Source organism: Struthio camelus, chromosome 2 (genome assembly GCF_040807025.1).
Source record: "Struthio camelus isolate bStrCam1 chromosome 2, bStrCam1.hap1, whole genome shotgun sequence".
Lineage (NCBI taxonomy): Eukaryota > Metazoa > Chordata > Aves > Struthioniformes > Struthionidae > Struthio > Struthio camelus.
Genome location: NC_090943.1, coordinates 83,815,421 through 83,937,316, shown reverse-complemented (window position 1 = coordinate 83,937,316; position 121,896 = coordinate 83,815,421). Strand labels below are relative to the sequence as shown.

General features: G+C 39.2%; 2 protein-coding genes across 6 annotated transcripts; both read left to right on the top strand.

The window, feature by feature from the left end:
* Positions 1-6,885: 6,885 nt before the first annotated feature.
* RETREG1 (reticulophagy regulator 1) lies at positions 6,886-82,967 on the top strand. 3 transcript variants are annotated; one of them, XM_068931455.1, is made up of 9 exons: positions 6,886-7,041; positions 25,850-25,956; positions 27,774-27,804; positions 66,285-66,411; positions 68,192-68,276; positions 70,928-71,065; positions 72,886-72,950; positions 74,112-74,238; positions 78,566-82,967. In XM_068931455.1, the coding sequence occupies exons 4-9, from the start codon at positions 66,352-66,354 to the stop codon at positions 79,075-79,077; spliced, it is 987 nt and encodes a 328-aa protein (XP_068787556.1). In that variant the 5' UTR covers positions 6,886-7,041; positions 25,850-25,956; positions 27,774-27,804; positions 66,285-66,351; the 3' UTR covers positions 79,078-82,967. The 3 variants fall into 3 exon arrangements, with proteins under 3 accessions (XP_068787556.1, XP_068787558.1, XP_068787555.1); XM_068931457.1 differs by lacking the exons at positions 6,886-7,041; positions 27,774-27,804; XM_068931454.1 differs by lacking the exons at positions 6,886-7,041; positions 25,850-25,956; positions 27,774-27,804 and adding an exon at positions 52,479-52,705.
* A 523-nt stretch (positions 82,968-83,490) lies between these two features.
* ZNF622 (zinc finger protein 622) lies at positions 83,491-92,826 on the top strand. Of its 3 annotated transcripts, XM_068931451.1 has the most exons (8): positions 83,491-83,615; positions 84,738-84,897; positions 85,430-86,038; positions 88,167-88,424; positions 89,146-89,308; positions 90,097-90,209; positions 91,182-91,325; positions 91,938-92,826. In XM_068931451.1, the coding sequence occupies exons 3-8, from the start codon at positions 85,432-85,434 to the stop codon at positions 92,063-92,065; spliced, it is 1,413 nt and encodes a 470-aa protein (XP_068787552.1). In that variant the 5' UTR covers positions 83,491-83,615; positions 84,738-84,897; positions 85,430-85,431; the 3' UTR covers positions 92,066-92,826. The 3 variants fall into 3 exon arrangements, with proteins under 3 accessions (XP_068787552.1, XP_068787553.1, XP_068787554.1); XM_068931453.1 differs by lacking the exon at positions 84,738-84,897 and having other exon boundaries at positions 83,553-83,615; XM_068931452.1 differs by lacking the exons at positions 84,738-84,897; positions 88,167-88,424 and having other exon boundaries at positions 83,525-83,615.
* The last annotated feature ends 29,070 nt before the right edge of the window (positions 92,827-121,896 follow it).

Below are 121,896 nucleotides of genomic sequence, written 5' to 3'. Positions count from 1 at the left end.
TACTTCATCCACATGAAAACACTGTTCTTACAGTCAGGTCACTAATGAAAACATCTAAAAAAAGATCTGCAGCCAATCGCTGAAAACGCAATTATTAACTTTAGGGATTTGTATTAGGAGGATCCCTAAAAATTCCCCATTTACTACCTTCTCACCTTTACCACCTTTACTTTCCTTCTTATTTTTGTAAAAATGTCCACCTCCTGTATCTTAAAATAGCAATTCTCAAACTGTTTAGATCACAGTCCCTTTTTTCCTAAGGCTTTGGGAGGACATTTCCCTAACGTTTTTCCTACATATGCTCTCAGAAAGTATTTCCCCACCCATGCTACCACACTACTTAATCACTTCTGGGTACACTGCCCCAATCCAGTTTTCTCTAGCTGGGCATTACCTTAGAGTCCCCTCCTCAAAAGGAGTTTGTCAGTTTGCTAAACCCAGCATCCCACCCAACTGTCCTTTCCACAGACTGTCATTGGTGGAGCGGCACTTTTTCTTGTCTTTCTGCCTTTAACTGTCGAGTGAAATATTACCTATTTGCTACTATCCCTCCCCGGTGCAGCAGAGCTCACAGATAGAGCCACTGTCCTCATGCAGCTTCAGCCATGCAGATTTTGTAGCAGTCTCCTTGACGGTAACTGGGGGTGCAGTTCTGACTACTTACACAACAAGCATACTCTCTCCACTCCCACTTGCCCCAATTTTGTGTCCCATTCTTTTTCCCAGTTTAAGAGCCTTGATCTCTTGAACTGAAGTTTTTAACAAATACTGTTTCAAATGCCCAGTCTTAATAGAATGGATCCACCACATAGCCCCTATCTAAACACATAAAGTAAACCTAATGCATACAAATACTTTTCTATCCCCAGTATTTAAGACATTGTATGGGTTGACCACAATACTAATGTATTGGCTTAGGTTACTCTCCCTACAAATAAAATGTATGAATTTGCTGGTTGCCAATGATTTTGATTCTTCCTTGCTACTGACAACTTCCATATAAACACACCTGCTCATAAATTCTGAATGACTGATAGATTAGAAAGGTTGCTGGCTGCTGGGCTTGCTCTCAGGCAAAGCTGACCCGAGAATGGAGTTAAACCGATAAAGTCATAGACTCTCTACCACACATAGTCAAATGCTATATAAGAGATTACAGTAATTAGGTCCAGAATTAGATCCATGAAGATCTATTAATCTTACTAATCTTTCACATGGCATGATTAAATAGACAAGAACAGCAACCCATCACATTTTTGGTACTGAACAACACCTAGAAATTGTTGCATGAGTATTTCATATTACATGACTGTTATACAGTTCCTGGACTAAAAACATATGCCATGAGTGGTTTCTTAGCTGGCTTAAGCATAGCTGTTGAGCCTGTCAGTACATACTTTCTTCTGCAAACGCCTGTGTCTCAGATCCTAGACAATTACATCAGAGATATCTTGATTTCTTGTTTAGGGTAAAGTTGATCTGTCTTTATTATCCAAGCAACCAAAATGTAGCTCAAAATATAGAAATGCATATGATCATCTAGCTCAGTTCCTGGATTCAGAAAAGAACAATGCTGCATTTGAGAAGATAACATTTGTTATTGTTCCCACACACGCTACCCATAAAAAAAGGATATCTGATGCAGAGATATCACAGTATCCCGATTGTGTTCTCTATCACAGAAAAACCTGAAGCAAAACTGAACAACAAGCATGACTCTTCCATACTGTTGGGTTTTATTGTTAAAGCTTTGAGTTCACAGGCATTAAAAAGAAGCATAACCTAGTGGAGGGGGAAAAAAAACCACACAGATAATAACATTTCTGTATAAGAAGCAACATCAACATTCATAGAATTTCATCAAGAAGTCTACAGCTGCTGCAAACTTTATCTAAAGGATTTTTTCATTTAATAAGATCCGCAATTGAAATATTTCTAGTCATCACAATTAGCAACAGCTGTTGACAGAGATAACAAGTTTTCTTTAATGAAAATTTGTCCTGTGAAGATATGATTATGGCAGTACCAGAGTCCTGTATTATATCATGACTTGATCTTCACTCCATAGTTGAATAGGTCTGTACAGACAGAGAACTAAACCAAGTGGAAGGAATAGGTAGAAGTGGTTAAAAAGCACCTAATACAATCACTATTGGTATTTCTGCTCAGTCACCTTGAAATAAAGATACCTGAAGAAGAAGATCTGCACATCTCCAGCTCCTTTCAGATCTCTCAGACTAGCAGAAATTTTAAAGGAACAATTAAAAAACACAAACATCTGGAAACTACCTAAACAACTGTAACATAATGCCCTAAGGAATTTAGTCTGAACCAACTGAATCCTAATTCTACTGATTTCAAGTCTCTTTTTGGTACAACTATGGTGGCATAAAGAGACAGTGCTTCCTTCAGTTGAGCACTGAACAGAGATTTCCTTTAGATACAGAAATTTCCAAGGAGGATAAACTCATCTCCTCCCATCCCACCTAATAGGTGTTTCCCCCCCTCAGGGAAATATGCACTCTTATATATTTTTTTCATCTTATATCACCTGGCAGCTTTAGCTTACATGCCCAGTAGGCCATATGGATTCTAGATGCGCGACAGACAACATTTACTGAACGTTCTGAAAAGTCAGAATTGGGAAACTTCAGATTTTGCTTAGTATGCTATACAAGTTCATGTCTTTTTCCCTAAATATATGTCTTTGCAGCCATGCTGTTGAAAGCACCAAGTTTTAGTCTTGTGCTACTGTTTTTTTAATCAACTAATATTGTCTACCACAATCCAGCATAATTATGTATATGCTAAGCAGTCTCATAAGCTCAGGCAACTAAATATTGAAGGTCACTTACAAGCCTTTGCAAGCACAGGCAGGCCTTTTTTAGATTTGTTTTATAAATCAACCACAGTTTCACAGTTCCTAAATTACAAATTTGCATGTTTTTTATTATTTCTATTGGGAAAGTACCTGGGAAATCTGTTTGAGATTGCACCCTCTTTATGCTTGGCACTGTACAAAAACACATGAGGTCAACCCAGTCTGTAAAGACTGCAATCAAATAAAGACAAAGAGCAGGTCAGGAAGAAGACAAAAAGAGATGAAACAATCATCTTCCCCGTCTCACACAGCAGGACAGTGGGAGCGCTGCAGCAGAATATAGGTCTCTTCACTTGCAGCCAGTGCTGTTTTCCAGATTAATACAACCTTAAAAAGCCAGCAGAGGCACTGCAAGCATTTCAAACAGCATAATCTTGGTGAAGACAGCATCTTAGTTATTTTATAAATCATCTTCTCCCATGAACAGCCCTTCCTTTTCAGAGAAAGAGAAAATTGAACACACATTTATAAACACATGAGAAGGAAGGGTAAGGATAAGAAAAAACAACACACAATCCTCACAATCCACAGTGCCAAGCAAAGTCTTAGTGACTCAAATTCTTTTTGTAAAATATCATTTCGGACAAGGTATACTTTGCTGCCTTTAACACACAAAATTTAAAAATATGTTCATTTGTCTATCCTGTATTTACTTTGAGAAAACAAATAAACAAACAAGAAGAACCAAAGCTAATGGCTGAGAGAAACAGCAGAGGGCAGCCTCTAAAATAAAATGTTTCTGCAAGGTGACTGATTGACAAACTCCTTGCAGTTCTCTGAAGGGCTCAGTGGGCTGAGAATAGGGGCAATCCAGTCTACCTGGATTTCCAAAAGGCTTTTGACAAAATTCATCATCTTTCAAGGAAGCTATGCCGCCACATGAGAAGAAGACTGACCAATAAAATGGTAAAACAAACTCAAAGTAGGTGAAGTGATGCAAGTAGGGGAATAAACGCCCAATCCTAGCTTCAACTATACAAGCTCTGAACTGACCATTACCTCTACGGGGCAAAATCTGGAGGTTTTAATAGTTTCAGGAAAACATCAACCAAATATTCAGCACCAGTTAAAAAAAAAAAAAAGAGAAATTGAATGTTAAAAATTATTACAAAAGGCACAGAGAACAAACCACAGAGGACTGTTAACAAAACTATATAAACCCATGATCTGTTCCCATATCAGTAGCGAAGATGTGACCAGAACTGCATGAGAAGGATATGTTAGAGCTTTAAAAAGGTTCAGAGAAGGGCAGTAAGGATGATCAAAATCACAGAATTGCTACTATATGATGAGTGACTAAGATATGACTCTTCAGCCTCAAAAAGTGACATGGAGAGGACTGCAAAGAGAGTCAGTAACCGTGCAGTAACTATAGTTCTTCAGTAGGAAAAGGGAAGTGATTCTTCTTCCCTTGTCACCATTTGTGAGACAACATACTTCCGTATGACTGTGTCCAGTCTTAGGCTACCCAATACAAGACTCACACTGACATATTGGATTGAGTCCAGAGGGCCCTTGGAAGGTCCGGGGGCTGGAGCACGTGATGTACAAGGAGAGGCTGACAGAGCTGGGGTTATGCACGCTGGAAGAGAAAAGGTGATAGGGGATCTAAATGCTAAGTACCTACCGTGCAGTTACAGAGCACACAAACCCAGACTCCTCTTGGAGGTGCACAGCAAACAACTGAGAAGTAATGGGCACAAACTGCCGCGTAAGATAGTCCGATTAAATAGGAATACATTCTTCACAATTCAGGTGGTCAGAAGTTAGAACAGGCTGCCTGACTATGCTGTAGAATCTCCATCCTCAGAGACATTCAGAACTTGGCGGGACATGACAATGAGCAACCTGATGCAACTACAACGGTGTTTTGAGTGAGTGGGGTGGAGGGGAGAAGGCTGGACAAAATGTCTTCCAGATGTTCCTTCCAAACTAACTTATTCTGTGATGAAATGAAGCAAACAGAAAAGCAAGTTAAAAACCAAAACAAAAAACAAAGAGGTGAATCTATACAGAACGGGTAGCAGACCTGTATAACTCGTTGATATAGGATACTGTGTGTCCAAGAACAGGGGTTCAAGGACCAACTATAGGAATGCTTGAAAGATAAATTCAGTAGAGAATTGCTAAACAGACAAACCATATTATGCTCAAGAAATTGCCTGAACAGAATAGCTGGAGGCTGGGAGAGAACTGAGGAAGTACAAAAAGCATCATATATACATGCTCTTTTCTTCCATAGGCATTCTTTCTTTGTACTTTGGCTTTCGGTGTCTTCAGTTCTCAGAAGCGCCCACCCGAAATGACTAATAAAAAGAAACAACCTAGAAAATACGAGGGTTTTTTTTAGAGTCATTTTTAAGCTACCCTTAACCCAGCATATTTTAAATGCTGATTGAGAAATTACGATCTGTGGCTGATGATCAAAAACCCACTGCAATTCACATTCCACTGTCAGTCCTACTTTTTCTATTTTATGAAGACTATCTTGAGAAGCAGATAAGATCTTCAAACTTTTAGCTGCAACATTTAACATTTAACCTTTGCTTTAGTGCCAAAGATTTGACAGATTAAAACCACATCTGGTAGATTCTGTATAAATGTGAAAAACCATGATAATATCAAGGAAATGCAATATGAAGAAAATCAGAAGGTACTTGTAAATCTAAACAACACAGACATCTCCAGGGGCAAACAAGAACTTTAATATTCCATTTGTTATCAGAATGCACACTTAATGTTCACTCTTCCTTAAACCTTTTTTATGAGATACTCATCTTGCTTTTTTCCCCTCAATCTACTTCAACTTCTTAAAATAATTCAAATATAACAATATAATATTCATATAATATAATTAATGTAATTCCAACTGATTGTCAAGTAGAATTGCCTGGTCATCATATTCAGCACTTTTAGATTGGAAAAAGCTTTTTAATCCTGCCATCAGAACTACTCCACACTTCCACCCAAAGTTTTTCACGAAACATGAGATTTGACAGTATTAGCTATTAATGCACGTCATCACCTTCAAGACTGTGTCAAGCTTCCATCTCGAGTTTGAGGCTGGCCAGCTCTTTAGCAGTCCAGATGACAGCACAACGCAGAGGAGGTTCAAATATGTTTCTTGGGAGACCTCTGATGCCGATGGAAAGAGTCAGCCTCCTGTAGCCCCCTTCACTGTCTCTGCAAGTTTCCAGCACAGCGTCAACAGCAATCTACTTGCAGTTTTTGAGGATTTTGGTGACTGTTGCTTCTCTGTGGGATATTGCGGAAGAAGGAGATGAAGGAGTCTCTCTGGTAACACTTTCTGGGAGGTTTGACTGCACACCATATACCGAGCCAATAAGGCAGCTGGCTCTCTAGCTTCCCCTCACTGCAGAGCAAAAGCCTCAAAACTTTTACTTGGCGGTGCCTGCAACCGGGGCAAACACCTCCCACCCCTCCAGGCAGCCCCTCACCGCAAGGCACCGGTTACTGCGGCAACCCACTCCCAGCGTAACCATACCGCCCGGCACCACAGCACGCGGAGCGGACAGGCGCACGAGGCGCGCGCGCGCGCTGGGCACTAACGGCCGAGCAACCGCCACCTCGCGGCGCGCGCCCCTCCCCCCTTCAACGGCCAACCGCGCCGGGCCCCGAGCGCGCGCACACGCTCCCCCTCCCCGCCCCGCCGCGCCTGGCGACACCGGCCTCGAGCACAGCGCGGCCCGCGGTGACGTCGCTGCGGCCGGGTGGGGAGGGGGGGGAGGGAGGAGCTCTGCGCGCCCAGGCCCCGCCCCGGCGCTGCCTGCCCGCGGTGCCGCGCCCGCCGCCCGCCGCCTCCAGCCCGCCGGGGCCGCGCCGAGCCGGGCCGGGCCGGGCCGGGCTGGGCTGGGCCGGGCCCGCCGCTGCCGCCGCCGTCCCCGAGCCATGGCCAGCCGGAGCCGCGAGCCGGAGGCGGAGGAGGGCGGGGAGCGGCCGGCGGCGCCGCAGGAGCGGAGCGCAGCGGCAGCGGTCGGGGATGGGGATGCGGCGCAGGTGTCAGGCGGGGGCGGCGCGGCGGCAGCGGCGCTGCTGGGGGAGACGGGGCTGGCGGTGGGCTGCTGCATCGCGGCGGTGCTGAGCTGGGAGAGGCCCCTGCACAGCCTGGGCGGCTTCCTCTGCGCCAACCTGCTCTTCTGGTGAGCGAGCCGGGCCGCGGGGGCCGGGAGGGAGGGGGACCGGGACCGGGACCGGGACCGCCCCGGCAGGGGGGCCCTCAGCCCCGGCGGCTGCCGCGCACCCCCGCTGCGCCGCCCCGGCCTCTTCGGCAGGGGGGAGGTCGGTTTTCTGCCCTACTGCCGCGCCCCCCGCGGCGGCCGAGGTGGGATAGGGCACGGCACCTGCTTCATCGCGGGGTTTTTTTTTTTGTTGTTGTTGTTTTGTTTTTCCTCTACCGTTTTCCTCAGCTTTCTGCCCCCCCCGCCCCAGCGCCGTCGGTGGCCGTGAGGCCGGAATGGCCGCCGGCCCGGGCAGGTGCCGCCTGCCCCCTTGAGAAGCTGCCTTCCCCTGGCCGTCGAGGTGAGCCGTGGGCCTGCGTTTGCGTGCAGGGTTTTGAAACCTCGTGAAATCGGGCCTGGAGCCCGCAGCGGGCGCCGCGCTGCTGCCGTGGCCCCGTTGGCCGTCGGATCCCGAGCGCAGAGGCAGGAGTTGAGCGGAGGCGCCTGCTTCTCCGCCTCGGTGGCTTGGGGAGCGCAGCCTTGTTGGGGTGCGGGCGGTGAGAAGGTCGCTGCCACGCGCCGGGCCTGGTCCCGCTCTTGCCTGAGCGCTTTTCAAGTGCGGCGTCGGTTGGCTGAGTGAAAAACAGAAAATATGGTAGAGATGGGCTCAGTTTTGTTTGTGTTGGCAACAAGCCTTCTGTTTGTTTCTCTAGGGGAAAGCCTCACCTTCTCTTGCAGAACTTCTTCAGAACTTTCTCCTCCTGATTGTAGGTTTTTCCAGTGCCGATGTTTTTCATTGTCTGATCTTCTGAAACTTTACCGTATGCCTCTGTGCCCATGTAGAATGACTCATGTGCATGTTAGGGTTCTGTCTAATAATACAGTCGAGGAGGTAAGACTGGATGGTGTTTTCTCTCTTGGGGTTAGAATTGCCTCCTTTCCTTTCGAGTGGATAAGAAGTAAACAAAAGCAAAGAGGTAGATTACCCTTAACCTTAGCAGTGCGATGTTTAAACGTGAGATCCAAGTCATGGAAAGAGAACTCTTTCTGAAGCTTTGCGTCACACAAGAAAATCGCCAGATACAAATGTTTTCAAAACCATGTTATGCTCCTTGATCTTAAGAACAGCGCATTAATAGCGGCCAAGAGTAATCAGCCACAGTAACGGGAAGCAAACATTTTAAAGATTAGGATAAACTGTAATATTTTCTTACTTGATCAATGATGCCTAATTTAAATTGACTTTTATTATCAGCCTTGCTCTTAGGTATCCTTGATAAGCCCTTTCACTGAAAAAATTGTATGCTTTTGCTGTAGTCTTTCTGCATACTTCAGAGAATATGTGTTCTTTCAGCAATTTGGAAGGGTCATAACGCCGTATGTTTCTTTATGACCTAGCTCTAACAGAATCATCAAGGACAGTGTTTAACTGAACTCGTTTTTGGGTCTCAAGGAGTAGCAGCTACTGGGCAATGTGTCCACCAATCTTTTGTCCGTCTTTGAACGCAAGCAGAGTATCGCATAAATGTACTATAATGCATATAGAAAAAACTCCTTTGGTGGTGTGACCGGCAGCTTGCTGTGTGACCAGTATTTGAAATGTTTTCATCAAAATGTGCAGCTTGCTCTATTGTCTTGTTTTCAAGATGAGTCAGAATGACAAAATCAGTGCAAAAATTGCTTTAATTTTAGTGCTGCTGTCGTACCTCACCAGGAAACTCTCTGCCCAAGTGCCAGAGAGATCTGAGAAATGGAAACAAAGTAGGAAATATAAGGGGCATGTAAAATTCAGCCACTAAAATTCTGTAGTCTGACGCTGAAGGACACCAGGAAAGGTCTTATCAACAAATTTATTAAATCTGACACTTTGAAAGTGAAACGCTTGTTTAAATCTAGTTTCACATTCCCCCACTTTGGTGTTGCATCTTAACGTTTTTGCAGTGCAGTGTGTTAGCTGCTTCTCCTTTTCTCTCTTGGGATGCAACTGGTCAGCCTGGTTTGCAGTGACTCAGCCAGTTGCTACTGCTTCAGGGCTGGGGGAGAGAGTTTTGCCTTTGCTGCCAGTCTGTGAAGTCTCTCCTAGCGGGACGTTGCGCTGACAGGAGTCTAGCTGAAGAAATGCCCGGTGGCAGCTGTGTGCACCTGCTCTTTCTTTGCAATGTGCCTTGAAGTGTCTCTGTCACATCATGCATCATGTAGGGCCTGATGTCTTGGTATTCCTCAAAGCTGAGATGTCTGCGTTACCAAAAGAACGCATGGGAGATTTCTCTTCCTGCGTCAGTGACGGTGTTGGTGGATGAGGAAGGAAAGGAAGAAAAAGTATAGTTTTACTGGTAGGAAGAGCAGCAACAGTTCTTTCCGCCTATCTTATTAATTTTGGTGGAGCTGTATTTCTCCCTTACAGTTAAGTTAGTTCTGGAATATAGTTAGCAGTTCAAAATACTCCATGCAAACTGTGTGCAGTAGGAGCTGCTGAGGGTTGTCTATTTCTTTGATGCCTCATTGCAAAATCCTTTTTCATGTCTGATTGTAACATCTTTCTTGTGAGAAGTCTGTGCTATTGTATATGAATGCATTTGTGAGATTTTTGATGTTTGTTGCTGAAATAATTTTTTTGTAGGAACAAGATATTTACTAATTTAACTTCATTCTGTTTTCCAAAACCCATTCACTTTTTGAATACTCCCAATAAATCATCATGATTAGCTTGAAGTAGCTTGCAACAGCTACTTCTTGATCGTGACTTCAGGACCTTAGACTAGGCAGTACTGTATGTACTGTACTTTTACAGTTTCCTTGGGCTTCTAATTTAAGAGCTACACTAAACTTCAGAGTCTGCAAAAGCTTATGTGATATTCTTAACTTTCATCTTTTGAAGCATGAATAAACATAAAATATTAATTCCAATGAAATGTAGGTTTATATATATCAATATGTTTAGTGAACTTAAGTTTTGTAAAATTTTCTCAAAAATAAACGGAACAAGGCAGACATTTAAAGTAGAAAGAAATGTGACAACTGATAAAACAGCCTTCACCTATCACCTCTGATATTTATTCCCTGTGAACAGCTTTAAAAAAAACCCTCAAAGCTGTCAATTGAAAATTTTTAAAATAAACATGATTGGAGTCAAATATACAATATTTATCATCTAATTATCTGAAGTGCAATTTGCATTCTACTTTTCTGCTGCCGATAGTTTACAAACCTAAGTCAAACTCCCATGAAAGAGAAGAAGATTTGTTTCCTGTTTTACAAGCATAATACTAAGAAAGTGAATGATTTGCCCAAGAGCAGAGAAACTCTGTGCTGCTGCTAGAAATTTATTCCAGGCGTGCCTAGGTATTTGGCTACTGACAAATAACTTTAAATCTTAGGTTTAATCTTAACCAAATATTAACAGTCAATCTTAGATTTTAGTCTGGTATCCTAGCTTAATTATTACTTTGTATGTGTGGTTTGCGGGGGTAATAACAGCTTTTCATTTGTATTCTTTGAATCTATCATTAAATATTTCTGTGAGATCGAGGGGACAAATTTATTTTTCAGTAATCCTATACTGTTATATGTCCTTTCTAGTTTGCAGATCTGTCCTGCATTTATAACATAATGCACTAATTTCTGCACATTCATGCTTAGCTGATGTCTTGCACCAATTCACTGATTTCCATAGGGTTTCTTAGGAAATGAGGCAGCAGAAAGACTAAGATCTAATGAATCTTTTTTCTGATTCTGTTTTTTGTGAAAATAATTTATTGCCTTGCCTTGTTTGGTGTTCCCATAATTGGCCCCAAACTGAGTTTTCCTTTGAGGATTTTTATACTCTTTCTGGTATACAAGTCTGTATATTACTGCAGGTCTTTGTTATCATTGCATGACGGTACTGTTTTGGATAAACAAGTTACTGACAAACAGTGTAAACACAAATGTCATTCCTTGTTTTAGATGAAGACAGGTAAGCTGGCCAGGCTTACCACTAGAACAGTGCTTTTTGTCACCATCCATACTCAGATACCTTTTCCTTTTTTTTTTTTTTTTTTGTCTCAGACTTGACGTATATTTCTGTTATATGGAAAAATGAATTAATAAAGAGAGGAGACAGTATTTTTTTACATCTGAACTGGCCATGGTCATTGCATCAGGTAAAGGCTGTACTGGGAAAATTATTCCAGATATCTTAAAATGTAATTGCTATTTAAGTGTTAGTAACAAAAATGCATCCAAAGTTTAGAAGTTTTATTCTTAATTTGTGGGTTTTTTTGGTTTTGTTTTTTATAACTATCGAATTTGCCTTCAAATTTGTTATTAAAATAAATAGTTTCTTATTTGAAAGCTCTACTTGGCGGTCGTAATGCTCATCATGCAGACATCTCAAAGCACTTTCCATTCATTAATTTAATCTGTTACTATGTAGGAGAATTGTGTTGGGCTAAGCATTTCTTTCAGTTGTTTGCACGCAAGCTGTAACTAGTGTCACTAGTACATGTTTATAAATCACTCCCATCTGTAGAGCAAGATATGTGCACACTGGTGGAAGTGTACATAGAGTGTACGCTTGTACGTGTGTATGCACACATCTGGGTTTTTATCCTTCGTTGCAAGGAAGGAAGAACCAATCTGTTTGACATGCTGGATCTAATTTTTTATCAGCTATGCCTAACTCTGCATCAGATTGGTATAGCTGTGTCGTCTTTTTCCATTTCAAGTGTTTGAGGACAGGGACTTTAAAATTCTGCCTGCTATGCAAAACTGATCATAGGTACCATGGGATCTGTAGTCCTCGGTGAACTCCTCAGTCTTGCAGGTCATCTTTGTGAATTTGGTGTCCTGACCCTTAGGAAATTTGCTACTTATAAACTGTTACCTTCCTTTTGATTTTGTTTACATTAGGAGGTGGGCTTGCTAGTGATGTTCTTTCTAGAAGGCTAGCGGGGTGGTCATTAGTATTTTTCAGTCAGGGTAGCCAGTACTGCATGAGGGTTGCAAAAGTTGTTGTTCTCCCCATCATTTGTGTGGTGCCTTCTTTAAAGATGACTCGCGTGGATCTTGTATGAGAGTGGTGGGTGTGTCTTTTTCCATCTAAACCATTCCCCATTACAAGCACCAGCCACCAGCTATCTTCAGTAAGAAATGAACAGACAGAGACTCTGTACTGATTATATTGGCTATCTAAATTAAGCTTTTAATTCCATTTAACTCTGGATTTTTAATGAGTTCAGTTCTTGAAATTGCAAGTAACCATATATAAACGGTTTGCTCCTTATTGCTTTAATTCGGCTTGCACAATAATTCAGCTGTCTCAGAATTTTCCTTTTTTTTTTTTCCCCCTCACAAGCTTATGCTTTCCCAAAAGGACACACAAATCTGTAGCAAGCATATTAAGCAAAACTAATACAGAGGGAATTAATTCTACCCAAATTTAAATCCTTGGGAAGAAATTGTTTTCTCCAAAACACTTACCTTTATTTATAAAATAAGGGAGAAATTCATCAGTGGTGGTGGATAGGAGGGTAGTCATCAAACTAAATTGACTGATGTTAAATGAGAATCATAACAGAAATCAAATAAATCAAAGCATAAAGAAAAAAGCACGAAAATGAATTGATTTGGAGTAAGAATGGTAAGGATATCTGAGAGCAGTTTGTGGGCTGTTGATCTCCAGATCACAGCCTTAAGAATCTACTCTCCAAGTGAGGAAAGTAGATCTACAAATTTCTGTGAGAAAACGTTTTTCTTCTCATAGCAAGTCAAATGCTCAATGTGGCTTTAACTCTGGAAATTTCAGTATTCAACCATCTTTGTTACAAGTTATCTGAGAGCTGCCTTTTTAGTGGCCGTGGGACTACTTTCTCAAAGTCCAAACAATCAGGATAGCATGCGAGTGAATAATTTAATATACATTGTAATTCTGCCTCCGACTCTAGTGGGCGTATATCGCTTATCACTAAAACAAGGGTAGTGTAATAGTCTATGTATTAACATATTTCTTTCATAATTATAATCTGTTAATTGTCAGAAAAAAAGAAGAAAGAAATTCTGGCGGAAGCTATTTTGAACTTCACTGCCAATCCACATGAAAAGGTTTTCTATTCAGATGCTAGCTTATGTTTCTTTTAGCTAGATAGTCTTAATTTATTTAATTTACTATCTTTAATCAGACTTTCGCAAAAAGCTTTTCCTAAGCTTTTACTAAGCTTATTGGTGTTGTGATTATTTTATTATAGCCAGATACAATACAGTAAACTGACATTTGTCCTACTGGTTAAAAAAAAGGATTTTTTGTTTTTTCCTAAAAGGCATTGCAGAATACCTTTTCTTAAGTAAAGCTAGAATTTAGATGGCAACACAAGTTGAGGCTGGGATTTAATTTTAGGGACTACTTGTTTTCACTTGGGCAGCTTTAACCTTAGATTTACTTTTTCAATATGGATTATTAAACATTTGAAGGCTTTAGAGCTAGAGACTTGGAGCACAAAGCCAAACTAATTTAATGTAGTTAGCAAACAAAAAAAAAAAAGTAAAGACATTATCACAGCGGCTTTTAATGACAGCTTGTATAGTTTTAGCTGAGAGATTGTTTTACAAGAATGAAAATTGACATTGTTTAAGAGCCAAACAGTGTTACATAAAAACCTGGACAGTTTACAGCGTTTTTTTCAACCAATGAGAAGAAAACAGTTTCAATCAGAAAAGAAATCAAATAGGATAATTAAAGAACTGAGGCAAATTGAGCTTTACTGGGCAATTTAGGAGCAAATCCAGGATGAGGACTTTGCAGAAGATGGAATTCCCAGAGAAAGCAGAGCAGAAAAATTCCCGTGTGGCTTGAGTTTATTCTCTCTTGCTGGAATTGATAAATTCTATTCCAAAAGCAGTTGCCTTGAGAGAAGTGATGATTTCATTGTGTTACCTCAAAATAATGAGACCTTTTGGATAATAAGTAGAGTTGTGAGAACAATGGAAAGTTTTGGACGGATGTGTTATGCTCCATTGTAGATTTTGCAGGACTAATGAGAGCATTAAAGAAAAGGAGATTTAGGGCAGCATGGTAGAGGTGGATTGTTTAACATCAAACTGCTGCTACTGTATGAGAAAATGGGATTAAGATTTCTTCTGTGCTTTGCCAGAGTGCAGGTTAGTTAAGGACATCTGGACATGTTTCTACAAAAATAAAGGAAGGCCGTTCTTTTATGTTATGACATGTTTCAGTCAAAATAATTTTAACTTTCATGGAGATGCTGCCTTTTTTACACCAATAAAATAATAGCCTTTTGTGTCATGGTAAACTCAAGGCGTGTCGTATAGATCATTTAAACTTCGTCCTTTTGAATTTTTTATTTTCAGTGCATCTCTGAATGAGTAGGTTACAGTAAATCTGATCTGCAAGCCATAAATGTTCTACCGTGGTTCTAAATGCTGCGTTCCCCAGGAGATTTCCTTACAAACAGAGTGAGATAATTTTGCAGAGTAACATTTTCTATAGACTTGATCCCAAATCACCAATATGCTTCCAAATTTACAAGCTTATAAGCAAATTTTTCTCTGGTGATTAAATGCAAAGTTGCTTAGAGAATTTTACTATTTTCATTTTTATTTAAAAATCTACAGAAAAGTCAAACTCTTGTTTCTTGTAGTTGGGACAGAGAGAAGATGCAATTTGAGTTGCTTTCTTGTATGTTACTTATTTTTGGTTAGTAATCCCATATAATTTCCTGTAAGTGTTCAACAAGTCTTTACCTTTTGCCTTTGCCCTGCAACCTGTGTACAAAGAAACCTCTGAGACAACTACCACTTTTACAGGTGGCTGTCAGAATAGTAATTTATGTCTATGGAAGAAGAGAGTTATTTGATTATTGCAGTATCTTTATTTCTGATAAATTGTACAAGGTTTACTAAAGAACTACTGTCCAGGTTCTGTTTGATTTGATATATGCTTTCTGGCTGAACAAATATGATCGTAATCTCTTGAATAAAACCTGACAAATGAGCCTTTTAAATAAGAGGTTGATGACTGAATCATCTTTGTCTTTCACAAAGAAAGAGTTAACGAGAATTCTCTGAGTTTTAGAACAGTACTCATGCCTCTTCCCCTTAAAATTTTTTTTTTTTTTTTGTACTGACTGATGGAATTTTTAGTCTTTTTGTGCTATCCTATAGAAGACTCATCGCTCTGCCTGAAGGTCATGAATCACCTACTTTACAGTTCTTCCTCCCACTCCTATTGGAATATTTCATTAAAAATCATAGCTATCTATGTTCTGTGTTGAATGGCATTGATACTTGGAGAAAACTTTAAGTGTAAGAGGTCCTTGTTCTTAATTTACATCTGTACAGAGGCTTATAGTTTTCTCCGCAAAATGAAAAGTCATTTAAAACATTTTTAATATACCTGCATTAAGAAGCATTCCATTACTGTAATTCACATGTTTTTGGTTAAACAGATGAATAGCTATTTGTCTTCAGTTGCTAGGCACCACTGAAAGTAGTGGTATGCATATTTTAAATCTAGATTAACGTGTTATAATTTCTTTGCAAAGCAGGAGATGTGGAGCAAATATTCTTAGCGTTTTCTTTAAATGATTTTATTCAACAAATTGGTAGGAATCATAACAACAGATTGTAGGGATGAACAGGGTTGTTTGCCAGAACTTATTAAATTTTTCTTGATTTTAAAATTTTTGATGATTCATATGCCAATACTTTCTTTCATACAAGAATCTATATGTAATATTTTTTCCTCTCTGCAACAGGGAAACTGCTGTTGTGCAGTTTATGCTATCTGTGAGACGTGCAGATTGACAGTTAAATAACATATACATAGAATAAGCATAAGTATGAACAGCAAATTCTGCCAAAAAGTGAATTTTAGAAGAGTCGGTACCAAAAATGTTTGCCTTCTAAAGCACACATAACTTGTTCTATCTAAAGTGGATATTTATAGTATTTGTGCAGGGATGGGGAAAGGATTTTTGCACTGTAATTCTTGAACAAGTTTTTCGTTTAGACTAGGATACTTTAAGGCAACAATAGCAAAATACTGGATTATTGAGTTTGGGAATATAATATTTATGGAATGCATGTATTGAATGTTAGGATGTGGATTTTAATAAACATTAAAATAAGTACTGCATTTTAATGTTTGTGGAACACAAGCTTAATATAAAAAGTGTTTACATCTAAGAGCAATTAAAGTAGAAGTTGTAAATTCACATATTCACAGCTGTGAAAGGCTGGTTTTGCAAATCTGGGATGCCTTTTCAATTAAGATTTAGCAGTCAAAGTATTATATTAGCTTTAAATAAGATACAGTTGAATTTTAATATGTATTATTGCTTCTTAATTCACAAAAGAGCAAACAAAATGTTCTAGCCACTGCTCGGTGACAGCTTCCAGATACACAGCTTTGCATTTGTGTATTTCAGCAGTGTTCTTCAGGAACCGTATTTCATGCTGTATTTAGGGGGAAAAACTAATCATTCACACCCCACTCTCCCAAACCTCTTGCTTGTGATGGGCATCGGAAGTTGGTGCTACCAGACTGATTGGAGCTGATCACTTTAGCAATAAGCCTAGAAGAATGGATACACTAAGCTCCAAGCACGAAAATGTTATGACCACATTTTTTCCTTATCTCCATGCCACCATTGCAGACATTTTTCTGAAACAGTATTGGACAGTGCCCAGAAAGAGTAGGAACGGACATAACTTTTAAAATGTGACTGAATTTAGGAGTAATATTCATTGTTAACAGCTTGTATGGAAAATTGTACTTGCAGGGTGTTGAGTGGATTTTTACCTTAGCGTTTAATGGGGAAACAAGTATACACGAACTTGTACTATTTGAAACACCATAAAAAATGCTCTGAATGGGCTCTGGTTTTAAGATGCGAATGGTTGTTGATTGAACAGTGCACCAAAGTCAACAAATCACTCATGCAGCTGCTAAAATGTATCATAATAGTTGATGGTGGAGCAAAGCTTCATATTTCTTCATGTCTATGTTATTCATTGCTTTCACGTGTTTGTGACCAGTGTCTCTGGAATTGATATAAGGAGGGATGGTTATTAAAAGTGTACCTTTTAAGGCTTTCCAGAAATTACTGGTTGGTTGCTAATAATCTGAATTATTTAATTCTTGACAAAATAATCCCTTAGGGTTTGTGTTTGCAAAGTAGCAATCGTTCATAATTCTAGAATGTGTTATAAAAATATACCCTCACAGCTTCGTAACTTGTCAAATGGCTATGATATTTAACTTTTAGAGCAATTTAGTAGGTCCTTGCCTTCCCTGTATTTCACAAGGACGATTAAAAACAGCTTATGCAATGCTGTATAAGAGCCCACTGTGTTTAAAGAAAGCAAGATTTTATTGCAGTGTTTGCCTCTGAAATTTCTTAGCCTGCTTGTGCCACATCAGCAGCTCCGTGCAGTGGATTTTCCCAGGTGGTCTGCTCTGGGAGGTGGTTACTTTTTGATGTAATAGATCCAATGGATGATTTATGGTGTTATTTGGCATACCTTGATGGTATTTACTAACTGGCCCTTCCATACTATTACGAGTTAGAGAAGAGACAAGAATGACAAGGTAGCTAAAGGTATGTTTCTATCTTTAGGTGATATGATGTTAGAGAACATGACCTCCAGGAGCAAATAAAGAGGCTTTCTAACCAGATTAGGACGAATGTTTAGTTTTAATATGCTGGTTTAATGTGCTGATCTTCTGTGGTCTACCGTCTTGCTTTTGTCAGTGGGATCTGGACAGGTTGGAGAGCTGGGTAGAGAGGAACCTCATGAAGTTCAGCAAAGGCAAGTGCAGGGTCCTGCACCTAGGGAGGAATAACCCACTGCACCAGGACAGGCTGGGGGTTGACCTGCTGGAAAGCAGCTCTGCAGCGAAGGACCTGGGAGTCCTGGTTGACAAGAAGTTAAGCATGAGCCAGCAACGTGTCCTTGTGGCCAAGAAGGCCAATGGTCTCCTGGGGTGCATGAGGCAGAGTGTTGCCAGCAGGTGGAGGGAGGTGATCCTGCCCCTCTCCTCAGCCCTGGGGAGGCCTCACCTGGAGTACTGTGTCCAATTCTGGAGAGAGAATTGGCACTACTCTCTCTGGCACTCCTGGAGGGAGTCCAGCGGAGGGCTACAAAGAGGATGAGGGGCCTGGAGCATCTCTCCTATGAAGAAAGGCTGAGAGAGCTGGGCCTGCTCAGCCTGGAGAAGAGAAGACTGAGAGGGGATCTCATCAACGTGTACAAGTATCTGAAGGGAGGGTGTCGAGAGGATGAGACCAGTCTCTTCTCCGTGGTGCCCAGTGACAGGACAAGAGGCAATGGGGCAGAAACTGAACCACAGGAAGTTCCATCTGAACCTGAGGAAAAACTTCTTTCCTGTGAGGGTGACAGAGCACTGGAACAGGTTACCCAGAGAGGTGGTGGAGTCTCCTTCCCTGGAGATATTCAAAACCCGTCTAGATGTGATCCTGGGCAATATGCTCTAGAGGTCCCTGCTTGAGCAGGGAGGTTGGACTAGATGATCTCCAGAGGTCCCTTCCAACCTGAACCATTCTGTGATTCTGTGATCTCAGTTGCATTGACTGTTTTCTTTCCATCTGACCTCCACAGATACAGGAAGCTTGTCAAGAGGATGTTCTTTTTTGTTTTTAATCAGAGCACTCTTCTTGAACTTGAACATAACATTTTAGTAAAAATACAGAAATTATCAAAATACTCAGAAGGTTAGGTTTGTGTTTAGCAATGCTGAATAGGCAGTAGAGATTAATGGCAGTACTTACTTGTGTGAAACTAAAAATGGAGGAGCAAGACTTGTTAAGAAAAGTTGCAGTATGGGATTTAAGAAGATAATGTTGTACTGTGTAATTGGCTGTAGGTAGGTAGGAATAGGTACAACTGAAATGCTGAAGAGTGGAGAAGGTAGCTTTCAGTGGAGTTTCAGAATGATATACTTTTTTTTTTCAATAGATTTCATTTGTATGCAATATTTATTTTAAAACTGCAGTAGAAAGAGTTTGCCTTTATACGTTTGAAGAATATTTCCCTTTTGACTTTTAATCATTAAAGTCACTAAGTTTGACTCCTATTTGTGCAATTTAAAATCATTTTGGTCCAAGTGCAATGCGATCGGCAGTAGAAACTGTTGTGCCTAAAGGTGCTAAGTTCAGCCTTTTACAGAAAAGGATTTGCCAGCCGCTTTTAATAGAATGAAATAGAGCCATAGAATCAAAGTATAGTTCAGGTTGGAAGGGATCTCTGGACATCTGTAGTCCAGCTTCCAGTCAAAACAGGGTCAATACTCAATTCAGAACAGGTTGCTCAGGACTTTGACCATTTGAGTCTTGAAAGCCTTCGAGGACAGAATTCCACAATTTCTCTGAGCAACCTGTTCCACTACTTAATTATCCTAACAGTCAAAAGCTGGTGTCTTTCATTTTATGACCATGGTTTCTTTCTCTACCACAATGGAGCTCAGTAGCAAGCTTGTCTCTATCTTCTTGGTAGCTTCTTCATAGGTACTGGAAAGCTGCTATTAAGTCCCCCCCCCAAGCCTTCTCTTCTCCACACTGAGTAAGCCCAGGTCTCTCTGCCTCTCTTCACAAGCAGGTTCTCCAGCCCCTGACCATCTTGGTGGTTCTCTGCTCAACTCACTCCAGATTATCAGTGTCATTCCTGTACTGGGAAACCCAAAAATGGATGCAGTATTCTAGATAAGGTTTCATGACTGTGAAATAAAGGGGAAATAATCGCTTCCTTCATTCTGGCTGAAACCCTGTTGATGTAGCCTTGTGTGCTGTGTTGGCTTTCATCACTACTAGTGCACACTCATGTTTAGCCTACTGTCAACCAGGACCCACGTGTCCTTTTCTGCAGAGTTTCTCCCCAGCTAGTCAGTCCCCGGCCTGTGTTGATGCAGGGGTTAGTCTGTCCCAGGTGCAGGACTTCACCTTTGTGTTGATCTTCATGAGGTTCCTTTCAGACTCTTCCCCTAATGTATTGAGCACTAATGTCTAGGAGACCTGTTTGGTGAAGAATGAAGCAAAGAAGGCATTCATTCACTTCAAGTGATTTAAGTCTTTAGCAGACAGTATTAATTCATTTACTGTTAAAATAGCAATAGAGGCTCTTTTTGTTGCCCTTGGTGTCCCTTGCCAGTTTCAATGCTAGCTGAGCTTTGACTTACCAGCACCAAGCATCCATGCGCAGGCAGTGTTTCTGCATTCCTTCCTTATAGCCTCCTCTCACTTCCACCACCTGCTACATGCCTTTTATATTGAAGCTCAATAATTCCTCCCCTGTTTAGCCAGGTTGGTCACTTGGTACATACACTCGCTTTTTGAGCATGGGGATGGTTCATTCTTGCTCTTAAAGGACGTTATCCTTAAAGACTTGCCAGCTTTCCTGAACTCCTTTGTCTTTCAGAGCTGCCTCCCATGGGATTGCATCTTCCAGTTCCATGAATAAGGAAAAGTTGGTTCCCCTGACGTCCAGGATCTGTACTCCGTGAATCTCTTCTCACTCCCCCAGGATCCTCAGCTCCATTATTTCATAGCCACTACATCCAGGGCTGCCGTTGATTACCATGTCCCCAAGCAAGTTCTTCCTTGGTCATAGACAGCAAATTCAGGAGAGCATTGCCCTGGTTCTCCCAGAAGTTGTGTCTGACACTCTGCGGAAGTCTTCCTGAATTGCTTCCATCCTGTCATGTTGCCCTTCCAACACAGTCAAGGAGGCTAAATCTCCCATAAGAAAGAGGGTGTGTTATCAGAAGACTTCCTCAAGTTGTTCAAGGAAGATTTTATCCTTTCCTAGCCGCTACAATATCTCCCTTACAGGCCTCTCCACTGATCCTGACCTACAAGTTCTTAGCCAACCTGTCACCCCTTCCTAGAAGAGCTCCATACATTCAAGCTGCTCCTTCACATAAAGGGTAGCCCCTGCCTCCTCATCTCTCCTGCTGGTCTTTCCTGAACGGCTTGTATCTGTCCATCACACAGCTGCAGCTGTGCAAGCTGTACCACCACGTTTCAGCTGTCCCAGTGCTGTCGTTCTGCATCCACCGACAGAGGTTTTATTCCTCATGTTTGATTCCCAGGCTGCATGCATTTGTGTACAGGCACTTGAGGTGGGCTCTTTGCCGCCTATCCTAACTGAGGGCTCTCTTGCTCCCATCGCCCTGCTCTCACTTCCTGCCTTCTCTCTGTTTCCTTACTAAACCGCAAGCTGTTATTACCGTCCCCTGACAGACCTAGTTTAACACCCTTCTTACTGTGTAAGCAAGTTCATGAGTGCAGATGCTCTTTGTTAAATAGATGCTGTCTCTCACTAGGGGTCCTTATTCCTTAAAGAGTCACAGAAGTCAAAGCAATGCTTGCGGCACCAGCTGCACAAACAGTTGTCAACTTGCAGGGTACTTCCACTTCTCAGTGAGCACTTCCTCTTTACCTGTAGAATTGAGATGAACAACACCTGGACTCCCATGTCCTTCACCTTTGTCTCCAGAGCTCTGTAGTCCCTCTTTGTTTTTTCTGTTGTTCCAGGTCTCCCTTGACAGTGTCAGTGGTGCTATTGTGGATGGACACCAAGAAGTAGTAATCAGAGGCCAGACAAGCCTCAGCAGTCTATCTGTAACACCCCAAGTCCAGGCCACTGCAAGCAACAAGCCTCTTGTGACAGCCTGTTTGGTTAGCAGCTGGTGCTTCTATCCCCTGCAGAAGGGAATCTCCAGCCCCTAAAAGGTGCTGCTTCCTCGTGGTGCTAGTTCAAGCCTAGCTAGTTTTGAGGCCTCCCTTAATCTAGCATGTTCTCCTGCATTGGTTATTAGAGCATGGTACCAGTTCTATAAATTCAGATCGGAGGGCGGAGAAGGAACCCTTCTGCTGCTGCCGGATGTGCCAGATTTCCAGCCTCCTCTATCTTGGGAGTCTCCATTCATCACTCATTCAAATGTAGCCTCTACCTGACCTTTCTGCTTTGCATTGTGTGGCCTCTGCAAGGTCTCTGCAGATACATTGTCAATCACCTGTGCATAGAGTCATAGAATAATGTAGGTTGGAAGGACTGCTGGAAGCCTGCTAGTCCAACCTCCTGCTCAGAGCAGGTCTAGTTAGATCAGTTTGCTGAGGTATTTACCCAGTCAAGTTTTGGAGATCATGTTTCATGATGGTATGCCGTCTGTTGACTGCCTCCTGTTTACTCTTTCACCTGACTTGCTCTGTGCTTCAACGAGAGCGCATCTCCCATAGGCGAGGCCACTTTTACCCCCAGCCCACGGGAGAGGTTTGAGGCATTTCTTGCAGCCCCAGCACTGGATGGCTGCATCCTTCCTCTGGAACTCTGTCTGGGTGAAGGCCTCTGATGTGTTGAGGATACTTTTTGCAGCTGATGCTGGGGACTGAGCATTGTGGTATCTCCTCTTGTGCTTGCGCAGTTCCATGCTATGTGGAGCCGAGTTTCTTGGCCTCTGTCCTGCCCCGTCATGCAAACTGCTCTGCTAACTGCTGAAGTCATTATGTAAAATGCATAATTAAATGCATTGTTTTTACCTTTGTTTTTATAAGAAAAGCTTCCCTCAAAATACCTCAGGATTTCATTGGGAACAAGTCTTGTTTACGTCTCTGGGTAGTGGTTGTTATTTTCAACACCACTTGTGGCAGGTTTTTTGGTAGAAGAAATTGAACAATTTGAACTTTAGCCCATGTTTTTTTGTCCTCCTTGAAAAATAGAGCATAAAAGTTTATGGATTAAATTGTTGATCTGTTGTTTTTCTGCTGGAATAGGAATATTTTTGTATTGTATATGATGATGCCATTCTGGAGCTTTTAAATTTTGGCAGGTGCACATGTATTTTAGAATAGTTTAAGTAGGCTCTAACTTCCTTCTTAAAGAGAAGAAAAAAAATCTCCTAATAATTAACAAAGGTACTTCTAAAACCTTTTGTTAGTCTGGGTGCTGTGCATTACAAGTTGCTCTGTGTCATGCTGATGATTCCTGTAAGAGTTTTGAGTCCCTACTCTGCTAGCATAATATGTGGTTTTCAGATTTCAGCACGTTGGCCTAACCTTTTGGTGAGCTGATGATAGACGTGGGCCTAAAAACTATGATGGGAGAGTATCAGTCACTGACCGGTAAGAGTTCAAGCACAAAGTTGTCTGACATGACTCACGATTTTTTTTTTGTAATAAATTTTTCTAATCTCTATTATTGGAGCACCTGAGGGTCAGCACACAGTGACTGTGAATGAATCCATAAGAGATGGTCTTTCTTGCAAACAGCAGTCTAAATAAACAGCAGAGAAACAGTGCTGGAAGGAGTGTTACAGCTAATAATCCCAAGGCACAGAAAGTCCAGTCCAAACAATTCAAAGCTCTCTGAATAACTGAAAATCCCTTATTTGACTACTACACTCGATTACAGATTTTTTTTTTTCCTTTCTCCTAAAAGCTTTGGAGCAGGAAGACTGCAGAATTTATAATGCAGAATGACGTGACTTTGTATAGGAAGAATCTTTCAGAGGGGATGCTGTGTTCTTAATCCCTGTTTGCTAATCCTTGTCTGCATTAGTACAGTTGTTTTTAACAGCAGGTGACAGCCGTGTCTGCAGTGGAACTAGGAGCATGGTTTAGTTGTGAACGTAAATGAGGTCAAACATGTCCTGCTTATGCTGATGATAGGCTAAACCCTCATAGCTGATATTACCTTAAAGAATTCACGTGTGTATGTATACACGTATACATGCACACACGCATTTACTTCAGAATTGCTGTTTTTCCTCAAACTGTTGAGAACTAGCCAATGGTAACTGTTAAATCAGAACACACTGTTCAGTACTAGAAAGCATTAATGTACCAACACCACAAGGAACCTATAGAATAGGTGGGATGTTAAACCCATATGACTTGAAGGCCTGCATTTTTTAGAAACTTCTGATGCCTAGAAGTCATATGAAAACTTTTTTGATCATTTGACTTTTCTCTGCAGTGCCAACTCTTCCCCCTCCCCCATGGTCAGCAGGTTGAATAAGTAAGTTAAAACAGTGTCTTTGATGCAGCTGAACTTGGTCCTCAGACAGAATCAAGTATGTTTAAAGGTGAAGAATATTGCTGAGAAAAATAGTGTGACGATATAGTCTGAGAGCTGGTAGAAGTAGGGCTTGTGGTTTAATGAGACCTACGCTTGAGCAGCTTTGAAAGAGCTTACCTTGTACACCATTTTTTCCCTGTATATCTCTGTTAGTTTTCTTGGTCTCACCAAAACTATACAGAAGTACTGGTTTGATGCAGAATTTTTAATAGAATAGTCTTATAATTCAAACTCTGCATAGATGTAGAAGCTCTGCATATTCAGAAAAAAACTTTTGGAAACAACTTATCTGTTTATGTTGAAAAATCATACTCTAGTTTGGTCTGGGTGATTGGGCGTTATTATGAATTCCTATGAATTATTTATGTTCATTGCAAAAATTAGTGGCATGGAGAATTTCTTTGATGCAATCCTGTTTTTTCACAATGACTGTTTGAGCAGTTTTCCAAAACTGCTGTGTGTCCTGAATTGCTAAAGGGCAATTTTCTTTTTAAAAAATCTAGGTATGCTTAAATGCTCTGTCTCAGCTTCCTCCAGTGGCCATGCGTGCTGCTGCTTTTTCCTTTCTTTCCCCCTCTTCTTTGCAGAAAAACTGCAGCAGCAACTCATTGGGGGCCAATTGCCCCAATTTAATTTTCAAGTCAATTTTCTGGAAACCTGTCAGCTTTGTATGATGATGTTTATGTTCATATTTTCATTTGATCCACTGCTGTGAGCAGTGGCTTCCTGTTGTTTCTGGTAGTCCTACACTCGCACTCGCAATCACACTCGCAATCACGCTCGCACTCACACACACACTCGCACTTACGCACGCACGTTTTTATGTATAGAAGTAAATCCTTTTCCTTTCACATTGCAAAAGATACCAGTACGCTCATTACGTGTATTAAGATCTCTGACTTGAACTGCTTGAAACAAGCTATTCAAATATTTCAGCTGTATTTTTTCATTTATTTTAATTTTAATTATTTTACACTTCAAATCCTGTTTTGTAGGTTAAGATATTTGTCAGTAAAACAGGAAGGAATGCTAATCTCCAAACACGCTTGGACACCAAAGTCAGAATTTTTAAAGCATGATATTGTAAATCATAAGTTGTGACTCTAGATCTGTTTGACTTGAGTAGACATGTTTTAATTTTTTTGTAATGAAAAATAAAAATCACAAAAGTTTGTTATGAAGAAAAGATTATTATACTGTGAATGATACAGCTGCATCTCATTTTTGCATTTGAAGGAATCATTTTGTATAAAGATCTTCTGAGAACTTAGATCTTGTAGGAAAATACAAGAAAATATTTAACCTTTTTCTTATCATGTGACTAAAAAAGAAAGTCCAAGACCATTTATGTTAATAAAGCCACAATTGACTTAAAAAGTAATATTTCTTATGGAATAGTTAAAATACTTTGTTTTCCGTACTTCCTCTGTGCTTACGTGAAAGTGCTGATGTATGCACTTTGTGAAAAAAATCTACTAAATATTCAGTGTATGCTTAACCATTGATTCTCTGCATGAGGCTGTGTCAAGCTTAAAGCATTCGGTCATTGTTGGCTTCCTGTGAAACTATTGCGGGGTGAAACTAAATTCAATTAATGTAATATCAGGGTATTTTTCTGTTTATTTTCAGTACCAGTAACAGTTGTAAGTAAATTCCAGTAATTTTTAAAATATTCATTGTTTATTTCTTCTTAATATTCTAGGTTTGTTGCACTGACACCTTGGAGAGTGTATCATCTGACTTCTCTCATAATACTTGGAGTGCTCGTTCTTCAGATAATAAAGGATTTGGTATTACCTAGGATAAAAGGTAAGACGATGTACTGATAAGAGTTCCTTGCCTAAATGCCTGCAATTCAGAGCATACTCGTTCATTATTAAATCCACTTTAATTTTATGAGGATCTGTCTAATGTATCATGGTACAAGTATTAGCTAATTTCTGAGAGAGACAAGAGAATCTGTGGTGATCTATACATGTTAAATTAAGTTTTTCTGTATTTTATAGAGATGGCACTGAGATTTGTTTCAGAACAAGTGCACTCAGTTGCAGTGAACAGCTAATCCTTGTCTCTTAGCTGTCAGACTCGACAATGCATTATTTTCTAAAATACAAAGTTTTCTTAAACATTTGTTCCTCTTCTAACACTGCTCTCAATTCTAACAACTGCATTATTGTTAGAAAGTTTAGGATGCCAAATATAAATTGGTCAAATTTGTAAATGGGTTGAAAAGTGACCTATTTTAGCAAGGAGGATCCTTCAGGGAGCATCATTTTTGTAGTCTATGTGGTGTTCAGTTTCCAGTGAATAGAAAACCTTATGTGAATACTGCCAAGTTTGAAAAGGATTTTGAGTCTGTTGGCTAGTTGTTTTTTATTACTATTCCTGTCCTGTGCTTTGTTAATGTCATGAAATTTTTTTGGCAAAACAGTGTTCATCAGTCTGTAATTTTCACTGTTAGGAAGGATTTTTTTGAAGTGTTTTGTTTTTTTTTTTGTTTGATGTTGACTCCCATGCAAAGTGTTTGAAAAATCACCAGAACGTAGTACAAAATCAGGAAATGGATGTCAGAGATGCAGGGTATTCCTCTTTCGTATACGACCGCTTTGTTTCTGACTACCACAGCCTGTTGTTTCCTGTTAAGTTAAAGCAGTTATTCCCAGCCTTTTGGAAGCATGGTTTGTTATCGTTCCCTTTTCCTTTTCATTACCTTTGTTTGCTGCTCTAGCATTGCAAGTTCGGAAGCCAACTTGAAAAGTCTGCCAAAATTTGTTTGCTAGGCTCTGTGTTGTATAACTCAGCCCTAATGTTGCCTACATCACAAGTTGGAAGTTGATGATTTACAAAGTTATTTACATCTTTCTTAGCTGTAATTACTTAATATTTTTTTATTTTGACCAAATCCCAGATATACCATTATTGACCAAGCTAACAGAGTTAAGAGCACCATTCCGTATTCATGTGTGTTTTGCTCCCATTGCTAGATGGCTATTTAACAATTCATCAGAGAGATGGTGTTAGGAAAACCTGTATTTCCTAGCTTTATGATTATAGAATAAATATTTTACTATAGTTAAATGTATTGTCTTCGATGAAATTGTGCTCAGAGTTCAAGAGCAGTTAGGTTCATGAACTAATAAAGTAGCAATCTTTCCTGTGGTAGTGATCTGAAATCAATAAAGTGCCACTCCAAAAAGCAGAAAACATTTATTCCAAGTAGGACACTGTGATATAGGTAGCTATTTCACTCTTCCAGACAGCCACTAGGTGGCAAGACTATTACAGTTTCATAAGAAAAGTAGAAAGTGATTGTCAGTCTGTAAATGTAAAGCTTAAGTTACGTTGGGAATCTTCTCTTTCAACTTCAAAATGTAGCAAGATAAGTAAGATACTTATTTTTTTGTTAATATTTTTGACTGTTTGGTACCTTAAGTTTACAGAAAACTATTCAGGTTTTCTAAGAACTGTCACTCTGTTTTTAAGTTAAAATACTCTTCCTATTTTGACTGTTATGGAGACTTCCTTAATCATTGTGTCCCAAATTTGAACATTCCTGACAAAGAAGAAGAAAAATATGTTATCTGTTTTAGTGCATTGTGTTTCATTTTACACTCCCCCAATTGCAGGTGCGCAGCTTTGGAGGAGCTTCACTGACAAGTAGGTATATTATTTTTAATATGTTGATTATATAATATCTTGTTTTTAAAATTAATCTGTAATTTTTAAAATATCCTGTTTTCCCAAATAGGCTATAATTGAAATAAAAAATGGTCTTAGCACCTTTTCTAAGTTTTGTTTATTACTGCTTGTTCATCGGTTTTAATTTTAATAACTTTGTAGAAAGTGTATCTTTTTCTGATTTGAATTATATTAAAGTATATAGTAACGTGGCAACTTATTTTTAGAAATGCTCTTTCTTACAATAGTGTTAGATTTTGTGCTTTCTGGGAATTGGTGTTGTCTTTGAATATGGTTATTAGGGAAAAATGCTGTGCTGGTTAAGGAAGTAACTTTCTTTTAGAACAGGCATCACACAAATGCTATCTAAAAGTAGTTAAACTTGCTATGGTTTCCATTATCTGTAGTAACCAACACAAGCAACCTTTTCAATTAAATATTAGTTAATATCCATAGGAATAGAAATCAAACAGTAATTGTAAAGTCTGACTTGTCTTTGGTCTGACTCAGTGCACATGCAAATGTTTGTATAATGTTGTTAGTGTTAAATATATACCAACATTTAATTTTGTTTGGGATATATAAAGTGGCTTTTAAATGGTTAAAGTTAGTGTATTTAAGGCATTATTATTTTGTACAGAGCACCAGGAACTATTGAATGGGTGACTTCACGTGAAAGCAACTGCTGCATTACAAATATCCAGCTATTACATCCAGCTATTACACCTGTGTCCTGAAAGTTAAGAGACAGTAATACAAAGTTGAAAAGGGAGGATGCAGGTGTTTTATTGTTTTCTGCCTAGGGATAGATACCAACATTGTGGTATTATAGAAAGTAGTTCAGATGTGCAGTCATTCCTGAGCTTCTAGAAATATGAACTACTTTCATGTTTTCTCACAAACTTGAAGAGCCATATTGAACTGATGACAGTTTAGCTCATGACCTGAACTGCTTAATATGGTTCTGTTCATCGTAGCTGGTGCTGCTCAGTGTATCTGCGACCAACAGCGACCCAAAGACTTTAATTCAGGAGCCATTGCTGTGGCACAGTAGATAGCATGACTTACGTTTCATTCTTTCATCTTGTTCCTGTTTCCTGTGAGAGAAATTTACTTAAGGCTTACCATCTCTCTCTCTCTCTCTCTCTCTCTCTCTCTTTTTTTTTTTTAAAACATCTGAATTCATCTATCTGTGTATATTAGAGAAGATGAGGGCAAAGAACATTGAATGGCTCATGGAGCGGAATGAAATTTTTCGAGGAAAATTAATTCCAGAGTCTAGGACAAAATTTTCCTTCACTCCTCAGTTCATTTTGTCGGGGGGGGGGGGAGGGGGGGAAACAACTGATCTTCTTGACAAAATATGAGCAAATGGTGCTTTAAATATCTTTGGTTCAGGCTGTCCGGTGCCCTAATGATACAGTCTGGAATCTTGAACTGGACTTGCTGTTCTGTGGGAAGACGATAGAGAGAGTGGAAAACAGAATTTGATGAGTTCACTGTAGTATATGCTACTGGGTGCTGTGCTGTCATACTCAGCTACAGCAGTTTGGCTTAATACAAGTGTTGTATGTCTGTACGTACAATCATTTCCAATGATAAGAACACAAAAAAGGCTCTGCAAGGTCAGACCAAAAGTCCACGCAGCCCAACATCTGCTCTCTGAAGGTGGTCAAAAGGGAGAAAAGTGGCCTTGGGTAATGTATAAGAAGAGCAGGACTATCTTGTAAGTATACTTCTCGTATACTTTCCCAGTCTCCGGCAATTCCAGTTAAAGGACTTCTAAGTCTCAGAAGTGGTATCCTTGTTTTTAGCAGTGCTAGGTGAACCTTTGATTCCATGAATTTGTCTCATTGCTTTTTATTCTTGCAAACTTCTAGTATTCGCAACATCCTGTAGCACAGAGATCCACAGCTGAACTATGCATTTTGTGAAGAACACTGCCTTCTATTTGTTTACTGCTATATAATAGTTACTTAGTCCCTTTTACCTATTTTTTATGTTCCAAGAAACAGTGAGCAATCATTCTTTGTAACATTCTACAGATAAGCTGTATCTTTATACATTCCTATCCTGTCCTGTTCAGTCCATGAGTACTTAATTGCTCCTGAAGTAAAAGCTTTTTTGTAGCTTTGATACCCTCATTGTGCTTTTCTGGACTTTTTTCCATTTTTGCTATCCTTTTTGTGACAGGGACCAAAATTAGACGTTGTGTTCAACATTCGGAGAAACCCTTGGCTATACATTGTCCTAACAATGTCCTCTGTTCTTTTCATAATGAATCCTAAAGCTTGATTGGCTTTAACCTCTACTGAGCACTGGATTGATGTTTTTATGGATCTATAATCATATCAAGGTTTTGTTCCTGATTAGTAACCGTCAGCTCAGGGCCCATTGTTTTTATATATATATATAAAAAAATCTATATACATATATATGTTTATATATAAACGAAAGGTTGTTTTTTCCGTATAAATATATCTGGCAAGCAAATTACTGATATTGCTTAAAGTTCTTCAGCAGTTTTTTGCAGCTGGCCTCCATCTTTACTACCAGAATAATTTAGGTTGTAAGCGGATTGCCATCCTACTGTTTATTCCTTTTTCCAGATTGTTTTTCAGACAATTCCAAACTGTCTTCTCTTTTTACTTACAAGGACTTCCTCTAATATCCCATGACTTAGTCTCCATAGGAGCATTTGATGAGAGACCTTCTCAAAACCTTTTCAGAAATCCAAATTTTTGTGGATGTTAGCTTTCATCTATGAGTTTATTAAGTCTTTGGATGCACAGAAGGTTTGTGATTTATGATTTCCCTTTACAAAATTGTGTTGGCTGTTCCCCAGTGTACTGCAAAGTAGGCATGCATGTCCTTTTTTTACAGTTTCTGTCAGCTCACGTAGAACAGAGATGAGTCTTTGTACCGGTTTGTAGTCCTCTGGCTATTTTCTCATATCTCTTGTGAAAATGGATGTTGCCTTAGGTACTTTGGAGTCCTTTGCTGTTAAAGTGGCTTTAAATGAACATAAATTAAATTTCGACTTTTGCACCCTTCCTTTCATTTAGTACTCGTAGATATTCACGTAAATAATTTGCATTTGTTTTCACTGTGGGTTTGTTGTTGCTTTTGTTTTTTCTGAATGTTAACATATAAATGTGCCTGTTCATTGGGTTGAAGCGGGAAGAACTGCTGTAAGATGCTGGGGCTGGGTGCTTGGTTGCTTTTTATTTTACTCAGTTTTGGACACGATAGACTATTTTCCTGTTATATTAGCAAACTGTATCTAAATTTCAAATATATCCTCATAATGGTGGTTTTCAAAACCCCTGCCCAACAGAGAATTATGCACTCTTAAATAACATACAGAGAACAAACTTTAGTAGATCTGTGGTACTTTGAATGAGCGGCAATGTCTGTTCAGGACCATTCTCTGGGATTGAGGCCAACAGCCACAGAACAACTGTGTCCGTAGCGTTAATTTCTCTTAAAATCTAGACTAGTTAAAGCAAGCATAGCCTCACTTCTTTCTCCTTGTCCTACCTCATTTGGAGAATGCTAGTTTGGTCCCATTTAAAATGTGTCTGTGTAAGAAGACCTATAGTCTTTACTTTAATAGAGTCTCATAGTGTTAAGTTAAAAATTCCTCAGAACTGAAGCAAAACGAGGTCTCATCCTGAGCCTTTCACAGTGAAGTATGTTCTTGCAACATCTATTGTTTCTGAATCTGCTTCTGTTTCAGAGGAACTTCCTTCTCTGCTGATGTCTTGCCTTTTTTAAAAACAGAAAACAACTGTATGTTAAAGCAGCGCTGGATCAAGTCACCTGATATGTTGCTGTCTTTTTCAAGCTGTCTTATTTCTTCTTCTTCTAGGAAGATTTCTTAGAACCTGGTGCTCATCCAGTCAGTGCTAACAGATGTATTAGAGTTTGCACAGAAATTGTGGCAGACCTTAATTTCTTGCATATTAATATTTAAGGAGGTAAATTTAATTAATGTTCATTTTAATTTGACCTTTTGTATCTAGCCTAAGAAACATCAGCTGTTACAACCTAGGCAGATACTAAACAGTCCTGTAAAGTGGCCACCACAAAGTGACTGAAGAGAATAAGCCAGAAAGAAAGGAGTTTGTGCTCTGAAAACTGGCAGCTCTGCATAGCCAGTTTTCAAGCTCATCTATACTTTGTCATGTTCTTAACCAAATTAAAGCTACTAAGTTCTAGGCAAAGTCTTGCCTGACCAAACATGATGGCTAAGCTGCTTACTACGGTCATAGCTACATCAGCCTTACAGACTGCAATAGATGCAGCAATTACTACATTTTTTTGTACATTGGGTGTCTTGGTTATAATTCTTCAGGCCACAGAAACAAGTTCAAAAAGGATCCTCCTAGCCCTGTATTTTGAAAGACTTTCTTCTCAGAGAGCAGCTTGCCTCCCAGATAGATTTGCGTGCTGCCCTCTTTTCCCAAAAAGAGGGAAAAATAAGACTGCATAACACCCTGAACAGCATGTCTGATCCATTGCTGCTCCGTTTTGTCAGACCTGTCAAGATTTAGACTTCCCTAAGAAGAAACAGGAACATTCCAAGAAAAAGATGTACCACTTTGTTGCAGCTTCTAACCGGCAGCTCTCTTTATTGAAGCAGTTTGGTAATTGATGCTCAAAACTGTGAGCTAATCTTGAGGCTCTGTTCAGTTGTTGGCCATCTGTGACATTTGTAAGCTTATAACCTTCGTTGACAGAAGGTTACAAACGTACATGCAGAGGTTATTGTCTAAGTCCAGAAGATTCCTATTTCTAGCCACCCTCTTCCTCAAGTCCCTCATTCAGAGATTCCTTTTATGAGAGTTTGTGATGATCAATGTGGACTTTTAGAGCTGTAGAGGTTTCTGTTTGCTTTCAGATAAGAGTGTTGTTACTTGTAACCACATCCAGAAGTGGAGGAACACCCATTATTGAGCTGCCAGGTTCTAAATCCCTGTCTTAATAGATCACCTTCAAATTCAGATGGTAACTTTCCAAGATGTTAATTTACCTTTTGATCTGCACAAGTTCCACACTTGCATCAGTCCAGTACCTAAAGTTTGTATGTATTACAGCGGTCAGTACGCTCTGTGAAAAGCAATATTCTATACTAGCAGTGTTCAGAGCAGTGTTCAGTGTTCAGTTCAGTGTTCAAAGAGTTTTTATACAAGTTCAGTTTTTGCTTGTCTTTTTCCTGAGGAGGGAGACTAAAGCCTTCTGAATCTAATCGTAACGCCTTAATGCACTTGTACAGAAATCTTCCTAGTAAGTCACAGACAGCAATGGAAAAAAACCTCTTCTTTATGTTATCACTAATAAGGGAAACAATTCCCACTTTCATCTACTTCAGACGCTGTCAGAACACGCTTCATTTGTTATGTCTGAGGCTTTACATTCTCCATATTGCATATGCTTTACCTGCTGGGTTTGCTGAAGACAGACTGGGAATCATTTGCCTAAAGATTTTTGATCTAGTCTGCCTAGGCTTCTTCCATGATCAGTGGAGAGAGAGTTGAAATACTTTGAGATATATATCATGATTCGTCTTGTCCTAAACTATATTATCTATACATTGATTAGATAAGTTGTATCTTAAAAGTGACTTTTGTTTCCCTGTAAGCCTTGGGTGGAGAGATGACTATGAACATATCATCCGTGTTTCATTATTCCCTGTTGATGTGAAGGCCTGCCTATCTTAAGGATGTCACTGACTGATGCAAATTGTCACAATAAGAAACTCGCTCCTGAAGCAATGTGTTGCAATACCATTCCACAAGAGTAGCCAGAGATGGATGGTACCACGTCGAGTTTTATGAGCAAGTGTGGGGACTAAATTTACCTCTGTTTCTTTATATATGCAAGCAGTTTCTCTGCAATGAATATCTGGCACAGTATAATCGTGTCTTCAGTTCACACTTGAGTCCTCGAGGATATGCTGCTTAACCATATCTCAGTACGAAAGGTCTGTCCTTTAGGGTGTCACCAAGAGAGATCTGTCTGCAGATGAACGGATTAAGAAATAGGAGGTCTCCGTCCCTTGGGAATATAAAGAGGATCAAGGTTCTAAGGCAGATGCCTGTCACAGACTGGCAGGCAAGATGCCTTTCTGTTTTATGCCTGTTAATGCATCTCCTGGGTATTGTAGGTGATAGCAAAGCTAAATAAGCCAAAGCCAGTCATGTGTGGGCCAGTGAATACTGAAACATATCACTATCAGTATCAGTTTCTGTTGCTCGATCTCTTAGTCTTAATTTGATCATCCAGAAGACTAGATCCTTTCTTTACGTGGTTGTACATGGAGTCTGGTAACTTAGAAGCCATATTTGATAGACTTAGAAATAGCTTCCCTTTGGAAAAAAAATAGGCTTTGGAATGCTAATTTCTTCAGTTGTTTCCGTATGTTCTAAAGGCATCTAGTATAATCAACGGCTTCCACTGTTGGTATGAAGCAGTGTTTGCTGTTCTGATCATATCAGCTCATATGTTCGTATGAGTTAGTGTTGAAGTATATATAGAGAGAGCTGAGTAAAAGCAAAATAGCATATCTCAAATAATTCTACTTACAAATAAGATTGTCCCAAATGCTGTTGACTAGAGAGGTGGCTGCAGTCCTGCAGAAAGTGGATACATAACTGTAGAACTTTAGTGTTAGCAAATGGAAATTGAGTTTTATTTGCAGTTTAAACTTCAATTTTAGTTATTCAGTAGCTGATGTACTGTTCAAATATAAAATTAGAATTATTCTTTGTTTTATATAATGCATTATCACCACTCAGATAACAATGGTCATGTGTTTTCTTTTTCCTAGTCACAGAAGCACATCATTTATAATTGCTCAAGCTGTTGAAAATTGCAGAAAATTGTATGTATTATAAAAGCTGCTTGACACTTTTTTTTTTTTTTATAGTGTATGACTTTTTTCCTGCCTTATGGCTGGTTATTTTCAAATTATTAGCCCTAATATAGCAGGTGTCAATCTTAAATTTCATGTTCCTCATGGATTGTCAAAAAAGTGCTTCCAGAAACTTAACTTTTTTGTTTTTTTTTTTTTTTTAAACTTTGTGTACTGTTCTGAGGGTATTCCCAGAATTACAATATGCTTGCAAAATTAATTCAGAGCAAACTCAGTTCTCCGGTTGTGTGTTCCTCTGAAGGATTTGTTTATTAGTTGATAGACTGGTAGGATTTTATTCATTAGTCGTCTTACATGATTAAAAAGTGAAGATAATTTCGTAGGCTGTAGTTCAGGCAGAAAAGTTGCATTTAAAATCTGCAGACCATTTAAAACATTTCCCTACACACCTATACTTGGGGTTTTTTTTGTTAAGGTGAAGGAAAATGAAGGAGATGGCACAACCCCTGTAGATATTCTATATCTCGCTGGTAGAAATAGTTGGTTTGTTTGGTGGGTTTTTTTTTTTTTTTTGTCAGAAATAATCTGTGCTGCATATAACTTATTTTTTTCTTACCTGGCGAGTGGTTTGCAAACATCTAAAGTCAGACTCACTTCCCATGATTCTCTGATAATTTGGCTATAACGTGGTTCTGCGTTAGCCATCATAAGGCATTTTCCTCTCTTCCTTGCCTCCAGGAGCTCAGCTCAGCTTACATTATGCAGGGTCCATCGAAGAGATGAGAGGAGAAAATGCTGGAATTGCCTAGCCTGGTTACTGCTGCCAAACACAGTACGCTGCTGTCTTTAAGCCTTATTTGCCTTCTGTCCTAATTTGTTAAAAATAAAGGTTAAACATTCTTATGGCTCCAGGAGAAGAGTAACTTTTGAGGAAGTCATGGCAGAAGAAAAGACCCGGTGGAATTTTACCTGGACTTCTTTAATTTCCTTCTCTGGGATATATTCCATCACCCCGATATAATGTTTGCTGACTTGTGAGTTACATTTTCAGAAGCTTTTATCATTCATGTGCTTTGATTATATATATTCCTTTTTACATGGTGCCTGAAACTGAGGCCTTTATGAGTATCAAGGTATCAAGTAAAAGAATTTAATTTTGCTGTATAACATACACTTTTTTTTGTTGTTGTTTTAAGAGCATTCTGTTTGTGTCTTCTCAGGGGTAAACGAATGTTTTTACTTGAGTAAGCCAGAGGGGAAATTTCATGGAACCACCTCCAGAGATTTGATGTGGAGGCTTCTCAAAATCCTTATACCTAGCATTTTGCCAGTTTAGGGAAAGAAGGGAAAAATAAACCCTTGTGTTGGAAAATAGGTCACCTGGGTACCAGTAGAGTGAGACGTGCGTGCATTTTGACTTATATAAAAGTACTTTAAATTCAGTTTATTCAAGTGAAGTCAATGCATCCATGACTAAATGCGTGAAATAAATACCTGGCACAAATAAAGTCTTTGCAAACTGCAGGATATGCTGCATCCTTGCAAAAGTGATTCAATAACTAATTTCCTTTGTTGCTCATTGGTAAAAATGAACTATTGCTCTCAATTAAAAAAAAAAAAAAAACTAGCTCCATAATACTAGCTCCAAAGGCTCCCCAGTCCTTGTTCATAATTTTTTTTATTTAAATGTATGTAGGCAATTTTTTGAGTCATTTATAACAAATAATAAAGTCTATTCTATGCCATGTTTAATGTTCTGAATAAGTAGGGAACTACAGTCACCCTTCAGTTATTAGAAGAGTTTTATCTCTGGACCCACTGTGCCAAAGACACAGTCCTGTTAAAGGTGTCTCTAAGTGCGGCCGGGTGGATGTGTACATGGCGAACAATCTAAGAACGGCTAAATCTGAGCTGACCCAGTTCTAATCACTCTGTATTGTTCTCTGGCGTGTCACACAATACCTGTATAATCACCACGGGAAAAACAGCAACCTTCCCCTCACTTTCCTGAACTTCTGGGCTATCTCATGTCTTTTTTATTTTTCCTCCTATGCTTATTGGAATGATAAAATATTTCTTTTGATCACAGTATTAAGTAAATATTAAGTAGAGGTTACGTCAAATTGCAGGAGCTTTTAGTTCAGCTTATTTCCAGTATTAAGAAAACAGCTTATGGAAGCTGGTGAGAGTTGGAAGGAGAGAGATAAAACTGAATATGGAAAATTCCACCTAGGAGATGGGTGAATCAGAGATCAGAGGGAAAACCCTCAAAGTGGTTAACGTTACTCTGGTGCTCTCTCATGCCCCTTTTCCCTTTATCCGCTTTGCACTCTCTGAATAACAAGTGGCTAGGTCTGCTCTTCCATCTCAGATGCGAGCACGTATGTCGGATCCTGCATTTGAATTTGCTGAGTTGCGCAGCGCAAGGACGTCAGCTTGTCTGCAGTTCGCTAGGTTTTCCCAACTTTCAGCCAGACAGGTTGGAGGTCTGTCCTTCACTTTTTAACATTTCATTCTGATATACCATTATTAGCACCAGTATTTTTCAGCAGAAGAGAGAAAGCTTTAATTGCAGGGAAAACCAAACATACTCTCTTCTGTGTTGAGCTGTGGACCACAGTTTGAACATAGGCTGAAAACTACAAACTTCTCCTAAAGTATTAATTCATCCCATCCTTGTGGGTTGATTTCTTAAGCCTGTGAACGTCACTATAGAGAAGTTATATCTGAAAAACTGCAGAAGAAATGTACAGGTACCATCCATTTCAGATCACTTCTGTCTCTCTTCAGGGACTCCTCTTGAAGAAATTTATTAACTGCTTTTTGTTCTTGGATACAAAAATGCCAGCGTATCAAATGAATTGGAAGAATAGGGGAAATATTTAGGTACTTTCTGATTCTTGGAAGGTGCTTTTCTCTGACCATTTTTTAAAGCAGATTTAGCTTTCTCAGACATTTTGCATTGTTTGTTAACCATAGCATATATTATTCTTTCCCTGATTATTCAAAATTGCTTGGAAATAGTCAGCCTCTGGCAGGTATATTTTACGTATTGCTGTCCAGCTGGAATATTACTGCACTTTCAGTATAGAGCCCATTGCTTTGTTTCTTTTTTTGACCTGTGTATATTTGCAAAGTGCTTGTTATAAATAGCATGCTTCAGTGGCAGAGAGTAGAAGGATACTTTTATTCTGGCTGCTGGCCTAAAGAGCGTGATAAGAAAACCTGTCCAAGGACATGATTGACATGTATTTCCTCAATAAAAGAGAGAGACTTGGAATAAAGTGTGTGTGGGTAGACACGACAAAGATCCCTCATATCTTATAGGAAGAATTTGTTTCGCTGGGACAACTCCAGATGCTTAATGAAAAGGCTCCAAAGGGTCCACCTTCCCGTGGCAGAATCCTGAAAGCTTAGACATACCCTTATAAAATGTCAGCCAAACAGTAGCTTTCTTTATAAGACAGGTGTACTTGAACTCACATGTTGAACTTAGATTATGAACTGTCTCTTGAAGGGCAGCAAAATACTTCCTTCCAGTCTCAAATAGGGGAAGGAAAAAAAGGTAAATACAGCCACGCTATTCTAAACGGAAGAGGTTTCTAATTCTCTACCTGTGACAGCTTTCAGCCTGAATATGTCTCTAATCCATAAAGACATTGCAATGAGTATTTGGCATCCTGGGATTTTCTGATTTATGGTGGGAACCATTTCAAACGCCTTGCAATTTAGAATTGTGACTAGGCAGAAGTAGTTGTGAATATTATTAGGACTAAAACTAGGTTACTGGCTGGAGTCTGTAGTTCCTTACTTTCAAGTTGGGGTATTCCAAGGCATTGCAGACAGGGAAAATTGGAAAAGTCAGTTTCTTCTAAAGAATGTCTTTTTCTTTAGGGCGGCTCTAATCTCTGAGTAACCAAGGCTATCTTCTAGTTTAAAGATTTCAAAAAGTTTAGGCAGACTTAGTCGAAAATGTCAGCCATGTTCCTGGACAGGTAGACCTCAGCTGAATGATGCTGTGTCTTTGAGCTGGTTAACAAGCAATAATATGGGCTGTTGTGTTTTGTTTTGTTTTTTAATGTAGTATGGTACCAAGCCTTGCTAAAGAGAACAGAAAATTGAAATACAATTAAAACATCCTTTTTTGTAACTTGCTACAAGATTATACCAAGCCATACATTTGAACTGCTCTCTAGTCCAGGAACAGCCTGTTTGATTGCCAAATACCTGTTGGGCACGTTTACCTGCTTCAGTCAGATTTGTTCTGTTTGCAAATGTAATGTTAATAGTTTTTGCCTTTTGTGTATTTTTATTACAAGTTCTTTATTATGTATTTAGGAGGGTTGCACTGAATTATTATTAACGCCTAACCAGCATAATGTTGTTGCAACAATAACCAGGTAGATCATGAATAGACAAAGACAGTGTTTCTGATCAGCGAGTGTGGAACTTTGTATGGAATGACAGACTTGCAGCTGCCCACCAACAGAGAAGCTCACAAAAATGACCTTTTTAAAGGGTAGAAAGTAAATTTGAATTGGAAGATTACTGTAAAAATGCTCATGCGTCCTATTCCCTGCATTTATTCCATTGCACATGTAACGGTTTCATCATGGGTATTTTTATTCTATTCTTACTGCTTTCCATTTTAACAGTTGAACAACTGTGAGAGAGAACTTATGATCCTGAAGTCACTTGACTTGTCATCTTAGAGGATATTTATAAACTCTAGCATTTAGGGAGCCCCTGATGTTACTTGAAATAGAGAGACTACTTTTAGGATTAAGAAAGAAATGGACTCTCTTATTTTGAAATGGCTTTTCTGAAACACGAGTCAAGTCATATTTGAATAAAACGTCATAAAAACAAAACTTTGTTTTATAGAGGTAGCAAACTTAACCATTTCATGTATTTCCATATACTCATGAAAGACTACATGAAAAGCAAATAGTATAGGTTATGCCAAACCTCAAAATGTGAAAAGGGTGTCTTTCTGCTGCTGCTGCTGCAAAAAAAAAATAGCTTTCTTCCCTTTTAATGTTGGTCTAAATTATCTGGTTCCTGTAGGAAGAAATATTGCTTTTGTACTTTATTATTGTAGGGAGAAAATGCACATTTGAATGAGCAGGAGAAAAACAGGGTTTGTTCCACACCCCCAAAAATTGTATAATCAAATACCCAAACCAGATGTGAATTTATCAGAGGCATTTATCTTCTATTTTCAGTGATCCCTTTCCACAGTTGTTGCTAGTCATAGAATTTGTGTTGCCACACAGCGCAGCATCTGCCTGTTGCATGGGTACAGGAATGGTTTCAAGGGGCAGTTGTCTCTAAGCTGGGATTGCTGCACCTTGTAACCTGTGCAGACAGTGCAAAGGTTTCTGGAATCTGAGACAGAGTCATTGAATCAGTGACTGTTTTCTCTGCCTAGAAAGTTTGCCTTTCCATACTATTACATTTGATTTGAGAAATTCTGTTATTTAAATAATATTTTGCACTGTCTTGTATCCAAATGATAACAAAAAAAATTTAAATTCTGTAGTGCTACAGTCTTCCATAAGCAGTATACTCACTATGTGCTGCAAGAATACAGAAATTACCCTTTTTTAAAAAAAAAAAAAAAAAAAAAAAAAAAAGCTCTTTTTCACAAAGCAAAACTATGTGCCAGGCTCCTAACAGCCCTTTGCTCTGATGAGGAGTTAACGACCATCAAGTTTTCACATTCTAAGTAACTTATAAAGCACATTGGAAGTCTGAGGGATATAAGAAGGTAGAAGAAACAGGCAACTTTGGTTAATTTGAGAACCCGGTGAAAGTTTCCTGTTTTTTTTTTTTAATTATTTTATGATTAATGAAATGGAGTGTTTATATAGATATATTAGTTATTGCTGTGGAATTAGGAGGACTTCAGTGCTTAGAAGCTTCAGAATGGCAGTTGTCAGGAGTGAGATGGGAGTGCGTATGGCTGAGTTTATACAGTAGTAGTGTTTTGACCTTTAGTTGGGTCTGTTTTGCTAGGTGCAAGCATTAAATTACAAAACGCACTATGGAAATTATTTGCAGAGGGCATGAGAACCCACAGTGGTAGCTCCCCACTGCCCTTCCCCACCTTTTTTTCCTTCATGTTGCAGAGCCCTGGGTTGTTGTGACACGTGAGGATGTGTTTCCCAGCACAACATCTGATTAGTCACCAATTTAGCAAGGAATGTCCTGGCACACAGTTTAGTCAAAGCACGTGAGCCTATCAGCAGTATAACATGTTATATTCTTTCAGGTGTTTCAACATAGGGTTGAGTAAAACAGCTGTTTTGAAACAAACATTATGATACTCCTTGCTTGAGTCCACTTTTTTTCCCCCTCCTTCTTCTTTTCTCTCTCCTCTTCCTTACCGGTAGAAGAGATGTTACGTGTTTAAATATTGCACTATATTGGATGCCTTTTTTTTTTTCTTTTGATATTCCAAAATGCTTTAGTCAGATCTTGAAAGCAATGGAAATCAGCTTTCTCAAGCTATATGTCTTTGACTTTTGCACTGAGGAAAATAGAGGCTAGCATATGGTCATTTTGGTGTTTATGCTCAGCGTAAATTCCTCCCCTCCTTGAATACAGGTGGTCAGACGTTTTCTGGAAACCAGTTTGTCAAAAATCTTCGGAGATGAGTATTTAGCATAGCACAGAAGTATGAAAGTCCTCTCAAGCTCTCCTGAATGTTTACATTCACAGCATCATATGGCACGCTGTTTCCAGCTAAGATTCCATATAATATGAATTTCAAGCTCTCTCATAAGTTAATCGTTTTCTAACTGAGTGCTTTGCTTGGTAGTGCCTTTAAGAGGTCACTGGCGTAGCTGGTGTTACTGTAGGCCGCTCATAGTGACAGGATAATGCTTGAGAAATTTCACAATGAGTGTCGAAATATTCAATATTAAAATAGTAGAAATATAGAAAAAAATATTTAAAAATCTGTATTTTAAAACTGCAGACAAGAAAACTGGCCAAATGCTGAGTAGAGATTGATTGTAGTTTGCTTGCATTTCGAAAATGTATTAGCTAAGTCTCCCTGCCAAAGGCTCTAAATGCAAATAAAATGGCTCTGGAATATGAGAGAAGACTTCCCATGCATTAAAAAAGCAGATGGGAGATAGGAAACAAAGGTGGGAGTAGACAGCTAGCTTTCATGTTAATGGGAGGTCGTAAGAGGAATCCTGAGGTGTATGTGCTTGAAGCCCATTCTACTACATGTATTCGTAAGTGATCCCCAAAAGGCAGTGAGTAGGTGGCCAGACATGCTGATTGATCCCAAATTATTCAGGGAAATGAAGACAAGCTCTGTGAAGAGCTTCAGAAAGTTCTTGCAAGACTCTTGTAAAAGTATCTGATGAAATTCAGTGTGGATGACTGAAGTGATATATGTAGGAATACTATTCCTAAAATTTGCATGTACAATAACGGTCTCTGAAGAGGACTTTGACCACTCAAGAATAAGATCATCTCACAAAACCAGTACTGATCAACAGACTAAATCAAGTGTCTGAACAATTGCAGTAAGAAGTTCTCAGGTCTTGGCTGTACAGGAACAAAACTGATTCCATTGTGTGTTCACCATAAGCAGACGATTTTCCTGGTGTTGATAGCTTGGCAACTTCAGTCATAATTTATTAGCTGAATTTAGTATTTTTCACTATAGCCAAAGTCTCAAAATATCTGGGAATTCAGCTGAAAACTCCTTAAAGTGAAGATAAATAAATATGTAAAGATGTTTCTGAAAAGGACACACAGACAGAGTTCCCTGTTGAAGTTTCAAATATATTGACCAGAACCTTTCCAGATGGACTTTGAAACTTATTTATTTCATAAGTCACTAATTAAACAAAAAAGGATACTGGAAAGTTTTTTTTCTGTAAAGAATAGCTTTAGCTTAAGCAAATTACTCTTCTTCAGCTTCCTATGTCAGTCAATGGAGTGAACAGAAGAGACACGTACAATACTTAGAAAGTAGTTGAAAGACAGTGATGTCCTGAATGTTTCCCAAAGAGTGTTTTGGTTGGTTGGTTGGTTGTTTAAAGAAAAACCCACCTCCCTGGACTGAAGTTAAAATCTGTGAATACACAGTGTTGTTATTTTCACCGTTCCGCTTTTCTCCTCTGTAGGAACATCTGTTCGTTAACAGGGAAGTCTTCAGACCAGAGGATGTTTTCTTACAGGTACCTTGGTACCTGATTTTTCTGTATTCCAGTAGCACAATGTACAATTGGAATGTGTTTCCTATGGCTTAGCAAAATGGTTTCTTTAGAAATCTTTAGTCCTCCATGAAAAATGAGGGAGAAGGAAGTTATAATGGTGATAGGAGCTGCTGTTGTGCCTTGCAAAACAAGATATGTGTCTCTATATGTGTTCTACAAGCTCCTTATAAAAATGATTGGATTTTAGTGAAAACTAATAGTGAAGGCACGGGGAAAAGGAAAGGTATATCTAATTGTACTTTGGAGGAAAAAATGTCTAGAACACTGCAGTTAATATGGCATCCCAACAGCACTCTCAGCCTCTCAGCAAAATGTCATCCCTGTTATCATCATCTTAAGGCAGAGCTAAGGTTATCAAGGTTTCAGCACTTCTGGATGAGTGCTCTGGCAGCATTCACACAGCCGGTTCAGGGTATTCCTCTAAATCACAAATCTGTCTGTGTCCTTGATGACATAAAGGTTAAGCTGCAGCTCATTAACGATCATCATTCTTGATCTGAATGTCTCCTGACTTGCATTCTCTTTGCGATCTTGGCCTTTTGCTATTGGGCCTGTGTGGTATTTCATGGGCCTTCATAGCTTTAACTTTGAAGAGTCACTGCACAGAGAGCTGGATGTTGCAAGAGCAGCAGGACTGTGGTTTGAAAAGTGTTCTGCTTTGGAGAAGCTCCAGTAAGAAATTGGTCACAGCCTTCAATCCAGGATAAAGCTAGTTTTGTTTTTGTCACTGCCCCTAAGAAATACCCATCCTGTTCTGTTTGCAGCTGTGTGTGTGTGTGAATTGTCATCTTGTAAACATGGCATTTCTTTGCCTCGTGTGTTCTTGCTGCTGTTTCTCATTCTTGCCTATTTTCCCCTCCTGTGTGGTGTTCTCTGATATTTTACAGCAGTATTTTTGTTGAGTTTTGATGTTAGCATTCAGCATGGTTATAGATCGGTTGTCTCTTTACCACTGCTAGAGCTATATTGAGATTAAAGGATAACATAAACTGTGGTCAGGAGTCGCTTTTTATTTATTTTTTGCTTTCTTTTTTTCTTTAAACATGCTGGTTGATCTGTATCCACAAGTATATGCCTTCTAAAATCACATGCACTCTGACATTCTTCGGCCTGATTTGTGTTAGTTTTGTAAATGTTTTAAGCACTGCTTAGGTAAGTTTACATTTCATTGCCTTTATTGTGACAGATCAGATTGGCTACTTGTATTGGAGTTGGAAAGTGTTAACAGGTAACACACAAATTAGTAATTAGTGCCTCAGATAAAAATATGGTCTTGAAACTGAGTCTCATTAGTGACAGTATTTATTTTATGCCACAGTTGCACAGTTTTATAAACTACTACAGTGAAACTGAATAAAGATAATTCTAATGAAAATAGCTCTTTTAAATGGAGAGAATATTATTGTAACTTTAACTTGAGGCATGGTAAGGTATTAAACAGTAGAGTCTCTTATCTCCTGTCACAGAGTAAACAATAAATAAAAAAAAAATAAGAAAAGTTAACAGTATAATTTGGTAAGCCGTCTCATTTTTGTTATCTGGGCATTGAAATAGGATGTGGCCCTGAAGGGCAACCAAAGGAAACAAGATGGAAGTCATCTGTAGTGTGAAAATGTTTGCCTCGCAATCCTGAAAATTAATCAAGAGCATTAGCTCTCTGAGAAAAAGGTTAATGTAAATGAAAATAAGATTAATAATATATAACCATGTGCTGTGCTTCCGTTATAATGTACATGAAGTCTTGCAGTGATTCATCTTTAAGCATGTGAGGTCTAGCTCAGTACTGATGACCTCGCAATCTAGTTAGACCTTACAGTTATGCTAACCACTCTCTGGTGAGATTTTCTTACATGGTATCTAAAAATAAATTATATAACTGTTTGGAAAGCTGGCTCATGTTCTGTCCTTCATAGGATGATAGCAATATCAAAGTGATGGTGTGTTGTCTTGGCAAATTGGCACATTAGCAAAATCTTTTGGACATAGGCATTGTCAGTGTGTGGCCATGAGACTCCTAAGAGTCTTAGAGATTTTGTATAGCCGAATGATTCCTTACTTTCTGAACTGAATTACATATAGACTTGTCTTTTAAATAGCCTCTTTTTCTTGGTAGCTCACTGGCAGACTTTCTTTTGCATTGGTATGTTAGAAAACGCAACACAGCACTCTTCAGCTTTGCCTTTTAATTCCTGGTATCAACACTTTTGAAAAATATTGTAAAGTTTTCATGCATTTTTAACTATTTCTAATCTGTGGGGCCTTTTACCAATTTGTTTGCTGCAAGCTGATTTTATTATATAGGTATCTTGCTATTTGATTTACCTTACAGATAGTGTATCTCTTTTCCGTGGGGGAAGAAACCAATTTTTGAAAATAAACAGATTCAGACTGCTACAAACCCAAGCGGAGAGACAGTTTCCAAAATCTTGACTATCATGTGTGCCAAGCAAAGAATTTGCGTTTTGATGTGACTTAACTGAATTACAGATCATGGTCAGGATGAGCTAGTATATAAGTACGTTTGTAGGTCTTAAGGTAAATAGGAGATGTGGTATCGTAAACAAAATAACAACTTCAAGAAACGATAGGTAGTAAGTCTCATGGAAAATTCTGAAAAGTATGCAATTATCTTTACAAATTCTTCAGATTATTGCTAGGTGACATATTGTGGTGTTTTTCTGTTTGTTTGTTTTTCCAAAGTTTGTTTCTTTTATAGTCATTTAACAAGATCCTATGGCCAAAAAGTCCCAGAGCAGTTACGATTTTCACACTTAGTGGTCAGGTCTTCTACCAACCTGTCTCGAGCTCTGCTCTCCCTTTGCCACACAAATCCAGCATGATTTGTCATATTTGTGGCAGAGGAAGATTTGCTATCTTCACATGACTAGAATGTAGTTATTTGCTTTTTAAATGCTGTTGAAGTGCCTCTTATTTCCTTTTATTTTTCTTTCTGCTTATGTTAAACGTGGAAATACTCTCATGTTCTGTGTGCCATTATCATGCATGTTTTATTATAAAACGCTAATATCTCACACTAATTCATTGTTCCTGATACAAATAAGCTTTTGGTGTCCATTGATGGTCACATTGCTTTCACATTCAATTTTTGTGTGACTTTTCAAAAATACATATTTGTATGCTTCATTCTGCTGACTAAGTATTTGTTACCTGTGATATTTTGTTTAGTTTTTTGAATATGTTACATCTTGTTTTCTGTCAGACCTGAATGTTATCTTTTTCCTGAATATTCAGCTTGGAATTAATAAAATATTTTAACAATCAATTAGTTATTTCATCCAGGCATGAAGAAGAGACCTGCATAATATGCAGGATTCCGTGATGGCAGAAAAGTTTTCCTGTGCTTGTTTTGTTTGGTTTTGTTAGTCTTATGACCTGTTGAAAGACTTTTTTTTTTTCTCCTTTCCTCCCCAGTCCTAGTCAAAACTACAGATATTGAGCATGTTGACCAGGTCTATCTTGATGATTTTTTTTATTTAAGCTTGTATTAACGGCTTCCTCTCTTTTTCGAAATTTTAAAGTTAAGTCAACAATAAGCATATGCAATTTGAGGTCTGATTTAGAGTATTACAAAGAATTAGGACAGGTATTCAACAGAGATTTCAGTACAATGAATGTGCATTTCAAATGAGTTATCTTAAACGTGCTTTTGACCGTGACAATTTTTAAACACACTCTTACTGAAAATAATCAGTATAAACTGTCTACAAAAAATAAAAGCTAGACTTTCCATTTCTTCTGCATGATCTAAACTGCATTTAGGAGAAGCAGTTCTTTTGGAATGTAATTTTTGCTATGAGTCAGTTGAGGTTTTGTTAGGATGTCTTTAAGTGTACAGTATGGCATTCATTATTTTTTCATCCACATTATTAGAAGTGAGACTCAGCTGCATAATTAGAGTAGGGTTATACATGGAGGGCATGGTCTTACTTTCATTTTAGATGAGGAGAGAGGCAAAGCAAGGCAGTAATTGTAACTAGCTCTGGAGCTGGTAGGCCAGCTGAAATATGCTGGATGCTGACTAATGAAAACCTTTGAAAGCTTGCAGAATGAATGGAATATACTCCATACCACATAATACCAGATTATTCCCCTTGCTCTCCACATAGAAAGCATGCTGTCTTTCACCCACCCACTAAAGCCCTCAAGCATATTCAGTATCTGCATAAATAAAACAGTGCATCCAACACCATTTCGATTCCTCACTAAGGCTTCTTTCTTTTGTCTGGCAAAAGTGTAGCTTCTCTTTTTCTCCTGTTGATGATGACTTCCTCTGAAGTCTTCAGTGCCCATCTGCAGAAGGAAAATTTCATACAAGTGTCTATACGGTTTGAGGAAAAGCCATTTTCTTGATTATTTTAGTGTATGTTCAATCTAAATATGTACTTAGCAAGAGCAAAGGTGGTAAGATTCCCTGATCAAGAAATCTGACAGGCTGGCATCTGATCTACACGCCGGCACATCTTTTAGGGTATCTTAATACATGAAGGTAAAAAGCAATTACATAACAACTGTGAGGGAAGCATTGAGCAAGAAGTAAAGGAAATCTGTTTAGTTAAAGAGCAGGGTAACAGAGATGAATGACGTAAGAAGGATTGCTTCTTAAATCCAAATAAAAAGATCATGTACTCTGGAAGGCTGAGTGTAAAAGCGTAGTAAGGGAGGTCAAAAGAGCATGAGGAACAAGTCGTAACAAGGATGAAAATGTTTTAATTGGTGAAATCAATAAATTTAGTTAATCGATTTTGATTGTCCTATTAATGCATGAGCAGCAGGAAAAAAACACTTCAGAGCCAATAGATGATGAATTAGACAAGGAGAATTCAGAGGAGACTTGGGCATAGCAGATGAACTAAACTGGTCTTCTGTTTTTGTGTTCACTGTGAATGCAGGTTCCCACTTTTTTTAAGAGGGTTTGTCAGAGGATCTGTAGCAAACTGAACTGTCGGTAGAAGAGGCTAATCAACAGATGAAAAATAACGTTTAGGACAAGGTGATATCCACCTAGGATCTCTAAAGGAATTTGAGGTTGAAATAGCTGAACTACAAACTTGACTATATAACTTTTGTACTGGGAAGTTAGTGAAGGTGATGCATGATTTTTAAAAAAGATAGGGGACACCTAGGGAACTGCAGTCTGCTGATATAGTCTGTAATGGGCGAATTGGTGGAATCTGGGTGGGGGGGTAGAGGAATGAACAGATTTCAGTTAAATATGATATTTGAGGGGAAAAGTCAACACTTTTCTTGGAAAAAGGAAATGAAACTTCATAAATCTGTATGTTCTTTGAAGGAATAAACAAGGGCATTGAAGGGAAAAGCTGACTGATGCAGTCCAAAAAGCTATTTTCCCAGAAGTCGTCCAAACCTGTTCCTTCACAAAGACTCTTAAGGAAAGTAAGTGCAAGGGATAATAGAAAAGATTCTTATATATACAAACAACTGATTAAAAAATAGCAGAGAACAGAAGTAATTAGTAGTTTTTCCTCCCTGAGGGGAAGAATACTAACAAAGTTCCATGGAGTTATATGCTGTTGATGTGTTAATAAAAGAAAAGAAAAGTGAACAGCGATAATGAACGATGTTCACTATTGAAACAGAGTTAGATAGGCTACTTAAGGGATTAGTATGAAGAGGTGTGAAACAGCCTTAACGACACCGTGACTAGTTGTTAAATTGGCAGGTGAAATTTAAGATTAATGCCAAGTGAGGTATAAGGGGAAAAACAGTTCTGAATCCATGCATAAAATTATTAGTTCGAGCTGACTATTACCACTCAGGAATGAGATCTTTAGATCATAGTAGATTGTTCCATGAAAATGTCAGTGAAGTGATTAGCAGTGGTCAAAAATTAAACACTAGGATTTTTAGGAAAGATATTAGAGAGCAAGAACAAAAATATCCTTGAACCACTGTGTAAATCAATAGTATGCCCTCACCTGGAACAGTGGTGCCCGTTTCTGGTCTCTTCCATTTTGAAATGGAAATAGTAGACTTGCAAGGAGTTTGGAGAAGAACAAGGAGAATGTTTGAGGGCGTGAAAGAGCTTATATGCAAAGAACAAGTAAGCAAAATAGGACTGGAAGAGCTGACCAAGAGGAGAACATGACTGGAAGCGTCTTTTCTGTTTCCTCTTGATTGTAAAGTCAAATGTTTTCATGTTCCTTTAAGAAGTGACTGGGTTGGGTTAGGTGGAAGAACAAACTATAAGGTGGCAGGAATCGTTCATTCCGTCAGGGATCTAACAGAGCCAAGGGGAGGGAAAATTTCAGAAAACATTGGATGTGGGAAATAAGAGAGACTGAGCAAGGATGGGAATCGGCAGCTTGAGCAAAGAGATTGCTGAGCATATCAGGGACTAGTCACAGTGAGGTGTCAAAGGTGGCACAAAGGAACCTCTAAGGACCAGAGGGGACTGAGCAAAGTCTGCTGTAATTCAGAAAGTTGTAGCAGTAGTTGCAACTAAGCCAGGAAGAAAGAGCTTCCCGGGGTGGGGAGGGGGAACGTGCATGGGAAAAGATGGGAAAAGAATTTGTATAAACCTCCATTCCCTCTCCAGTTCTGTCTCTCCTGCTCACTTTTAGTTTTCCATGTTTAAAAGAGTTTTAAAAATTCTAATATAGGATTAGCTCTTCTCTATGCAATTCCACCTCAGAATTCTGGAGTCCCATCAAAAAAGGTATGATAAAGTCCATCAAAATGAAAAATGGTAGTGAAAAGGTAAACAGAAATAACTGTCATCTACTTGTTCCTATATAAGACTTACTAGAAATTAGTCGAAACTGAAGCGGCTAGTTCAAAGCCAATAAAACGGAGTGAGTTTTCCTACAGCACGTAGTTCAGTAGTGAAACTCCTTGCCCCAAGATGTTTCAGATGCTGTCACGGAACGGGAATCCAGTGAGGGTAGCTAAAGAATGTAGACATCACGTATGGGTCACAAAACTCATGAGCCAGAGGTTGGGGGCTAGAAGAACATTTGGAGAAGGTAGCACTGGATATTTCCCTAGGCTATGCTTTTGGACCCAGTTGGAGATGCTAGAAGTCCTTTGGTCTGACTTAGTATAGTACCTGTGTTCACCTGCTACTGTTCCACCCAAGTGTATTGGAGAGGACAATCCATCTCATCGAGCTGAGAAACAGTCTGGCTCCAGAGCCAGTAGAAACCTCCAGTTTGGTCATAAAAGTTCCCCTGATTTGCTTGGGTGTGAAAGAGTTAAGACTCAACAAATTTGAGGTGAATTTTCTAAATAGTCGTCTTTGTGACACTAGGCAAAATATATTAGCATGATTAGAGTACTGCTAATTATGTGCTCATACTTTTCTGGAGTCTGATTTGCAAAAATGATGAACGCTGAAATCAGTAGAAACTAGCCTTTGAGTATTAAAGTGTTACAGAAATGCACTACTTTGAAAGTAACAGGTCCTTGACATTTCAATTAGGTACTCATTTAGTAGACACTTTTGTACTTAATCTCTCTAGGATTCCCCTGTCAATAAGTGAATAAGATGATAATATCCTCCCTACCTCATGTGAGGGATGGGGAAGAGTAGGAAGCGTAAAACATGAACCATTTTTCTGCTGTAGTGATGAGCGCTGTATACCGAATGTGACAAAGAAATGAACAGCTGGAGTAACACGGAGTACATCAAACTCCAGTACTGAAATACAAGGATAGACAAAATTCTGAAAGCTCTACAACTTCTGAAGATGATCATCTAATATATTGAAAAGGTGGTAGTGCTGTAGAAAAATGTATGTGGCTGTATAAGACTGTATTTCAATGCATATCTACAAACAAGAGAAATTAAAGTTTCATAGGGAGCTTCATTTTGCTTTCTTTCATTTTTGATGCTGCATTTAAATGTAGCATTTTTGTGTGCTGATTCCAGTGATTTGTTTTGTTTTTTTTTTTCCTAATTGGATGGACTTTAATATGAAAATGAAGCTATCAGACGTCATTTTATTAATGAAAATTCTGGAACTGAGCAGTCTCACTGTTGCGTGTGCACGCACGCACATGTCCTGTGTTTGTGTGTGTGTATATATATACACATATATTGCCATGCATAATTTACGCATAAGGATTTAATCATACTGGACTTGAGGAGAACAGAAAGGAGGAAGAAGAAAAACATGAATAAACTATTACAGGAGAGACATGGGATATGGAAGATTGAATAGGATGAAAAAAGAACCAGCTGGCATATTGGGAGAAGAAGAGAAGTCATCTTTCTGCAGATGCCCAACCTTCCTTTTTTGTTCCCTTTTCTCACAATGTGCTGAGACCCTTTTATTGTTTTCCGATTCAGATACTTGCACAGTAAATGTAAACCATGCAGTTTGGAGTAATAAATCTATGATTATGGTGTATGGGTAATTTTGGCAATTTTAATCTAGATCTTTTCATTTGAAAGTGTTTTATATTAAAATAAGAAAAAGAGATAGAATAATTTGTAATTTTTAAAGCCAAGCAGCTTTCCAGTGAATGCTGTATTACCTGCAATGCACCAAATATAGCTTACCAAACTGGGCTGGTTGTTTTTAATCTGCCATATCTTTTGCTCCAGCGTTTTTTGTTTGTTGGATTAAAATGTGACATTCTCAGGACAATTCCTTCTATCTCGTGTAGGAGAAACAGGTCTGAATCTTGCTGGGTTTCCTTCTAGAAAAAAGGATTTTTATATGAAGATCTCTGGACATAATGAAAATATGGCGTATGTGGTGCTTGGAGTCTTGGGCTGCGCTACCAAGCTTCACCAGCACAGATAAGGTTGCTCAAGGTGTGGAAAATTAATACAAATGTGGCTGGTGTAGCTCAAGTGGCAGGATCCCCATCACGTATGCAGCAAGCAGTGGTAGGAGGCTGATTTTGCCAATTCACCATAGGTTATTCAAGGAAGTGGTAGAAATATTTTGGCGAAAACCCTCCTGCTATCAGCATGCTTTCGTTTAGCCTAGGGCTTTGCCAGTTCAATTTGCTGGCGCACCTAAGAAAGCTGAGACCGCTTGTGGCAGACGAGGTTGGGATTGACGCTTTCAAATAATGCAGTTAGTCTTCATTGGAGATTTGTGTTCCTATTCTGTATTTTTGAAAAGTTGCTAAGTTTTTATTTTATGTGTGAATTTAGTCAGTGGAACATAATTCAGCTCCTGACAGCTTGTGGCTGACACCTTGTGGGAAGTAAAAAGTGGATATGTTTACAGTTACAATAAGCACTTACTTATTTTCCAGATGTGTTGCTTTAAAGTCCCGTGATCTCTAGCTTCCTATCATTTTGGTGTGTGCTCACTTACTTACACCTGACAAAATGGGAGACGTGGAGGAAGAATTCCAGTGGAAGCAGAAAAATAAAATGTAATAGCTGTGTGGTGATTCTGTCTCACATGACTGAAAGAAAAAATGTTTTGCTTTTGGCCGTGCTTGCTGCTAAATACCCTGTCATAGTGCGTGAGGTGACTCACGACTTGTTTATTTATAGCAGCGGCCAATCAAAGCTGAACCCTCTGAACTTCATTCAAGACAAGCAGACGCTTAGGATGTGTTGTAAACATTTGCTTTCTGAGCAAGGAGCACTTTTCTGGGGAGCAAACAAAACAGGTTCCTCGGTTGTTGCTTCTGAAACACACAAGAGACTAGAAGATCTTTGCCTGGATCATCTAGATTGGTAAAGAGAGAGATACTTTTATTTTTTTTTAACATCTGAAATGCCAGACAGTGAGGATCTGGGACAAGATGAAAGGTACCGTAAATTGATTCTGATGGCCTTTTCATACAGAACTGTGTAAACCAAAGCTTTGTGTGATTAGTCTATACGAGCTCCTGAGTTCTCATCCTGAATCTAACATCAGTTTGTTCTGCATTTTAACAGATCATCTAATTCTTGGGCGGTTGCCTCTGAAAGTGATCTAAGGCTTTTTAGATCAGAGAAGTGTTAGACCTTAATGTCTGCTTAGAGATGAAGCTGTACAGCTCTTACACAATTTTTAAAATAAAGCTGAACAGGACGAAATCCTGGATGATTTCTACCAAGTAACTTTTCCTGAACAGGAGACACCTTACAAGCCTCAAAATGTCAGAGAGACAAAAAACTTATGTGGAGCCACATAATGAAGGATCCAAAAGTCATTACTGTCCCTCTGAAGTATGCCTGTCTTCTTCATGTGTATTTTTTATCTTAATTCGCTTATAAAAACAGCAGACAGGAAAAGAAGAAAGTGGCTGGATCTAAAACTTAACAGCAATTTAAGAAGTAAGGTTTTTCTCAAATGTGTTCTTATATGTTTTCTCAAACAGCACATTCCTGTGGAAATAAATGCACTAATTAAATTTAAGTACATATATATTTTAAAAGCAGATGTTACTGATGTTTGTCTATGGCAGAGTTTATAGTTTGGGTTTCTTAAAGTCCAAATGTCTTCCCATATTTAAGATTTTCACTGTTTCGATACTAATTCATAAGTTGGCTCCACAACGTGTTAAGGAAATACTTGATTTTACAAAACCTCTGCTTTATGGAACAGAAGATTGTCGTGTATGTGGAAGCTCAGAGGTTAATTTAAAAACAAACGAATACACACACAGAAATGCCAGTGTATACAGGCAAATTTAAAAAATTACAAGAATCAGAAGTTAACATTTGGTTATGGCTTGGCATTTGAATTCTTCTAGTTACATTTAAATTTGTCTGAGGTGGATGTTTTTCCAGTGGGCGTATCAGTGTGTTGTTGTAAGAAGTACAGAAAACACTTTTCTGGTTGTCTCTTGTAGGTCAGTATGTTCAGACACGATCACCTAGTTGGATATGTGTGGGTGAATGGGTCCCCAGTGGCATAACTGGGTCTCTGCATGGGTGGGGTTCACCTACACATTTCCTGGGTATTTACTGGGACTTTAAATGATGGCCTTTATATGATAGATTAGAAGTAATTTGAGCAGTAGGTGACACTTTTTTTTTCTAACGGAATATTGATTGGTTATTGATAGCCACTGAACTGGTAATTGCTTTCCATGATCAACTGTTTAGCAGGAACTCCTGTTTGTTAAACTGCATATTTTTCAGCACAGAAAAACAGTGGTATGTGTGATGCATTAAAAAAGAGATTTCTCATTATAATCGATTTTTTTTTCTTTTGAATCAAATGTATAAAGGATATGCCTTTCTGTGGAAATGAGATTTTCTTTAATCAAATACAAGATGGAAAAAAAGTCTTACCAGCTGTGGAAAATAATACCATAATTTGGATTTTGAAATAAAATTAACGTGCTGTTTACTAGCATGCAAAAGTAATTAAATTGCCATGCAAAAGGCATGAGCTTCCTAATGCCTAAATTCCTTTGTTCACATGTCTGTCTTTATAAAGACTTGTAACAAGCTTTGCCAATTGAATAAAGGTAACACTGCAAGCCCAAACCTCTAAGACTTCTTATTTTATACATCAGAGCCTTTTTATTAATCAAAAAAGGGTAAATGCTTCTAAAGCAGTAACTCAAAACGGCATAAGAGGGCCTGCTGTTGCTGTTTGTCATTTCTGAAACTCCCATTAAATTAATTGGCCCTGATCCTAGTCCCTAATCCTTTTGTGCCTTTCCTATTGAGCAAAAAGTTTTGAGGAAGTAGTCCAGTCAAAAAGTTCAGATTTTTCCGGATTGAGTTTGCCTTTTTGTCTCATTGGTAGCAAATAGGACAGAACTTGAGAACATTCTTACGTAAGTGCTAATGAGATTTGGAGGAGGTCAAAATATTTTCATGCAAGCTACGCGGAAGGGAATAGAAGGAGGAGCTCTGGGAACTGTACTAGAGCAATATGGGAACAATACTGGAGCAGTTCATTTTAAAGTTTTGCTAAAGGAGAGATTGGAATGTAAATGCACAGATAATAGGTTATTTTGGGGAGCATATTGAGTTAAAGGTATTGCTTTATATATTTGGAAAAAAAAAGAGAGGGCAGTGGTATATTTGTAGAAGCTGTAGAACGAGCTGTGTTCTCTGGTCGATTGCAGCATCCTGCAATCCTTGTAGTTCCTTCTTGCATGCAAACAAATATTTACATCCTCTCCCCTCCTGAGATCATGTCCCAGGCTAGAAAACATGTAATGTTACTTCACCAATGTATTTCATTTACCTCATAGTTGAAGATGTGATATTGGTCAATAGTCTGTTAGTCAGACTGTGAATTTAAATACTTAATAATCAAATGAACATATACGCAAACGCTTCTCGGTAAGGTTAGTAAAAATATTTTGAAGATTTATGTTCCCACTCATATCTTCTGTTTTGTTTTCTTGTACGAGCCTGGGCAGTAGCAGATAAAGAATAGGGAGCAAAGACGCAAACAAAGGTCAAAGTTTAGCATAAGGGCAATATTTCCCCCCAGTAAATCTTTATCAGGTGTCCCATAGTTTTGGTGTTAGATGGTATAGTTAATAACAAAAGATTTGCTAGTTCATGAAGAATCTAATTATGGTTTAGAAAATATTAAGTACTCTGTATATTATATTCTGAAGGGATGTAAACACACAGCTGAATGTATTTCAAAGAGATACTGAAGTATAATGTCATGTATTAGAACAATCTCTGTTGTTCTAAGCACTATAACGTGCCTGTTGTTGAAAAGGATGGTGCGCTAAACCGTTAGCCGGGAGTCTTCAATTGGATAAAATTTGGATAGAAAGCTATGTTATATTTTTGAACTATAATTGTAGGGCATAATCTTTTTTAATGTGTGCTTGCATGGACTTAAAAAAAAATGGAGATCCAGTTTTAAGTCAAATCTGCCTGTTGTTTAATTACTCAAAGCATGCTGATTTGCAATAATGTAAGAGCAGCTATTTCTTCTACTATTTCTTCAAACTGAAGCGTTTGATTTCCTTTTATGATTGAATTCAATGCACAACTGTAGGCAAAAAGTGGTTAGCCCATGGCAGGAGCTCTCAGTAATTCACTCAGATAAATAATGACCTGCCCATACTGCATACGGGAGAGCTCATCGACAACAGCCACAGTGAAGTTCCTCCCAGAGAATGTTAAAGTAGTAATATTACCCAGAAAGTCATTATGAGTGTTTTTGTGGGTTAAAGTATTCTTTGTCTGGCACTTGAAATCCAATTTTCCTTTTGGGGCAGCTGCTCTGCAACGCAGGGAATGCCTAGCTCATCTTTCCTAGCTTTTTGACTTTGAGGGGCCTTGAGCTAGGAGTGTCGCAGTGAAGAATGGGGAGGCTGAAGGAGGAAAAGGAATTGAGCATTTGTGAGAAAGGGTTAAGTGAATTGTCTTTGAGGGAGAAAAATAAACATTAAAGAATTGTTTCTGACAAGTGGGCAGAGTTGTTTAAAGCTCTGCAAATAAAACTTTACAGTCCTACTGCCAGGAGCAGGAAGATATCCTTATGTTTGTAAACAAAACAGTGCAATAAAAATGCCTCCTTTGCATCACCAGTTTCTGTTCCAAGCTCACCTGGAAGACCACAGACCTTTTACTGTTTTGGTAAAAAGACAACAGTATGTATGGTATGGTAATATTATTAAAGTCTTTACTTAAAAAGGATTTCGGTGACACTGAAAGACTTACTTTCTCACACAAAGAGACATTTTAAAAATCAATACAAATTGACTAAGTCACAACTTTGGAATGATAACCCTGAACTATGAGATGACATTTCACATTTTAAATGGCCTCGAGCTGGAGCAGCTGGTATTCTTCTCCTCACGATTGGACAAGGATGGGCCCAAAGAAGTGTTTCCTATGAGAGCTGAACGATCGGTTTGCTTCAAAAAATCTATATAGAGAAGATGAACACTGAAATGCCCCAAATTTAGTCAGAGTATATTTTGTTGATCTAACAGGATATGCAGCCAGAAGCAACGGCACTTAGTATAATCCGCTGTGTTGAGGAACTTGTGTAATGGAATTACTTTGAGAAAAGTTGGTATTAATCAGTTTGTATCTGACCATCTGAAGGAAGACAATACCGCTCCTGTTTAGGACTGTCTAAAATAACTGCGGTTGTACATTGCCCCTTTCTTGAATAGAAGAGATTCTCCTCTCCAGAATATCTTTTTTTTTTTTTTTTTTGGCAACCCACATGATAAGTTCCTCTCTCCCCTTGCAAAACACTTTTGTGTGAATGTGTTTTTATAATGCAAGTAATGGCATTCTTTTTGGAAGTTTTTTAGAAGTTTGTTCTTGGCTAGCAATATAAGGAAAAAAAATCTTCATTTATGGGATTGATGTGGTTTAGCAGCACGTTGGTGGCAGGATGCTCCCATCTCTGTTGAAGAGGATCAAATACCATAATGACTTTAGTTTAACAAATTATTCAGGAAGTGTATTGAGCAAGGGATCAAAGGTTGATTACGTTCTATTTTATTGAAAGTCATGTGTCATGAGCAGTCTGCTGTACAGTCCACTGACTGTAATCAAAAAAAAAAAAAATCTAAAATCTAACATTATCAAATGCTAATGCTAATTATTTAAGCATTTTTTTACAGTCATATTATGAAAAATATTCTTAGTCGAGAAATAAAAGGAACATGCATGTTACATGTTACTGAAAGCTGTGGAATAGGACCTTTTTTCTTACTTTTTAATGCACGCCTTCTCCTGAGAAGACAATAAAAGTAAATTGTACTGACTCACTGTTATTAAAAAGCACACATTTGAAGTGCCAGGTGAAGATAGATGAGGTCAGAAAGAAAACACTTAAAAATCTGAGGAGCAATATTGCATGGTATTAATAGGAAGAATTCATTTAGGTCCTATAAACAATGTATATGAGCTACAGGAGGGATGATAGTTAAAGGAGATTTTTGGATTGGGAGATGCTGTTAGTTACTCTTTAAGGTCGATAAATACATTTTCCAACTTAAATTTAAAAACAAAATCATTCTAACTTTATATATATACATTTTATGTATATAAAATAATATCTCTCTCTCTATACATTTTATATGTGTATGTAAATTATATATGTAATATAAATTATATATAAATTTATATATATAAATTATATATATATAATGTATATAGAGATTGCATATATTATGTATAATATGTATTCCCAATCACTGTGTATATAAAATAATATATATATTATAGAGAGAGGTTATTTATTTATATATAGAAAGAGGGTCCAAGTGTGCCTAAGCTTTAACATTGAAAGGATTTTGGATGTGATTGGATAAAGGATATGTTTTCCACTGTGTTAAGCGTTGGTGACGGCCTAAGGACTTTCCTTGCACTGGTTACAGATTACCAATGGGAAATAAATGCATATTTATCAATATCTACAAGCTGGAGAGATTGCTTTTAGAAAAGGCTTATAAACTTTGTAACAAGAAGTTTTTAGATGACGATTCTTGCTTGTCTTGAGAGCAGACTATATTTCTACATGCTTACTAGGCTCCTCATTCTTTCAATTATAAAACATTATTTTATAAAACTCTGAAGAAAGTAGGATTTTACCTGCTGCCCCAGTGATTCTCTTAAATTGCATGTCTTGTTGACTTTGTCATAGCCACATGACACAAATTTAATTATTTTAGTATACTTAACAACTGCGTTAGGATGCAAAAGTGGCACAGCATAAAACACAATTCCACATAATCTCCTTTTAAATTAGCCACATAGGTCATTAAGATGCTATGCTGTGAGTTCAATGGTATTTGTTATTATGTCTTTCCACGTAGCACACACAATATTCACAAATCTGAAATACTGTATTACAATAAGGACGATCAATATCATATTATTTTCTAATACACAGTTCAGTAGTAGATTTCAGAAGTTCTTGTCATTGGTAGTTTACCGCAATTAATTGTAATTTTATGCTTTCGACGCCAATTTATAATTTGGAGAGAGGGGGGTTGTTACATTCATTGAGAGTGTTCACCTGAAATTTATATGAGGGGGCATTTAAAATGTTATTTAGGGTTTATTATCTAAATGCCATTTTTGTCTATTACCACTGCACCTGAATAACTTAGAAGAGAGGCATTGTAAATGCATTTTTGAAATGTTTGTTTCAAATAATTGTGACTATGTTATTACAATCATTCACTTTTGCACTGTGATGATTCCGTTTCTCATGCTGAGAGGCCTGAGAGAGCTTTGGTTCAGTTTTACTCATCGTTTACGTACTTGATATAGTTTGGTCAAGTTTTATACTTAACTCTTGGTAGCCTGTGAGGCTTATTCCTTAGATACCCATGTCACTTACAGCTGCGTTATCAGATGTTTATACTCTGAGCTTGTACTGTTTAAGTACTCCTTAAAATTTGACTTCTTTTCTTCTCTAGGTATTAGTTTTTAAAAGACTACGAAATAGCCACGTTACCTTTATTTTGTGTTACGTGTCTTTAGGAATGTAATTTTTAAGTCTTCCACCTTGGCTAATAGATTCTAAATTATACTTACAGAGTCTGCAAAGGTGTCAGATGTGTGTTTATGGTTGGGAAATCAAGAAGGTGTAAAAGCTCTATAATTACCAGCTCTGTGTTTATGTAGATGCAATCCTTCAGTTGTGCCACATCGTGCTGTACTCTGTCACTGCTGCAGTTCTGAGTAGGCTGTGTACATGAAAGTACATATAAAACTGGGTACGCATAATTAAAAAAATATCCGGCACATCACGAAGAGATCTTTAAACCAGTAACATGAGAGCTCCTGACCTTTCGGAGAAAAACTTGATGGGGCTTTGCTTGAACAGATGTCTAGATACAAAATGAGAGCATGACACCATTAGTCATTTTTACAGAATGCAGTGCCACTGACTGCTGGCCAGAGTCTGTGACTGTGATGGGTTGAAGCATCTGGGGAGGGGGAGTGATGTTTTTTACAGCTGCTAGGTAGCAGTTTATACAGTTGCTCAGTTTTAGAAATAATGGAGCAGTTTGTCAGAAGGATTTGCGTAATTACTTTTCTCTCAGGGTACTTTCAGTTTTGTTGACGGTAGTTCTAAGTGTAGCAGTTTAAATCAAACTCAATATAAGGAATGGGAATATAAAACTTTATTTCTTAATTGATGCTCAAAAAAATTTCAAGATGTTTGGAGAGAGCTGACTGCTTATATCATCGGCTACTTATATCATCAACTCAAATCAAGAAACATCCTGATAGGAGGTCCAAAAGGTTTTTTGGCAGGAAGTAGTGAGTTCACGTTTAAGTAATTTTTTTAAGGTACTATGAATAACTCTGATAACATTATGCTGAAGTAGTTGATGTTCTTAGCTGACTGATGTCATAGTCATGCACTCCACATTCATTAGGTATCTGCAACACTTCATGTATCTTTTTTTCCTTTTTTTAATTTAAATATGGTGATTGAAAATTCAGTTTGTTAGGAGTATGCATGGTTATGTGCTCATCAGCTTTTGATCAAATGCGTGTTTAGTGTCTGTCTCTACAAAAGTGTCTTTGTGTACTTATTAATATATTTTGTACCCTCTTCCTTCTTCTGCCCTCCGCCTTCCCCAGGATCTCTGTTGCTGCCCCTTGTTCCCACCCGCTACCTCTAGATAACACTTAAGCTCAAACAGGCTCTGGGGAAAAAGAACAGGAGGGACAGATGTTCCTGGGGCTGCTCTTGCAGGGAGACATGAACAAGAGGCAGTATGTGGCATCTGATTGTCATACTAAAGATCAGCAGACTAACTTTCTTACAGTCTCGTTGCCTAAGATCGGTGAGACCTAAAAATAGTCTCTGCCGTTCCTTGTAAAACGACAAAACGTGGCCATAGTAGAACCGACAGAGGTGTCTCTCGTGGTTTCATGTGGCTTAGCACTACGAGTTACAAAGTATTCTTTTGTGAAGCAAACTTTCTGCTGGGTTTATAATATTTTCAAGCAAACCTCACCTCTGCAATGCACTCCTCTTCCTTGGTTTCTTCTCTGTCAATAGACCAAATCCAGAGCATGCAACCAAAGCATCTAGCAATGCGTTTTATCAGTGCTGCAGCTCATACTCTTATCTTTTCAGCCTGGCAAAAGAAAGCATTGTTGACATCCAAGAGAAGCAACTCCCGGGAATTTTCCCTGCAACTGTGCCATTTTTATACTCTTCTGCCTAATTTGCATGTTCATTTTGAGTTGTTACTGTTTAGTTATCCCAATGCATCTTGTAATATCTTCTTACTATCAGTCGATATTGCCATTACTTTGGTGATTAGTAGATATAAAAATAATTTGCAGTCCTATTGTAGCTTACCTCATTTTTTTTCCTAGTTTTCCAATAAAGTTAATAAGCCAGCTGCCTACAATTGACCTATACATTTCTAAGTGGTGTTCTGATAGCATGCATCAGGTCTATCCATTTTCCCTCCTTATGCCTCTGTCAAGCTCCAGTTTAAATTCTTTCAACGGTTTTAAATAAAGGATAGGAGTAAAGTCTATAAAATGATTTTGCAATTCATAATACTGTCATCATAGTAGTTTTCAACACTAGAATAAACAAGCAGCTCTTGGGTCGATATTAACGCTGCAGAGTGGTTTGCGAAAGTAGAAAACAATGTTTCTTTAAGGAGAATAACCTATTCCTAAAAATCACAGTTCCCATAAGACAAAAAAGCATTTGTGTAGTACTTTTCTCAAGCCACTAATTATCACAGAGGATGGAAATTGGGATTGGGTTTGTGCATGGGAGGGGAACAGGTTCTGGTTAATGCTCCTAACAGAAGGACTGGTTTCCTAATTGCAGGAAGCCAGCAGGAGGCATTTTCTTCGTGAATTACATCCTCCTCCGGAGGCAAATAACCTGCATGTGGCGCCATGCATGGGCATTAAATGTGTTGCATGTTCTTAGTCTTAGAATAAGTCGTCTTGGCTGAGACATGAGACTTGCAGCCTCTGACTTTCAGATACAGTATTTTAAACCATTTCTTTTTTTCTTTTTCCCTTTTTTTTTTCTTTTCCAAAGGGGGAAAAACCCCTCACCCAGAATATTTGGTAATGTAAGAAGAAATCAAACTTCTTTAAGAACATCAGGAACGAAGCCACAATTTCAGCTTTAAACTTTAATCAGTTTTATGCAGTGGTCGAAATACTAGTTTTCCTTTAGCTGGGATCTATATTTCACTTGTACACAATAGTTTGAATGAAAATCCCCCTTGCATGCTATTTAACTTAGGTCTAAAATGGCTCCGCAGCATAGCTGCAATACTGATGATGCTGTATCACCCCCCAGTGGCGAAGGTGGTACACGGTAGTTAAATGTGGGCACAGAGAAGGCTGACGTTTCTGCAAGTGTAGATACTAATTTTTGACCTAAATTGTTCCCGATCCTTTACAAAATGAAGTTACTTAGACAATGTGTTTGAAAATAGGAGAAGATGACTACTTTCAGTTAGAAATACGCAAATAAAAATGATTCCAAGTAATCAATAGGTTTGCAGTGCAACAAAAAATAAAAGCATATCTGTAACATGCCCATGTAAAACAGAAATGAGTAGCATGTCTGTGGGAGAAGAATACCAAATTCTTCCCTGGCCTATATCTAAAATAGTAATGTAAAAATTCACAGGTGTAGCTGCGGGCAGCAGCTGGACCAAAGTGTACACTTCAAAATCAGCCCGCAACTCTTATTCTGTGTACGTAGGAGAGGTGAGAGCAAGAATTTATATTATAAGGAGAGGTGGCTTTAAGCTCATCAAATACATTGCTGAATAGGCTGTCAGACATGCTTTGCCTGAAATACGTAGTTAAAGATTTCAAGGAGAATTAAATACAAGTGCAGTGTTCCTGTTGCTGAGACACTGGGTTTGAAATTCAGACTTCCCTTTCTCTTTCCATCGCAATTTGTAAAATAGAAGCAATATATTTTCTGGCTATACACTGAAAATATATAAGTTGGAAAACTTCCAAATTTGGTTGGAAACTGAAGTATAATATCAGACACATCTAAATATAGTTAGCCACCATTTGCATAGTTTTGTTACTGATCGGTGACCAGAAATCTGAATTAATAATGTAATCCATTAATAATGTTTGATGTTACAGTGTAATAAACTATGCTTTTACTCAGGCTACATTATTGTACTTGCTGTCATGATTCGCTGATCAAGCCTTCTGCCTATTTTTAGGCCATTTGACCCTTTTAATAACCTTCCCTTCATTGCTATGCTAATATATCCTGTTTGCTGTCAAAGTTGTGTGCAAAACCCCACCAGTGGCGAAAGATCCCTCCCCTTCCAATGCAATATTAGCGTGTAATCCCAGCCATGCTAAGAGAAGCATGTCAGAAGCTTATCTTTTTAGGAAAAATCTATATCTATCATGTAGTCCACTGCAATTATATATGTAGTGTCAAATAAATCATTCCCAGAATTCAAATCCGTTTTCCTGAAAATGTTGTCTCTGTGGGCTGGGAGCTTCTTACTCCTGCTGGAAAGATCTGCATTGCAGTTCTCGGTGCAAATGCTGTATGAGCTCCTGCCCGTATAAAAACATTACTGTATGCTTTTGTTTCATAGACTGAGCAAGTAAAAATAGCGTAAAGGAGCAAAAAAAATTTAAAGCTTCATTTTTTAACTTTCAGTTTTGTGGATTCTTGCAAGTTTGTGAACTAATTCTAAGGGATCTGTGAAATATTTATGAGAAAAAACAACCCTATTTTGATACGGTTAAACTTGCTATATAGGGATCCACATCTGTTTTGAAAAACACTGTGTGTTTTGCAAATTAAAAAGCAAGTTTAATATGAAGTATTCACCATGAGCCTGTCATTTATAGGAACAAAACTGCAGTATAGAGTGAGATGGAGGATGGATAGACTCTGGGCAGCGCTGCTGCTGCTGCACATGCACATTGACACTGACAGCGCCTCACAAAAATGCAAACCTTCTGTTTTAAAAACTTTGACATCTTTATAGCTTTCCTTAGATCAGGAACCGGAGGCATTAACAAGTTCATATTAGGAAATATAATGGCATCTGATTAGTAAGAAAGAACATTAAATCATAACTAATATAAAAAGGCGATATAGTAAACGTCAGTTTTGCCTGTGTTTTGTGGAGAGGCTAGACGACAGCAGCCTGCTAACCAGCCTTCAGCTGAGAAAAGTCAGAATGCTCATGAATGCTTTTCACTTTTAGCACACGTGCCAATAAACATGACTAAGCAGTCTGTTGATGGGCAAGAATAATATTAACATGCAGGTTTTTAAATCGTTACAGGTATCGTTACAAATGATGACAAATAATTTATTTGGCAGTCCAGTGTTCACTGGAAAGATTTTAAAGTGTTCTTAGCTTCTTATCAAAGATCAAATAACATCAAATATTATTTGATATCAAGCAAATTTAATATCAAAGCAAATGTTTAAATGTTATTTCTGAGTACACAGGATGAAGAACAACAAAAATCCCATCAGTCACTTACTGATGCTTGCTAAAATTTAAGCTGTTCCAGGGAGCTCTCAAAGAGTATTTATACCCTGAATAATAATAAGAGCTACTAACTAGGTCTTCTTGTGTTCTGGCAGCTAAATAGCCAAACAGGCATTTGGAAATAAGAGTTGACATTTTGATCTGACAATCCATATGTGTGTTCTCACCGCTGCCCCCCACCCCTTGTACTTGGGGGGCAGGGGGACAGGGCATTCCTAATACAATTTTTGATACATCATGCAATTTGATCTATCTATGACAAAATTTTACCATTAATGCAAAGTGATGCTTTGGGTTTTTAAGAGATTATGTATAAGAGTAAAATGACTGTGGGATAGTTTATGGCTTGCTGGCATTCAGTCTAATCAAAGGTGTAGGTACTGAACAGTGACTTAATGCAAAAGATAATTTCATAAAATTGGTGCAATATTTACTTGAGATTCTGAAAGCTGCTGTGGTGGTACATCCATACTTTTGTACCTGTGGGATGTTTTGCCTTTCATTTGTTGTTTCATAAAACACCTTTGCTTCAGATGTTTTGTCTGCTTGTCCAAAAAGCCGTATGACGTGATCATTTCAATTGGATATCATCAAAATGTACCAGCCCAAAATCAGATACGTAGTCTCCCTCACACTTTTCAGTACATTCTTTGGTACAGGCTTTTTCCTTTCTTAAAAGGACTGAACAATCATAATCTAAGCCTTAGAAATCAGTCTTTTCAATATAATAAAAAAGAAAAAATTCAATAAGGAAATTAATGTAAATGTCAAGACTTCAGAAGCATTTTTTGTAACTTGGATAACGATCTCTTAAGGATGACCATAGTTTGCAAAGCAAGGTAAAAAATAAAGAAAAAGCACGAAGACTATATGCATGAAATTAAATGTATTAATACGTACAGCCATCCTGTACCCATGAAAAGTACAATTTTTTTTTTAATTAATATCAAGGGAAAAGTTTGGGGTTAACTTGCTTAATTCGGATTACAACTGCGCTGTGAACTCAGTGTTTTCATATGGTCAAAATGCCTCAGCAGTAATTGCTTCTGTAATTGCTTACGTAGATCAAGAACAGATACTACTGAACCGACTCTTAGGAGAGGCTGGCTCGTTAGTATTCCTTTTGATTTCCATGCTCTGCTTTTTCAGGAAGAGCATACACTGAATGAGTGTTTGGTGAATAATTCTAAAACCAAGAGTACTTCAGCTTAATAACACAAACACTTTTGATTGCAGAAAAGACACCAAGTTCTTAATTTGTTCTAAAGACGAGGAGCCTATACGTGTTCAGTGGTTGTAGGATTACCCTGAATGAAATTTAGGACTTCCATCAGTATAGACAGCCACCTATTATATGTATTCCTGCAAAACTTACAAGTTTAGTGATGTTGAAATCTCTGCTCTGCATGTAAAATTAGGAAGAGGTGATACCAACTTTTCTGTAGATTCATCAAGCTTTGTCAAAGCAGATAAAGAGTAATATTGCATACAATTCATGCATAGAATTAGGGTTCCCGTATGTGGTAATTTTTTTTTAATTACTGTAGTCCCTGAAGTAGGGAGTAGTATGTTGTGCTTCTACAGCTGGAATTCCACTGTATAATCCTTTGAAATTTGGTGATTCACATACAAGGTAATGCCTGAGTGCAAAGAGTGCCTTCTTTAAGAAAAGATCTAATTAGCCCTATATAAAATATGTGGAAATGAACACAGATGTCTATAGCAGAGCAGCAGGCATTGGATGGCTTGAATCTATAGCTTTTCAACATGATTTATCGCTAGTAATTAACTTTATTGAAACACAATATAAAAGGTCAGTAATGTTAGCAAAACATAGCAACAGGAGGGGTAACAGTTGATATGCCTTCAAATGTTTTCCACCAGTTCCAACTTTCATATGAGTTATAACTAAAGTTGATGGGTTTTTTGTTTGTTTTATTCAGCTGGAAAGTCATCAATTCTAGACATGACTACAGACCCAGAATAAATCAGTGCATTTCAGAAACACTGATGAATTTATTTGTATTTCTTCAAGAAATGTCACACTTCAAGGAACAAAACCCTGGCAAGGTAAGCACTGCCGAGTAAGATTAATAGTTTGATATTGTTTAATGAGAAGGTGAGATAGATTTAAAAAAAAAAACCTGAAAAACAAAACACACAAACTGAGATACATTCAGTTATGAGGTTGTGCTGACTTCTGTCTGTACAGAACATAGGTAGGTCATCTGTGAGAATAAGCTGCTGGAGCCTCACTGGTCATTTCAATAAGTGAGAGATTTAAAATATCACATTTAATAAAAACTTAAAAAGCAGAAAAAATACAAAATTTCTAAACATAACATGTATTCTTTTCAGTATGATTGTAGTTTTCAGAAATAGCTGCATAGGTATTATGCGATAGAGGAGAATCCTTCATATTTTATGATGATAATTTTTCTTCCATATAAATATAGTATATTTTTTACTGGAAAGATTGAGCTGGACTGAGCTGACTCAGTTGGTGAAAAGGCAACTAAGAGTCTTTCCTAGTAGAAAGAAAATCATTATGTTATTCTAGCCAAATACTGAGAAGCTTTTTTCTTCAAAACAGAAATACTAAGCATGTAGCCAGCTCTAATAGCAATATATCATGGAATATATCATGGGAACAATAGCGATACAGTACAGTACATATATAGATTCCTATTTTTATGTACGTGTTGCTAAATTTAAAAATTTAGGACTGGGCGGGGGGGCATTGCCACTGAAGTCTTTTGTGGAAATAGGCCCTTCAGAACTGATGAATTGGAAGTATGTAATACCATACTGAATATTAGGAATTTAGACTGAAAATACAGACAACTAGCAGGGTGACATACATTTCAAAGATATATAATTTATATGAAAAGGAATTATTATAAATATAGGATAATAAAATTAAAGTTGAATTTGAAAGAAGTTGGCCTGTATTGATGTAAGGAAATGCAATATCAATTTACACAGACCCCAAATTTTGTCCTGTAATAAAATGATACAGTAACTGTATCTTTAAGACGTATTGTAGTCCTGATTTAGGAAAGCTAATTTTGATGGCACACCCCCATTCTCTGAGCCATGTCATTTTTTTACTGTTATAATTACAAGCAAAATAGGCACTAATGGTGTGTGCAAAATTTCTTCAAATTAACCATGTTGGTGCAATTTAGCTCCAAAGCAAATGCATTGTTTTGGAAATTTTCAGCAGATGAGTTCAGTACTCAGCATTGTGCCTTTGAGAAAGATACATTACACCTCTCAATCACTGCAGAAGCTGAATTTCAAATTTTATATTTAAATTCAGTTTAGTCTTGTCATTACGGGAATGCTAGAGCAGCCAACAGACATCCAGAGATGCTTAGCATCATACGAGACAAAACAGTTTCTGTGAAGCCGCACAACAGAGGAGAGAACTGTGCTCATAAAAAGGACTTGTTGCTTTTTTGAGTGTGCAACAAGTGTGCATGGTAATACTTCAATTAATAATTTGTTTTGCATGTGCTGCCTGTAACTCTTACGCAGTTTTGTGTAAAGAAGGTGAAGGAATTTCTACTAATATTAGTGATAACCATGAGCTTGTTACATTTTTGTAGTAAGTGAATAAAAATAGCAGGTTCTTAGAGTGATATACATTCTGATTATTCAAAATACATTGCTTGCTTTTTTGCACAATAAATGTTAAAGTATTTTCTAATGTTAAAAAATTTTGTTTTCTCCTACTTTCTACGTTTCGTTTAGAATCCCCCATTTTAGAGAATTCTTCTTTTGCAAAATGATCTAAATATTTATAACAATGGAATTATTAATGGCCAATTTTAATGTCTTTTGTCAGTTTTGCCTATTAGTCTGCAGTGTATGTACATTTTTCACTGTTTTGGGGAGTTACATTCCTGGAGTTGTCCTTTCCTATGTTCTGCGTAAGTACACTCTCTTTTTCAATCATGATTTATGTGTGTGGCTTGTTCATTATTCGGTCTCTGTATAAAGATTATTTTTCATTTATATATATATATATATATATATGTGGTTTTTGGCAGGTGTCATTTGTCGTATAGCAGTCCATTTACAGTTCTTTTCAGCCTATTGATTCTGGTGCAATGTGGCTTTGTTCATGTATCGCAGGTAGAGCTGTTAAACTAAATCAAGATAAAGTTAGATGTTACTATGATCATAAATTCCTTGTGGGGATTTTTTTCAAATACTATATAAATTAATAAAAATAGTTATTATTCCATTATTGTAGAAACCAATTCTGCCTACTGGAGATTACAGTATTAGAAGCATATCAGAATGCACTTTGTTCTATCAGTCATTTTTGTTTTAGTCGTAGATGTTCTTGTCTTGGAACAGGGGAAGCAAGTGTCCTCAGACACTGGTGGTAGATGCTGAACTACTTTTCAGTGACAAGAAATCTCTTTTTTCAGAAGTATTCTTATTACTACTTGTTTTCATTTTTGTTACTCGACTATTATATTATTCAACTGAATGCATGTAAATAATATACCACGATATATGTGCATGTGAAAATTTAATTTTTCTTTTCAAATTTAAAATAAATAAGATGATGATGAAAAGATGAAGAAAAAAGGCAATTTCTGTTGCCTCTTCCTTTTACCAAGAAAACAACAGTACACACCTCTACAAGGATGAAACAAGAAAAAAAAAGATTATTAAATGCTTTAAGTTCATTATATGTTTGTCAAAACACATTAAATCATTGTGTAGTCCTTGCCATGCAAAAATGAAATGGCCTTTCCTTATTGTAGTTCCTTCTCAGAGAACAGCACAGCCGTGACAAGTAGGAATAATGTTGACCTCAGATACAACTGTTAACCTATTAATGTATTGGCTCTACTACTGGTGTTAAAAATTGTCCTACAGTATGAGCAAAAGATACCTAGAACTGGAAGACTTCCTTCTGTTTGATAGATTAGTGTTTCATTCAATTGTACCTTTACGCATACAGATATAGCACAGGCTATGAGAAAAATAAATGCAGATGGTGAAGGAGAATGAGAACAAAGCAAGTGCAGCTGTCAAGCAGACCCAAACCTGAAGGAGAGTTTTGGGAACAGTAGTTGTGTAACAGCAAATCATTGGATTCACATGGAAAACTAGATATCTACTATTGTACCTCATCCTGAAAATATATACTTTAAATAATAATTTGTTAAAATAATTAATGTCAATTGACTAGATGATAGAGCATATATATATATATATATATATATATACACACACACACATATATGTGTGTGTGTGTGTGTATATATAAAAGTAATACTATTAGGCATGGAATATGTATTTTGACATCCAAAAAGCATGTGCAGATGATTTGTGTTTCTTCAGAATAAAATTTTAATAATTTGTGGAAGGTCAGGAAAGAAAAGGCTAAATGTAGGAATGATACAAGAGAGAAATGTTTCTCTAGAAACTGCTTTGTGTGCTTTGAAGAGTCCCCTTTCCCCTTCCCCTAACCCCCCGCGAACGATACCTCTACCTGTCTTGCAAACGGCATGAATGTAACAGAGTTTAGAAATGAACGTTGATTTTTCTCAGTTCCAGGTTTATGCCCCACCCAGAATATAATTTCCTCTCTTAGGGAAAATACCAAAAACACTTCAAAGATTTAGTAGTGGTACATCTCAAGTTCGTATTTTGTCTGCCAGCTTACACAGACATTCAGTGTAATACCACTGTAGGAATCTAGTAAGGTAGTGAACTTGTTGCCAATTGCTTCTGGTCCTACTGGTCTCAACAAATACACGTTTGATGAGGACATACAAATCTGCTCCCGATTCTCCCTGACAGAGGAGATACCTGCTTGCATTCTATTTCTGAACAAACCAAAACTGAACAATTTATGTGCTTGCTTTAAGGATATACACCATTTATTTTCACTAGATCTGTCAATATTATTTAATTCTTTGCTTAAGTGTATGTTCAGTTCTAGCAGATCATATATAGTCACAGTCTGATGACAATCTCTACTGTGTTTTAGCAATTGCTTTTATTTTTCTCGTCTTTAAAGATTTACCTAAAGACTGTGATGACTGGAATGTAGCCTGACTCCGATTTGAAATGAGAAAGGCAAAGTGATATTAATGAAATAATATATGAAGAATTGCTTTTGGGAGGCATTATCTGTAGTTTATACTGAGAATGATATTATCCCTGCAAGTTATAGCAGACATAGAAAAGATGGCCTCCACAGTAGCTATTATTTTAACTGGAATACTTCAAAAGAACTTCATTTATACTATCAAGTTTTGTGATCAGCCTGTCTCAGTTTTTTTTTTAAGTTTGCTGTTGGGTGTTTGAAAGGTGTTAATTGATATGACAATGTCGTTTTCTGTGATGAATATGAATGCCTTCTAGAAACTAGACTTGACATCAATAGCTCCTCTGACATGAGCATTTCAGTGTTTGTTATGTAAAACTAATTGTGTTACATAAAATTAATAGTTTTGTCATCTTATGCAAAGGTATTGCATAATCCTTACTTAGTTGCTTTTCATAAAGTGATATTCAAATACGATTTCTATTTCTGTCTTTGTTTTTATCACAGTGTTGTGTGCCTTTTTATGTCCCTTCTTCAAGTGCAATGAATTTGGACAGAAAGTGTGCAACAAAATTAAGTCTGTTCTGATGAAAATAGATTTTGGAATAGTGGAGTATATCAACCAGAAGAAAAAAGAGAGATCTGGTGAGGAATTAAGGAGAGACCCAAATAATGTATTTCTATACGCAGAGGAAATTTTATTCAGCTTGCAATTTAGTTTGTCCTGTGAAGCCAAGTATAAAGTTAATTCTAACTCACATATTTGAATCTGACTGCCATTTTTAGCTTAATAAGGATATATAATGTATAATAATGTATGTCAGAAATCTGGGAATGGTAAAGAATGATTTCGTGGACGGAAACAAGGCAAGACTGATAGTTCTCGTTATACTTTAATGCTTGAAGATTTTCAGAAAAACTACTGGCTGTGAAGCATGAAATGCTTATCTCTATCTGGATAAGGAAGACTCATGCAGGAGCGAGAACTCCCCAAGAACACAAGATTAGTCCATTACAGAATTTTCAGTAAGAGAACAAACTCTGTTCTAGTATCTAAATCTGCCTCTCCTTATCTCCCAACAGCAACAGGAAAAAAGAGATGATGTTTTCTCCCCCAAATGCTCAAGAAGCATTTAAAAACTGTAATATGGTAATAGCTATAAATTAATCAAAGTTCTTATTTAGACTGGGGAGAAATCGATATAAAACAAAATCTCACCTGAAATTTTTGTAAAATCAGAATCCTTTAGATTTTAAGTAATAAATCTATTTCAAGAAAAAAAATATATATAAATGTTATCTTTAGTTTGCTTTTTGCGTGTGCTACAGTTTTGGTAATTCAAACTTTGTAGGGTAGTCGCATTGCTTCCAGGTAACTTAGCTTTTTAGTTAGTGAGTGTCACAGCAGTAGACTTCATATCTGCTTTAAAATTTGCTTGTAATTGTTCCCGTACAGTGCACTGCTCCTAAACACGAGAGGAACCATCTGCCTTTTTCCTTTCTCTTAAGTATAACGCAGTAGGTGTTGGAAATAAGGAGTAACGCACTGGTATTTTTCCTTCATTTGTTATTCCACCTTGTTTTACTTTTAAAGGAAACGGGCAAACAAGAGAGGGAAGGAGACAGAGCGATCAGACCATTGATTCATAAATTTTGTAAGCCAGTGCTGGGGAAATGGTCCAGGAATCATTCGTCCTGCCTCTCTCCCTCCAATTGAATTCAACCCAGACAAGGTCACTACTTTGCCTCACCGTGTGGGTTCACAAACCCTTGTGCTGGCACAAAAGAGGAAGTGGCAAGTTGCAAAAATAGGCAACCAGGAATAGTAGGACTGCATTTTTCAGCAATACTGGCTTATGTTGGCTCATAATATTTATAAAACTCTTCTGAGATAGAGGAAATGAGGCAGAATTTGTGTTTCTGTATATTAGGAGCATCATTCTACCAGACTTCAGAGGGTACTTCATATGCATACTTGAATATAAATGCTGTGAATGCAGGGAAACTGAGTACAAAGAAGAAGAAAAGTTTTATGGATGAAGATTACATGTAGTTATCCAGAGAATTGTACATTTTCATGTAAAAGTAATGTAGTGATGTAAAAGTAATGTAGTAAACCGCCTAACAGTATGTTACACCTGTGCCTTGTACTGACAGTGTAGTTTAAAAGATAGATACTGTCAGATCATATTATATTACAGTGAGCAACAGAGATTTTTCAAAGAAATATATACAATATATACAATACGGGCAGCTGAATGTGTTGGAAGGTATTTTAAAGAAATATCATCTCTCCTACTTTGGCTGCTGCACAATATATTTTGATAAATATCCAGCCTCAGTCAGCCTTTTATCTGTCCCTAGCTTGTAACAAGTTTATTGTTCTACTCAAGCTGTGGCAAAGAACATACATGTAACCTGGAAGTGCACTGACATGAGTAAGAAAATTTTTTTTTTTCTTTCAGAAAGAGCAAAAACAAAACCCACAGAAGACGACAGTGAATTAGACATATCAGCCCTGTGTCCTAAGGTGACTTTTCTCAGTCAGCTGTGTCTTGTTTTTAAAATCTATATAGAAAATGGAAAATATCTAGACTGCTGTTTCTGTTTTCTGTGGAAGGCTTTTCCCTGCCTAGAAGGAGACTGTTCCTGAGCTAAGCTGTGTCCATTGCAATATATTTTAAAAGTGATTCATAGTCTCCATCTTTAGGCCTATACTAATTATTGCACTTACATAGTGACTTCTGACCTTCAAAGTAATGGTTTCTGTGGCTGCCTAAACGGAAAATGTGTTTATTTTGTATTGGCTATAGAACAATTAAACCAGTTTCATAGCAAATGCAGCCTTTTTAATTGCCACGGTGGAACTGCAGCTAGTTATTGTCACATCAATATGTCAAATGGAAACATTCACAGATAACCTACATAATTTGTCAGAGACCTGTGTAGTCGCTTTTCTGATAATATCTTTCTAGATATGATAGATTTCTAGATAAGAACACTATATCTAGATTTCTAGATAAGAACACTATAATAAGAACACTTCCTTTCTCTCTTAATATTCTAAATAAGGGTATGTCAAAGGATATTCCATTATAATCAGAATACTGATTCTTTTTATTAAAAACATAAAATTTATAGGAATTCTCATGCAGTATTAGATCAGCAGCATCTAGAGTCTGACTTTGAACGTGATCACTTTAAAGATGCGATTATATTTTGAAAAAATTATATATCCCACGGGATAAAATTTTGTTGCTGATATAACTGAATACTGTTGGATAAATTGGTAGAAGATAATGATTTTTTGATTAGCTAAATTCTCATTGTCTAATGTTTTTGTTTTGATCCAAGTTTATGCATTTCTTTAATGTACGCATATTTTATATTGGCAGGTTCATTCTGCTCTCATTACAGTGAGATATTACTTTAAGAATAAGTAGTGGCTATATGTTTTAAAAGCTAGAATTTTCCACGTTTCTTTAGTATACTAGAGTTTTGAATCATTAAGAAGAAAGTATACTTTAAGTATTTATGCTCCTATTATGTTCATATTTCTACAGTTAAAGCTTCAGTGGTGGACAATTTATTTTGCTATCACATACAAGATACTTTTTTTCAGTATCTAAGCATTGTAGTGTGACTTTTTTTGAGTATAAGAATGCCATGTGTGGGGCTTTTTTATGCCTAGGTTAGTCCTGCAGTTGTTGCCAAAGAGCTGTCAGTGTCTGATACAGATGTATCAGAAGTATCTTGGACTGATAATGGGACCTTTAACTTATCCGAGGGGTATTCTCCACAGACAGACACCTCTGATGGTATGTAATGGTTTTATTTATGTCATCAATTAATTGCAGTCTTGTAAGTTATCTGAGAACTATTAGAGAATTTGAAGGCATAAGGCTTTTTTTATAGTGAATTTAAAATTCATTCCAGTAGTTCCGTTTTATTTTTGATACATCTTGCATAAGAGCTGTCTTTGTCTTAAAAATAATAGAGCACATCAGTGAAAAATCTAAATAAACAGACAGCTGTGGGTTAAACAGACACATTCAATGTGTGCCATATTTATTGCTGTCTTTCACCAAATCTTTTCATCTAGTAATAATGCTCTGGGATAAAGTAAGCTATGTGAATAAAAGGTGAGGAAGAAAAAGTGGATACTTCAAGTTGCTCAGCAATCAAAGAAAGTATTATTAGGCTCTGGATACCAGAATGCTGATAAAGACAGAAAGCAATGAGCCCAAACAAGGTGTGAAGACTAAGACATGTCTTTCAAGGTCAGATCTGGAAGTTCTTACTTTTTAGAGCCCGCTTCCTGCTAGTACTTTGCCTTCATAAAGATTAAGAACAACAGTAGTTTGGTATAATCATTTGTGTGGATTTGTTGCCTTGCTGGTCTTGGATTTCTCCTCTTCTAAAATTACAGGTAGGGTGATACTATTTATCAACATAATAAATGCCTAATTATTTTTATAAATTATTTCTTTAATAGTTAAAGTTGTGATCAGACAGCATCAGACAACCACAAGAATCATGGATTGGAATGGGCCTTTAGAGTTCATCTAATCCAGCCTCCTATTCAAAGCAGGTTTAAGTAGATCAGTTTGCTCAGGGCTGTGCCCAGCTGAATTTTGAGTATATCGAATGATGGAGATGCCACAAATCTCCATCGCTGTCTGGAAATAGTCTGTCTGGAAAACCTGTTCCAGTGTTTGACCACTTTTGTGCTGAAGAAGTTTTTCCTTATATATTGAGTTGAAATTTCCCGTGTTTCAGCTTGTGTTGATTTACTCTCATCCTTCCTCTGGGCACCTCAGAGAAGAGTCCGGCTTCATCTTCTCTATACTTTCCCTTTAGGTAGTTAAACAAGCTACGTGATCTCCCCTTTGCATTCTTAAGGCTGAATCTCTCACCCTCTCCTCATATATCATGGTCTCTAGCCCCCCACTAATCATGCTGGCCCTCCAGGGGATTCGTTCCAATGTGTCAATGTTTTACTTGTACTGGAGAGGTCAAAACTGGACACAGTACTCCAAATGTGTTCTCTCAAGTGCTGAATAGAGGAGAATAATCACTTTCATTGACTTGCTGGCTTCACTCTTGTTATACAGCTCAGTATGTGGTTGACCTTCTTTGCTGCAAATGCTGACTTGCTGTCCACAAGGACATCTAGGTCTTTTTTTTTTTTTTTTCCAAAGGTGCTTTCTGTCTAGTTGGCCCCTAGCTTGTAGTGTTACATGAGGTTATTCCATCCCAGATGTAAGACTACACATTTTCTTTTGTTGAACATCATGATGTTCGTTTTACCCCGTTTTCTCCAGCCTTTCAGGTCTCTCTGAGGGCCTTGCCATCCAGCACATCAAGTATACCCCCACGCAGTTTGGTTTTGTCTGTGAACTTGCTGAGAGTGCACTCCATCCCATCATCCAAGTCACTAATAAAGACATTGAATAATACTGGCTGCAGTACCTTTGAGGGACATCACTAATAACTAGCCTCCAGTTGGACTTCATATCACTGATCACAACCCTTTGAGTCTGGCAGTCTAGCCAATTTTCCACCCACCTTAAAGTTCACTTACCGAGTTCATTCAACAATTTGGGTGTAAGGATATTATGGAAACTTAAGTTAAATGACTTCCTAAAGTAAAAATAAACAACATCCGATGTTTTCCCCTTGTTCACTGAACCAGTCAGTTTATGATAGATGGCAATCAGGTTGGTCAGGCACCACTAGTCTTTGGTAAATACATGCTGGCTTCTCCAAATCACCGTCTTGCCCTTCATGCACTTGGAAGTTGTATCCAGGAGGATTTGGTCTATAATCTTCTCAGAGGCTGAGGTGAGGCTGACCATTCTGTAGTTCCCTGAGTTATGCTTCTTGCCATCTTGAAGATGGGTGCAATATTTGCCTTTTTCCAGTCTTCAGGAGCCTCTGCAAGTTATCATGACCTTTCAAAGATTAGGTTGAGAGTAGCGTCACAGGCTATACCGTCAGCATCCTCAGGTGCATCTTATCTGGTCTCGTAGATGTGTGTATGTCCAGTCTGCTGAAGCGCTTCAGCATCTGTCTTCCTCTGTCGTGGGTACTGCTTCACTCCCATAGGCTCTGCTGTTAGATTCAGAGTCCTGAGGGCAGACATTACCAATAAAGAGGCATTACAGAGGCAAACAAAGGCCCTGAGTACGTTGACTATTTCCATGTCCTTTATGACTATATCCCCTGCCCCATTTAGCAGCAGGCCCACCTTTTCCCTTTTGCAGCCAATGTACAGATGTGAAGCTGCCAATGCAAAGCTCTCTTTGCTGTTTGTTATCTTTCACTGATTTCAACTCAAGCTGAGCTTTGGCTTTCCTAACTCCATTGCTACATGTGCTGGCAATATCTTTGTGTTCCTCCCAGGTAGCCTGTCCATGCTTCCTCCTTCTGTGTACTTCCTTCTGCTTTCTGAGCTCAATCTGGAGTTCCCTCCTCATCAGTGCTGGGCCTGCTCAGCTTTCTGCAGGGGTGGCCTGTTCCTGTGTTTTGAGGAGGTTGTCTCTGAAGATCAGCCAGCTCTCCTGGGCCTCTTTGCACGCCAGGGCAGTCTCCCATAGGAACCTGCCAAGCAGATTCCTGGTCAGACTGAAATCCCTCCTGAAATCCAGGATTATGATTCTGCTACTTGTCTTGCTCACTCCTCTCAAGACTTTAAACTCTACAATCTTATGGTCACTGCAGCCATCTTCCTTGTTTGGGATTAGCAAGTCTAGCAAAATGCCTTCCTGGGTCAGCTTGTCAATCAACTTTGTCAAGAAATTGTCTTCAACACACTCAAGAAACCTGGATTGCTTGCACCAGCCATATCGTCCTTCCAGCAGATATGGGGTTGGTTAAAATCCCCCATGGGTGCCTGCACTGGTGACTGTGAGGTTTCTTCCCTGGGCCTCAAGAAGGCTTCCTCCACTTCCTCATCATAATCAGACAGTCTGTAGCAGATGCCTACCATGATGTCACCCGTGTTGATCTGTCATTTGATCTTTACCCATAAGCTCAAACTGGCTGCATTAATGGCACAATATTTGTTATTAGAAATGTGTAAAACACATACTGACCACAATACATGGCCCGTGGAACAGGCCTGAAGGAGCACAATAGGGAAATACTTTCTTCTAGTAGGCAGTATTTGAATGAGAAGGTAAAAAATAATTACTTTGAACTTACTTTTTATGCAAACAAGCAAGAGGAGCTTTCATAAGGGCTAAGGAAATGAATCTTAAAAGTATATGCAATATCCCATCTTCTCCATTGTCTTTAGGAAAGACAGACTGCAAAGGCAAGGAGGAAGGGTTGTGCTGTATGCAAAGTGGTAGCTCAAATTCACAGAGCTTTGCCAGGTGATGAGCCAGTTTGAGCTTATGGGTAAAGATCAAAGGACAGATCAACACGGGTGACATCATGGTCAGTATGTGTTTTACACGTTTCTAGTAACAAATATTGTGTGCCATTAATGCAGTTCTTAAAACCTAATCTTTGACTCTATCAGTTTATTCACACATGCTTACATGTTTGTAATTTATATATATTCTGTGAAGAAAAGGATTTTAAAAACATATTGCCACATTATATATTTTAGGACTTCATGGGGTTGATGTGTCAATGCTGTGCTAAATATTTGCATGGGTTGTTTCTTACACAGCCGGATACCATTTTTAAAAAATATTTTCCTGTAATATCATTGAAAAGAATTATTCCCAAGTAGTTTCCCAACCTGTACCTAAATATTGCAAAATAAGTAGTAAACTTTAATGCTGTGGGTTGACGGAAATGGAAAGCCTAATGTAACTGAAAGGTCATTTTGTTTGGGGGTTTTTTTTTGATGTTTTTACCTTCAGCCTGACATTTTCCATGGGTTTGGATGATTAGCTCAGGCAGTATGAATTCAAATTCTGAGTCAGGTTGATATCAGGTGATTTGAGGTTTATGACCTCAAAATGATTTTATTTTAGATGTAACATAAAGCTCCTCTGCATTAAGTCAGTTGGCTATGGATTAGTAAACGTATTCAAAAGGAACCTTTGTAACTCCATTTTAACATTTAGCTGCTTTTTGGAAGTCTTTCTTGTTTGCTAATAGTGTTTCCTACTATTAATCCTAAAATAGATTTTGACCGACCTAGCGATCATGAAGAAGCTTTCGCTAGAGATCTTGCAGAATTTCCTTCTTTAGAAAATGGTGCAGGAACAAATGATGACGATGACTCAAGCATTGGTATGCCTATCCAGCAAAAAAGAAAGAACGAACAAACGTGTTTGAAGATGGATCGCTCTTCCAGGCAGAGTCAAGAGAGACCATCCACTGCAGGACTCTCCTTGCCCTTGACCAGTGACCAAACCTTTAATTTAGTGAGTGGAATTGCTGGGGATGTCATTGCAGCTGCGGTGTCTGCTGCCATCAAAGACCAGTTGCAGTCTGCACAGCAAGCACCCTCACATGCAGCGCCCAGTTTGAGTGAGGAGACAGACACAGAAGAAGCTGATGATTTCGAACTGCTTGACCAGTCTGAGCTTGAGCAGATTGAGAGAGAACTGGGACTTTCACAAGGCCAAGAAGCAGAATCCCAGGAGAAAAAGAAATCTTCAGGCTTCCTTTCAAATCTGCTTGGAAACCATTAACCTGGAAATTGGAGCTAGTAGAAGAAATGAAACATAAAACACACACACAAAAATCAAATGCAAAAAAAAAAAAAGGAAAATTCTGAGCTGTAAGCTTTAACTATCACTTTAGATGTGTTGTAATAATTTTCCTTATACAGAGTGAATTAACTGGATAAATATCAGCTGATACTGATAGTTTAATGTTTTTGGTAGTTTATACCTCAGTGTAATAGCATGGAAATGAATTATCTATCCACTGCAGTTGAGTGTTGGAGGTCAGTTGTTCAAAAAAGTTTGGGGGGATCTTTTAATCTTTTTGCCAAATATGTATTTTTGGGTCCTACACCAAATTTCCAGCATTTGCAGTTTATTTAATTCTTGCTGTCAACCATGTAATACAATTAATGATTCACATGCTAAGGGTAAGTTATCAGAGGATTGCAATGAGATTAATTAAATTTTGCCTCCTTCAATCATACTGAAAAGTTTCAGTCCCTGCAGTTATCATTATGTATGGTGTATCTAATATTCATGAAACACATTAACCAGCAGAACTCTCAGTAAAAGATGTGTGCAATGCTATGAAAAAACTTGATTTTATATTTAAAATCTTTTTTTTGGATATGGTGATGCATTTCCAAGTTTTTTGCTGTTCTAGGCTTGTAGTGTTACTAAGTGGCATGTTATTTGACTGACAACCTGCTGTGTTCCCTGATAGAGTCTGATCATTGGCAGCATCACCCATGTAAAGTCAGCCAATATATTTTCACATTTAAGACTGTTAATATCATGCAAACTGAACAACATTTGGGAGGGGGGCAGATGGGAGTACTTATTGTTTGGAGTAGGGAAGCTATGAAAGCTGGAGGTAAAAAGAAAGGCTTTTTTAGCTGCCACTTCCTTAATTCAAGATTTTTTTTTCCCCCCTGAGACAGCTGCCATCACTTGCAACTAAAGTTGTTTTGCAAGCTGTATCCTTTAAGATATTCTTTAAGTATTCAGTGAGGTCATTTGCTATAGAAGACACTCAGAATCTTCTTGGTGTGTAATTTACAACAAAGAAAAATGGAACTTGTTTAAATTATTAGCCATTTTCAACTCCACACCTGCTCAGTGACTGGCATGGGATCTTAAGCAGGTAATTTATTTAACTTTTTCTAGTGTTTTTTGTTCACCTTTAACAAAATTGAAATGTAAAACCAAGCAATAGTAATCAAAGAAATAGGAAGAAGTAAAGTTAGTTTTACTAATGTGATGTAAACTGTTAGCAAAGTTGAGGGACCATGTCAGCTGCTACTACTACTGAAGTGATTTTCCGTTTGCTGGCATTTTAAGAGGTGAATATTGTCATCTAGGACCCTCAGAAAGTACAGCCCAGTTTATAAAAAATCTTCCACTAACATATATGTGTAGGTAAACCTGTGTTTGAATTAAGTCCATTTTAATTTATTTTGCTTTCTGAGGTGAAAAAAATAGGCAGATGGCCAACAAAATTGTAGCTAAAGCAAAGATAATGAGAATTTTTTGACAGTAGCTTTATTGTTGCTTGTGCTTTTGTGTCAGTAATGCATATTGACTGTGTTTGCTGTCCTTTATCAGTAAAAAGGTGAGCCTGTGCCTTCATTATCAAATCAATTATGAAATAAGTGGAAGCCGGATGGATACAGAGCCCACAAGATGCAGCTTTTGAAATTATATCATCATAATATTAAATGCAAGTTTCTGGAAATGATTAAAAAATATGGCCACATCACTTTCATTCACAGTGTTAGTTATTAAGTTTTTAAGTTTCCTTTTTAACTTTCCCCATCTGTCCTTCCTGTTTGAAAAATTAAATAAAAGAAGCTTTCGCGGGGAAATCAGTGAGTTCAAAAGCCATTTAAATTTCTGGGATGAGTTACAAACACTGTTTCCTTGCTGCGCGTTTAGAACAATCTCGACAGTTAGAAGAGTACGATTTATAAGCTGTTGATGAAACTTCATAAAATACCTAAACAAAGTGTTTCCTGTACAAGCGTACTGGTACAAGAAGATTAAACAGGCTACAGGACAGGAAGAACTTGGGAAGGGAGCAGTCCTTAACAAGATTTTTATCAAGTGGATTGACGAGGCATACTAGCTTGCTGTCAGTGGTGGCATTGGGACAGCCCGCACTTTATTGTTGTTTTATGAAGAACACTTGTGGTTACAAAAGGATATAACACAGGGGCACTCTTCTAGAATAATAATTTACTTCAAGAAGGAAAAGCAGTTGGAGGAGTTTCTCGGACTTTTTGTAAATGATCCATTTTCTGGTTTCAGCATAGAAAAGTAGATTAATTTTTTTTTTTCCTCCAGTATGACTCTTAAATTATTTACAGGAAGTAAAACAAAGCAAAACTTTAACAAGCAAATCATTTACATTTAGGGGTGTAATTGCTTACTTGAGTGTCTTTTAGAATTTTATCTTCCTGTTCTCATAGTAGTTAATTATATAATATTTAAGCCCCTAGATACTGTGTAACAGGAAGGAGGTAACTTTCTAACATTTAAAATACCTCCTAAAATAGCAGAAAGGTGCTTAGTTGTCTACCAAAAATCACCTCTTCCCTCCCAAACAACCGCACATCGGCAACACTTTGCTCAGATATAATACATTCCATGACCAATAGTTTCCTAGTTGAACACAAAGAAAAAGTTTCTCTCCTTTGTAAGATCCCTTCCACACTGTGTTTGGTTGGAAATCACTTGAGGAACCTTAATTTTGCTGTATTCTAACAGCAGCCACAAAATAGCGGTTACGTATGTATTCCTGCTACGTAATCCGCCAGCGGTCCACAACTTCTTTCCTACCAAGCGTTCTTGTGACCTTCCCATCTTCCAAAACTAAATGAAAGGGCAGGAAAAAAGGCAAACGAGTATGAGGTAGTGCATAGCTTTAAAGTGTCTGTTTGTTACTTAGGGTATGGCTATGTGAGCAAGTTACCAAGAGGTAATAAGGGATATAATCTTGCAGTGGGATCAGTAGGCTGCAGTGTCCACATGCGTGCATGCTCTTATCTTGCGGTAAATTCAAGATACCATATATACAGATATATATATTTTTTAATAGTATGCTTAACATTCACCTTCCCTTGCCTCACAATGGCTTCTCCCTGTACCCATTGCCCCCTAAAACTACGTTAGCCCAGGATCTAGAGCATGTAGCTCAGCCCTTTGTACTCAGAAAATTTCCCCTTGCATGATTATACCCGTAGACTGAGTAATGATAGTTTAATTAGTGGCCTTAATTGTGTTAAATCTGGAATAAAAGCACCTGCTTTCAACACTGAGCACTTTTTCAGATGTATATACTATATATACATTTACTTGCAGTCCTTCAGTTTGTTCTGGAACAAAATTATTCAACACGGCAGAAGAGGAGGGGAAAAATGTTTTAACTCCAAGTAAGAGGATTTCAAGCTATCAAAAAAATACTTGTTTTACTTGCTTTTTGTTCATTTGCACTTTTTCCAGACTGTTTTATCCAAGTGTTCTGAACAAATTCACTGTGGTCTAAATGTTTGTTCTTAGTTAAAAAACCAATGTGACAGTCTGTAGGTAACATCTATCCAGGTAACCAGAAACTGGAAAATTACAAAATGTCTTTATTTAAAATATTTTGCAGCACTTTACCTAACCTGATTACTATTTTATAAACATGGAATTATTATATTGATTGTTTGTAAAACCATTTAATAAAATGTTATACAATTATATCTAATTGTATATTTGTTCTCAAAAGAGGAGGAGGAAAAAAAAAAGCAAAACAAAAATACTTCAGTCAAGTTTTTGCCGCTCCTTTTGTTTATTCCTTTTCCTAATCTGATGTGAACCACTGTTTAATAGTGTGTCGGGTCATACTGAATAAACACGAATCTTAGCTCTCGGCCGCAGACTGATAATTTTAAAATTATTTTCAGAAAGGGAATTTGGATTGCCTTGTTTTATATTTAAAAAAAAAAAAATGAGGAGGAAGAAGAAAACAAAAAGAGGCCGTGAACGCGTGGAGTTGGGTGGTGGCAGCGGCCCCGTCGGCCTCGCGGGGTTTGACCTCCCGCTTGCTTCGCGCAGCGCCAAGAGCAGGAGTGAAGAGATGGCGGTGCTGGGGCCCTTTGGGTTTGGGTTTTTTTTTTTTTTTTTTTAACGAATTATGGTGTTTTCTTCTGCGAACGCCAGGAGTCGTGCTCGGTGTGTTCAGGAAACGCCTTCCAAGGGCGTTTTGGTAAGCTGGCGAGCTGAAGGTGCTTTTATTCTCACTTCGGCTTCCCCAGAGAAGTCACAGACGCCTGAAGCGCGGGCGGCGCCTCCCCTCCCGCCATCTTCGCCGCGCCGCGCCGGCAGGCCGCTGCCCGGGGGCGGGGCCAACGGCCGCCGCCGCGGCCTCCGTGGCGGAAGGGGGCGCTGCGCGGCGGCTGCGGCGGCCGGGAGGCGGGCGCGGCCCGCCCTTCCCTTCCCTTCCCTTCCCTTCCCTTCCCTTCCCTTCCGGCAGAGCGGCCTGGAGGCGGCTGGGGCTCGCTCGTCCCTGCGGGTGGCAGGTGCGTGTGCCGCGGGGGGCCTGGCGGCGCGGGGGAGCCCCGGGGAGGCTGCTGGGGCCGTCCCGCGCCGTGGCGGCGGCGGCCGTTTGGGCGTGGAGATGACGGTGGGCGCCGTTGGCCTCAGAGCTTCCCCCTAGACGGCGGTTGGGGCGCTTCTGACCCGCAGCTCCCTTTCCTTTCCAGCAGGCGCCTGCGTTAGTCCTTACTGTGCTGTGTCCCCCTGACGAAGAGCGACTGACCTTAGCTTCCAGCAGAAGTAGCTAAAATCAGGTGTAATAAGGGCTCCAGGGGGAGCGAGGCTTGCTCTGGGGAAGGTATCTTTTGGGCTGAAGGCTTCTAAGCACGTCCTAATTCCCTTCTTCTGAGCCCCGCACATCAGAAAAAAAAAAGAAAAGAAAAGAAAACGTGCTGTGCTTCCTGTGGGTTTATTTTGTAAGTGAAAATGGTGACTGGAAAGGAGAGTGGATAATGGGAGTGCTGGCATAACAGCCTGTGATGCTGTAGTTGCTCTCTTCTGCTTTATAGAGCTTGAATTGTAAACGTTGTTTCTGTGCTTACTTGTCAGTTATAAAGGTTTTGTGCTTCTAGAGTTTCTCACTGTTATGTATTTATTCTTTTAATCTAACAAAGGGTTTTTTTGGGGTCACCCTAAAGCAATTCTGTGAAGTTTGCAGCTACTGGTTAAATATATTGGAACAGGTCAAGCTGTTCTGCCTCTGGGGATCCTGAAAGGAGTTTGTGGTGGTGGCTGCAAACATGATTCTGCATCAGTTGATTTATAGTGGTGAATACTCACTTAGACTTGGATAGAGGAATGTATAAATGGGAGGGTAATGCTTCAGAAAACAGTAGGGATTCCTCAGTTGGCAGAGAATGCCTTTTTTTTCCCCTCTGTCTTTTAAATTATTAGACTCCATTCAGTGTAACAGATCTCTTTCTTATTTAAAATAAGATACTGTATCCTGTATGTTTCATTAATGTATTTTCTGTCACTATATGTTTACAGTTAAGACAGGGAATAAAGTAAGAGCTCACTTCTTCCAGGGAACTGACATTTTGGAAAATGGCTATCCATCGATTTAAGTTCCAGTTGTTTCCATCTCTGTCTCTGCTCTGTGACAGCCCCGGTAATGCAGCAGGCCAGGGAAGTGAAGAAGACTGGTGGGTTGCAGTGGCTTCAAGTGCTAGATCTAGAACTGACTGACTGCATCACCAGAATAACAAGGCTCCGGGGTAGAGAGTGTTGTTGACTGCCCAAGCACTGCTCCAAAATAGCTGAAAGGTTATTTATTTTTTAATGCAGTTAATTTTCTTTTCTTCTGATAAGGCCGTGGAAAACTGAAAATGGGTGTGCTTTTCCCCTTTTCACTCTCATTTTGGAGTAATCATTGGTCTCTTGAGAAGCCTATAGTTAGTAGAATACAAGCTTTATAGAAGTACGCAGTTTCTGATCTTCAATAAAAGGTGTAGCGCTTTCGAAGTACTGCCCTTTGGACTAGGAGCCATCTTGTTCTGTATCTGACTGCTGACAAGCACAGTGGGTGTTGGGCCCACAGCGGGGTTGCTCAGATGCCGTTTGAGGTGAATAATGTCTGATAACTCTAACTGAGCCTTACGTTTTCTTGCTCATTCTGGTATGTAAAGTGCCATGTGTTAATGTCAGTGTTTAATACACACAAGTCTGTGCCGGCACCTGTTTCTTAGGCTGCCTTACACATGTGCTCTCAAGATGTTGTCCTGGACTGCTTTTCTTCATGGTTATTGTTTGTCCATATTAGCATGATTCTTTTTCTTTTTTCCCCTCTGCTTTCCAGCGATGGCAACCTACACGTGTATCACTTGCCGCGTGGCTTTCAAGGATGCTGACGTTCAGCGTGCCCATTACAAAACTGACTGGCATAGGTATAACCTAAAGCGTAAGGTTGCTGACATGCCTCCTGTCACAGCTGAGAATTTTCAGGAGCGAGTCCTAGCACAGAGAGCTGTAGCAGAGGAGCAGAACAAAGTCACTGCCACTTACTGCACCGTTTGCAGCAAGAGATTTGCCACTTTCAATGCCTATGAGAATCACTTGAAGTCCAAGAAGCACCTGGAGCTGGAGAAGAAAGCTGTTCAGGCTGTTAGCAAGAAGGTGAAAATATTAAATGAAAAAAACCTGGAGAAGGGTCTGGCCGCAGAGAATGTAAATAAAGATGCGATGAACACAGCTATTCAACAAGCTATCAGAGCTCAACCATCTTCATCTCCCAAGAAGTTACCTTTACCTCCTAGTAATGCAAGCAGCTCTCCAGTTTCTGTGGAAAGCACCAGTTTATCACAGAGTAGAGAGCGATCCGAAAAGCCTCCAAGGCTACAGTGGTTTGAACAGCAAGCAAAGAAGCTGGCCAAACAACAAGCAGAGGAAGAAGAGGATATGGAAGAAGGTAAGGCAGTAAACACACCGACAGCGAGGGCTTGGGTTAGGCTGTGTAGTAATTGGTTTTATTTAAAAGCCTTTATTAGTGTATTAGTATACCTTTACATACTTGCAAGATGTCTGCAGTGCTCAATGCAGACATGCATCCTGTCACTTTATTAGTATGCCATTTTTGGCCACAAAAACTCTGCTATTGGTTAAGTTTTTAGCTTAAAAAAGCCCTTAATGTAGGCCCCTGCTTGCAGTCAAGGTCTTAGAGTGTTGTTATACTGTCCAAACAGCCAGCTCTGCAAAATACTAGTGCATGTGCATATTGATTATAAACACTATTATTAATACAAGGAGTGCTTCCCCTGTAAAATTCCAGGCAAAATTTTCTTTAAGGAAGCCTCCTTACATAGAAGGTTACCCTAAAAATACTTCTGAAAAATAGATGAAATAAACAAAAATCCAAGCATGATCATTTGCTGTTGTCTCATCATTCGTTTCACTGATCTTTTGGAGGAAAGTGGGGTTGTTTTTCTCTTTTGTGTTTTTTCTTTTTGTTTTCTCTGCCTATCAAGAGCAGAGAAAACTTGCTCCTTACCCTGACACTGTGTGGTATAGCTTCTCAGCATGTCGACATCTACAGTAAAATTGGTTTATGAATTCCCAACAAACACTTGTTCCAGCTATTTCACCCCCACTTGTATGGTTACAGCTCTTTGTTGGGTGCCAGCCTGGAAGCTCTACCACTGAAATATCCCCTTTCTGGGAATTCTGAAGCTCTGGTTGTTTTTCATGTGGACACTTTCAGTGCTCTACCTTACAGTGCAGCTCACAAATGTTGTCTATTAGAACGGTTGACTGGGTTAATTAGGAATGCATAAAGTTGTAACATACTGTGCTAACTTCATTACTGAAATCGTTGTGTCAGCTTACGTTTGTTACTGCAGTTTCTTGCTGGTGAGATTTCGATTGCAATTTCTGGGGAATCTTTAGAGATTAGAACTGTTCTCCTACAAGGGAAGAAATGTATATCTCCGGACATGGACCTTAGCATCTAAAAAAGGAGCAAACTTGCACCTGTTTTGTATTACCGCATTAGTCGTAAGTTGTAATGCTAAATCTCAGTAGGTTCCTGAATGTTTACCTTTTAAGTGTTTGCCCAGGAATGTTTCCTGCAATTCCTGTTAGTTCAGTTTCAGGCTTTTTAAACCATAAAGCTATATCCTATAGCAAAGTTCTCCAGTTAGCAGCTTACAACATTGGAAAGTGCCTTGTTCCCTGTTCTCAAATGTTCGAAAGTTGGAAAGGGACCAGCAGAAATAGAGCACTGGGAAACAGTCACTTCCCCAAATCTTAAAAAAAATATATATGTGCAGAGCCCTCTAGGAGTATTATCAGATTTCTGATTCATCTGTCCATTTTTTCCAATCGATAGTTAAGTAATAGTCCCCCTAGCAGCTGATTCATGATGTAGATGAAGCGTAATCTGCTACTCTGGGTTTTAAAAATCTGTCATTTGTGGCACTGGTTTTGTGCGCTTAAAGAAGGCCAAAATGGAGATGTTAAAAAATACCATTCCTCTGTGGAGGTAAAGCCCTTCCTTTGTAGTCTGAAGTCTGTTGTCAGGACCTGTGGAGAATCCTGTGTTGCTTGCACTCTGCATCAAGTGCTGCAGGAGTCTTGCAAGTATGTAAAATTATTTGCGTATCTTGGATAACTGTAAAAACCAGCTTTGTTTCTTCTCCACTGTCAAAGATATCTATGTGTGAATACGCACGTTTCCCGTCACTGCTGAGTCACTGCTGGAAATGAAAATTTTCATGATTCTGGCAGAATTGAATTTTTAGTGAGCCGCACATGTGCTCTTGCATTGTAGCAAATCAAGGCTCTTTCTCAACTAGGAATCAAGCATCCATAGTTGAGAAAATGGAGGAAAAGCATCAGATCTGCCAACTTCTTAAGGAGCAGTAGCGACCTTTGTTGTGTATCTGGAAAGAAAAGTGTTTTATTAGCAGTTGTATGTTCTTGCACTTGGAAATGACTGTGTGGCACTTAACTGTAAGAATAGGAAAATGCAACATTTTCAGTAAGTACTGTTTTTGCTTGGAAGAAGTAATCCTGTGAATATATGTGTCTTAAACTATTAGAAGGCTGGGAAGATATGGATTCTGATGAAGACAATGGCTCTGAGGAAGAGATGGAAAGTGTGGGAGAAGAGGAAGAGGAGCAGACAGCAGCTGAAAGCCCTCCTGCCGTTGGGGCCATACCAGTCACGGACTGCTTGTTCTGCCCCCACCATTCAAGATCTCTCATGAAGAATGTGGCCCATATGACAAAAACCCACAGTTTCTTCATTCCAGACATAGAGTATCTTGTCGATCTCAGAGGCCTAATTAAGTACTTAGGTATGCCTGTAAATCCCCTCTAGTTCTAATCAGGATAATTACGTGCTGATATTGCTTATTTTCACTTGGATATGACTTAAAGTGCATTCCCTTCTTATGTAAGTCCTACAGGCTATTTTGATTGTGATCAGTACCATAGGTTTTCTCGGGAGAGTGAGAAGCCCCCACTGAGCAAACATACGATCACATACCTTACAGGTCTCACTTATTTTTTTAATGTCAAGAAAGTGGTTTGGCTGGCATGAAATTTAGGACAAAACTCAATTGCGAAAATATGCGTATGAACTGGCTTATCCAGGAGGAGGTTTTGAGTCTCTGCTGATGAATCATAAGTGTTTGCATCATCAGTTCACAATACTGATGAGTCAGAGCTAAAAGCTGGAAAAAAAAGTGTCTTCCTTAAAGTCTGTAGACAGTGATGGCAAAATAATTGTACAGTATCAGATAGAAAACTGTATTGGAAGTATGAAATTTCTTACAGAAAACATACAATGATCGGTACCTTGTCGTATGAACTGTCCTTTAAATGCACGGGCTTTGATCTTTTAGAAGCCATATGGTCTGCTATGGTCAAGCAGGACTTTTCTGGAAGTGAAGGGGTGAAGACTCTTCCTTAAAGGAAGTCTCTGCCTGCAACTTGCGAAGCCTACACCACGGAAATGTTAGTTATTGATTAGGGAGACTGTATTCAGTTCAATAAAAATGTCCATTTCTTCCACAGGGGAGAAAGTTGGTGTTGGGAAAATCTGCCTCTGGTGCAATGAAAAGGGGAAATCCTTCTACTCTACGGAAGCAGTACAGGCTCACATGAATGACAAAAGTCATTGCAAACTCTTTACAGATGGAGATGCTGCCCTGGAGTTTGCAGACTTCTATGATTTTAGGTAAGGACACTTTTCTTTTGGTGGAGCAGACGGAAAGACAGTTGAACATTAAATCAAAATCTCTATTGATTTTTAAAATGTAGTCCTGTTTCTGGTTCTGATGCTTCTTTGCCTAGTTGATTTGCACCTTGCCTACATAAGCCTAACTTAATGATTGGTTCTCCTCTCCCCTGATCACTAGTACTAGTCCTGTGTGAAAATACATTGTGAATTCCCTTTTTTAAAAAATCTTTGTTGCTACTGAGTTTAGATTTCAGTGCATGAACAAGGATTATAAACGGATAAAAATATTTTTAGGCAGACCCTTGACTTAATATCCACCGCGGATTTTTTTTTTTTTTTAAGTAGTTGGAGTTAACAGGACTGTTACAGTTCAGAGGCCTCTTGTTTAACTTTGCGTAAGTTGTTCTAATGCTTTAAGCTTGTGTTCATTTTGCTCAGAAATAGCTCTGTTATGGTGAGAAAAGGTATAGTGGAGCTTTCTGGAGCATGCCTGGAGTGCTTGTTCCGTAAGCTGCCCAGAGCTGGTGGGTTATAGGGTGATGGCTTTCACCATGAGTAGCAGCAGAAGTGTACTGGGTTATAGAACCAGTGGAAGAAAGGTGGTCCTTTGTCAGCCACTGTTCAGGTGAGGACATGACTGGGGAAACCTCTCAAACCCAGATAGGTGAAACACGACTAGTGCTTGTGGCTTGCCGTAGCTGCGTGCTGCTGTTCCTTTTTATAATGGGTCTGGATAGCTGTGACTGCTCACCATGTGTAAATCTGTTACTGCTACTCCTCCGCAGGAGCAGTTATCCCGATCACAAGGAAGGGGAAGATGCGGAGATATCTGGAGAGCTTCCAGCAGAGAGGGAGTTGGAGTACGATGATGACACCATGGAGCTGATCCTTCCTTCAGGTAAGGATAGGGTCTGTGTTAAGATATGTATTTTTCTCATAGCTGCAGCTGTTACCTGAAGTATAGGTCATCGTGGTAAGTATTTCCTTTGGCAAGGGAGCAAGTAGTTTTGCATCTGATTGTCTTTGGGTTTTACCCTTATATCCTGTTATTTTCACTGTCAAGTTTAAAGACATGTCTGCCGTTTTACCGAAAATACTTATTCGGGTACTTTGAACACTTAAAAATCCCCAAGAACTTTCTTTCTGAATTGGACTTGTTCAGCACTAATGTGGTTTGGGACAGGTGATTCCTTTGCCTACTTTTCCTCTTCATTAATACATGATTCACATGGCATACTCAAACAGTTTGCATATCTTATCTTAGTACAACTTGGAGAGAATATGACTTGGGCTATCCAATGTAGGTTTTTGCACTGAGCTGTCTGGTATACTGGTAACTAATTTGATAAAATTAATTTCCTTAAGCAGCCTTATGATCGCTGTGTATAGCGTGTAGCACTGTAAGGTGGCATATGTTTCGGAACACCCATTTATTATGCATATTTTTTCTTTTAGTGCTTCTGATGGAAGGAGCCCAGCACTTTCGTTCTGAAAAGTGCTGCCAACTGTGCCGTTAAAGGAGATCTTCCTGATTATCGCAAATGTCTTCACTGGTTACTTTCTTACAGCATTGCTTCTCTACTCATTACTTTACCTGCACGTTTCATTTCTGATAACTGGCTGTTTGTTAGCTCAGTTAAGGGCCTCTTGAAGAACAGCTCTCTTCCTTCCCCCCAAGATAAAATGCACTACAGCAGCTGCTTTAGCAATTACATTCTGTTTGTTGAACTCCTTAAGTTTTTGTGATTCTTTATCTTTTAAAAACTTTTCTCAGCATTGAGGCTCCCGAAGTTTTTTTGCAATGTGCTTGATTACTATATTTAAGAAGCTGTGTCAATATGCATAGTAAAATGTCCTCTCCCCTGAACAGGTGCGAGAGTTGGTCACCGTTCTTTAATGCGGTACTACAAGCAGCGGTTTGGTTTGTCAAGAGCCGTGGCTGTTGCAAAAAATAAGAAAGCAGTGGGCCGCGTTTTGCAGCAGTATAGAGCTTTGGGCTGGACAAGCCAGACAGGTAAGTGGAAAAATTGAGCTTTTCCTAGAGAAGGGTGTTCTAGAATGGCATCACTGTGTGATTAAATAGGCTGAATTTGTTTCATGTTTGTGGCTTTTTGTGCAATTGTTTGTCTTTCGTTTAAGTCTCTTCCATTCCTGATATCCAAGCAAAATAAATTGTAGAAACTTGTTCATGCCTAAAATCTATTTCAGCTTCTTTGCAAGCCTTTCAACTCATTAGCATGCAAATTTGTGATATTTGGTGACTTACTGAGATTTGTTGTTTCCAGAGCAATACTCTTTTCTCTGCCTGTCAAAACCACTACTCTTGCTATCAAATATATAACATAAGCCATTCTTTGACGGTTTCAATGATTTTTCGGTTGGGGAACAGTGGTGTGATCTATATCCATTCTTTGAAATAAATGAATCTCACAGGAATGCAAAACAACTTCTGCCTTATTCATAAAGAAAGCTGCCTTATTCCAGGAGAAAAGTGAGAAGTGTGCCAGTATGGGGAAGAAAATGTACTGGGAACTACTGAGTTAACCATATAGACGAGCAGTTTTGTAAATAAGTAGTAATCCTACAAATGTTTATCCCTCTTCTCCTTCCCTCTTTCTCCTTGAAGGGGCAGCCTCAGCTCAACAGCGTGATATGCAGTACCTGCAGAGGATGAAGTCAAAGTGGATGCTCAAGATGGGAATGAGTAACAATGCTACAAAGCAGATGCATTTCCGGATGCAAGTCAGATTTTGAGTACCCCGGAGAGCTATATGCAACTGTTCTTGTGGAGGAGGATTTGATAGTTTCTGGCTTGAGGATTCTGTTATTAAAATGGACTTAGCACCTAACAAATGGCAGCGTATATGCTGCTGTGCCTTCCTGTCTATGAGAAGATACCTTGCAGGGAGCTTGTCTCTTCCAGTGAAATGATGGTTGATCTAATTTAAAAATTAAAATATCTTAAGTGGAATATGATGGAATATGTGGCAAAGTAGTCACTGCCGTGAATAAGGATGCATGCATGTTCTTGCTGTCCAACTTTGTGCAATTTTCAATTTTCTCTAGGGCAATTGACACTCTCTCTGTCTAACTTCAGTTTCCAATTCTGCAAAATGATTGAGGCCAAGAGAAGATCCTAGATCTAGGAGCCTGAGGGGGGTTATTCACTTGTGGTGCCGCACACATTAACTGGGTGTGTTGGACTTCTAGGTGGTACTATTGAGGTGAGAATTTGAGAAGAGATTATGGGAAGGTTAAATGTTAGTTGTTTGATGAAACAAACTGACAGTGTAACTCCAGGATTAATTTTGTCCTGTGAAATTGACCTTAATTTCTTAATGCTCCAGCTCAGGGCTGCATTAGTAACTTACAGCGTAGTTGTTTGTGTTGAATTTCATGGATTTTCATGAGCTTAAAAACTGTTCAAGATTACCATAACTTTTAGGTGTATGTCACTCTAAACTTCTGCTGATTTGGTAAAGATCTGCTGATTAAAATTCTGAAGTTACTACTGATGTCAGCTTTTGCTTTTCCCAGTGAGTATGGGTGTTTCATACAAACTTGCTAAAGGAAAGTAACCTGAGAGGTATATTAGTTAGAAGGAGGTATCCTTCTCGCCAAAGGCGCGGTCTCCCGTTAGAACAGCGAAAGTAGTTTGTGAACCGTTACAGACGGGTGTAGAGAAAACTCACTCGCTACAGAGCTCGGGAGCCCAGTGCTAGTGTTGGTCCTGGTGCTGTGGATGCTACAAGCTTCTGTGAAATTGTCCGGTTCTTCTGACCTTTGTGTAAGAAGATGAGCAATTACGCACAAAGGTGTAGGTTAGTTCAGGAAGCCACTTAGCTGCAACTTGCTGAACACTACAAGAGTGTGCCACAGGAATGTTGCTATATGTTTGCTTGTCTATTCATCATGAAGGCAGTTGTTTAGTCCAATGCACTTCTGCGTTTTAGGATTACTCTGAACTCCCAAATAGTTGCTTTGATAGGCATGACTTATAAGTTTTCTTCCTCCTCTGTGGTTGGTATGTGCACAAGTATTGCTGGAGGGAGATTGGGGATAACTTTTAAGAACTTTTTCAATTAGCACTAAGTTGATTATGACACTTTAAAATAATACACTAAACTCTCCCTATAAAGTAAGTTCAGAACCAGTAGTATTGTTGGCATAGTAACACTTTAAAGGAGTTTCATTTATACAAAACGCTTAGGAAAGTGATAACTTAAAAACGCAAGTCCGTGCTGTGTATTTTTGTTGTGTGGGTTTGTCTGTGTTGTGGGTTTTTTGTTTGTTTTTGTTTTTTGTTTTTTTTTGTTTTTCCGAGTTCTGCTGCGTTGGAAATTTTTTGCCGCTCTTGTTTTTACTGAGAGGACAGAATTTGAACAGTAATGCAGAGTGTGATTTAGAAGATGCTGTGTGAAATCTAAGTGACTGGTACCTTAAAAAGGAATTTTACTGTTGTAGAGAGAAAAGTCTTCTCTGCTAGGCATACTAAATCTGTTACAGATTTGAGTGAAGGGAAACGAGCAGAGAAAAATTTAAAGAAAGATGGGCTATCTTTGCATCCAAAATCCTAAACAAAAATTGGATTGATGAATGAATACCTCCTTCGTCGTCCACTTTTTCTCTGGCAGGACAGACTTAATACCATTAGGTATCCATAGCTGTATCTAGCTCAGAGCAAACCCTCCAGAACAAATTCAGATCTGTGTTATTAAGGGCATTATCCTCAAAGGTAGGAGAAAGAGATCTAGTCTCAGCTATGTGACTCAAGCAACAAGAATGTTAAGACATCAGCTCCTTTATTACGCTTACAACTTGGCCATGGTGCATACCTGAACTTGCAATTATGGTATGGATTTCTAGCACTGAGGATATTCCTGAGTTGTATGTGTCAGGCTTCAGCTTCTGGCTCTTGGAACTGCTTATATCTTTCTCTTGGAGACTAATATGGGAGAGTCTTACGCTTATGGGCAGGTTGAATTGTCTTTACGTGTAGAGCAAAATGAAGTGCCGCAAACGTGTAGAAACAGAAGGGTTAGACTTCTCAACCAGAATCTGAACTGGAAGTCTGCTGAACTGCCTTTGAATATCTGTGCCAGTCAGCAGTGCGCATCAGAGTGCTGTTTGGTCTGTAGGCTTCAGAAAACGCTCACGGAATATCTGACACTTATGCCAAGGATAGGACAGCTATCCTGGAAAAGTCTGGGGCACAACCTAGTAGTTCATAAAGTCTTTGAGGTAGGTGTTGAGAATCTTGCCAGTAAAGGCAGAAATATAAAGAGATAATTGAAGCAGTAACAAGTTACTTTGGGTCCATAAGGTTCAGGCTGAAGGCGCATGTAGTTTGCTCCTGCCCTTAACACGAAAGGGTGACCAAAGGAAATGACTGTTGTCTGTGCAGACCTGCTCAAAGAAGCCTGCTGCTTATGGGAAGATGGGAATTGTCTGAATTTCCTGAGCAATTTAGTTTGGAAAGAGATGCACGTAAGTGAAAAAGAAAGTTGTAGGGAAGCTGAAGGAGCCAACTTACATGTTATACACCTATGACTCTGTCCTATACTACTTACTGCTGTTCAGCAGAAAATGGAGGGGAGGTGGGGAAACCTGCTCCTACTTTAAAGGAAGAGTTTTAACTGTGAGCTGACAGTGGGTACCTTGGAAAACCAGCAGAGGGCATAAGAAAGCTTTTCTCAGAATTGTTTTTACTGTGAAAAGAAATCAAGTCTAATAGGAGTACCTCATGCAGAATACTGGTAGAGAAGGGAAAGCAAAGTTCACCAGTAACATGATTAAAGAGTAGCACTCCACTTCTTTAAGTTGAATTGCTATTAATATCTTTGTATAGGTCCAGAGAGAACGTTGCTAGCAGTGAGTAGCTAGAGCAAGTATGCAAGTACCTACAGTATTCCGCAGCGGTGCAGCGATCTGCACGGACTGTAGCTGCCTCCAGCTATATCAAAGCATCTGAAAGTATCTTTATTAAACATGCTTTACAGTGTTACAGTTTAGTCTCTCACATCCCAGGCATGAAGCCTGAAGTCTGTGCAAAGAGCATTTTTGTTTTCTAAAGGAATTCCAAATGATAGGTCCCGTCAAGGAGCTATGCTTTCGGCTATGACCTGGTCCTTGCACTTGTGCTCTCCTGCTCTGACCTTGCATTTTCTGGCTGCCAGGATCAGAATGAGAAGAAAGTAGAGTTCATAGGCATTCAAACAGACTTGAGATAGTCTTACTGGCCCTAGTGGGTACTCTAGGGCAATAATTTCCTGGTATGGTTGTAATTCAGTGTGGGAGTGCTGTTTGCAGAGGAGACGATGATCCATTCTCAAGCCAGTGCCTCAATAGCAGGAAGGGCTGAGAAAAAGTATTAGAAAAGGTATCCTACTTTGGACAAGGCTGGGGTTCTGCTACCTGCTGTCCAGTAATGGCTAAATGTTGGAGTGGTCATGGTGCTGAGTCAGACATTGCAGAATGAATCAGCAGAATGGAAGAGCTGCCAAAGCCGAGAGAGCACATCTGCCATCTTTTGGGACTAGTTATTCTGTTTGTTACATATTAATCACGTAAAAGCTACCGAAGTAGTATTGGAAGGAAAAATATGCAATGCTTATCTGGAAGGCAGGGGCTAGGAAGGAAGGAGAGTTGATGGGGACGTAGAGCAGCAGAAAGCAGAAACATGAGGGGAAAAGACAGTCAAATGTGTAAAACGTTCTAACAAGTTATTATGTTGAAGTTTCAAGTCAACAAGTAAAGTTCTGTTTGAAGTGAGCACTCCCTTTAAGACTATGTTATTGCTTGCTAATCTGTTTCCATAAGGTAGAGTGCCTGAAATGTAAAGGACTTGGACCTTTACCCGGGTGATGTCCTCTAATACTTGAGGGGCATCAGGGTGAGTGTCCTTGCTACAACTTAAGAGCTGTTTTTGATCCCTTTACTAAAACTGAGGTTTTGTCTGCTCTGGGATTTGGTCACCTTCCACTACACTATCTGTATAAAGCTTCAGGAGGAAAGCCTTGCCCTTTGGATACCAGTAGGGAAAGGTACCATCATGACCTGCAGTAGATGAGAGGTTAGAAATAAGCTTTAAGGCATATCTATCCAAAAGGAAAAATACACCTTAAAAGCTTTGAAGCTTAGTGGTTAATTGCTTTAATGCAACTAACTCCTACTACAGCTGGAGAACAGTAGTTGCCAGAACATCATGAAATCCTGAATCCCCTGCAGTTGCCAGAGCCTGGAGAGTTGAGATGACTGACTGATGGTACTTATATGTCAGAGGAAGGCAAATGTCTATTTCAGAAGTCTGACCTGGAGGAAATTTCTGTTGTCTCACCAACTACATCCCAGCCTACCTTGGGCAAGATGCAGCAGCCAGGCACTTAAGGAGCACTAGAAAAAATAACAGCGGACTCTTAACCAGTTTTCTATTAAGGATTTCTGCACGTCTCGTTAGGGTAGAAGACTCTAAAAGCAGCTCTAAATGCTAGCTGAGCCAGGAAGGAAGTCAGAATCACTGTGCTTTAAAAGTAGTCAGCACTTCACAGCTTATCAGTTGTGACTTGTCACAGAACCTGAAAAGAATCATTAAGCAGACTTTTCAATGGTGACCTTACCAGACAGACAGCTATGTATTTGTGCGGTTTTCTGACACAAAAAAAAAAAAAAAAAAAAAAGGCAAAGGGCTGGCTAACAATGAGCCATATTTTGCGTCACGCACTACATCTGTTGTGTTGCAGTCTTACTGGCTTCCAGCTTTACTGGATTTTTTGAAGCTCTTTAATCTTTGCGGAAAATTTATAATGGTAAATTCTGTAAGCTTAAGTATGAGGATAAGATTGTTCCTGCTATGTCTTGCATTAATAGAAAAAGGTGAAACTGTACCAGGGTTCAGGATAAGTGTATATCAGCATTGCCAAATGAGCTGGCATCTTAATATTCCTTTCCTGAAGGATCTTCAGGGAACAGATCTGTGTAGCTGTTATGGACAATCAATAACTTGAACAACAGGATTAGCAGCAGCAATGCTAATAGTTAGGAAGGGAAAAAAGAAAACCTTTACATTTCTTAGCAGCTTTAGAGGCCAGCAGAGAATAACTTTACTTTTTACAAAATGAAATTTGTAGTAAGATGCGTTTCTTCTTAGAACACTTCTTCCTTTATTCTGCTTGCTCAATGAGAACAATATTTTACTTAAAAGCATGCTTTGAAGACCCAGCTACAAGCTTACAGGACTAGAGGAAATTGATCATAGACTAAGCATAAACAAGGACCGTTAGTTTTTATTCAGATTGGTAAGTTGATCCCACATCCAGGTGCTTGGTAAACGGCACCATCTTTTCTCATCTTTAATAGAGGATACGTGCCAGCTACATCTGCTTTCCCACCAGTAGAAGGTTCGTTGTCATGTTGAAAAGTGAACTGTAAGGTGCAGAACGCCGTCAGTTACCCTTGAATGCTCTAGAGATTTACTGACCAGCGTCAATAGAAGCCTTATAGTTCATCCTACAGTCTAATCTTGTTCGCTACTTGTCCACTTAGCTCAGCCGTGCCTTCTTCAGTAGTATGGGAGAACGTATTACACTCTTTCAGCTCCTAATCACCGTGATATTACCTGCAGCTTAGTTCCTGACAGAGAAATAGCATTTTGTAGTAGAGATGAGAAGCAATACAATCATAGGGTAGTCCAGAAGTCTTTTACCGAGCACAAAGAGAGGATTAGGGGGCTCAACTGAGCTAGACCACCTCATTCTCCAGCAAGGAGCTGCCAAGAGCTAATCAATAGGAACAAATGCAACATCTCATTGTGCCCCAGAGTCTGGGCACACGTATTCACTTGTAACTTGAAGCATGATGGAGTCCCTTCCTGAAAGCAGGTGTTTTTCAAATAACTGACCCAAAATGATTTGAACGTTCAGGTGCTTTCAGCAGGATGCCCCTTTTTTTAATTAATAGCCTGGCTGTCCCAGCTCTTTGTCACTAGACAGTTAAATACAGAAATCAGCCAAATGCCTTTGCAGTTTTGTGTTAAATGACTCAGTCTTTTGGCCCTATGAATCATCTTTTTTTTTTTTCCTTTCTGTACTGTGGCATAGCTCCAGTAAGCAATCCCAATACAGCCATTAAAAACAGCTGAGGTACTCTGAACTGGATTACGACCAAAGCTGTCTGTGCATACCTAAATTATTCAGGGTCACGTATACAGGAAGTTAGTGTCAGAAACTGCATTCAGCCCACCTGAAATATTTATCACGTCTCACCAGCAAGTTCACCCTGACTTAGGAGCTCACCAGGTAGACCGAACATTGCATCATCTGGAAATTCAGCTGCTCTTAGCTGTGGTTAGGCACCCTTGCACAGTGCATTTGTTTTGCTGCGGTATTTTTTTCTCTCTTTTTTTTCTTTTTCCTTTGTCTAGGGAATCTCAAGCTGGCTAGCAGTTCCCAGAGCTCAGCAGAGCAGTCCGAAATATATGCTTTGTACCTGGATACCCAGCCCAGATAGGAGATCAGGTCCCTGGTAGGGTAAAAAATATCTCTAGATAAAAATATCTCTAGATAACTTTGGCAAACAACAAAAGGAAATCTAATAAAAAATAACTTGTTACATGTTTTTTCTGCCCGCAATTTGCGTCAACGTGAGCAGGCTTACGTTCTCTCGTGACTACTTCAGCGAGGGATTTCAGTGTTCAGGCTCTTGAACTTCCACGACCATTTGTATGTCTGTCAGTGACAGCTGCAGCTATTAACAGTAAATCATTCAAGCAGAGAGAATAAATAAATGCCCTGTTATTCTGTATAATATTTTACTGGCTCATTGACTGTGATGAGATAATCCAGTTTTGACTGGCTAGGTTGTTGGATGTCCGGTGGCAAGTGCAAGAAGTCACCATGCGTAGCACAGAATATCCTCCAAATGTGTTAAACTCCTCATCAGTGTTATTTAAGTTTTCCGGCCCACCTGCCCACGTGGTTAGTGGCTCTTTCAACTTTCACTTAGCTTGTTCAAACCTTCACGCAACGGGGAGTAGTGTAAGAAGACTAAAAGACAGCAGTTACCTTGTTACACTTCTGTCTGCTTCTGTTCTGTATTTTTCTTCAAAAGTGACATTGCAAGAGTATTTTATGAGCTTTCATCCCTCGCTAACTTTTCATTCATGCCAAGACTTTACCCCTTCAATAAATCTTTCCTTTTAAGGGTTTTACTGTGTACTGGTTACATCTTGGATATTCCTGAGGCCTACATGTGGCTACTATCTCAAGCGGAAGCTGTTGTGAATATTCTTAGGAATACTCACATCTTTATCTTCCCCGTTTTTGTCTATTAGTTGCCTAAAAGCCCACCCAGGGTTATCAGAGCAGAAAATCAAACCTGCGGCACAGCTTAAAAGGCTTGGATGAAAAAGGAGCAAGGAGTAATATGGTGGGAGGAAGTGATACTGTGTGGTCTTGAGACCCCTGCATGCTGCATGTTTGCAGCCTGCAGAAGAGTCCCAATGAGGCTAACGCTTACAGAGTAGTTGCTTAGAATTCTTGAAGTCTATTGGAGAAGCAGCTAAGCCGTAAGGTAACCAAATTTACTGCAAAGCCCTGTGTAATGGGTCTGCTTTAGAAAAATATGGACTGTAGCCACTTCAGCATTTTCCAGAATACTGTGGACTTAAAAGGTGACTGACTGTCAAGTAGAGGTTAATTTATTTGATTTTCGTTCCTTTTTAACTTTTCTGCTTCTCTTATTTCTCAGTCATCATGTACATAGGACCTGCTCTTTTTCTCTGCATGCCCTATGAGTAGCTGTTTTATGTAGTGGTTGAAGACTAGATGGAACTACTTGATTAACGCAACAGCATCATTTCATGAACAAGCATCCAGCAAGTATCAAAAGACGTTCTTTTTCCTGGCTGAGGTGACAATATTGCAAAACTCTTGCATGTTTTAGCTGCATCCTTCCATCTTCCTATCTGATGGGCCCCTTCCTGAATAGAGCTGCTGAGCTGCAGCAAGCAAGAGGTAAACGTATCCAGTCAGAAAAAGGAAATCTTGCTGTAGGGACCAAAGTCTCTTCTAAAACTTCTAAGCCACACAACACTGAGGATGTTCTTCTCTGCAGAAGGTTAGCTTTTTGGAAGGACCCTGACTGCAGCTGATCTTTGATGATGGCCCGCCCATCATAATTAGCATTGTTTGGAAACAGGATTTTAATTGCTCAGGTATCCTTGATTAACGTGGGACATGCTATCACCTGATTGCTTTCTCAGTTCCTGCTGTCTTTGCATAACTCCTTTATCTGGAGACTAAAATACAGAGAATCCCTGCTGATTTGATTCAGTCATGGAATCAGTTCCATGGGCAGATGAGTTTCAGCAGTCTCCAAGCTTACCTCTAACGGTGTTTCCTATTCCATTTAATCGCAGAGGATATCAGTCTCTGTAGGGACCGGTTTGTTCCAAATAGCTTTTAAAAAGCAAGCAATGGTTTGTGCCTTTATGCAGTTTAGTACAGTGCCTCACTTGGAGACAGAACTTGCTTTCTCACCTCCAAAGACTTGTTACAGTTTTGCTCAGAGGTGTAAAACTCGGGAGCTAACACCAGGGTGACAGAAAATGCCAGCTTCTGTCCACAACCAATAAGCCAACTTGTGTGTTTGCTGAAGTCAAATTAATACTTTGAAACTGCCCACAATGGGAATGACAGGATAGGACAGACTATTAGCCTTCATGATACAGTGAATGGCAGTTCAGTTATTAAAACCCAAAAACATCTCTATTTGAGGCATAAGTTGTCTTCAGAAGTCAACCACACCAAAGTTAACTGCAGCCAACTGACTGGAAGCAGCTGAGTCCAGCTTATCAAGAGTGTAAGAGTTTCTGTGTTATACTTGGACATCTTTTGCAGAAACCCAGCTTTCATCACAGCCCATTATGCTGCAGAGTGTGTGTGTTTGAGAGAGAAAACACTTTCCTGCAGCTCTTAGGAAAACCTGATGCACCTTGCTGAGATGAGGGGAGCGCACAGGATATCTTAGCACTGCTTTCAACACAAACACATGCATTACACACACAGCGGCAGAATCCAGGGTGTCTGCTGCCAAATGCTGGATCTCTTGCATGTTTTTTCTTGTGCTGAAAGGGGAGAGAAAAGGATCTGGCTTTCCTGAGTCCTTGCTTAAAGACAATCCTGAATCACCAGCAAACATTTTAACAAGGGAGGATTTGCCCTGAGAGGCTTTGGGTAAGCAAGCAGAGAGAGGGAACAGAGCAAACAAGCAACGAAAGATCCACAACCTGAAAAAAACAAGTCTGTGACTTCTGATAAAGACTTTATTTATCCTAAATGACTACTTTGCTGCTTAGCAGAGACGCTGCCAACTCTTCAGGTTAGTCACGCTGCCTGTTTCACTTGACAGTGGTTTCTCTGGACCCAGGAATCAGGACCCAGGCTCAAGTGATAGACCAAACTACTTGCCCTCTTAACAGAGAGCTGCTCTTCAGTAGGGTTGAGACAGATAGTTCAAAGAATGCTTTTACAGTTAATGATGACACAAGTCTAACATCGTGCTGGCAAGACTCTTGGGAACAGATTCTACTCTCTGCTCCCTCCATTTTCAGTAGTGTGTTTGCCCTGGAATTACTTCCAATTTGCCCTCGCATAAGTGTCAAATTGGGCAGATGGCATGCGGGGGCAAGTGGATGAAGAATTTAACATTTGTTAGGAACAGCCTTGTTACTTTTTCCTGAACTGGTACTTCGCACAAGCTGAACGCTTCTAATGTTAGCTCAGGCACCATATGGAAGGGAATAGTTTAGGCTTCCTACTCTGAGGTTCAGACAGAGGAATGGGCTTTATGAGACTTGCGCTCTCGCTTTGGCACCAGGCTGTGTGACGAATGCTGCTGTCCCGTGCACAGTTGCAGCCATACACCTGCACTCTTCACTTCTTTCTCCCCCAGCTCTCCTCCTAGTCTGACAGCCCCACTCCATGTCTGCTCTCACAACTTGTCCACAGCCACATTTTGGCTTTAGCCAAGTTTCAAGCTCCTAGCTATTTTTTCAGCCCAGAGAAAACACAGGTTAGCCTTTGTGTTCCAAGCAGAGCTGTGGGCAAGGTCAGAGAAATAACCAGTTGGACCTGGTGGTCCAAATCCAATAGTCATATAACCTGTGAAATTTTAAAGGGAATTAATCTGGCACACCTTCCCCAGGCTTCCAGCAGGACTGTGACAGCTTTTAGATTTGTTGCCCACTCAGAAACGACAGTTTTTCCTTTTTATCTCCTTTCAGTACTGCCACCTTGTACGATTAGATAGGAATCAGTGGTATCACTATATGAGACCTTGAGAGCTCAGATGCTGGTTCACTTAGACTTGCCTTTTATTTGGCTTCTAAATGCAAAAACCCAGCTCATCAACACACAGAGCGTTATTAACAATATCCATGAGCTGAAGTTTTTATCTCCCTTGGAGCCACATTCTGCAAGTGATAATGAACTTGAAAAGGTTTGTATTGAGAAGATACCTGTAAATCAAAACCTTTTTTGCATATTATTTGCACGGTTAAAGAAGCTTAAAGCAGTTAATGAATGAAAGGAGGAAGAGCAGCCTGTAGAGCATCAAGACTGATGCTAATCCAACTGATCAGCATGAATTATTTGTGAATGGGAATTGTGCTAAATATTTTATCACAGTAGGCGCAGTATTACAGACTCAGTGCTTAGGTGGTCCTTTTTACCAGTACGTCTTCATATGTACTTTTTTGTGATTATTAATAGTATTTTCCATCATCTGGGCAGATAAGCAGGCTCCACACACAGTAGCAGAGCTACTAGATCCACTGCCCTAACTTTCCTCTGCATCCTTTGCAGATATAAGACAGTATGGGGACTCTTTTGAGGAGAGGAAGCCAAGAAGTTATGGAGAAATGGCTTCATCCAGCCTAGGGCCAGGTTATCCTTAGGATCTACAGGAAATGCCCTCAACCCCACTGAAAAATATCCTCTTCTGAGAACTGGGCCGAAGTCAAAACCAAAAGTGTAAGACGTTTTACAGCGTTTTAGCAGCAGTTTTCCATAGAGGGATTGCTTATTGATGGCTGCTTCTGGCAAGCAAACATCCCTGGGAAAGTGGTAGATGATGCAGAATGGCAAGAGACATGATTATTGATCAACGGGACTAAATTAATAAGCTAATCACAAGAATCAGCCTTACATACTGAATTGCATGTGAGGTATTTCTGTGTTGAAAGCCTGTTCTGTAGAAGACAGGAGGCTTAATATGCAGTTGGAGGAGTGCCAAAGTAAGGGAGAGGAGTATTAATTTTCTTACTACAATCTATTCCAAAGTGCGTTGGTACTGCAGCTTGAATGATGGGTCCAAACTTGGTTTTGCTGGCTTTCCTTTTAAGTGGGAAGAACTCCATGCCCTTGTCTTGACGGACTAATCCATGCTGTTGAACATTATATTCTTTAAAACACATAACTGCAGCACTGAAACAGGTTCAATCCTTTCAGAAGAAAGTCTGTGAAAGATTGCTCTCCTCTTTCTCGCGTTAGTATAGAGGCTGATACAAGCTGACATTGCACAGACCAATGATGCATCTGGTACCTGTCTTTGTGGCGGTTGGTGATAGGTGAGCTGTGGCAATAGCATCTTTTGTACCACCTTCTCCACTCTGCAAATCCTTTCCTTTGTAACTGGGAGAAAAGGGAAATATGGCAGGTAAGATGTCACAGGAACCCTTTAAAAATATTTTCATGCATAGTTGGACTAGAGTCTTTCCTTTTATATGTCACTGAAAAAACCATGAAGAATAGAGGAGGCCCTGCTATCGCAGAGGCAGATTTTCATCAGAATCACAAGTTTGTCTGAAACCTGCCCGACAGCAAGAGGAGACAAATCCAACCCTGATCTTCTTCCCACACTGGAAGCCTTTAGGGTGCATAGGGATTGTATTTTCAAGTTTCTCTGTCGTGAAAGGAACAAGAGCTTTCATTAACCCCCATCACCCCCAAGAAGATATAAGAGAGTCTGCCTGGAGCTACAGCAGTCCGTGAATCTTCAGCTTTAAGCAGCAACCCCGACTTTTTTCCTCCCTCCTCGCACACAAAGCTGGAACAGCTGACTACATTGCTTTTGCCAGCTTTCCTCAGTCCTTGTGTTTATAACTGGAAAGTCATCCCTGAGGGAGGGGCCAAGCTCCACAAGATGTTGAAGGAGAAAACAGAATTAATGGAAAACCTTTTAAAAGCCTCAAGATTTTAAGTCTTGGCAGCACTGCTCTATGGGCACCACAAAAAGCCTGACAAAGAGTTTCTGTCAGCAGCACTCAATCTTGTATATAACCTTGATTCTCTTTTTCCTCCTTAGATTTTCTACTTATATTCTTACACTACTCCAAAAACAGTATCTTATACAAACTCCTCACCTGCCTCTGCACTCACACAACTGTTCTGCTGGTGGCGTTTTGCTAAACACCCTTTCTTTTTCTGCACCAGCTTCACAGTTCTCCTTCACATCAGTTCTTCTTCCCAATCTATTTGGTAGCTGCAGAGAAAGTAGATGACATCCTGGAGTTACCCTTTTGATCTAGTAGGGCAGCAAGTTTCACATCTCTCACCTTCTTCCAAGCCTACCCAACATATCAAGTTACATACTGTTGTTATTCATGTGGTCAGTACCCCTCATAAAGAGGGGAAGATGGTGAACAAATGCCTGTATTAGAGAAAGATTAAGGGTCCTTTTCTGAATAAGTTACCTAAACCACCTTATAGTTTGTCTATCAGTGAGGAAGAGGGCATCGACCTCAGTATTTCTAAGTAAAGAAGCAGAGCAATCCACAAACTTTAATTGGTCGTTGCAGGATGTTGTACAGAGCTGATTTGTAACAAACCGGTTTCTACGCCCTTTGACTGAAAGAGGAAAGGTGCTGTTAGCCAACAGGTGTCAAACCTGTTCTCACTGAAGTCACCTTGCAACATGGCGATTCAGGAGACTAGGGACTTAGAACCTGAAATAAGAGCAGTTGCAGGGTTGGCACTTAAAAGGTTACACATAAACCACACAGCTAAGTGAGCAAGAACTAACTTTTTAAAAATAATGTGACAGGTGTTTTGTCACTATTAACATACAGAGATAGATTCCAGAAGAAAATGGGCTCACAAATCTGTATTACAATTCCAAAAAATATCATTGATTCGAAGAAGTTGCCTTACTTGGCTCCAGCACGATGAAAATTTATTGACATGACAATATCCTCATGCTCAGACACGGTGGCAGCAGCTGTGTTGTGAAAGTCAAATATTGCTTTGGAGATGCAGTAGGGTGCTTGGAGAAAGCATCTTCAGGATGCTGGAGGAGATTCTCAGCTGTGCTGTGGCTGCACAACACTGAGAAGAGGAGAGTCCAAATGGACATCCTGAGGCCCACTACAGAGGCAGAAAGCCTGCTGTCTAAGTGAGCTTCCTTTTAAGTGAAAAGGGAAGGCAAAATGTAGTGAAAACAAACCGTTGCTCTTCAGTTATGTTTTATGCTTCAGGTTCAGTTAAAAGAGAGAGTGCAGACCTCATTAACAATAGTAAAACCAGACCACTTGGTGAAACAGTCAAGAGCTGGAATTCATTCACACAAAGAATTAAACCGTGTCTTTGGCCACACAGACTTCTCCAAAGTTTGAAAAGGTTCAAGTAATGGAAGGCTTTCAGCAAGTGGACAGTAGTGTAACACCATAAAGATATTCATCCTGTAATTCTAGTCTCTCTCTAGTCTAGCCAAGTTCATGCTAGATGAAGACCTGACAAGTTCATACAATCTCTGTAGCAATATTTGCAAATCATATTTTTCAGATCAATAAGAAATTGTACGTGTAACAGGCACAGCAGCTGTAGCTAGCACAGTTGACTGCTCCTCAGTTTGGTTTGGCTAAAAAATACAAATAGCTTATTGCAAATGAGTTTTGGTTCCCCTTCCAGGTGTTTCCAGTTGAGGCCGAAAATAGGCTATTCAGCCAAAGCTAATCTTGCTAGACACTCATCAATCAGCCTTCTTTCTGTAACACCCTGTATGCCTTGAGTATCACTAGCCAGCAGGCATCTCTGGCTTCAAGTTCCTCACTGTATTTCCTTCGCACACTTTTTCTGTTACGTTTTCAAGGAAGAGGGATCTCCTCACCCTCATCACCAAGGACTTCCCAGCCCCCAGTAGCTTAGGCTTTCTCCTATAAACACTTTCAATGCATATCTCCAAGGATATAGGCCATAGAAATAGATCTGTTTTTGCTACTCCTGACCAGAGTTAGCTCAGGAAATGTGAAGATCAATTGCTTGTGCTACACTATTGTTTTCATGTACTTCTCCACATCTGTTTTGCTTCACGTTTGTCTCTTATTTTAGACTCCTGCTCTTTAAAGCAAGGACTGTCTCTTTGTTCTCTGCTTGGAGTGGTTCTCAGGTCAGAGTTCTGTAAGTCTGGTTCCTCTTTCCCCTCCCTAGTCCCCTACATCAGAGTGTCAAATGTTTGTCAGCTGAATAATGATGAGCATCTTATAGGCAGGCAACTCGAATGGTAAAACCATTCGTGTGACTGTAGTGAAGTAAGTTTTGACTGTTCTCAGGCTTCTTCATAAAGCTGTGGCAATTGTTCTTATCATCTGCTGCTTTGTTTTTTGACTTGGCCCTCCAACCGGGCCATGCTCGGTGAGATCAGCTGTAGGGCTAGAGTCTCACAAACAGTGCGCATAGTTTTATGCTGAGCTTTTCTTCAGTCATCTGTGTGTTCATAGTAGTAATTCACAGGGCTTCTTTCTGGTAGTCCCCAGTAAGAAATAGTTTGAGTTGTTCAGATCTGTCTTACCTGGGCAAGGGCTTTGGCATGATTGTTCAGTTTTCCAGCTCTCTGAGAAAGAATTACTGGGTCAGATCAAAAGGCTACTTAATCTAATATCCTGTTTCCAGTAGCAGCCATAAGGTACTGGAAGACCTGGTGAGACCAATGGCCCATCCAGCCCAGTATGCTCTCTCCCAGCAGAGGCAATAGGAGACACTATTTAACGAGAAAGTGAGCCCTATGAGCCTGGCCGTTTTCTGTCATCCATTCTCCTCATATTTCCTCAGCAGTCCTACTTTTTTAGGAGGGATGTTGAGGATCCATCCCTTCCTGTTCCATTTAGCATCTCTTCATAAATCTGTTGTCCACGAGTTTATCTTTGAGCCTATCGACATAGCACTCCTCCACAGTTTCCCATGGCAGGTTTCAGAGGTTCCCTTTGAGTCCCTCCCCCCTTCCCCCCACCTTCTTCTCCTCTCCAAACTGAAGTCCCAGCCTATGTTAGTCTCTCCTTGTAAGGCCATTGCTCATCCCCTTAATTTTTGCTGTACCTTCTCCATCTCTACTGATCCCTTCTGGACGTGCAAAGACCAGGACTACACGCAGTGCTCAAGATTTGGTTGTGCAAAGGTTTTATTAGGGCCAAAAGTATACTTTCTGTCTTGTTCTTTCCTGATGACACCCCATATTTTGTTGGCTAAACAGGCAGCAGCCAAAGAAAGCCAGTTTCAGAGGACTGTCAATGATGACTCCAAGATCCTTCTTGAATTATAACTGCTGGTTCCAAGTTCAGCATCACATACATGTGGTTTAGATTAATTATTCCTGTAGATGCAAAACCTATATTTATCTATCCTGAAGCTCATCTATCTCCACTCCCACCTCACACATATACAGTTTTACAAGGTCCTAGGAACTAGCCCAGGATTTTGCTACCAGCAAGATTCTTATTACCTCAATGAACATGGAGTTTTCAACATCCCCTTTCCCGGTAGCTAATAAAGATATTAAAGAAAACTGGTCTCAATACTGGTTCTTGGGTGAATCCTTGGTGAGCCTACCAAAGCGTAGTCTGTCCTAAAAAGTCAACATTAAGCTAACCCGGTGCTTTCTATCCTTTAAAGCCACAGAACGAGCTTTCCTTCAAGGCCGCCTAATATTTTTAAATAGCTTTGCTGTAGAGTCTTGTCAGAGACTTTTTGAAAATCTAAATTGTATGATGCCTACTGGATCCCCTTCATCCACATGCTTATTGTCACCAGCATCGAGCTCCAACAGGCTGATGTGACAGGTTTTCCATTACCTGAATTTTCTATTGAGCCATTCAAGGCCTTATTGTTCTTTCTTTCAGTTATGATATACCATTTACTTGGGTTTCTAATACAGTATCTTTGAATATCCTCGAGGCTGTTGGTAGGCATTTGGAACTGGTCTTTATAAATTTAACCAATTGCTTCATTTTTATACAGCTCTTATTTGAAATTGAATAGCTACAATTTGGCTTTGCTTGGCTTGCTCTTTCCCACTGTAGTGTTAAACCTACTAGCATCACAGTGCTACTACAGAGCAGACCCTTAACTAGTACCTCATGAACTAGGACCCCCCTAAGATAGCATCTTTCCTTAGGGTTTCTAAGAAAAAGTTCTTAAAGTGCTTTCTAAAACTATTTATCCTGCATCTCGTCCTGATGAGGCATTGATCCACTCTGTGTATGGGAGAAGTTAGCAATCCTAACTTTTCAGGTTCTCTGATCTGAGATAGTATTTCCTAAATGTTACCATCAGCTGATCTTGGAGTTAGTAGTATTATAGTATTTCAACCCACAGGGACTCTACAGTGAGTTCCTTTCCCATGATAATATTTCTGCTGTTGCACTTCATATAGTCCTTCATGTAAAATGTCACCCCCCCCAATCTGTATGTCCTACCCTGTCATTCCTGTAATGTTGGTAGCTTGGCAGAACTACCATTGATTATCCTCCTCCCACTACAATTCCAAAGTGCCTGTTTGATCACAATTGCCATTTGATGCTAAGCATTCTGCTGGCCCATGCTATTTTTAGGCTTCTAGTGTTGGTGTAAACACACTTAGGAGTACTGCTGTTGCTTTGTCACTCAATACTGCATATGTCAGTCAACTAGCCTTGCAGGCAGTTTGATTTTCTCTGTTTGGTGTGATTGTTCTATTTATTTCTCTTCTGGCCTTTTCAGAGGCCCAATGAGCATTAGCTACATCCCTTCTGAGGGGGTGTGCCAGCTGTAAAAAGAGGACTTCCCATGCCTGTCAGCTGCCCCAGCCTTAGTTTCCAGTGCCAGCAGACTGGCTCGGTTTTGGTTAAGGTACAGCCCATCCATCCTCTACTGGTTCCTGCTGTCCCCTGGTCTCAACAGGCCTAAATAGCTCCTTCCTACCCCATCACTTATCCACACCCTGGAAGTCAGGACCTCTACCTGCCCCAGGGTGTCTCCCAGGAAACTAGCAGTATTCAAAGAATGCCAATGTAGAGGTCCTGGACTTCATTCTCTTTCCTAGCAACCAGACCTTATCCTCCAGAATACCCTCCTACACTTGCCTCTGTTTGGTACCAGCGTGGATGGACTGCATAACTGCTGACTCATTCCCTGCACTCCTAAGTGACCTATCTAGACATCTTGCAAGCTTCACTACCTTTGTGCCTAGCAAGCAAGTTACTACTCTGTCCTCTCAGCTGCCACAAACCCAGCTATCTGTGTCTAATAATAGACCTACCACACCACGTTCTTCTTCCTATCCTTGAAGTTCCCCTTTCCTGTAAGATCATATTTGGTGCAAGAGGATGCTGACGTGAGCTGAAAGGCAAATCTCCTCTAAGATAGTAGATCTTTCCCTCCCACTAGGATGCCCTGCTTCCTGGAGGAAGTGCTAATAAGCCAGACCAGAGCAAGGGTGACTACACAGGGGACCAGTGCAAGAGCATCTGTATCCATGCTGTGATTCATGAGTGACCACTGTAAACCACCTGTGGTCAACAAAGAGTTGACTCTCTTCAAATAATGGCTCCTATAAAGGATTTTCTGTTTAGATGGAACCAGTATGGTACCTCTTTCCACTCTTCGGTGGTCCTAACGTGGACTGTTCAACAGCTTCTGTGGTCTACGCAGGGGTGGCTGCATTTCACTGACAAAGTACATACAAAGTACGTTTTGACTGATGTTTTGTTAAATGTTCTTCCTGTAACTGTTCTTGATTTACTACCTTTGCAGAGCAGACTTTTCAGGATTTTTTTTTTTTTCAAATACGACTATAGATTTTATGGAAGCTATCCTGGGAAATAAAACAAGAAACAACATAGTAAATGGGCTTCACAGTCAGGCTATGCAATGAGAAGGTGTGCTTGCACTTTTTAAGTCTTTATTTTAATGATAAGGACATTTTTTTTCTTACTTGAAAGGACTCTGATTTCTCACCTGATAGCAAAACAACGTTTGATCCTTTCTGTGCTTCCATCACCGTGGTACCAAAGTGCCTTGCAGGGAAATAAGGCAGGTGGTTGACAGGCTTTTCCTTGAGACTTCCAACAGGAGAAATGGCACTTGCAGGATTATGATAGCCTGCCCATGTTAGCCTGTCATTCTTTGGCACATGTGCATCAATGAAACAAACCCAAGGATTTCTGAGCTGTCTGAATGCCATTCTTACAGATGGCTGGGAGGATGTAAACAGCCCAGAAACCACGCCCGCATGCAACAGTGCTGCTAATTGAAGGCAGTGTTCGTAACCTGAACGTGTTTGCTCACCCTGAGAGGGTTTTCAGATGTTTTGGAGAAGGGGCATGTCACTGATGATGTAGTCTGTTTAGAGAAGTACAAACAAAATTAAATTGTCAGTTTCAGAGGTTGCTTTTAAATGTCTTCGGCTGAGCTTGTTAGTAGATGGAAAAATTAGCACAGATATATTTGCTATTTCCATGAAAGACTACTCTTCAGCCATCATCACCAAGAGAACGAATTCCTTTGGACTAACATAAACAAGACAGACTCTTCCAGCAACTCATGAAAGTACACATTCACGAAAGTCAGTAACAACAGGTCAGAAATATGGCCCCAACAATGGGAACACATTGTAATCAAAATTTGCTACAACTTTCTTGCTTTTTTTTTTTGTTTTGGAAGCCCAGCTCTTCCAGGGTGCTTTGGATAAAAACACAGAGCTTAAGTATCCCTTTCCACTCTGCTAATTCCAATTGAATGCAGATGCACGTAACAATAGTGCTCATGCCATTTTGTGACCAAAGAGAGGATGTTGCAATGTATTTTCTGAAAGAAGAACCCTGTTATTTTTCTCTTTGAGCTCATCTGGCTGAACTCAGAGCTTGAGTTTATATGTATTTTTATTCATCACTTTCCTGCTTTTTCCATACTACAACATTTTCTTTCCCTCCAGGAGCCACAGGGTGGATAAAACGCCACAAGATTAAGTCTAATGATAGTTCAGTTTGCAGAAGATGGAAACTGTCCAGCTTCCCGCAGAGGGTGAATATGCAACTCTGATGGCAACAACAATTAGTCAGAGGAGAAATATGCATGTGTTCATCTGCAGAATATCTATTTTTAATTAGGAAACATCAACACAAGTGTAACGAAGCAAATACCTGTGGAAAGAGAAAATATCTGGTATGAAGTTTACCCTTAAAATATAAATACCAAATACATCACTTAAAGTGTTTGAACAGAAGATTGCATTTCTCCTTTACCGCTAACATATGGTAAGATGGTAGAAAACTCTTTCTACCTTCCCCTGCTCCCTTATAAAACATGAACAAGGGAAGGATTTATAAAAAAGCGTTATCTTAAATTTTCAGAGGATTCTTTAAAGCTCGGCACCATGTCAGGCAGCATGTGGTATATATTACAGATAGCTCAGTTGCACCTCACAAACTTATCTGAAAGGTCTGATTTGTTCACATAGTGTTTGGCAACAGCTGGTGATTTTTTTTTATTTTTTTCTCCCTTACTAATAAAACATTCTCTAGTGAGTTAGCTGTACACTGGCTTCTTATGCAGCAGAGAAGCACCAAATTCTGTTTGTTTCCCATTTTGAAGAGCTAGATGTGAGACATGGTGGAGAGCTGAGCAGAGAGAAAGAAAATCTCCATCGGATGGGGAAATTGCATTATGGTGAAATTTGGGATTGTCCTGTGTGGAGATGAACATCAGTGATGCTTTTTTATGAATAGAATGTCTGTCCATTTATGAAAAGAAATAAAACCCTACAACCATGGACACAAAAGTCATTTTGGATCTAGGGTTGCTGAGAAACTGGCACTTCCATTTTCTCCTCTCCTGCTGTTTTTCTACCCAGAAGAACAGCAGGAAAGACAGGCTTCTGCTAGAATTCCTGTATGAATTCCAATTAAACCAAGTAATCTGCAGAAAAGATTTCTGTCTGAAGGAATCAGCAAATCTGATGTAAACATGTCTCTTCGTGAGCAGATCTAGCTGCACTAGTTTGTGGTCTCCTGTCTCACGACAATCTCACCTCCTTGGAAATATATTGCATGTATCAGCATATCTCCCCTTCTTGTTAATTCATCAATAATAATATTGTTCTTGTTTTAACTGTGAGAGCACTGCGCAGACAGGATGTGAGGACTTTACAGCCCTAGCTGAGATAAAGACTACAGGGGAAAAGTGAGGATGGTAAGTTAGCCTCAGTGGGCTGTTAGGCAGGGACATGGAGGCCGAGCACCATTCTTTACTGCCATTCCACTTCAAACAGAGCAATTGTAAAAAATTGCCCTCCAGATCCTGAGGAAGAGTCGCCAAGTAGATTAACCCAAATGAAATATTAGCAAATGAAACTGAAGCTTGAAGAAGAGGCTTGGAAGAGGAAGTGAGCTTGCTTCAACACCCAAGCCTGGTTCATTTTGACAGGTGCCAATCTTGTGAGTAACAGACACAATCAGAAGTATATTTCTAAAGGCAAATTTAAAACAGTCAATGAACATCACAGTAACATAAGCTTCCTGGTTACTTAGATCTCAGTAATTCAGAGCCATTTCTTAAACATATTTTTGATTGATATAGTCTCTCCAATGCAGATATTAGAAGACTGATTTAGTCTATTTGACACCAACTACCAGGTCTGTACTTGCCCTCCGTTCCTCCTCCTCTCCCTCATTTCCTTCTCTGAATCAATGTATTTGTGAATCCTGGACTGGAGCCCAGCCAGGAATATCTGAAAATGCAGTCTCATATTGCCCCAATCTATAAAGAGGAAACTGTTCAGACAACTGATGCACCTTAAGGGCAGAACATCAAATTGATCCTTTGGCAAGGAACACTATGTGTAACTTTACACAGCAATTCCCATAAATACTGATAGGATTAGCAGCCAAAGCATGGCTTATCTAGGGCTTTGTTTTTGTTTTAGGAGCAGCTATGAGGGTGATAGTTTGTACTGTGTGCAGGCGCTTGTACTGTCTATATGCCTCCCCCATACTATCTGTGCCTTAAGACAGTGTGTCGTCATGTGTATTTGGGAGGGCTATATTATTCAGTCGTGGCAAATCACCTAGTGGAAATAATAGTGCTAGATAATCAAAAGCCAATGGCTCTGCTGTCCTGAGCAAGTGGAAGGGAGGTAGTTATAGCTTCCTACATCTCAAATGGAATCAGCCCTTTTCTAAACATAAGGAGAATTCAGAATAAGTTGTGGAGTCTTTCCTGGGCGACCTGAGAGTCTTGCCTCTCTAACTTCATTTCCTCACCTGGCTACGTGGCCCACTTACCGAGACTGTTAACACTGTATGTTCAGCTCTGCCCTTTCTGACTCTTTAGATATTTTCCAATCGATTTGCATTTCCTGATCAGCACTGAAAGGCATAATATATGCAGCTGTGTATATATGTAGAGTTGCATATATATTCATATACACACCACAGATCTGAGTTACAGTTTGAAATACAGTCCTAACTAGGACATTTCCTGACTTGCCTGCATAATTCTGCAGAAACACTGTTCTTTAAGTCATTTTGTTTGCAGTTCAAATATAACACAAACAAGCTTTGCACAGAACATTTTCAAGAAACTTTTGTTTCAAAAGCAATTTTAAGGAGTCTTCAAAGAAACTAGCATATCTACAGAGATTTTCCTGGAAATTCTTCTTGCTGCTACTGTACATGCTTTTATGGGATAAAAGTTTTCCAGGAAACATTTGCCTAACTGTTTAGGTTTCTCAGCATAATGTTTTTCATCCTATATTCTAATTTGCATTTTAAACGTTCTTTGTGCTCAGTAAGAATAAAATGACTATTTTTATTATGGATGCAGGGATGCAGGTACAAAAATGAACACGTTTGTACGGTTTTGTACATATCCAGCTATTTTTTTCCCTTACTTTTAAGTACTTTACTAAAGAACAATAGTACATAATATCATTGTCCATTCCAACCTTAGCTGGTATTGAAACAGTCTTCCGATTTTTCTAAGTTGCTGTATGGTCCTACCTGATACAATGAAAATATCACCTTCTATTGATGAATGCCTATGGATAAGGAACCCACACCTGGAAAAACGGCTAATCCCAAAGTTTCAGGGCTAAAAATTGTCATGTGTGCTTTTAGGGCCAAAATGAAAATATGAAGCCATGACATGTTATTAAAGGCATGTTTCCACCCTTTTGATAATTCTTTGAGCTTGTTTAAGAAAATCTTTTGGAAAGAGATAGCAATTCTAGCTTCCACATTTCCTCCAGTCCCTTACCTTAACAGGTGAGACGCATGCTGATGGCAGTAATGTGTTTGCATGGGTTTCCAACATTGAAATTCAGGACATTCTTTTGTGAGTAGCTGCCAGGTAGAAGATTCACGCATCTGCCCATTAGACACCACCTTTTCCATTCCAAAATGGAGGCTTTTTAAACACAAATTCACTTTTAGAGTCCTGTACAAATAAGTATTAATTAACTGGATTAATTTAGTAGATTAAATGAGATATTTTAAGAGTTGCTCAAATCCATACAGAAAATCAATAACAGAGCAGGCTCTAACTTGGGCACCTGGTACCATGTCACAAGAGGACGACTTGCTCATCATCATAATCATGTCAGCTTGCACCCATATAAGAACAACCAAGCATCAAGCAAATATGGTAGTCAGAAATCTGCCAAAGTCTTACATGAATCAGGATAGAAAAAATTATGCCCTAAGATGTAAATTCAGTTAATTACAAGTGACAGCGTTGGTTTTAATCTTTTAGTCAAAAAAGAGAAAAAGAAAAAAAAAAACTGGGGGCATTTAGCATGCATGCAGATCTACCATTGCATCATGCCAAGGAAAAAATCTTCATTTTTACTTTCTTTAATTCTTTCCTAACTGTTGTGAAGTTCACAGAAATCCATAGTAGAATCCCCCATGACTTCAGCAAAATCTGGATTAGGTCCCTATACTCTGAGTTACCCTAATACCCACTTCGTTAAGAAAAATACTTTTCTAAGTCTCTCAATAAATGTGTGGCATGCTGACACAAAACAATGTTACCTGCTTCTCTCAGCAATTACATCCAAGCTGGTGTATGATGGCATAGCTCCAGTGAAATCGCTAAGATTCAGTGGCTTTTTGATTTCTGAGGACTTTGACCCATTTACGTATCTTTTGAAAGATTAACAAGGCCTGACTTTGAGTAGGGAACTATATAGATTTCCTCAGCTCATGTGCATCTCTCTAGGGATGGAGAGACAAGAGATGTGGAGATACGGCTCAACTTCAGTGTTGCAACTGAAGTTCTTATTATCAGGGAATCTAGCTGGCAGAATTGGATGAGGAAATTTTACACCAAAGTCTTTCAGTTTTGGTTATGTTGGTGATGTCTGCATTTTCAAATTTCTGCTTGCGTTTGAAATGAGAAATGGCATTGCTCTGAAATTCCACCCTCAGAAGGCTACCAGATTTCTCTAGGTGTGGAACAGGAAGGACAAGAAAGCCTTTCTTACTCAAACTGATTCATCTTCCCCTGACGCAAGGCTCTGAAGGAGTTAAAATTGCAGTCTGGTAAAGACTGAGTTCTTGCCAATCTTTTTGATTTTTTTTTTTAAGTGCTGCCAGACGTGAAAATAAAGGGGATGTATCAGCACACTTCCTTAAAAGTAGAGCTTCCTGATTAAGAATAAATGCAGGATACACAGTGTATTTCATACTGAAATGCATTCCCCACTAGAATTGCATGAATACGATTAGCCATTAGCAGCATCCTTACACACAGAGAGGGCTCAGAGCAGGAAATAATAGAAACAGCCACATTCTGCTGAAATGTAGAGGAGAGAAAACCACAAAACAAGAGCCAACTGTTCAGTAAGTATTGTCCTGCTGCTGCTCCATTTCTGTCTCCAGTAAGGCCAAGGCAAATGAATGAGCGACCGTCATCGCTCATGTTGTAAATTACACAGCAGCAAATACAATGCAGCAGTTTTGTACTCCTTATTACTGTACACTGGTGATGTTTAATCCTTGAGCGCTGCAGTTTACCAGCTTAACGCAGGATATCCATACGTCACTACTTCTTAGAAGTGCCTTGAATATCCATGAATGAAAATAATTTCAGTGACAGGAAATCCCCTTTTTTCCCCTGATGTCCAAGGGCTACAAATACCAGTGAGAAGCCTCAACGTCCAAGTGGGTGCCAATGAGAAACCTAATCTCAATGTTCCCTGCATTTGGTGTTGCTTGGGGATATCTCGGCGCATAGGCAGCTTTTCTATTTGTTTGTTTTGTGATACCATCTCCAAAGAATTACTTTCTCTTCCACCGCATTCCTTGTTGAGTATACGAAAGCCATCTATTTGATTGGCAAGTACAGGGTTTGTGCTTGTGCCTGCTTCTGAGTTTCCCTCACCTGCTGAATGCAATACAGTAGGAAACTTTTGCTGTCTTTGCAGAATCTTTATGCATATGGTACACAGAGAATTCAGCTGCTACCAGCTTTAAGAAATAGTTTTAGGCAATGGGGCATGCTTCAGCTTTCTTCAGTGTTTGGGGTTACCTGAATCTGAGGCTTTGAGGAAGGTCGTCTTTGTCCACTTTTTATGGGCAAAATTCTATGTTGTTAGGGCCAAAACAGGGCCCTTTCAGGTAGAAACAGACACTGGGTTTGTTCCTTAGGTTTCTAGATTTGCCAGGTAACGTCACAGCTTGAACTGAGTACTGTAAAAGAAAAGTGAAAGCTATGAAGACCCAGCAGCTGATGTGAAGCATCCACCCTGCTTATCTCTGGTTCAAAGGGAATATGTCCCGAGGACTTTCTGATGTGCCAATAAAAAGCAAACTTTACAGGCCTACAAAAGAAACCTAAACCCCAAAGAATCCCCACTCCGTACTTAGATTTTTTTTTGTCAGACATTGATTTTATTGTCCACATTTTAGTTGCTACAGCTGGTTCTTACTGCTGAGGGATTTTTTCTTCTCCCAATGAGTTTAATTTCCTCAAAACTGAAACAAATCATAAAATTCTGTCTGTGATTATGCTGCACTGATGCTGTCATGTTTATTTTAACTCTCTCTTGAGCAAGCCATATTAAATAGTGAATATTCTGAGGTTATTTAATTTAGAATTAATTGGGTAATCCAAAAACTATCAACATTTTTTTATGTTCAACATAATGACTTTAAGGTGTCCTCTGTCCAAATGTGGGGTCCAATCAGATCAGGAGCAAGGGATAGCTCTAGAAAGGGAGAGAGTCCTAAGGAGGGAAGTAGAACTTCCAGGTATGGTATCTGGGATCCGGTCGTGTTCCTACGAGGAGACAAGGCCGAGAAGTTCATTCCTCAGTAATAACTAGCAACACTAAGTTCTGAAGAAATCTCTAGTGAGCCGATCAGCTGAATAGATACTATAAAGGTTTGGAGAGTCTGTGGCTTGTATCAGGAATGGAAAAAAAAAGTGCTGCTTAACAGCAATTTAAAGTAAATATATATTCTCAGTGTGTATTTTCTTTCATATTCCGTTCTTCTGCTACCTTCTCATTACCAAAGGGAAAAATCCAAAACATCAGCCTTTCTTTCATAACCAAAGTTTTGCTCAAGAGGGAGTAATTATGCCAGCTGAGGCAGGAAAACTACCAACAGGCTAGTAGTGCCAACATGCACAAGAAGGAACTTCAAGCAGGATACAAGTTCCTCCCCGGAAAACCTCTATTTCCTAATTGTACTTGGACCCTTTGTGCCAGAATTGTCCCTTACTCACTTTTTTGACACCTCACCCGAGCTGAGTGCTGTGCTTCCCCTGCTAGTTCTTACTTGGATCACATTACTGCCTATGACCATTGGGCTTTCGTTCTGATGCTTTCTCCATAAAAACAAATACAGACCTCAAGCTCACTGTATAAAGCCTAAAGCAGTCGCGCTTCCGGAAGTATTATTTTCATGCTGAATAGATACAGCTCCTTTTTAAATGTTCAAAACATTGTATGAATATGCAAAGCTGAGAAATTGCCTTTCTCCCCAGCTAAGTTCAATGCATACCAAATTGGAGAATAATACTATATTATTTTAAAGTTTAGGCTTAAAATCGAAGTTTACTTGCTGATGTCTTACTTGTCCTGGACCGATTCCCTCCTTGGCTTATTTAATTGATATTAAATATGTTCTTTTTGAAGATTTATGAACTCTCTCTATATATATATATATAGAGTATTATGTACATACATAAAAAGAGAGAGAGAGTTAAAACATCTGAGAGACAGAGTTAAAACAAGCTGGCCTAGAGCAAGGCCACTGTGCTACCTACAGATTAATGGATATAATGTCTCTACACACACACAGACACACACACAGACACAGACACACGCACACATGCACATACACACTCATATATACATACACATGCATGCATACATGCATGCATGCGTGTGTGTGTGTGTGTGTGTGTGTATAAAATGTTTAATATATGACCCCATGACTCAGACTCTTATCGACTTCATTTGTCCAGCAGCTTTTCCTCTAGTTTGTGTGAGTGACTCAAGATCTGAAAAGAGCATCAGGAGTTACAGAAATCTGAAATTCATCATCTACAGCTCCTCAAGTGCGAATTTAATATGAGAGTAAAGCTGACAGTATTATTGCTTCCAGGGTGCATGCATGGCTCTGAAACTGTTCAGCAGGGCCAGAGTGAATTGTGTTTCTATCTGAAGAGAACATCTATTGATGAAAATGCTTGAGACCGTTTCTCAAGGGAAAATCAGAACCAATTTCTCCAGGATTCACATACAGACCTTTGGAAAGAATTTACTTTAAAAACAAAACCAGATATATTGCTCCCTCTAGGTGCTGCACTCATCAGCTTAATATTCTAATAGATTTAACAAAAGAAATGAATAAAAACCATAGTTTGAGCCGAGAAAATGATTCATAATGAATAACTTCTAAACTAGATTAAGTTAGTCTCATGCCTTTTACAGCAACTAGTTTCTCATTGCCTATGGTAGTATTATACCTTACTTTGTAAGTGGTCCTATTGCCAACAAAAAAGAAGCCCTCTTTCAGGATGGCTATGACTGACCAGCTCCATCAGAGTCATGTTCAGATGGCGTTATTCATCACACTGCTTCCTTCTTCACCCTATTCATGTTGGAATAGCTGCCTTAAAGTACTTGAGGATTTTATTGTGTGAACTTAGGAATCAGTTATAACTCATGTAAAATTTTTTGTTTCCTGGTGGGACGATCCCACGACTGAGCATGTGGGTAGACTGAATGCAATGGCTGTGTTTCTTGCCTTGGATGGGGAAAAGTGGGAGGAAAATTTGAGAAAGCCACACATGCTTTTCTTTTCTCAGTAAACGATGGCAATTTAAAGCTGGGTAGCAGAGAGAGTTACGGAGTTTAATCTAATAATATCAATTTTCCTTTCTGGAACACAGAGCCCTTCTCCAATTGTTCGGAGAAAATTATTATGCAGTTGCCCCTATAGCTGGGCTTAACAGAGCTGTTTGCGTTACTCTCTTCTTCTATTGAACTAGGCAAGGCAACATACAGCAAGCATATACAATAACTGCATAGTTTACTAATTTTGCACCATCACTACAGTTGTTTTTATCCATCTTATACATGTTGCAGTTGCATAGATTTAGCAGAGGCCCTAGAGTTATCTTTTAAGCTTTTAGAAATTACTCTTACATGTCTCAGAGAATGAGTTCACATAGTTATATGTATACATGTGTGTATACTCACACATTCCTATCTGTATTTGTGTAACTAAAAATCTTTTCATGGATTTTAGAGAAAGTGGATGAAGGAAAAGTATAGCAAAGAAGGAGCCAATTTCTTTTTGCATTCGAAGGAACACTGCGTAATATACAGAGCTGTGATATGGGGAAGCGTAACTACTGATCAAAGCAGCCGCCAAATAGCATGTAAGCCAGGGATCATAGTTTCAAGGACTCTGATATCTTTCATCTTCTTTCATCTCTGTGTAAGGTGAGGATCACAGCCCAGGCTGACCTAGTTAGGAAGCCAAGACAGCCCCTTAGCTACTGTCTTATTTCGGCAGGTGACTTTTGCTTCGAGGCCCAAGGACGGAGAAGTGCCAGAGAAAGGAAAGACTTGTGGATCAAGCTATAGAAGCAGTACTTGGAGGAGAAGGTTACAGCAGCTCGTAGACCTTGGAGGGATGATGAAAGATATAAAAGAGCCTAAGAAATTTTTATGTTTGTTTGAAAAAACAGTGTTGCATTAGTTGGACTTAGGATAAAGAAGCAGAGCCAATCCCATATTTGAACAGGCCTCAAGTCAGCTCTTTCATGCTGGTCAGTGACAATATTTGACAATACCAGATTTCAAAGGGTCAGTGATACAGGGGTTTCCTAAAACAGATTCAGCAAACACTTACATGACAAGACCTGTTTCAGTGAGATGGTGAAGAGGAGTAAAACGAGAGGAGAAAAATGAAACTTTTAGATTTTGTGAGGAATATGAAAAATTTTGCTGCAAAGTTTCCTACCTTTGTACCTTATTCTGCTCAGGTTAGGCTTAGATGTCTGGTAAAAGCATTTGATTTTCATTTCCACACTAATTTCCAGTATTGCTAAAATTGGGAGCGAACTTCCCTTGTGAAAAGAGTTGAGTGCAGAGTTAATAATACAGACCAAACTTGCCTTCATGATTGATACCTGTGTAAAATGCTGCCTGGTCAAAATAGTAGCTTTTACATCCAATTCCCTCAATATAAATGTGCCAAACGGGAAAAATTCATCTTTGAACTTTGGCATACCAAGGTCTGTACTTCAGTTAAGATGCAATCTGACATTCCATCATTTCTCTGGCGTTAATAAATGTACCTTTGGTGTAATATGGGATGATATTGCTAGTCACAACCTGAAGATTCTGCAAGCCTTTCTGTAACTGGTAGTACAGAAAACCTGCCAGCAAAAATTTTGCAGCCCATGAATCTGGGGGAGAGAACTGGAGGGAACTGGAGAGAGCCTGTGAAGTGCCTTTGGCAATTATAAGATGAAATGAAGGCACATGTCTTAATTGTGTATAGATTCTATCATTTTACAGAATAGCCCAGCAGACTGCATTTTCCACATTGTCACCAGTCTTACACATCTTTTTCTAATTTACACACGGTTCAAAGACTGGAATAAAAAATCATTGATACTTTATGTCAGCTGGCACTCATCCATTCTTCTCTCACTGAGTTATTTCATGTTGGCTGGGAACAGTGTTTGACAACAGCAAACTTCAAAGGGTCAGTGCTGCAGGAACTGTGTAGGGCAGATCCTGCAAACCCTTTACATGGG

Coding starts and splice junctions, on each gene's coding strand:
- ZNF622 (XM_068931451.1), top strand. CDS start 85,432: ATGGCAACCTACACGTGTATCACTTGCCGCGTGGCTTTCAAGGATGCT. Junction 88,425..89,145: donor AGGCCTAATTAAGTACTTAG/GTATGCCTGTAA, acceptor TTTCTTCCACAG/GGGAGAAAGTTGGTGTTGGG. Junction 91,326..91,937: donor GGGCTGGACAAGCCAGACAG/GTAAGTGGAAAA, acceptor TTCTCCTTGAAG/GGGCAGCCTCAGCTCAACAG.
- RETREG1 (XM_068931454.1), top strand. CDS start 52,671: ATGCCAGACAGTGAGGATCTGGGACAAGATGAAAG. Junction 52,706..66,284: donor GATCTGGGACAAGATGAAAG/GTACCGTAAATT, acceptor TGTTTTATTCAG/CTGGAAAGTCATCAATTCTA. Junction 74,239..78,565: donor ACAGACAGACACCTCTGATG/GTATGTAATGGT, acceptor ATCCTAAAATAG/ATTTTGACCGACCTAGCGAT.